General features: G+C 38.8%; 1 long non-coding RNA gene across 1 annotated transcript; it reads left to right on the top strand.

The window, feature by feature from the left end:
- Positions 1 to 65035: 65035 nt before the first annotated feature.
- LOC110676593 lies at positions 65036 to 128274 on the top strand. Its single transcript, XR_002500542.1, has 3 exons — positions 65036 to 65193; positions 65816 to 65992; positions 127804 to 128274. It is a non-coding gene; the product is annotated as an uncharacterized LOC110676593 (long non-coding RNA).
- The last annotated feature ends 15905 nt before the right edge of the window (positions 128275 to 144179 follow it).

The raw sequence follows: 144179 nt of genomic DNA, 5'->3' as shown, positions 1-144179 counted from the left end.
TAGCACCCTCGAGTGCAATGTTGAACAGCAAATTTGAAAATGCGTCTCCCTTCTTCAATCCCTCTAACGACATAAACGAGGATGCCACCTTATCTACAATTCGAACACATGATTTCAAACCATCCAGCGTAGCACGTATCAGCCTTATCATTTTCGCCTGAAAACCATGTTCTATCATAAGCCACATCTCATTTCGTTTCACTGAATCGTACATTGCCTTGAAATCAATAAACAGATGGTTAAACTCTCGTAATATATCTAAGATCATGTGAAAGGTCTCAGCTGTTCAACAGGATGGTTAAACTCTCGTAATATATCTAAGATCATGTGAAAGGTCTCAGCTGTTCAACAGGATACGCGACAGTATTTTGTACGCCAAATTCAGCAGGGTAATCCCTCTATAATTGACACACTCTAGTATATGATCTTTCTTGTAGAAAGTATGATAACATTCAACCAACCGGTAGGCATTTCTTTGTCCTCCCACGCCTTCAGAAGTTCTCGGTGGATTGATTGGTAAAGCTGCTCAATTCCGTGCTTGAGAATCTCGTCCACCCCTGCAGCCTTCTGTTCTTCAGTGATAGCCTTTTCAATCTCCTCTATGGTTCGTGAATCCAAAGAGTGATCGAAATTTTTACTGATATCGTATCAAAGTTTCGAAATTTTTTCTAGCGAATTTCCTTCAATTATTATTTTGGAATTTTTGTTTTTGAAATATCTCCGAGGTTGCTTTTCTAATAATTCCAAAAATATACCTACGAGTCCATCAATATGAATACATACATTTCAATAATCATAAATTCCTTCCTGAGGACTTTTCCTTGAAACTGACTTCATTTCTGAAGAAGTTCTTCTGAAATTACCTGTTTAGAATTCCTTCAACAGGTCTTTATACATTCTACAAAGAATCCAATTAGGACTTCTTTAATTTTTTTCTCTGGAAATTGTTAACAATTGACTTTTGGATTTTTTTCAGAAATTTCTAAACGATCACTTTATGAAATTACTCCAGGAGTGCCTTCAGGAATTTTTTTCTTCGAATCATTCTAAGTCTTCAAAGGGTTTCTTAAGAAATCCTCATAAAGTTGCTCCTAGGATAGCTTTGCGGAGATTTCCAAGAATTTTCTCTGAAACTCTGTCAGGATATCCTTCAAAGTATTTTTCTCAACTCCTCCAAAAGATTACTGTTACCGTTTGTTAATTGAAGTCTTGTACTCAAACGAGTCGTTGGATAACCGTAGACATCAATTGAACACAGGACTTGATAGATCATGTTCATTTGTACTCAACGGTTAAAGTAATTTGCGCCATAATGTGATGAATGATGACTTTTATAGCACGAGTCGTAAATGTACCATCAACAGCATCAGAAGAACACGCTGTTTCGCAACAAGAGTATCGTTCGATCGAGAGAACCTGCTTCTAGACGTTCGTATACACAATATACGAAGCAGAGCAGACGGTACAAACCAAGGCGGGTTCAGCTCCTCCTCTGGCTACAGAGCACAATGAACCAGCCTTGATACAAACCCTCTATCGGCTCTTCTTCTACCGAGTAGAACAGCAGCAAAGGCCTGATCAGTACAATCGTTGACTGCCGATCGATACGGTATGGTCCTCAACAGAGCGCGCGCGTTCGCCGCCCTTCGCACCCTTGGCCCACAGACCGGGTTTGGGTGCAGTGATTTTGTTACTAAAACTCTGAATGTAAATATTTTAAATATACGTTCATCAGTTAAATATAGAATATTCAATGCAAGGGGAAGATGAGTTAGTTGTGTTTGATCCTTCGACCTTGACGCTAGCTCCTGCGGGGCCGGCGATGAGGGCAGGATCAAACATGTCATGCATCGGTCGAGTAAAGTGAAAAAGTGCCGCGTTCGATTAGTCCTTTTTGATCTTTCGACGTTCACGCTAGCTCCTGGGCAGTGCGTCAAGAAAGCCCGAGCAGTCGTTAGTTGTTTTCCCTCTCGGGTCACGCGCCTATTTTCTCTAAGTGCTTTTATATAGCCGAGCAAACAAGTGAAGCTGAAAGTGGATTGTTGCTGCTCAAGGATGACGGATCAATTGGTGAGCTCGTTTCATGCTACTATTTCTAATCTATAAAATATGTATACTTACTTTACTTTTGCTGGCTCTACGTCCTTCGAGACATGACCTGCGCCACAATATTACGCCAACTAACTCGGTCCATGGCTGCTAATCTCCAATTCCTCGATCGCCCCACACTTCCAAGATCCTGCTCCACTTGGTCAAACCACCTAGCTCGTTGCGCTCCCCTTCGTCTTGTACCGGCCGGATTTGAGTTGAACACCATTTTTGCGGGATTGTTGTCCGGCATTCTCACAACGTGTCCCGCCCATCGCACCCTTCCAGCTTTGGCGACTTTCGTGATACTGGGTTCACCATAGAGTTGCGCAAGCTCGTGGTTCATTCTTCTCCTCACATACTCCGCCGAAGATCGTCCTTAGCACACGTCGTTCAAAAACTCCTAGCGCTTGCAGGTCTTATTCGAGCATTGTCCACGTCTCATGCCCGTAGAGGACTACCGGTCTTATTAGCGTCTAGTACATGGTACACATAGTACGGAAGTGAAGTTTATCAGACCGCAAGGTTTTGTGGAGTCCATAGTAAGCACGTCTTCGAATTTCTCTGCTGCAGTTGTTATCCGACGTTATCAATGATCCGAGGTAGACAAATTCGTCCACCACCTCGAGCTCATCCCCTTCGATCGTCACGCGTCTGCCTATGCGAGCTCTATCGCGCTCGGTTCCTCCAGGCAGCAGATATTTCGTCTTCGACGTATTTACCTTCAATCCAACCTGATCTGCTTCACGTTTCAGCTTGGTATACTGTTCAGAAACCACCTGGAACGTTCTTCCGACAATGTCCACGTCGTCAGTGAAACAAATGAACTGGCTGGATTTATAGAAGATCGTGCCCCGCATGTTGAAGCCCGCCCGTTTCATAACACCTTCTAGCGCAATATTGAACAGAAGGCAGGAAAGACCATCGCCTTGTCGAAGTCCGATAATGCACCCGATATCTTCACACAGCACTGTACACTATCCATCGTTGCTTTGATCAGTCTAGTCAGTTTCCCGGGAAAACCATTCTCGTCCATAATCTTCCATAGCTCTTCGCGGTCGATGGTATAGGCCGCTTTTAAATCGATGAATAGGTGGTGCGTAGGGACTTGATATTCGCGACACTTTTGGAAGATCTGCCGCAACATAAAGATTTGGTCTGTCGTCGATTGCCCGTCCACAAAACCGGCTTGATAACTTCCCACAAATCTACTTGCCAGTGGCGATAGACGGCGGAAGATGATCTGAGAAAGCACTTTATAGGCTGCGTTAAGAATGATGATCGCTCGATAGTTCTCACATTCTTACTTGTCACCCTTTTTGTGTATTGGGTATATTATTCCCTCCTTCCACTCCTCCGGTAGCTGTTCTGTATCCCAGATCCTGGCTATCAATCGGTGCAGACAAGTGGCCAAGCTGTCCGGGCCCATTTTAATAAGTTCCGTCTCCCTCATCCGCCATACTGATGAAGCCATTCCTCCTGCTGTCTTGATCTTCCTCCTCTGCGCCGTTTAAGTGTTCATCGTAGTGCTGCTTCCACCTTTCAATCACCTCACGTTCGTCCGTCTAGATACCTCCATCCTTATCCCGTCACATTTCGGCTAGCGGCACAAAGCCTTTGCGTTTAGTTTCTTGTAGAACTTTCGTGTTTCTTGAGAACGAAACAGCTGCTCCATCTCTTCGCACTCCAACTCTTCCAGGCGGCGCTTTTTATCCCGGAATAGATGGGTTTGCTGTCCTCGCTTCTGTTTGTATCGTTCCACGTTTTGACGGGTGCCTTGCTGCAGCATTATCGCCCGCGCTGCATTCTTCTCGTCCAAAACCGTCTGACACTCCTCGTCGAACCAACCGTTCCGTCGATTTGCTTCCACGAACCCAATGGCACCTTCCGATGCGTTGTTTTGCTGCTTTAAGAACAAATCCAGCAGTCCTCAAGAGGGGCTTCGGTGAGCTCTCCCTCTTCCGGCAACGCTGCTTCAAGGCTTTGCGCGTAATCAGTTGCGACTTCGGGTAGCTTGAGTCTTTCCAGATTGTACCGTGGCGGGCATCGGTACCGAATGTTGTTCACAAAGGAGAGTCGTTGGCGCACTTTAACCGTCACTAGGTAGTGGTCCGAATCGATGTTTGCGCCGCGATAAGTTCTGACGTCGATAATGCCCGAGAAGTGTCTTCCATCAATCAAAACGTGGTCGATTTGCGATTCAGTTTGTTGGGTTGATCTCCAGGTGTACCGATATGGGAGGCTGTGCTGAAAGTAGGTACTACGTATGGCCATGTTTTTGGAGGCGGCGGAATCAATCAGTCTAAGGCCGATTTTGTTCGTAAGCTGGTGAGCGGTGAACTTCCCTATAATCGGTCTAAATTCCTCCTCCTGGCCAACCTGAGCGTTGAGATCTCCGATAACGATTTTGACATCATGGCTTGGGCAGCCGTCGTATTCACGTTCCAGCTGCGCGTAGAAAGCGTCCTTATCGTCATCGTCACTTGCTAGGTGAGGGCTGTGCACGTTGATTTTGCTGATATTGAAGAAACGGCCTTTGATCCTCAACTTGCACATTCTGTTGTCGATTGGCCACCACCCAATCACGCGCCTCTGCATTTCGCCCATCACGATAAAAGCTGTGCCCAGCTCATGTCTGTTGCCGCAGCTCTGGTAGATGGTATAACCATCCCTATACGTATGTACCGTCGACCCTTTCCAGCAAACCTCCTGCAGCGCTACGATGTCGAACTTGCGGACCCTCAATAATTCGGAAAGAATGCGGGTACTTCCCAAGAAATTGAGAGACTTACATTTCCATGATCCGAGTTTCCCATCGTTATTCCGTTTTCGATGCCTGGGTCTATGCCGATTGTTTAGGTCCGAATTTACATTGTATGCTTCCTGTACTGATGATTTTTACGGCTGGCTTGTAAGACCTGCACCAGCACCCTGTCTCGCCGGAGGATTATCGTGCACAGCACTGTTTAGAGTCCCACGCTGACACTAGGACGATGATCAGCCGCTCCTAACATGGAGAACAGACGCTGTTTTTAGCCGCCCCTAATATGGAGAACAGACGCTCTGATAAGCTACACCCTCAGAAGAGAGGAGCCCCCCTTCCCTGTCAACATACGATCAAGGTCCCACCAGGGTTGGTTACCCGATCTTCCCTACGGTTACTCGTACCCAGGCGGCACCACGGGGAGGTAGGGATAGGAGTTACTGGACAAGAGGCTAAGGACCACAAATGGGATCTATTTTATACCTGCAGGTACGCGAAGCACCAATGGTACGCATTGTCCAGTCATACCACTTAATATGTAATCGTATGTAATGTATGTTGAATGCTTCGTCACTGTGAGTGTCGACATAAACTCTGATTCATATTTTTTTTTTTTCAAAACACCTTATTCTTTTCACCTTTATTATTGTAATTAAAAAAAATAAAACTTTGAATGGTTCGACACTACAAGTGTAGACTTGCGAAAGGTTCACTTTATTCAACAAACTTTGAAAGGTTCGTCACCTCAAGTGTCGGCATAATTTTTCTCTACATAAATATTGTTCATATCGAATGAAAATATTATAATTACATATAAGCATGTTTATATCTCACAAATAATTATCGCTTTTCAAAGTGAATCCTGTGACATTAGTAAACATCCCTCCCAGTAACCTTTGTGGAGATGCAGAGGCAAACACGGTCTCCAAAAAGCAAAGGTTACACACTAACATTCCTTCCCCAATCCCACCTGACTGCAAGGACGTGGCCGGCGCCGTTATTGACCCTGAATAAATAGAGGCACTGAATAATGCACACTGAAGAAGATCATGGCCAATCCCAGCCGAACTTCTAGTTGATTCTTTGTGCATTTTCACTGACTTCGGTCAATCAAGGAATAGCAACCATTGATATGTGCAGTCAGTCTAAGCTAAGCTAAGCTAAATATTTAATGCAAGGGGGAGACAGCTTTGCTCTGAGCAGGCGTTACTCTGAGTTACTCACATTTGCTCAGTAATCAGTAAATCCACTTTTCCTGCTGCTAGATTAGTTACAATCTTGCACTGTTTTCAACAAATGTCTGGTGGATGTCTGTGATTTAATAACGATTGTCTTGTTAAGAAATGGAATATATTATGCTGCCTAATGCCATTACTATCCAAGTCTTGTAACATGTTACGCTCATATAACGAACTAAGTACCATATATATTAGTACTTAATGAACAACAACACGTATTTATATCAAATAATTGATTCAAGGTTCCTCAAGCCGACGAATATGCCAGATGCAACTTCAACTAAAAACTAATCACTGCTTTCACTTTTGCACGCTACTGTAGTAACAGAATCATTGCTAATTTTGCATGATAGTAGCCCATATAATATTAGGGCAAAGCTGAAAAAACATATTTCCGATCAGAAAAAGACCTCTGATGATGAGTCCCGGCTGCATAAGACACGATACACAAACTTTTCACTGTAAAACAAACAACTCAACACAGACGGTTGCTATGAGTACAAAACTAAGGACGAGTCGAGTTGCTTTGAGTTGCTCAAAAGCAATTCATGATCTAGCTCAAGATCAGTAGGCTGTCCCGCCCCTTGATTTAATGTGAACTAGTCATGGAAATTCGCATTACGAAAAGATCGTGGACCGACCGGGAATCGAACCCAGACACCTTCAGAATGGCTTTGCTTTGTAACCGTGCTCTTTAACCATTCGGTTAAGGAAGGTTCCTCGGAATCAAGTTATAAAATTGAATAAAAAAGCAAATACTAAGAAGCGTACAAAATACGGCATACCTTATGGAATGGTCAGTTATTGGGAAAGCTGGAGAAAAGTTGTGAAAATAATATTGACTTTGGTACCTTTCATCTCCTGGGCTAAAACTATGTGCATCTATAGATGTCAAAATATTAATAAATAGGTGCACGCAGATTTCTTCCATAAAAGCACTGCCGGTCAGTGGGAGGTGGATTGTACACACACACACACACACACACACACAGAAAATAATATTGACTTTGGAGCCATGAAGACGCCGACTGCCCAGTGGAAGTCCACAAATACACTGAGAGGAAACCATTACTAATGCAAATATCAAACAGCAAGTATAAATATTTTACCAAAACATGAAAAAATTGATTGAGTACACGTGTTTTGTATTTACACAAACGTCCTAACGTCCATCAATCATTCAGATAAACTTCAAAATATTAAATTTCCTATAAATTTCGTACACACCCCAAATGCCACCAGCACGGCTAGCATTGCACCACTATTGGTTAGCCATCCGAGAGCCGGGCCGGGCCCCGACCAACTGTTTCAATTATTCAAATCGTGCCAACGAAACTCAATCAAAAGCAGTTCCATTTTTTCACGGCCAATTTCACTTCTCAATCGGTCTGCGGCACTCACTGCAGATTGCACCAACAAGCCGACCTTGCCGACACACGGTGCTTCACAGAACGGTGTTATCAGGAAAAATAAACCTCATTCAATCTATGTTCACCCGTCAATTTTTTTAGCTTTTTTCTTTAGAAATTGATTCGCAATAAGTCAAATTATTTTGTCATTGGTTACTTCAATGCAATATATTGCTCATGGAATAATTCGCAGAGCAATTTTAACGTCCGAATTTTATTTGATGAGTGCTCTTCAGGATATGTCTCAATTTCGTCAATTCCGGCATTGAAAGAGAAGAACAAATTATTATTAACTTAATTGAGAAAAAGCTCAAAAACATGCTATGCACTTAAAAAGCGTGCACAATTTTAATTAAGGACTTATTAGTCTAATACAAAATCAAATTGCTCAGGGTTTCGAAACCATTTTCAATCAAGAGAACGTTATCGAAAATTCCTGGGAAACTGATTTGGAAGAAGTGAGAACTATTATGAAAAAAAAAACAAAAATATGCAAGCCCCTGGTGATGATGGAATTTTTTACATCCTTATGAACAGGTGTTAGATTCCTAACACCCAACGAATCTATGACAAAAGGTCGAAAGACAGAAGGTCGAAAGGATAGAAGGTAGAAGAACAAAAAAGAAAGGACAAAAGATCGAAAATATTTTTTCAAAGAAGGAAAAATTTCCCACCAAGCAATTCTTTTTCGACCTTTCGACGTTTTGTTTTTCGACCTTTTGTCCATAAACCGGGTGTTAGTCATGGACATAGGACTACTCATCAACTATTACGAGTAAAAATTCCAGACATAGAAAAAGCATTCGGAAAAGTTTCAAATGAAGCTTGTATTGTAAAATTTTAATTTGCTTTTCCAACATACATTGATAGAGCGTTTGAACGAAATTGGAGCATCGGTGAGAGGAATTAACGCTATTTTCTTTAAAATCTGCAAAAAAGGCGTAACTTCTAAAAGCACACACGATATATTTTTTAATGATAATTGGATTTCGGCTTTCAGTCACGAATTAAGCGTTGATTTGAAATAATCCACGCTTAATTCGTGACTGAAAGCCGAAATCCAATTATCATCATCAAAGTCCAGTCAATCTTCGTTTATATTTTTTTTAAATTGTATTGAGTTTTTGAAATCGATTGGTTAGCACAGACTTGATGAAGTTTTTTCGGATACTAACGGCCTGGGGAGCACCGTGTGCTATAGTGCACACACACAATCACACGACCAAGGGCTGCTGCAGCTGCAAAGTTTGATTAACTCGCTAGGACCGACGACGCTAGGATGTCGCCACCCACCCCACAGTCCCTCTCCGAATCGGTTTCCGACGTGTCTCGCCCTAGTGTCGGTGCATCCGCGTCCGGATCTGTGAAAGCATTGATGAAATGAAAATACAAACTTTTGATTGCGTACTCTGACGGAACTCGTTCACTGTTTGACGAGGTGGCCTAGTTCTGCTTTCGGGTAACGGGCCTACAGCAGCCATGTGGATGTGTACAGTTCCCGACTAGCTAAAACTAACAGAATTGTAACTTGATGTGTTATTTAGAGGCTAAAATGGAAAGTGAATGATTTTGATTGAACGGGACTTTTCTGGGATTAGAACCAGAACACGTATCACTGTAGGTCTGGCTCCGGCACCATTGAGGCTAAACTTTTCATCAGCACAACTCATCTGTACATGAAATTATTCATAATTATAATATAATTTGCTAGTCGGGTTGCCTGTGGCCTTGCTGTCGCGAGGAACTTTTGTTTGCGTAGCCCGCCCGGTGTGGGTGTGGGCGGCGAGAGCGACTGCATCAACATGTGCACCGAGTGAGGGCCACGAATTCAGTTACGAAACTTATTGAGGTTTGTGAATAATTAATTTTCTCCGGCAGGGTATACGCTGCATTGGAATTTGCCAATGGATTTCTTTCCTTACAAATTGGGGCGTATCGGAAAAAAGGGAGAAAAGATTGCGGGGAGTAGAAGAATGTTGCCTTAATTGAATCAAACCGAGGAAAAAGTTAGGACATGATGTAGCAATTAATTATTCACGGTTTTCCGTGGACCTTTCAAAATGTTGGAAAACAAGAAAAAGTTATATAATTGCTCATGGAACACTTTCAAGAAAATTTTGATTCTACCGAAAGCACTTTGATTCAAATTAATAAGCGAAATAAATTTAGATGTTTGATTACACTGTGTAACACGTTTTTGTCTCAAGAATTAAAGTTTCACTGTTTTCTTAGTTTAGGGTTGCTTAATTCATTGCCATTTTCAATAATATAAAAGCACGTCTAATTTTTGATATATTGGCTGTTGTAAATGCAGAATTTGACTATTTCAGTGAACTTGCATGCAAGTTTTCCAACTTGTATGACCATTTATTTGCTTCATTTGCCACAACAATGTGTTAAACAATATTTATCAACAAATTTCATAATATTTTAATTAAAACTGAAGTCCTACCCAGACAACCATAATGTACGTATAACGAAATCACCTGGAGGCTTTGTATGTGCTAAATTTCACTTATAAGATGTCGCGAAATGGCCTTCTACGTACAAAAGTGGAGGCGATATGCGTGCATATATTATGTGATGAATAATAACATACATTGCGAGTGTATTAATATTCTACCGAACTAACCTGTGATCTTATGGGAATTAATTAATGATAACAAATGTTGATTTGACAGCTGCTACGGATTGATTCGACTTACTTTCTACGAGTGTACGGGACAAAGCAAAATGTACAAATGAACTCAGAAAAAAGTGTTTTATGCGAGGAAACTCATCAATCTGACGAGTTTATCCACGGTGTTTTGCGGGTTTGATGAAATTAGTATGAATAAACGAGTTGTAACGTGAACTTTCATGCGATTTCCGGTTTTCTGGGTATATACTTGATGGATTAGATCACTTGAAAAGTTGATAAATCATTAATTAAATTTTTATGTAAGCATAAACAAAACCAGTATTTCATACAACTTTGGCGATCTGTAGTTCAAAATTGCATTGAGATGGAACATTTCCTTGCACGGTCACAGATCCATGTTTCACCATATGTTGATGCTTACCACGTTTTCAAAACTGCAGTTGTAGTCAGTAATATCTCGGAAGTTAATGATAAAGTTACTTGATAACTTTGAACCGAAATTGATGACAAACCTATGTTCTAAGAAGTTTGTGGATGGGACTATGATTGAACTGGAAACTTGATGAAATTAATCTTAGAGAGACTGTGAACTGAAAACTTTATTGTAATCTTATATGTAAACAAAGTTAAGGAACTGAAATGAACGAATTTTCCGTGCATCGTTGTTAACGGTAGCAACAGTTTTGTATGTAAAGCCAATACTTTCAATAAAGACCAACGAGTCGCCTTCGATTTCCAAGAAGGTAACGTTTATCTCTCGTACATTACTGGGTTCCTCTGTTCTATATAGATTCAACGAAAGCATACTCGTGTACAAAGAGCTCAAAGAAACACCTAAAGTGGGAATGATTGAATTCATAATGGCTAAGTCTTTGAAGAAGACGTTGAATATGACAGCTTCAATCTCTCTCTAGCAAGTAGGTGGAACGAGGCTTCAGACTTCAGAGAAACAGTATCTGGCGGCACGGCTGGTGGAATTCTGCTAACAGAACAGCGTCAGCGTTGAAAGACAGCAAACACAATTTGCCGGAATCGTCTGCTCCCATGGGCGTGCATTGAAAACGTTTCAAAGAATTCGCATAATAAAATCGAGCAGTTGCCTCATTACTGATTCAGTGATGAAACGTAACAATAACGACAACGACACAAAAATGCGTTACTTTGATAGCGTTGTTTTCATATTCATAAATGGCACATATGAATTACAATCCGGAGAATCAGTTCTATATTTCCAACAAAACCTTATAGAATTGAAAACACTATGACGTAAAGACTCGGGGCTTATTCAGTGGAACAAAATATATATCTGTACTTATAATCATATCATCCATCGCGCAAAGTGCTTGCCACCCGAGAGGACGGCATCCAGCAATATCCTTAATTACAGGATGCTACCAACCACGATTATACCACTTTTATCCCGCTTTTATTGCAGGCTTTCTCCCGGCATTGCACCATCATGTCATATCAGGGCTTATGGGATTGGCTTGGATTCAGCCGTCCATCCTCTTTGCGCTTTGCCGAGCGAGGCTCGAATCGTGTTTTATCGGCTTTCGTTGCCACGTGGACACATTGAGCGCTGAGACGAAAGCTTCCACCACTCGTCGACAAACTGAACTGAATATGAGAGCGGAAAAGTTTATTAAAGAAATTTGTTGATGATGGGTCATCATTCGAGCTTCTTCTGGTTCGTCCCGTAGCTGACACAAGAAGGACACTCTGCGAGGGATGACCCAAGCGACGGACATGGGCGGAGTCAGGGGGCAGACCCACCCTGGAAAACAAATAAATAACTTCTGTACGAAGAAAATTTTTAATTTTATTATCCCAATTGCGTCATGAGAAACTTTTTGGTAATTCTTGATTTCTTTCAGAACTCCAGGCATCTGCCAATGATCTCCACATCGTTTTCACAGAATTTATCTCAAAATACAGAATTGAGTGATATTACGGATTGCCACAAATTCCGGACACTCTACTTTGTATGAGAAACATTTCACACGAAATGTTTCAATTTTTGTAGCTCAAAAACTCACACTGTCGAGGCTCTTTTAAGTAAACTTTTTCCATAAATATCTATGCAAATTTAAAATGCCCATTGCCCAACTGCCTACGACGTCTCTTTAGTGAGTAAATGATTTCAATTTCAAAAACTTCAAAACTTTTCTACTAATGATTTACATGAGCTGTCCGGAGTTCAAATCAAAGTGTCCGGTATATGAGGCAAACGTGAAGAAGCGTCCGGAATAAGAATCATGAAAAGGCCATACTTTTCGATTTGTTTAAAATTATTCAAGCTGCAGATGCGTATTCCTCACCCACAATTTGAAAGATTAGGGCTTCCGACGCTCAATAACGCTGAAAAATCATACAGAATGATTTATTTTGTGTGATCTATGCTGTGTTATACTTCCATGAGGCCTTAAATGTCCGTAATATGAATCAAAACGAATCTATGACAGAAGGTCGAAAGACAAAAGGTCGAAAGGACAGAAGGTCGAAAGACAAAAGGTCGAAAGGACAAAAGGTCGAAGAACAAATACGAAGGGACAAAAGGTCGAAAATCTTTTTTCAAAGAAGGAAAAATTTCCCACCAAGCAAATCACTTTCGACCTTTTGTCCTTTCGACCTTTTGTCTTTCGACCTTTTGTCCTTTCGACGTTTTGTCTTTCGACCTTTTGTCCATAAGCCCATCAATGCAGTTGTTTCTTTGAGTCTGTTTATCTCATCTTGCGCTTGTGGTGTGTCGATTTCTGTGGTGGGTTGATGTTCGAGTTGGTGGCATCATTTGTTGACGGATTAGAAGATTCTGGTTGCATGTGGGTTTCGATGGAGTTTTGCTGTTGGTTGGGCGGTTGCATGATGTTCGGAAGTTGTGGGGGTAATGTAATAGTTGCTTGAGAATTTTGACTTGTTCTAGTATTTTGCAGGCACAATACAACATACAACCATCTCCGATGCTCTACAGATCAGTACCGTTCATACCACAACTATCCACATCCATAGCTCATAGCCTAGAAACGATTACCACCAGATAAAGTTAGCTTATCGTACAACCAAAACCACAAAAAGCTTACTAAGACCAGTTAAAGACCCAATATCAAAAACACAACATTCTAGAGTAATATACAGCATACCTTGCAAAGATTGTGACAAAACAAACCAACTCAAAACTAGACTAAACGGACACCAAACCCACATTAACAAACATCAAAGATTAAAAGAAATCGACACACCACAAGCACAAGACGAGATAAACAGACTCAAAGAAACAACTGCATTGATGAACCATACTATCGAGGAGGGACTTGATTTCGATCTGATCAAAACAACAATTCTTGACCACTCTCGAAGAGTAACAACTCTCCCTATCTTAGAAATGTGCCATATTACCAATAACACCAATACAATCAATTATAGAACAGACGTAAACAACCTAAATACAACATATGCAGGCATACTACACACTCTCAATAACAAACGAAATGAACGAAATAGACGAAATCTACAAACAGATACAACAACCCGACATTCACCATAAAAAAACTCAAGTTACCATAAAAAAGCTAGACAACATAAATTCACCATTTTGAACCAACCGTTTGTGATTGTAATTATAACTGTGACCAAGTGGCCAATATTAACTGTTTCAAAATTAGTACAAATGTAAGTCCAAAATTAAGAAAATTATGTAAATAAATTGACACATATCATTGTAAAATTTCCACAGAAGCAAAATTATGAATACTCGACACGCAGAACAGCTTAATCAATAAGGACAAAAACGATAGACCCTGTAAGACAAATTAGACTAGACTAACAAAATTTAAAACTAATTATATATTTGTACAAAACAGTTTTCCCTTGAAAAAGGCCACAACAAATGGCCGAAACGTCGGGCAAAATAAATTAAAACGTTCGCTGATTAAGACTGAGATAGCCGACAACCAATAATTTACGTTTTCAACTTCCAGTCGCAACCCCCAATATATAAATTTAGTTTAAGTAAATTAATGTTTAAATTGAATTTGAATACACATTGAAGTTTTCCCGTCACATACACCGCAATTTAAATTCTCTATAAAAGCTCTTCTAGCTATAAATCCATGCGCGCTTACACAGAAACGAGCAAGCGAATTCTCCAAGAATAAGCGGATGGGTACCATAGGAAATTTGGAAACATATTCAAGCGCATGTGGCCTAATAATGTAGCGTCGGTGGCCATCGACCTCTGGGAAACCCTTTTCAGGATATGTTGACCTTTTGGATCGTAATTGAGAGAATTCGGATAGCTCGGTTGGTGACATTCGTTGCAACCCGAATGATCTTTCTCCTTGCCACAATAGACTGTTAGTCGGGGCAAAGGCAATTTAGAAACTCGGGAGGTCAAATCCGGTAGCGAAGATTTTCAGAATAATCGCGCCTTATCTGAGGGTTTCTGATTGTTACATGTTCACTTCACAGTGGAAGAGGCAGGAGTAGTCCGAGTTAGCTCCGCGTCGTGAGATGATTTACTGCCTTTCTACGCCTACTTGTCCCATGTTCTATGTAAACCTCATGGACCGCGGGACAGATATGCATAGAACGGCAGTATACAGTATGCAAAAAAAGTTTATCCACCCCCAGTGGAAAATTAGATTTCTTCCAAAAATCCCACTAAAAAAATAGCTATTTGTTGTTCAGTTTCTTATTATTTAGGTAAAAACAAGTTCAATTCGTGCGAGTTCGATGTAAAAAAAAAAAAAAAACAAATTGTCTTGCATTTGAGAGCTGATGTTAAAAATAAGTTAAAAAATGACGCAAAAAAAGTTTATCCACCCCTCTGACATACATCGTTTTAGTACTTTGTACTCTTAGTCCCACCTTTGGCTTCAATAACTGCTCGGCATCGCCGGGGCATTGACTCAACAAGCTTAGCAGTTGTTTCCGAGGTGATTTTGTCCCATTCACTTGAGATTACCTGCCGCGATTGCTGGATGCTTGTTGGTTTTTGCTCCTGGACCTTAATTTTCAAGATTGACCAGAGATGTTCTATCGGATTAAGGTCAGGAGACTGTGCTGGCCACTCCATAACCTTAATACGCTTTTCCTTGAACCACTGCGAAACCAGCTTTGAGGTATGTTTCGGATCTCCGTCTTGTTGGAACGTATATCTGTGCCTTAACTTAAGCTTTTGGGCAGACGCTGGTAGTTTTCGCTTCAAAATGTCCAAGTAAACCAAATCAAAGTCATGCTCAGTTGGTTGAAAAATCAATGTTGGTAAAGTAACTCACCACCGCCATGCTTGACTGTAGGCCGCAAACACTCCTTTTTCAAACTTTCACCGGTTCGCCGCCATTTTCTTGTGATACCATCAGATCCAAATAGCATTACTTTCGTCTCATCTGACCAAACCACCTTATTCCAGCCATCACTGGTCCATGAAATGTGGTCCTTGGCCCAATTCAATCTTTTTTTGATATATTTTGCGGACAACCATGGCTTCTTAAGTGCTACTCTGCCATTAAGACCTTTCTTATGAAGACGATTTCGTACGGATTATGATGTCAGCTGAATGGAAAACTCGCTTTCAATTTGTTTCGCAATTTTCGGAGCTGAAGGTCCCCAGTCCAGCTCCGCCTTCTTCACGATAGCTCTGTCAATTCGGCCAGTTGTCTTTGAAGGACGTCCCGATCGCTTAGCTGGTAAGATAGAACCACGCTTTTTGTACATCTGCACAATCGTAGCGACCGTATCTGCAGCTGCACAATTCCGGCAATATCACGGTAGCTTTTGCCAGTTTTGTGATGTTCAATAATCAAATTTCGGATGCTGATCGAAATTTGTGCTTTTTTGGGCATTTTGCAACAAAAAACCTCCAATTTTAACATGAAACTGAAATTTTGAGCACGAAAACTTCAAGAGCACAAAATGGATGCTAGACACAATGTTTACATTCGAGAAAGTTGCAGGATACACACTAAAACTCTGTAATACACACTTAAATCTTAGTATCCGATTGGGGGTGGATAAACTTTTTTGCGTTATTTTTTACCCTTTTTCATAATTCATCACACAAAATCTCAAAAAAAAAAAAAATACATAAACGTCATTTTTTTAATGGCAATGTGATAAATAAACATTAATTGATAAACCATGAAGAAACACTCATTAAATTGACCTGACTTTCACCAGAAAAACAAAAGAATTCTAAATTGGTAGGGGGTAATCACGTACTGTGTGGTGTTATAATTGTTGTTCAATACGGCGGCATTTCTCTACTAGATTTGTGGCAAGCGTGCCAAGCCCACCACCTCGCAATAGTGTTCAGGAAACTATACCTAACCCCACTCTGCAGCTTCGAAGAAGCCCGGTGGCACACGTGGCCGGAAGAGGGCCACGTCCGTCAATTTCGCGCACCGGACAGGGCCAAGAGCAGCATATCGTTTTCAACAAGAGTCAGTGGAGCCAGCAATCAGCGTTTCCCGTTTGCGGTGACGACCGTAAGGGCAACGGCGGTATCGCGTTGAAGCCCACAAATTATTGGTATAGAGCCGTCCGCGCATGAAGTAGTGAGGCGTAGACGTCGGCAGGAGCGCGCGTTTAAAGGAGACGGACATCGCAGAGATGTGCCGTAGGTAATCATCAACCCACCAAACCTCCCGTTCAACGAGCGATCAGCGTCAACCGATGCAGTAACCGTCGACACGGATCAAGCCACCAACCGATCAGCAGCACCGTCGTTAACAACAACAAGATCCCAGCGTTGTCGTCTGACGACCACCCACTTTCGTCCTGCTGATATGGTACCGTAATTTGGGGGCCTTCCTTAGCCGAGTGGTTAAAGTCCGCGGCTACAAAGCAAAGCCATGCTGAAGGTGTCTGGGTTCGAATCCCGGTCGGTCCAGGATCTTTTCCTAACGGAAATTTCCTTGACTTCCCTGGGCATAGAGTATCATCGTACCTGCCACACGATATACGAATGCGAAAATAACATTTTTTGGCAAATAAAGCTCTCAGTTAATAACTGTGGAAGTGCTCATAAGAACACTACGCTGAGAAGCAGGCTCTGTCCCAGTGAGGACGTAAATGCCAAGAAGAAGAATATGGTACCGTAAGTAAATGCATGCAAATTAGTGAAAGTCCCATGCGCATGGTGTAGAGTTTTTTTGCCCGCTCCCGATTGATGGTTGGAGACGCGTGGCGGCGGCTAAGCTTTTTTGTCGGACACTAGCCGTTCCCCAATGTGAATGCACACACCGCCAAGGATGGTTAATGTACTGTAGCAAACATTTACCACCACGACATTCACATAACTCGAGCACAGTGGTAACGCGATTTTTCCGGTTTTCGGGGTTTTGCATTTTTTCTCGATAAAGGCAGCATGAAATTGAACTTGTTCATATCTATCGCAACGGAATGATTGTGCTCTTACTGTTAGAGCTAATAGATTTCAATTAGTTGAAAACACAAGCGAAATATTAGCGATTGAGTTATTGAACATTTTTTTTCAATCATTCACCTCGAGATGGCTGCCCGAAAACGGTCATAGTGGAGAGACAAAAACAGTCAAGCAGTGTGTGAACCGTTGGCAGCGCAACACATGATGGTATTGATGCTGCTGATGCTTTGTGACTGGCAGAATCGATGAACTGTGGCAAATTGTGATCACAGTTCCCAAGCCTGCACACCGCACAAAACACGTGAAGAGAGACAAGATGGAGAGGTAGAGGAAGAAATCGAAAATGTATTTCTAAATAGGATGATGTGTTAGTATCCATCGTAATAAGCATTGATTAGTGAGAACTGCAATTTTACCAGTATTGCAGTGAATGATGCTGATACAAACCGATGCCAAACAATTCTTTCTCAAAACGGCTCTAGCATTGTACAATAACATTTTGATAAATCTTGATCTGTTTTTGGAAATAATGCAAAGAAAATGCATCTTACCGTATTCTCAATCCGTCGTATCGTTTTCAACTCCGTCGCAATCAGTTTCCAGATTCGTCTCACAACTTACGGCTCACTGTGTGTATTGAATGGTTAAAACAATATGCAACGCTATAATAAAATGATTTACTAGAATATATAGATCTAAGAGCATCTCCCTCCATTCCTTCAGCATGATGGAATATACTAATTTCCTTTAAAATTCATTGTTCGTCATCACAATTGAGCCTGAACATATGAACACAATTCCTTTTGACCGTACAATTATGGCATTTGCTCACAGTACAGCGAAAACAACACAATCAAAGGAATCGTATTTTTACGTCGAGCGCGACGCACACATTGATGCACACAAGCTTTTTTTTCTCAGTACGACGGATTGAACTTTGTTTACATTCTCAATTATACGCGGCGGTTGAGGAAATTTCGTAAAATTTGGTGATTTATTGAAGTTTTACGGCGTGTGATTGGAATGAAATCCTTCAGTGGAGAAGTACGAAGGTTTTCCATAGTGAAAATAAGTGCCCGGCGAAGTAAGTCACCCACGGGGGCGGGAAGAAACTTGTGTTGGAAAGTGGTGTGGCTCAGTCGATCGCTAAGCATTTCTCTCAAATCGTGTTCGTCCATGCGATTTCGGTGAAAAAGTGCAAAGTGGATGATTGAACTGAAGTTATTTACCAAAATACAGTAGTTTTATTGCATTTTTAGTGTACAAGTGTACAAACCATAACAGCTTTCACAAAATTACACTTGGATAATGAATCTATGTTGCAGGTAAGTTTGAATATCCCCCGTAGTGGAACATTTAAAGTTTGATACGACGAATAGTAGCGCTTACGACGAAGAAGAACAAAACCCTAGCTAGAGTAGGGAGAAAAAGAATTTCGGTAAAGTAGGCCTACGATCTAAATATAGAAATGGAATCGAATAATGAAATTACGTTGTATTTTGAATAAATGCATTAGAGTACCACATACAAACCAACCTGTGTTGAAGTTATTAGTGAACGAGAAGAGGTAATGTAAAGGAGGTTTCATGTCACTCGGATTAGTTTAGTAGTGGGAAGGTTGGCTCCGAATCCAACCAGGGAACACACTCTAGTTTTTTTCGGGATCAGTTTGAGGTTTACAAGTGCAGCCAGGCTGTGATGAGAATAGGTGCGAAATTAGTCTGGACCCGAGAGAGACTCGCGAAGAGGAAAAATATCAACGTCATATGCAGCCCAGATTCCCCTCTCACGAAACGTCAAATGCAGCCCACCGTTTTTATGGCTGAAAAAATGAAAAGTATTGTGTCAAAGTAAACTGTTATTAAAAACCTCAGTCGGCGGAGCAGTTTTTTCCAAAGTTGCTGATAAATCTAAGCAGAAGATTAATTATTCCTAATGTCTGCTACGTTTGCGTTTGAAATTTCACTCAAATGGCTATTTATGATTCGCTGTGATGCAAACTCAATCATTTTTTGCTGAGAGGTTCATGTGAGGATTTGAACAGCATGCACATAATGGGTATAAACGCAATGTGGAATAAGAAAAAATCTCAGCAATCACAGAAAAAAAAAGACCGTCTTTGCGAGTCTCGTCTCAGGTCTGGACTATCGGCTAGGTTTTCTCGGACTAACAGTCTACGGTAATTTGAAGGGGAGTCTTCTTGTTGCAACAACATAGCCAACCGTACTTCGTGCTTTCCCTCCACTATTGGACCCCAAAACCCTTTCCCTTGAGAGGTCTTAGGCCGAGAAAGCTGTTCTCGTCCATGATTTTCCATAGCTCTATGCGGTCGATACTATCGTATACCGCCTTGAAATCGATGAACAAATGGTGCGTAGGGACCTGGTACTCACGGCATTTCTGGAGGATTTGCCGCACGGAAAAGATCTGGTCCGTTGTCGAGCGGCCGTCGATGAAACCTGCTTGATAACTTCCCACGAACTCGTTTGCTATAGGTGATAGACGACGGAAGAGAATCTGGGATAGCACTTTATAGGCGGCGTTTAGGAAAGTGATTGCACGATAATTTTCACACTCCAGTTTGTCGCCCTTTTTGTAGATAGGGCATATAACGCCTTGCTTCGACTCCTCCGGTAGCTGTTCCGTTTCCCAGATTCTGACTATCAGCCGATGTAGACAAGCGGCCAACCTGTCCGGGCCCATCTTGATGAGTTCGGCTCCGATACCATCCTTGCCAGCGGCTTTGTTGTTCTTGAGCTGTTGAATGGCATCCTTAACTTCCCCCATCGTGGGAGCTGGTTGATTTCCGCTGTCCGCTGTGCTGACGTAGCCATCGCCTTCGCTGTCCTGACCTTCTGTGCCTGAGTTCTCTGCGCCATTCAGGTGTTCATCGTAGTGCTGCTTCCACCTTTCGATCACCTCGCGTCCGTCCGTCAAGATGCTCCCATCCTTGTGCCGTCACATCTCAGCTCGCGGCACGAAGCCTTTGCGGGATGTGTTGAGCTTCTGATAGAACTTCCGCATTTCTTGAGAACGGTACAGCAACTCCATCTCTTGGCATTCCACCTCTTCCAGGCGGCGCTTTTTGTCCCGGAATAGGCGGGTTTGCTGTTTCCGCTTCAGTCTGTATCGTTCCACGTTTTACCGCGTACCATGCTGCAGCATTGCAGCCCGCGCTGCATTCTTCTCCTCTAAAACCTCTTGGCACTCCTCGTCGAACCAATCGTTTCTTGAGCTCCGTTCCACATATCCGACAACGCTTTCGGCAGCGTCGTTAATGGCTGCTTTGACTGTCCTCCAGCAGTCCTCAAGAGGGCCCTATCGAGCTCGCCCTCATCCGACAACGCTGCCTCAAGATGCTGCGCGTACGCATTGGCGACATCCGGTTGTTTCAGCCGCTCGAGATTGTACCAGGGCGGGCGTCGGTACCGTACATTGTTGATGACGGATAGTTTTGGGCGCAGTTTCACCATCACCAGGTAGTGGTCGGAGTCAATGTTGGCGCCACGATAGGTTCTGACGTCGGTTATGTCGGAGAAGTGCCGTCCATCGATCAAAACGTGGTCGATTTGCGATTCTGTCTGCTGAAGTGATCTCCAGGTGTACCGATACGGGAGGCTGTGCTGGAAATAGGTGCTACGAATGGCCATGTTCTTGGAGGCGGCAAAATCTATCAGTCGTAGGCCGTTCTCGTTCGTCAGCCGGTGGGCGCTGAACTTTCCAATCGTCGGTCTGAACTCCTTCCTGGCCAACCTGAGCGTTCAAATCTCTTATGATGATCTTGACGTCGTGGCTTGGGCAGCGGTTGTACTCGCGTTCGAGCTGCGCGTAAAATGCGTCCTTGTCATCATCAGTGCTTCCGGAGTGTGGGCTATGCACGTTGATTATGCTGAAGTTAAAGAATCGGCCTTTGATTCTTAACTTGCACATTCGTTCATTGATCGGCCACCACCCGATCACGCGCCTTTGCATATCACCCATCACTATGAAAGCTGTTCCCAGCTCGCGTGTGTTGCCGCAGCTCTGGTAGATGGTATGATTACCTCTAAACGTTCGCACCATTGCTCCTGTCCAGCACACCTCCTGCAGCGCTACGATGTCGAAACCGCGGGTCTTCAGTACATCGGAGAGTATGCGAGTACTTTCAATGAAGTTGAGAGATTTGCAGTTCCACGTACCGAGTTTCCAATCGCTAGTCCATTTTCGTCGCTGTGGTCTTTGCCGATTGTTCCGGTCCGTATTCTCTCGTTGACGTTCCTGTGCTGATGTGTTTTTACGGTTGGCTTGCAGGGCCTGACACCAACCCCCTAGATTTCCGGAGGACCATTCCCCCTAAATGTTCGGAGGGCCATAGTGCGCAGTTTAGCTTAGAGTCCTTCTCTGGCACTCGGACGATGATCAGCCGCCCCTGACATGGGGAACAGACGCTGTTGTGAGCCGCTCCTAACGTGGAGTACAAACGCTCCAGGTTTGCAAAAGCAAACCCCCCCTTCCCTGTCAGGATACGACCAAAGTTCCCACCTGGGGTTGGTTACCCGATCTTTCCCAAGGTTACTCGTACCCCGGCCAGTACCACGAGGAGGTAGGGATAGGAGTTGCTGGGCAAGAGGCTAAGGACCGCACAAAGGGGTCTATTTTATTCCTGCAAGTACGCGAAGTACCAATGGTACGCCATGCCCAGCCATTTACCGCGCCATCGTGGTTTCATCTAAATCCTTGCAGAAAAGTACAATATCCGGGCATAAAGCATTCAGTTATGCCTTATCACCCAGCAATTGAGATATGCGCTCCTGAACAGCCAAACTGTCAATTGTAGAATTCTCGTTCAACTCAAAGAGCATCACACCTTTTTGGGTACGTCTGGCTTTGACCACATTTTCGCCCAGATCCCTTAACCCGTATAGACCTGAGTGAAAGCAAAAATTCTAAAACCCTCACCGCTCAGCAAATTCTTAATGGATTCAAATGATTTTTTGTCAGTATACTGGCAATAACCTCAACAACTTTAAACACTTCGAAAAAATCATGTAATTTTGTGTCATTTAAGACAAATATGTCGGTCTTAAATGACACAAAATTACATGATTTTTTCGAAGTGTTTAAAGCGAGTAAAATGATGCTAAATTACGTTTGATTTTATATTTCACTCGTGGTTTTGTGAGCAAATGTAGTAATTTTACTAGTGTTCTTGTTGTGTGCTGTAAATTTCAAACATGACGTAATTAATAATTACACATCAACATAACCTCAACAATTTCAAAACATTTCGCTCATTTCGTTCGGAAACTGATTGCATTACGTCAATATCGACGACTACGTCATCTGCATAAATGAGATTTTTTTTAGAGTGTAGTTTCTAGAAGTGGACAGAGGAACACATGTGTTACAGAAAATTAGGATAATCTTGTACAAAGTTGGTGGAGGGTGTCAAAAATAGTATTTTTTTTTTCAGAAATATCTTTACAGGTCGTTCGAACCTCCCTTGACAGAAACCCTGGCTACGCCCATGTAGACGGACCCACCACGTGTTGGCAAAACTTCTCTATCCTCATACAATAGGCGTAAAAACTATACAAGTTGCTAGGAAGGAAGCCCCGAGCAGCAGCAGCAAAGAAATAAACTTTTATTTGCTTCTAATCTTTCGATGAGGAGGTCATCATTTCCAGATTGGAATGTAAATGGAACGTGACGAAGCCGTTCTTTGGCGTGGACTTGTGGTTGAGTATCGCTCGTCTCGTAAAGCTTTGAATGGACGAAAAATTGCCTCAGCGGGATTCAACTGGATGGAGTGATGGGGGCCATTGAAATCGGTGGCGGTAAATTTTGCCCACGCAGTAAATTGTTAACAACCACTCATCAATCCTGAAGGGCTGGTTATGTTGAACATCTATGGAAAGCCTCAAGCGAAAATTGTTAATGCAGGTCGTAAATCAAGATTTTGTGAGCCATGAGAAACATACAAACGATTTTCGGTAGGTCATCTTCGCGGATAATAGTACAATAATTGCTACAAGAGATCTGTCAACATCCGGTAATCAAGAACCAGTTACCAGAAGATTATAAAGACGATTTTCGGTTTAGTTATTTATTGAAATGACAAAGTGTGGATTATTTAACTGTAGTCAAGTGATGCTGAACTACAACTAGAGGAGCAGTTGAAAAGAATCAACATTTATGGAAAAGTGAACAAAACTTATTGAGAATTCTTGTGAGATCCTTTTCATGAAGTTGTGACTGTAGGGGACGTGATTGGCATTGGTCAAAGGTGAAGATGAAACAACTGGCTCGATGAAGAGTGCCAGAGAGAGACAGATGTTTAGATTACCATCAGGAGCCGCATACTAGTGGCCGGTTCTTGGCTGAACAAAAAACGGTAGGGTGATGTGCTAGTATTTCGTATTAACCATTGATTAGTGAGAACTTCAATTTTCCCAGTATTGCAGTGAATGATGCTGAGACAAACCGATGCCAAACAATTCTTTCTCAGAACGGCTTTAGCATTGTACAATAAGATTTTGATAAATCATGATCTCGTTTTGGAAATAATGCAAAGAAAATGCATCTTGCCGTATTCTCAATCCGTCATATCGTTTTCTTTTCTGTCGCAATCAGTTTCCAGATTCATCTCACAACTTTCGGCTCACTGTGATATATTGAGTGGCTAAAACACAACATATCAACGCAATTATGAAATGTTTTACTAGAGTATATAGATCTACGGGCATCTCCTTCCATTCCTTCAGCATGATGGAATATACTAATTTCCTTTAAAATTCATTGTTCGTCATCAAAGTTCAGCCCAAACATATGAACGCAATTCCTTTTGACCGTACAATTATGGCATTTCCTCACAGTGAAGCTTAAACAACACAATCAAAGGAACCGTATTTTTACGTCGAGCATCGCGCACACGTTGATGCGTAAAAGCTTTTTTTTCTCAGTACGACGGATTGAACTTTGTTAACATTCTCAATTTTACGCGGTCATTGAGGAAATTTCATCAAATTTCGTGAATTATAGAACTTATACAGCGTGTGATTCGAATGAAATCCTTCAGTAAAGAAGTCCGAAGGTTTTCCATAGTGAAAATAAGTGCCTGGCGAAGTAAGTCACATAGGGGAGCGGGAAGAAACTTGCATCATAAAGTGGTGTCGATCGTTAAGCATTTCTCTCAAATCGTGTTCGTCCGATTTCGGTGAAAAAGTGCAAATTGGATGATTTAACTGAAGTTTTTTAACGAAGTACAGCAGTTTTATTGCATTTTTGGTGTACAAGTGTACAAACTATGACAGCTTTCACAAAAATACACTTGGAAAATGAATCTATGTTTCAGGTAAGTTGGAATATCCGCCGTAGTGGAACATTTGAAGTTAGATACGACGAATAATAGCTCTTACGACGAAGTAGAACGAAACCCTACAAAGCAGCGAGAGTTGAACAATAGTGAATTCATCACAGAAAGAGAAGATATTACGAAGAAAGAATGATTGAAACGCAAGATTTGCAACGATCACTGTGAACGAAACATTACCGACCGACCAGAAGAACAAGGCTATTGATTTAGTGCGCATCTAACCATCGTGTTGTGGGCACACAAACTCTTTCTTCTCTCGGAAGTTGCTAAACCTACCTAAAGCAAAAAATAGTAGGGGAACTTACGTATTATCGGCAGCCTAAGCAGCTTTGAAGAAGACAATTATTCAGAACAATGAAGCACAACAATAAGCAGGAGACACCTGAACTGCACTTGAGCACTCTTCTTTTATTGTTTATAATGCACAAAACACTATTTTGTTCTCTAAATCATCTAGTTTTCCTCACCAAAGTCACGAGGTACTTGTTCTTTTATCGGCAATGCAATTACTATTGTCGGCAGCTCAATTGTTCTCTTCGGCAATCCAAAACTGTACAAAAACTAGGTTATGTATTGGTAACTTTTCGTATTTGTTGACAATGCGTGAATTTAAACGTCACTTATTATGTTCTACTCGTTGAAAGGGCCAATGCAGAAAAATACAGACTACACTGAGAAAAGCATTGCAGTTATAAAAAGAATAGCTGAGAGTCATATTGAACACATAACGCCACTAAATTTGGGCAGATTAAGGCGCCCTCCACAAATTACGTATCGCTCTAGGGGAACGGGCTCAAACGTTGCAGCCCAAACACAAAATTTATTTATTTTCATACTATGACCGTTGCGGAGGGAGGGATGGTCGAATAAGATTCTCTCAATTTGTTATGTTGTTATTGCGTATCAATTCTACACGTAGCAATCTGGACTATACAAATTTATAGAATTTGCCTTAAGAAAGATGGAACGATTATTGCAATACGAAAGCTTTATGTATCGTTTTAGCAACACCCCACATCTTTTGTCATAGATTCTAGCAAAATGTAGCGGTGATAATCCTTCTAGGGTAAGGGAAAAATCTCTCAGAAAGTCCGAAGACCAAATCGAAGCAGTCTCTAGCCCAGGCTCTTTGATGCAAATAAGGAAGCAAAGAGTGCCGCCTATCGTGGTCAGTTGTTTCAAATTTAGAGGATTTAGGCAGGAGATCATGAGCTCCATTAGGGGAGTCAAGGTTTCCTTGCAAATTGCAAAGAAAGGAGTCTGCCACGTTTTGCCGTGTGACATTTCCAGAACCCAGTGATGTCGGTGGGGTTACAGAGGTCTTCTCACGCTGAGGGTGTTTTTCCTGTTGGAGATAAGTAGTGTCAGCCCCCTGGTAATTGTGATAAAGTTAGCCCCTTGAACGATGTTGACAATTGAGTGTGTATGTAGATGAGTGTTTCAGTATGCGTTTCAGACTGACGAAGCAATAATGTTGATATATTGATGTGTTTTGACTATGGATTGTTTGTTTATTTATTAGTCCGTACTAGCTCTTCGAGCAATAAAGAAGTGAAACGCATTCCGTGTACTTGGCTTTCATTTTCTTCTATCACGCGAATCCTGGGAAGGTAAATGTCCAGTCGGTCGGTTTTATAGTGTAACCGTGTCAAGGGTATGCGAAATACCGAATGATTCCGTCAAATACGCTTCGAAACGAAATTCCGCGGAATTCCACGGAACTCGCACAGGCGAAATTTGTATTTTGCTATTTCGTTTCGTTTCGCCAAATTGTTAAAATATTTCCACGGAACTTTGAAAACAAACGAAATAAAACGGAATTTCGCGAAATTCGAGTTTAATTTCGAACAAAAAAGGCAAAGCGTTCGCTTCTACTCCTAGCTACAGTCAAAAATGGGTCCGTATTACGGATCAAATCGGCTCATATCATGGATCAGAACACTATAACAGCAAATTATCTGCGAGGTAAACGAATGGTGTGCTAGTGAAAGCATACGTTTTGGCGTTTCTTTGGGAATCGTCTTATCTTAGATTCATGACTGGTCGGTGTTCAGACAGACTGAATCAAGTGTTTTTTCATGGTTCCAGAAAAACGTTCCCCAGGCATGCGAAATATCCAAATATTTGTGTTATTTGCTGTAATAATGGAACTTATCTATTTGATAATACATCTGTATAAAAATAGCATAGAAAAAATCACATTTGATTGAGTCCTTAACAGATCTTTAGAACGCCAAAATGTCATCTTATCCGGCCTGTTTGAACACCAACCAACTGTGGTATGGGTTTCAATGCCCCACAAATATGAATCAACGCTTCTAGGCATATGTATGACATTTTATATCCTACGAATGGAACAAAAGTGTTTAAGCATGTTATTGTTGATTGCGATGCTGTTTAGATTTATGGTTCGCGTAGGTAAATAGGTTCTGCGTCATTGCTACTCTATATTATGAGATATTCTCTGTTTAATCCAACTCTGATCCATATCTGTGTGCTACCCATAACTGTTGGATGACAGTAGTATTGACTGGTCCGCATGATATGATAAACTGCACTGCCGTTGTAATGTTTCCAAAAACGCCCATTTGCCCTAAATTCCTCGCGGCGAATAGCCCAGGAAAGGAACAACTGCGTTTGATGAACTACCGCTATGTTATCTTCCATAAGAATAAAGAGAGCAAAACCACAATTTCCTCCGGGGATCATCGCGTGTTCTTTTGAGCAAATCCGTTAATATATCGCTAAAATTGTTTGTACACAAATGTCAAAAAAAGCTGCGGAGCGTGAGTCCCTGATTTTCTGGATTTGCTCAGGTGGTGCAGATTATTGATGCGCGCATTAGTTCTCTCTCTTGCTTTCCCGCTATGACGTCACTTTTAACATAAGAACAGCTCTCCCAAACAGGGATAGGGTGCGACTCAAAACTCTTTCGGTGCAGCACGCGCTGCCGAGAGACAGCACGTTCAATTTGAAAGAGACGTGCTAGTGCAATATGAATTGTGTTGCACCCATTCTTTTTTGTGTGCTAAAACTCCCATGTGCCGTTGCTGAAAATCTCTCTGAGCATTAGGCAAGGTTCTCTCAAATAACATCACTTTGCTTTGATGATGGAGTACGGATGGACGCCACTCTCAAACGAACCACACAAACGTTTGTTTACTTCAAATCATACATGATTTCGCCTCACACATACTTTGATAATTTCGACGACTTCGGTATACTTTTCGTGTTGACCAGCAGTTTTGACAATTTCCTGAACAAACGATTGTTTTGATTAGATTCAATATATCTGACAAAATTTTCGCGTGATCGTTGTGTTTATTGTCGTTTTTGCTTTTAGGAACTGGGTCGATGATCAACACATTAACAAACCAACAAGCAAATTGTAGTTCGGTCGAACCTGAATCGGGTTGGGGTTGAAACTGTGATTTATATGTTATTGCTGTGTGCGTTTGAAACGCAAATTTCAAATGCGGGAAGACCAAACGTGGTAGTATTTTTTTTACAAGGAAGGCGAAGTCGAGAATTGCATTTCCACGGAAGTGTCAAGAGTTTTGTTGGTTTTTTTTGACACCCCCCTCTTCCGAGGGAAGATTTGTTGTATGAAATTAACAATAATTTGTCTGGCACAGGGTTCTGAATTTTCGTATCAATGATGCGATATCTACGATTTATCGCACGTATGGAGAATGCTTTTTTCTTCCTCAAGTGAATATCTTTTTTTCGCTCACACTTATTTCCCCTAGAGTTACGATGGAGGATAACCGAAAATCATTCCACTCCAGGGATAATTTCTTTATCACTCCATCACCAACTCCTCCTGAGGATTATCACTATGTTATAAAAACTGGTGCCGCCGACGGGATTCGAACCTACAACATAGCTAAAAACGACCGCGATGTGTGCACGCTAAGCATGCTACCACATTAACTTGACGAAATCAGTGGTTAATTTGATGCATAAAAGCGCCTGCTGCTTGTGGAGATGGACACATGAAAAGTTCTACATGGAGAGAAAGACAAAATAAAATTCTCACAGCTGTGGAGTTGTGCCATGATCAATTTTCGCTTTGTTTTTAGACGGATAATTTCGCAAGGCAGCTTTTCGCTGAAAATTGTTGTGAGGAAGAAATCCATTCTCGTGAGAATGAGTGAAAATTTGGAAGCTTGGTCTGGCACGTAACAAACAACTTCCTCCCCCCTCCGCATGACTCACCCTACACATAACTCTTTATTTAATTAATGAAAGGCCTCTAATAACAAAATAATTTCCGTACATTGTAAGAAATATCCTACGTCCTACTTTCAAATTCACGTCGGGCCCGTTCACAAATTTCATAACGCTGAAGGTGGGCTTGGTTGGCCTTAAGATGTTACAGTTCATACAAAATTCGAAAAATATTCATACAAAATGTGTTATGAAGGGGTGGGTGGGTGTCAAAAATGGCGTTATGAGATTTGTGAATAAACCCTCAAATGATTTTGAAGTTTAGAGCAAGCAAAAAATGATACGACACCGCCGTCAGTCACATTCGTCCTCGATTATGTTTTCATTGCAAAGCACCAAACAAAGCACATTGTGCTTTACTCCATGCGTTTCAAAGAGTAGAGCTGGAGCTATCTTTTGTCTCTCACGCAGTTGCGGCAATACTCGCACCTTCTTTTGTGTCACTCAACAAAAACAGGAGACGCACGCAAAAGTCGGGTGCAGCACATGCATATTTTGCACCGCTCCGAGTTTTCTGCCATTCTCTGCTCCCAAATCAACGCAATTTTTTCCGCGATGGCGACAAAAAATCGCCGCGATTTCGTTGTTGTGTCATAAAACTCTACATGTAGCAGCGAAATCGCAGCGATTGTTTGTCGCTGTCGCCGTAAAAAATCGTATTGATTTGGGTGATCCAAAGCCACACCTCAAATCTTCAAGAGCACAAATCTAAAGAACCAGACGTCCATTCAAGCTGAAAACTCTATCGATTGGTTACTCGATGGCCAATCCATCAAGTGTTCAGCTTGAACCGCTGTCTGGTTCGTTAGATTTGTGCTCTTGAAATTCTGAGGTATGCCTTCGATTTATATTCACCTTAAACAAGAAAGATGCATACATTATTTTTTATCGAAAAGTGAATCTAGGTTTATTCACGCACGGCGCCCCGACAGACCGTTATTATGAAAGAAAATTGTCCATCAAATCTGAGTATAGGGCTCGAGGGTTATTCTGCACCTCTGGGCCAATTTTTAAAAAAATCCTTAGGAGGAATTTGGAGAAATCATGATTTGAAGTTTTTAACTTAAAAAATCAATATAATTCATATTAAAATTACATAAAAGCGCTAAAAAAAGCAACAAAAATGCACAAAAAGTTGGCCAAACTTTTCTCAATTCGTATACAATTATTACCATTGTTATAATTAGATTGTTTTCTTTTTTTTTTGACAACTGACTTAACTCACCGGAATGGCTTAAGTATGTTTTTTTCCATAATGCACTGGTTTAAGTTTAACTTGTTGTTGTTCTCTATGTTGAACCGATTGAAAGGTCAAACAAATAAATTAACAATTCACATTGTTGTTATTTTGAGAAAAAGGACCTTCGTATAAATGTACCACAATAATAGTTAGAAGATAAATCATGTGGTTACGGTTATAGCAGATTAGACCATGGACCAAACGCTTGTTTCAAATCTGGACTGATTTGGTTGCTCTGGTACGCTCACGTCAATATCATAATAAACATACGCAGGTGTCTTCCACAGGCCCGCTGACCTTCATCTGATTGATGCAACTTTTTATTCCGGCATTCGCACTAAATGACCAACCCACTGAAGTTTGCCGTATTTTATTTGCTTAATAGTCTTCGCTCCTGTTCTTAAGTAAATGTGGTTAGAGAGCCAAGCATCAGCGTTTTATACATGGCAAATTGACAATGATATTTCATTTGGGCACACTTGCATTCATCGTTGCCTTCTTTGCATTATTATTGAATATTGATTTACTTTTCGTAAAACTTTTCCATGTTGTACGATAAAGGATCGCGAGGTGTTTTGTCGTAGTTATTAATGAAAGAATGGATCTATGAAGTTAGATGAGCCTTTATCAAGCAATAGTGTAGACATTTCGTTTCCCTTTGTAAGTTGCGAGACCTTAAGCTGGTTAGGTATTCGCAGCAAGAACACGTGTTTTTACTATACGGTAAACATCTTTTTCATACGTAACAAGTGTTCTATGGCTTTTCAACTACATTCCCATCAAGCACTGCCTCAGCACCAACAAAACTGAAGTAAACAGGCAGAGTAAACGGCATTACAAGCTTATCCCAGTTGTCCTTTTGACGTTGGATAACGTCTTACGGCAACATACTAGGGTACAATTTCGAAAAACGAAAAATCGCTCGCGTCACGAAAAGTGGTTAGATTTTGACTGTTAATAACTTACTAACGCCCGCATAAATTTTCAAGATTCTTGCACCAATCGATTGCAAATCTTTCTACGAATCTACTCAAATAATGAAAACTATTGATTTTCATGACTAAACTATTGAACAATTGGTAAATATCGAGGCATGTCTTATTTTTAATAGAAAAGCACATTTTTCTTGCTGTTATAAGGTTTTGACGTTTTGGAGTTTACATGTGCCGTAATTAAGTGATAATTGATCATTTTTCATGGTTTTTCTTGTCTGTTTTCAATCATGTTGAAAATGCCAAACAACTGAATACAAGTACGACGGTCAGCCTCTTTGGCTCATGTGCCAAAATTTTATAACAAATGTGGTTTTAGTGCTAAAAATCATCCCTTAAATAGAAAATCGGGGAACCCATTTCGGGGTGAAATTGATCACTTGTCAATGCGATTATTGTTATTTTTTTAAACGACTCTACATAATGAATATGAGCTCCCTGAATTCGAATATGCTTGCAAAATGCTTAATAATGCAATATGTAAAGAAATAATGAATAGTTAATTTCAAGATTTGTGATAAAAACGCCTAGATGTAGGCAATTTCTTAAGGATAAACCTGATATATAACAGAAATTTAATTATTTCAACCGTATGAGCTAATTGGTACCAGTTTAGAAGATGGAATCGGGCTCGGGGATATATTTTAAGCATCCTTACAAACTTTACTTACTTTGAATAATTCCGTTGTCGTCGCTACCTACATGCAAATGCATGCTAGAGCGATCAGAGTATTAATTTGTCAAACAAAGGGTTCATTCAAATATTACGTAACGCAAAATTTGCCAAAATTTTTAAATTTTGGTATGGACCGTAACACTCTGCTAGACCCCCTCCCTCCCCCTGTTGCGTTACGTAATATTTGAACGATCCCAAAGAGCTAAAACTAATCAGCAACAGCTAACTAGAAAACTAATCAACCAAAATTATAATTGATAAATAAATAAATTAATTAATCAATTAATAGTTATAGATGAAGTGTTGTAACTCTTTTACAGCGAATGACCCGTTTTGTTTGAAATTGTGCTGCAATTCACGTTCTCCACGGATACGACTAGTCAGTTGGATGTCCTTCGGTATGATGCTGACACGCTTGGCGTGGATCGCGCACAGGTTGGTAATCTTAAACAAACCGATCAGATAGGCCATTCGCTTCCTGCAGGACCATGACGGCCGAGCTCTGGAATCGCAGATTTGCCCGGATACCACTACGAAGCAAAAAAAGTTCTTCATGGTGCTGAACTTCTTCCAGTATCAAAAGGAACTTTAACATCGATTTGAGCAAAGAGGAGAACATGGAGCTCGCGAACTTCATGGAGAAGTACCTCAACCTCAAACTGGATTCTTAAACTACTAAAGCAACCAATCTTAGTGGATCATGCGTGGACCTAACGTTCGACCGAAATATTTGTTTGGGAAGCACGAGTTACCGCTCATGCTTATTCTTCCATCGACCGAGTCTATCGGTGTTGAAGTGTTAACCGAACCAAACTTACACCACAGATTTTCTGTGCTAACACACAATGTCCACAATAGGTCAGAATTGACATGCAACAAATAATATGAAAATTGATTGGATTTTTATCAGTAGAAATCTTTCATAAGTTTGTGCCGGTCTTAAGCCAGGAAATAGATGAAGCTAACGTTATCCAACGTCAACTTGGCGGTTGTATCTCGGAAACAACCTCTTACTTTTTTAAAATAGTGAAACCCTGCCCTATAACACTGCGATCAATTCAAATAAAGTCCTCTTCTGCAAAATCAAGGAGTATATGCGACAAAACGCAATATTGAACAGTAAATTCGGAAACTCATCTCCTTTTCATTCCATGTAATTTTCCAAAAAAAGAAGTGGGCACCTCGTCTACAATTCTCACACTTGATTGTATGCATCAGCTTAATCACCTTTCCCAGTTTATGTTAAGATATTACCATCTACTAGTTAAGTATATGAACATGCCACAGCTAGATTTTCGTTGCTGACTCGAACAAGACATATGACAGATTGACGATGAATTCTATTATTAACGAAGTGAGTGGTTGCAGGTATAGAGAATGGAAGTCCTAGTGATGTTAATAGTTAAGTAGTACTTATTGGGGATTTTTTTGCAATTGTTAAAGAATTTGTTAAACTTCGAACACTTGTGACATATGACAATCATGTTTTCCGTCTAGTTAAAACCCTGTTGTGGCTGAGAATATGATAAGTTTTAGCGCAACATTTTTTTTTCGATTTTCGCACATCTAAATCCCGAGAAAAAAAATGAGCCAAACGTTAAATTTAGCTCATTGAAAAACGGATTGTCTGAACGAACATGGGTGAACTTGTCAGCCTTATTTGCGGTTCCTTTATGCTATGTAGTCCAGGTTCAAAACTTTTTTTTTTCGAAATTTTCAAATATTTTTTAAAATACTCTCGAGGCTTAAAATTTAGTGAAAATGTGGTTTTATAGTCAGTTTTAATCAAAGAATCTGAAAATGAGATAACATCAACAATCCTTAATTCTTCCAGAAATCGTCCAGAAATTCCTTCACAGATCTTGGAATAGGATCATTTCTCCAGTATTTGCTCTTCAAAATAACAGAAATACCTTCAGTATTTTCTACAAGGTTTACTCTAAAAGTTTGCTTTCGTCCAGTTTATGCAAGGCTTTTCTAGAAAATTTATTAGGAACTTCTAAATTAACCCCAACAGGCAATCCTGGTTAAGCTGCTGCCGCAATATCTCTTGGAGTTTATCACTTTTGCAGTTCGTTTAAATTTATCTTGATTGATTTCTTAGGTATGTGTTGATGGATTCTTTAAAATTTAATTTAATTCAATTCTACAGCAAATAATAAAGCAAATATTCCAGTGATTCCTCTGTTCTACTTATTTTTCTTCTTCTTTCTGGGGTTATGTTCCAACTGGGACAGAGTCTGCTTCTCAGTTTAGTGTTTTCATGATCACTTATCGACATGTGTCCCCAATCTCATTCATTCATGCCACAAAGCATAAAGTACAGCAAAAAAAAAAAGAATATCATTATTCCATGTTTTATGGTATATATTAGCATAACATCACATCCACATGATTAAAAAGAATGTTTCGACCCACTTCTTAGTTGTAACATTTAAGGCTAAGTAGCCAGTCATTCGTTTTGGCAACAATGATGCCTTTTAAGCTTGCCTTTCAAAGTGATATAACTAAGTCTTGATAGTTTATATCGACTTGAAAAAGTATCACTGTACGCGCTAACATGTATAAAGTATTCTGATACTTTTTCAAATCGTGAGATAAATTAGCAACAATCATCAACGACGCGTACAAATTTCAATGACGGCCTACTTCGCCTTAAATTAAACCCACTCATTGCCTTGTGTGAATGTCAGATATGTTGAACTGAAACCTTATAAAGTTATTAAGAAAATTTCAAACAAACAGAAAAGAGTTACCGTAAAACGGGGTATCTTTGATAATGCGGGTAACTTTGATAGTGCGTAACCTACCACATACTAAACGAAATATCATAATTTCTGTTAATCGGTTAAGCAAAACGAATGCAAAACTGAAGAATATTAGTATGACACTCCATATAAAAGCTGTTTTCATTTGAATCGAGACCATTTGAGGCTTTTTACACGAATATTAAAAATTGACACAATTTTAGCATTTTTGAAACGCTTACAAACAATCTGTGCTACGATCACTATTTGATGTACTTTTGAATAGTTGGCCACTTATATTTGGCAGCCTAGTTATCATAGAACTTGAATACGGTCTCAAATCTCTTAGCGAAAAGCATTTTCACAAACTGGGACCATTTTTGTAATCTAAGTCAGAAATTTCCATATAACGTTAAACGCCTATAGGTATGCAATGCCCTACAAATGTTTGTAATTCATTCAATTTTGTTCGATGCATACTCCATTATCAAAGTTACCCCAAAACAGAAAAACGACTTTCGATTATATGAAAAATTATATATCCATTCAAAATAAATCTTTTGACAATCTATCAACAGCAACCGATAGGTAGGATGCCAGTACTTGTTTTAAAAATATAAATTATAATTCTTTGAAACAGCATGCATAAATATTCAAGTTTTCTTCGAAAAAACTATCAAAGTTACCTCGTTTTACGGTACCATAACATGTAAGGATTCCGCTGAGCAACACTAAGGTTTCCATATGGTAGGGGATTTAAAAATAAGTTTTTTATGCCTATGGTCAAATTTCCAGCATTTGAAAAGAAAAAAAAACTTAAACGTGTATTCCGCGAAACAAATTCAAAAATTTCGTTTCGTTTCGAAAAATTCCGTGGGATATTTGATTTCGTATCGAGTTACACGAAACATTTTTAAATTTCGTTTCGTTTCGTCATTATCAGCGCAAGATATTCCGCGTATCGTTTCGTTTCGTATCGACATGGAAAAAATCCATACCGCATACCCTTAAACCGTGTTCACTGTGCCTGGGTTTTAACCTTTCCTGTGAAGAAATATACCATAAAGTCTGTATGCGCATATTGCGGGGGCAACCATAAGTCTAACTTTCGGGATTGCCCTTCATACAAACGAATTGTTCAGGCTCATACCAGGCAGTTGATCGGCAACGTTTTTGTAGCCGGAATTCTCCAGGCAGAATCTCCAACAATTCTTATTTTTGAGTCAACGATCACTTGATTAATAACCATACCCATCAATGGTTTTACCGGGTACTTGTACATTCCAGTAAAAGTTTTCAGGTAAATGACCTTCCAGTGAATTGCATTTTGACTAACGGCATTCCGGTTAATGGTTTAAAATCCATTAAAACTCATAAGGGATCATGCACAAATTACGTCACGCTCCAAGGGGGGGAGGGGGTCAAGCCAAGCGTGACAAGCCTTACAAAAATTTTAGAGGGCTCATACAAAAAACGTGACAAAGGGGGGGGAGGGGGTCAAAAAAGTTGAAATTTGGCGTGACATAATTTGTGTACCATCCCTAAACGTGTATCTTATACCTGTGGTTCTATTGGTTAAATAACTGTTTGATAAAATAAGGATTACCGGTTTTTTAAAGCATGTACAATTGAAAACAAGTGAAAACAAAATTTACATACATGTTTTTTCTTATATATAAACTTGCTTATCAGTTAGGTCTGCTCGTGCTATAAATGGTGCGAATTTAAAGCGATGACAATGCTTTCGTTTACCTAGAATAGTATATCAAATCTCCTTTTCGTTTATTACTCCGGCATTAATTAACCACTTCCATTTGCATGTTTTCCACCAAGCCGCCCGTCCGGATCGACTTTCACGCTTTCAACAACCTAATCAATCGATCATCCATCTGCCCGGCGCGTGGTGGAAAAGTTTTGACGCCTCATTCCGGCCGCGCCCTCCCTGTAGTATCTAAGCTCTTCACGCGAAAGGCGTTTGCCTGTTCACGGGCCGTTGACATGTTTCGGAAGGGCAGTGTATTCAATGCACCAATTAAAAAGCGAAAATGCTTCATAGAAAATTCAACTGCACCATATTAATAACAGTAATTCACTATTACAACTAGCAATATGTTCCGTACATAAATGAGGTCGCTCCATAAATTACTTCAGTGGTACTGGTAAAGCCATGAACTGTCTAACTTAAAGTGGAAAACGAGTATTAATTTGATAAAAACAGGCAATTTAGTAAACGTTAAATATGTACGTTTATATGAAAAATGGCATAATATTTTTAAGGCTGTGGCCAAATTCGAACATCAAGTTTTCATAAAAAAATCAAATTCAAGTCATCAAGTTTTCATTAAAAAATATACAGTTTTCCACTTTAGATTGGAAAATGTTTAGTTCCACCGGTGCAACTATGGTAATATATGGAGCAATTTAGTCTATTTATGGAACAAGATATAAATTGTTATTTTTAGTAGCTCAATTTATTATGGAGCAGTTTTTGATTTTCCAATGAACATTTTTATTCTCTCCTAATCACAAAAACTTTTTCCCCTATCGGAAGCGCGTACAGGACAGATCCCGGCTGGGTCCAGCCTAGCTAGCTGGAGGCCCGGCTCCTCGATGATAGCTCTCGTACCTCCATATTTTGATTTCGGCTTTTCGGCCTATCGTGTTTCAAAATCGTCCGAAAGATTTATGACCTGCTTAACTGCTACCCTGCCAGTCAATCACAGCCGCAGTCAAAACTGTTTCCCTCGTCAAAGTTTTTGCCGCCGAATTTGACATCATTCGCAGAAGCACTGGCAGTGGCTGTGGCTGGCAGTGCCAATGGCCCGAAGCCGAAATCCCCGGGACCAGTTTAGTGGAGTGTAGATCATCTGATTACAGTTTTGATTTATGCTAAACGCTTTTCACCGTTAATTACCCTCATTAATATTTCGGATGGGACGACGACAAAACAGACCGGATGTGAGCTTCCTTTGCAGTGACTACAAAAAGCTTCCTGGGGAAATGTCGGGGGAACTTTGAACGTTGAAGTTTGAATGGTATGGGAAGAGATTACAAGGATCATTGTTCAGTCAAGAGAAAAAATTACACTTGGAGAGAAGAAAACAAATTAGGTGCAGAAACTGTTGATAGAAGAACCTGCTTCTCAGCTTTGTATTGTTTGAGTATTTCCACGATTATTAAGGTGAAAGTTGATTGAGTACGTAGGTATTCTGTGTTAGACAACTCTTTCATCCCAAATTGGTATAACAAAATTAAGCTTTTATTAACAACATATTACATTTCATTTGCCGTAGCAGTTAGGATTTTTTACAGGTGAGTTGATTTCACCTGCTAATAAGACAAAAAAAAACGTTTTCAATTTACTTATCTTAATTTAACGTAATTTTTAACGCATTAATCGTGGCAATAGAAGATTGCAACGATTTTTGTCGAAAATTATTAATCATTTTATCTATCATATGCTCCAATGTTTCAACATTCGAAATTCTATGTAACTCATTAGTACTATACCTGTGAGAAAGCTTCAGAATCATTTTCAAAATTTTTATTTTGAATTCTCTGCAGAGCTTTCTTCCTGGTATTACAACAGCTAGTCCATATTGGTACAGCATACAACATGGCTGGCCTGAAAATTTGTTTAAAGATCAAAAGCTTGTTCTTAAGACAAAGTTTTGATTTTCTGTTAATAAGTGAATAAAAAAATTTATAATATTGGTTACATTTGGCTTGATTGCCTTCAATGTGATTTTTTAAAGTTAAATTCCTCACGTAATTGTTAACCATTCAACAGATGGCGAATTTTCCTCACATACGATGTACGTTCCGCTTCTCATTTCCCTAAACAAATACCAAACATCACTCATAAATGTTAACATTTGTAATCGAAGCATTTTTTTTTTCCTCTGTTTCAAACGTATTTTATGCCAACTGTAATTTATCGGGGCATAATCTGAGCGACACTGAAGTTACCCAAACCTCAAGCTTTCCAGTCTGGGTGGACCACAAATCAATTGAAAATCAATTTAAATTCCACGCCAGACTTCCGTCCGAATTGGGCCCCGCTGGGCAGATAGTAAATAGAGTCGATTGAGGGTCGGATGACCCATTGGCTCTCAAGCCCACAAAACCACACAAATACAACAAAATACAGCAACATTGGAAGCTTTACATACCTAGGTTAGGGTTTCCTGCTCACCCCATTTCGGCCTCTCTGTGTGTGTATGATTGCAATCGCCCAACTAACTATAGACATTGCTTCGCCACGACAAAACCGATAACGGCCGATTTTAAGTTCAGTTAACCTCCGGTTCCGGGACCCGAAATCGCCAAAAACACGCGTCCATTCCAATCAGCATAAATCTACCGCGGTGGCCGTTCCGCTACACATCTACCTCTACAGTCTACAGCTATCCAGCAATGGATGCGAGTCGGCTTCCGGATTCGGGAGAGCAATAAAAATAATTTATCGATTCGTTAAGCAGTGTGGGCCCAGCAAAAATGGTGTACGAGTTTTGTCATTCGGGTTGGTCAGCGTTGTCGGGTGAAACAATACACAATACAGGTTTCGACGGACGACGTTGGTTAATGTTGAGTCAGTGTGGTGGCTGCTTTCAAATATAAACGCGCTTGTTCGTGTAAAGTTATGTTTATTTTTTCGAACGGAATGAAACTTGTGAAATACAAAAACCAACACAAAATAAGAATGTGAGAGATGATGCATTGGAGGGAGTCGATGCCGGTTATGGACCCTTTGCGTATTATGGACCCCCTACAGAAAAACATAAAATTAGCACTCAAAGCGACCTTATTCCTATGCAAATCCACCGGGGAAACTTCGATTGCATTGTTGGTCAGCAGTTTCAGGCAAAATATTTGGTTTGAGGCGCATAAATACAGATATTTGAACAGTTTTGTAAATGAAACCACACAAGAGGGTCCATAATACGCATTTCCAGGTGGGTCCATAATAGGCACGTCGGCAGCGAGCCGGATTACATGGGAATGAAATGGAGGGTCCATAATACGCAACGTCAAATTTGTAAACAATCCTATTATGGACCCCGGGAGGGTCCATAATAGGCATTCGGACAACAGTTTTCCAAATGTAAATATCTCTAGAAAAATCGTATGATTTTGTATGTTGCATGGGTGTACTATGAAGTAAAGACATTGAACTTGTTATTAGACTCCACAAAACGTTGGTTAATGTTGAGTCAGTGCTTTCAAATTTAAACGCGCTTGTTCGTGTAAAGTTATGTTTATTTTTTCGAACGGAATAAAACTTGTGAAATACAAAAACCAACACAAAATAAGAATGTGAGAGATGATACATTGGACCTTGATTGTTGATTGATTGTTTCGAGACTGTAAAAGAGATTACTTTTGTTCAGCAGAAGAAAAGCTGCGCAACTTGGACAGTATTAGATGAGCTAAAACATCGGGGCTCATCAAAAGAACTGATATCCGTGTTTTAATCGCTTTGATAAAAACTTCCTGAAATATATTTAGGTTAACTTTTAGAAATTGTATATATTTACCACTTTTAACATCTCACGTTTAGTTCTTCTCCTGTTTCCTTTCAAACTTCATATTTTCCCTCACTCCTGCTACTTCCTTGTTTGGTGTCCTGTAAGTATTTTACCATCTGTGGCCCAAATAGTGCATAACATTTCTAAAAACATACCGGCGTATCACAAGAAATAAGATTTTAGTGGAATTTGACTATTTGTCATATGCACAATTTCCTGTTATTCGAATTCAAATGCTTATTTTAGGGAATTCATTAGCATTTAAGTAGGAAGTAATTTAGTTATAATTAATAAGTAAACGCAAGTAATAATTGATAGAACAATAGTTTTGGAGCACAAGCGGAACGTTTTCTGTGCCGCATCAGTTTTTTATTCTCCTTTCACATTGGATGACGTTTCCCCATCATTTATTTCGGAGATTTTCTCCAGGAATTCCTCAGGGGATTCTCAATAGCAATTCGTACAGGGATTTACTTCAGGAATTCCTCCAGAAAAATTTACAGAGAATTCAATCAGATTGTTTTCGGGGATTTGCTACAGGAATTTCTTCGGAGATTTCCACCAGGAATTTCTCCGGAGATTTTTTTTTCCTAGAAGGCCTTCGGGAATTCTATTGGAGCTTCACCGGGAATTCATTCAGATTTCTTCCATAGTTCGTCCTGTTTTTTATATGTCTCCAAGAATTCTCCGTAGTCCCTCAAGTACAGTCAAACCTCCCTCAGTCGATTTCTGAAAGGACCACCTACTCATGGAAATACCGAGTCATGGAACAGAAATGCTTTGGAAAGTTGTATGAGGGCACCATCATAGTAACCATGAAATGATGGGGTTTTGTATGGTTTCATATGTCGATATCGAATGATAGAGCATCGACTCATGGACTATGATTCCTCGGGAATGCTTCAGAGCTCTTCTAGGAGTTCTTCTGAAATTGTTTCGAAAAAATCACAACGTTCACTCCGGGAATTTATCCAGAGTCCCTCAGGAAATTTAAAAAAAAAATCTCCGTGTATTACTCTAAACTTCCTCCAGGAATTCATCCAGAGTTCTTCCAAGTTTTTTTAAGTCCTTCAAAAAAATATTTCGGATGTTCTCTGGCAATTCTTCTGGATTTCGCCTAGCAATTCCTTGGAACGTCCTCCAGATTTCCACAGGCAATTATTTTGGATTTCTTCCAGAAATTCCTCTGGAGTTCCTCCATAATTCCTAGAAGGTTCCTTCGGAGTTCCTTTCCAACAGTGGGAATTGCTTCGAATTGCCCCTTGGTTTCTTCAGGAATTTCTCTGTCCGTCCGTCAAGCAATTTCCCCGGAGTTGCTCTAGGAACGCCACCGGAATTCCTCCAGAAGCACATCCGGAGTTTCTCCAGGAACGCCTCCTGAGTTCACCCAGGAATTGCTTCGTAGTACCTCCAGGATTTTTTTGGAGGTTCTCTAGGATTTTGTCCAGAGTTTCTGCAGGAATTCCTTTAGTTCCTTTGGGGCTTTACCAGCAATTCTTTTGGATTTTATCCAGCATATCCTCCAAAGTTCCTCCAAAGCTCCAGGAGGAACTTCGGAGGAATTGCTGAAGGAACTCCGGAGGAAATGCTGGAGGACTCGAAAAGGAATTCATGAGGGAAATCCGAAAAAAAACCTGGAGGAATTCCTGAAAGAACTGCGCAACAATTTTAAAGGAGCTATGAATGTAATTCAAAGTACTTCCTGGTGGACCTTTGAAGGAACTTCGGAGGATATGCTGGATAAATTTGTGGAGAAAATCTCCTTGAGGTCGTCCAGGGAATTATTTCTGGAGTAAATTTCTGGAGAAATCGCTATTTGAGATCCCTTGAGGAATTTTTAGAGAAAATCCCCGGAGGAGTTCTTGGGGAAAATCCCTCGAGGAATTCTTTAAAATAATCTCCGGAGGATTTTCTAAAGCAAATCGCCAGATGAAGAATTCCTGGATGAATTACCCGAAGGAATTTCTGGACGAAATCCCCGGAAGAAATCTCAGGAGAAATTCACTGAAAAATCTCCGAATGAATTTTTCAGTTAATTTCTGGACAAAATCCTGGAGCAAATCTCCGAAGAAATTCCTGGAGAAAATCTTCCGCGAAATTCCGGGTGCAAATCCTCAGAGAAATTCCTAGAGGAAATCTCCGGATAAATTCTCTGAAGAATCCCTGAAGGAATTTCTGGAGAAAACCCTCAGAGGAATTCCTTAATGAATTTCTGGACGAAATCCTCTGGGAACTTGCTGGTGCAAATCCTGGATGAAATCCACGGAAGAGTTGCTATTGGAAATCACATGAGAAATTCCTGGAGAAAATCCCGGAGGAGTTCGTGGGGGAAATCTCCGAGGGAATTCTTGGAAAATTCATCCATGAATTTAATCGGAGTTTCGCAAGGAATCCTCCAGTAATTCCTCGGACATCTTCCGGAGTTACACTAGGGATCCTTCTGGAACTACTCCAAGTATTCCTCTAGATTTCCTCGGGAAATCCTCCAGAGTTTCTACAAGTAATTCGTTCAAGAATTCCATACGAGTTTCTCCTAGAATTCCTTCAGAACTCCATCTGGAATCCCTACGGATTCCTTACTTTAAAAAATTTCTCCAGTAATCGTAGTTTCTCCAGAAATTCCTCTGAAGTTTTTCTGAATATTTCTTCATTTTTCCTCCGGGACTTACTCCAGAGTTCCTCCGGAAATCCTCCATAGTTTCTTAGGTTGAAATAACACACCACATGTGGTGCACCATACCTAAAAAATAATGCACTCTCGGGCTAGGCATTGGAAATAAATAGAAAGCGTTGTGTTTGGATGGGCATCTAGTTCTTCCGAAAGAGGTGCACTTTGCAAAAAAGGACCACATGATTATTGAGCTGAAATCGAATTCAGGTTAACTTCTGCGTCCATGAGTCCTCTCATGGCGTAGAAGTAACGCACCCTAACTAGAGATCAGGGAAACGTGAGTTCGATTCTCACTGAGAAGACGTGTAACTTTTTCGCAAAACTTCACATCAATTTGTTCATTTAATTCAATTGCAAAGTATATGTAATGTTTAGCTTTTCGGTAGTTGTTAAATGGTGATATATTTTTAGGGACTCATGTAGCAATCTGTGAAGGTAATTTTAGACAAGTTTCTGGTTGAACTCCTGATGAATTCTCAAGAATAATTATTCATACCCCTTGGTTACTTCCAATAAATTGAAATCTGGTTGAAATTAAAACCATGTACAGGTTAGCTATTGCCTGACAAGTATGGTTTTTAAACAGTATGCTAGGATTTCTTAGAAAAAAATCTTCAACAATAATGTTAAACATGATAAAAGAGAGCCTAATTTTCTGACTTACCAGGCTTTATTGAAAATGGTGCAAATCTCACTACTGAAAAAGTAGTTTTTCGCGTTAAAATCAACAAATAAAAAACACAGCAGTTTTAGTTTGAAAATAAAACAGCTGAGTGTATTTATTTTTCAGAATTGGGGATTTTGAAGCAGAAAACTGTATTTTTTCAGTTTTGACATTTGCTCCATTTTTATTTGGGAATTAACCCGAAAATTTATAAAGATTATAAAGTTACCATGATAATTTAAAAGTTTTAAGTGGAAGACATTTTTTCATGCAATTGGAAGACATTGGAAAAAATCACCTGGCATCCCTGATGTGTGAGACGCGCCGACTGAGGAGTCGTCACAGAAGCACTTAAATACGAAGCACATTGTGGCAAAATATGAGCTCAGTACCTTTCAAAAAATCCCTCCGCTGAAATGAATCAATAATGCCAAAAATAGGATCCGGCTTCCTACTTAGATTTGTGTTGTGTTGGGCAATACTATCATCCTTATCCTGTCAAATCTAATTAGGCTATGATGAACATATTGTTTACAACACATTACTTTTTCACCATAGCAGTTATAATTAACTTCACCTGCTTTTGAAAAAGCCTTTTAATTAACTTTACCTATCTTATAAAGGTTGTTATTTATATAGGATTGATAAATTTAAGGAACTCTAATATACCACTTTCTTTTGTACAATCCACATACTACACTCAATCCACACAAACAGAGAGAACTGGCAGCACTAGTCGAGTACAGAATTAAGATTCTGGTCTCAGTTTTGTTTTTTTCGTATGTAGTGCGGTTTTATGTGTTTAAATTCATTTATTGTATTGCAATCGATGAAAGACAGTGATTGGTTTCTCGGAAGAGTTAAGTTTTGATCAGCGAAAGTTGGGATTTTGGAGAAAATTGCGATAATTGTGAGTGCAAATAGAGCGGCGATAATGGCTGCTTGAATCAAGCGAGGGAACATATAGTATAGTGTGCATAGTTTAGTTCACAAATGTGTGCGTAAGATGTGCGTTGCTAGCGCTTCAGTGAAGAGTTGTTTGTGTTGGTTGTGTAGGAACCGTTGCAGCAAAAGAATATGTGTCGGGTTTAACCGAGGATGGGGAGGAGTGCGGAAGCCGCAGAGTGCAAGTAGTGTGTGCTGTTTTCAATTCGCTATCTTTGAAACTACGATGACCATAACCGGAAAAATGCACGTGTATTCGCGGAGACTGCTATAATTCTTGTGTGAACGTATGTTTGATGTTGTGTTGATTGAAGGTTAGGGCGAATATCATTACTATTGTGAAAGCTGGAAGAATTAGTATTATTTGCAATGTGTTTATTTATAGTAGACGCTGCCCGCTCTGGCGGTGGACTTGACTTAAACAGTGCTTCATGGTGTGGTGCAGGATGGAGTGCTTCGTGAAGCCCAAGCAGGACAGTTCGGTTTTGCGTCGTCCGATAGATTTTGCTCACGGTTTCGCGTGTGTTTTCGTTGGCGGAGATTTTTTTTTGCGCGTCTTGCTAGGTAGTTCTTCGTAAAGCCCAAGCAGGATGGTTCGATTTTGCGTCGTCAGATAGGTTTTGCTCACGGTTTCGCGTGTGGTTTCGTCGCCGAAGATTTTTGTTTTGTTTTGGAGCGTCTTGCTGGGTAGCTATTCGGGAAGGCACAAGCAAGACAGTTTGTTTTCGGGACGCCAAAAAATTTTGTCAGTGTCAGTTTTGTGTTCAGTCGAGGATGGATTACCAACTGGTGAGTTCGTTTCATGCTTGTGATAACAATTTTTTTCTTGAAAGCGTAACTTTTAAGTAATATTAAAACAAACTTTGTATGGTTCGTCACTATAAGTGTCGGCATTATGCTTTTTTCTTATACATTTTATATATACATATGTTTTTCTCTTTTTGACATTATTAAAAATTATCTTTTGAATTGTTCGACATTGTGAATGTTGACGTATTTTTTAAAAACTTCTACCATATCGAGACAAAATGCACAGTAATACTCATATATAATTTTCAAACAAACTATGTATTGTTCGTCACCACAAGTGTAGGCATTATTTCTGTTTCATATAGTTTAAAATATATACATGTAACTTTCAGCTTTCGTCATTAATAAAAACATCTTTTGAATTGTTCGACATTATAGATGTTGACGTAGTTTCTAAAGCTTCTACCAAAAACTTCTCGAGACAAAAATACAAAACTAGCTTTAAATATAAATCGTATATTTCCCCCTTGTCCATGGATCGCATCATCGACCAGAGGTGACTCCCAGATCTTTTCCTCCCTCACTAATAAACACCCTTCCCGTGGTGATTGTGGAGATGCAGAGGTATTCTCGGTCTCTAGAAGCAACAATCATTACACCCTAACATTCTTTCCCCATCCCAACTGACTGTAAGGACTTGGCCGGCGCCGTTATTGATCAATAATATTAGATCTGCTAAAATTGCACTTTGAGAGTAAGCGGAAACTCCCATCCCTTATTCATTTGGATCGTAGTGCAGTTCTTACCAGTTCCGATCAATCACGGAGTAGCAACCATTGACATGTACAGTCAGTCTATGCTATGCTATGCTATGCTAATCCACATACTACACTCAATCCACACAAACACTCATCAGCCAATAACTCTTAGAGAACCCTCTTTAATACAGCACTCAGTCATTCGAATAAAGCTATTCAAACAGAACGCTTGTGTTCTTTCTCGTGACGTGTCGGTCAATCATTCCGAATTCGCCCAAGTGCCAATTTAGTGTCTCGTTTTTTACCATTTTCACTGTCGTTTTTCCTCCGTAATCTAAGTCAATCGCCGCAAGTGATCGTATAATCGCAAACATTCTATGATGCCGAAACCCAAGAACGTGCGTTGTAGTTTGTCGTCATTGTTCTACACGCCATTGTTCGAGGTTTCTGTTGACCGCCATTGTTCGAGGTTTCTGTTGACCGCCATTGTTCTTTTGTGTGGAAGAATAGTGGCCAAGCCAGCACATCTTTCCGATTGGCTCCAACAGCACCGAAGGAAAGCAGCACATCGTAGGTGTACCCTTCCCAGCCACAGCAGACAACAACAGTTGAATTTGTGAGGTAGAGTATACGCCCGCTAGCAGGTACGTGCCCATTCTGGTGGTGTGGTGGTGATTGATTTATAATTATGCCAGCGCCAAAGCTGAAACTTTTACTCCGTCATCGATCGAATATTTTGGGATCGGCGAGCGTACGAGCCTGCTCATCAGGACCATGTAGCTATACGGCTTGCGTTCTTGATGAGTTGTGGCGTGATTTCCTTGCCACCCAAGAAGAGATCGAGATGCTGGAAGAAAGCGAAGAGCATTTCTCCGCAGAGCGTCGAGATTTCCAACTGTCGTACATCCAGCTGAAGAGGTCGTTGCAGAACAAACTTCCCGTAGCCCCTCCTGAACAGCATCGCGCACCGTCTTCGGTATGCGCTCAGCCAATGGCCAACGTTCAGCCACCGGCAATATCGCTATCCAGCCACCACATAGAAGATTCTCGTTGGCAAATTCCCCGTAAATTTCCAATGACGGATCCTCAGTTCAACATTAGCCAAAGATTAGCCCATGATCCACCGGCAGTGCAGACAAGTCACATCTACCTGATGACCTCCTCGAGATGCAGATTGAAAGATTCTGGAAAATCTACAACTTCGACGTCGGCAGAAGCTACACTTCCGATGAGCAAAGCTGTGAAGATCTATTCCAACAAGCCGTTGATCGAGATTCAAGTGGAAGGTATATCGTTCGTTTACTGCTGCGAGAGGAAATGCTGCCAATGCTAGGCGATTCCTTCCAGCTTGTATTCCGTCGTCTTCAATCTATGGAGAACAAGTTCACTGTCGATGAAGCTTTTCGTATCGCCTACCACCAGTTCTTGGAGGAATACGAAAGCTTGGGTCATAAGGAGGAGATGAGTCCGCACACGTCTCACCTTATTACGCTGCTCGTGTACTCAACCAGTTGGCCATTGACGAAGGAGAACGCTATCCGTTGACGGTTCCTGTCATTAAGTAGGGAACATACGTAGATGATGTCCTCACCGGCGACGACGATGAAGTCAAAACGTGTCGGTAGTTAATGGAGATGTTGCACCAAGCTTCGTTCTTCAAAAATGGGTAACCAACAACTACGCCGTTCTCGCAAGCGTCCCTTCTCAGCTGTGGGAAACAAAATCAGAACTGGAAATCAATCGGTCTCCTGCTATTAAGACTTTGGGACTTCTCTGGCTTCCTCGATCGAACACCTTCAATTCAAAATTCCAGCATTGCCTCTGCTAGATGTCGCAACCAAACGCCTCGTCGTGTCGGAAATGTCGCAGCTGTTCGATCCCCTCTGCCTTTTGGGACTTGTAGTGATGAAAGCCAAAGTGTTTGTGCAAGTGCTTTGAACAGAACACTGGCCGTGAGATGACCAACTGTCTGAAAAACACACCGCTTGGTGGACCACCTACCACCCTTCGGAGCTCAACCAACTACAGGCACTCTCCGTGCCGCGCAGAGTCGTGCAAAATCGAAATTATAGTTTGCACTGTTTCTGCGACGCATCAAAGGCAGCATATGGATGCTGTATCTACGTCGTTTCTCGTGATACATTTGGATTTCACTCTGAAGTTCTGCAGTACAGTCGCAGTCAAGCTTACCCATCAGCTGCAGCAATACCCATGTAGAAATCACCACTCAAATATCTGAAGTTGTTCATGGCAAGTTTGGATTGTAAAGGCTTTTTGGAAGATTCTTTGGCGACATTTGTGGTAGAAACAGAAATCCTAGTTAACTCTAGGCCCCTAACGTTCATTCCATTGGAGACGGAGCAGCAAGAACCATGTTCTTTTGCTGCATTCTATGGGAGAGGTGCAATCTTCGAAAACGAAGATGGTATGCTTTGCCACTCTATGGTGGACCAATTTAGGAGAAGATGGGTGACAGAGTATCTGCCGACCATCGCTCGCCGTGCCAAGTGGTGTGAAGAAGTGAGGCCGATTGAAGTTGGCGATTTGGTCCTCGTAGTGGAACAGAAGGTCAGAAATGGTTGGCTGCGTGGAAGAGTCGTTAAAGTCGAAGAAAGAATTGATGCCAGAGTACGTGCAGCCGTTGTGCAGACAGCAGGTGGAATAAGCAGGTGGAATGGAGCGACTAGTGGCTAAGATAGTGGGACTTAATAGCGCAGGTGGTAGCTGATTACAGATGTCCAACCAGCTTTACGGGTCGGGGAAGTGTTGCGGTGTAATTTGCCAAACCCATGCGCGCAAGGTAGATTAAGCTAGCATTATTCTGGCAACACGGTTTATGTGTGAATGCCAATAGGACAGCAAATTATACCTAACCAATGTATGACCAACGATCAATATCGACGCAGGTTTCCAAAATAGAAGATATTTTTTTTGAGAACTTGCGGAAAAAATGTGCAAAAGTATTAAAAAAAACAAAACAGTTATTATTTTATTTTTTTGTAAGGTAAATGATGTCCCTAGTAGAGAAGTTAATTAAGCTTCCTTTCTGTATTCATTGGCTCAAAATGACCCACATGTACAAGAAAAGGTTAATCCGATTTGACTTAATTTTCCGTTGTTTGTTCCTAGAAGCGGAACTTCAAATTATGATATGCACTAAACTTGTGGTTCTTGTATTCTCATCAGCTGTGTGTAACAGTGTAATGGTTGAACTTGATGCACTGATGTCGGTACTCATATTCCAGAGAGCTGCCCAATTACTGGCGAATCGCACATTCGTTTCCAAATGAGCACTTTTGACAGGCAAATCCTCCGCATTAACGGTGTGTCAAATTTGTGCCCAAGGCTGAGCTCAGCCGATGCGTATTTCCATATCAATGCTATCGTAAGATCAAAGTTGGTTCAATTTCAAATCAACGCTCCCCAATCAAGAGAGCTCCGCAGTTTGTGTTTATGTATAAGTATAGGTACTTGTATCCGGATATAGATGAAAACGTAAAATAAAGCAAGCCACACATTGCCATCCAGCAGGTTGTGAAATTGTTCCAATGCAAACAACATTTGAAGCGTACTTCAGTTTGATCTTTCTAATCATCGAACCATGCTCATCGTTGTTAGGGTGTTGCATAAAGTAGGTATACCCATATCAATAGAAAAGTAATAACTAATACTGCAACCCACCCTAACATGACTACACAGCAAAATCCTGCCACCCAGCCAACGTTGCTCCCCAATAACCCCCCCCCGTTCCGTACAAACTGTGGCACCATGCAATCGGAAAGACGGGTACACTTCAAAGTTCTCGGATGAACGCACCAAAATTTTCAATCTTAACCGAGGCGGAAAAATAATTTGATACCACGCTATTTCATCCCTCGGTGAGGCTCTCCCAGATTTGGGGAGGGATCATCTCCCTGTGCGTCACGTCATTTCTGATGGAAAGCAAACTTTGATGGGAAACTGCTTCTATGCTTGATTCGTTCCCCCGAATGGTTATCCTTTCCGGAATTAATTATTTAAGGGGCATTTTTATCGGCTCGGAAAAATGATGCATTTTAGTGATTTTTTTATGTTGCTCTGTTTAAAACAACAGTGATTATTTATTGAATATCATCACCCATGGAAACCGGCGAAATGAGCAAAAAACTATTCCCGTTCCCGCTGCCGAAGGGCAATGAATAATTTGTGCTAGTTGTTCAAAAATTTATTCGAAGTGGCTCAAAGTCACCAACTTTCTCCAATTGTTGGACGGAACCGACCGGAAGCATTCCTCCCTTTCAGCTGGAAACGGACTGATGACTGGCTGTCATCGTTTGGACAGGATGTGCATGGTAGTATGTGGAGCTTAAGGGTATGCGGTGTTTCGAAGAATTCCGTTGAATGCCGTCGAAAAGGAATTCTACAGAATTCCTTGGGATTCGATGAGGCAAAATTTCTGTTTTACAATTACGTTTCGTTTCGTTAAATTAAAAAAAAATACTCGGAAATTTTTTGAACTGACACCCTTAACTACCACCCAATGTGCAAACATTTTCTAAATTTCACATTCCCCTGCTGTGCTGCTGCTACTACCGGTCGGTATCATGATGTTTTACGAAAGTTCCATACAACTGGGTGGGCGGAACTCAACTCCGACGAAACAGGAAGACGGAAGTAGAAGCTTTTACGGATTTGTCCCACTTTCCCATGGGGAGGAATATGAGAGCACCGGGAGAGTACTCACCGTAGTCATACATGGAACCAAGATGGGACCTAGTGTATCAGCTGGCGCAAACAGGTGCAACAATAAGTTCAAATAATGGACTTTGAAAAACAATGGATTCGGGAACGGAGCCGGGGGAATAGTTGGGTGTGTTGTTCGATTGGATTTAGAACTCTAGCTGAGAGGAATTCTATTTCAGCGCAGCTTGCCTTTCGGTTTTGATCCCGTCAGGGATGGATGAAAAAAGTTTTGTTACAAGGGAATACTTTCGGCCCCATGTCATCGTGTTTCCATATGGAACAGAAGCAGAAGGGTATTTGATTGCTATTATTGGTTGGCTTATCTTTTCAACTACTAATTTCGATATAGGATCGGTGTGTCTACTTCTAATACAAAGTTGTAGTCTACAATACATATGGATATTTCAAACATATTCATCATTTCAATTACGAAGTAAAGGTTTTAAGATTGGATCGAGAAATCAGTTCCTAATTGGACGTGACGGATACGTAAAACTTGTAATAGGTTCATCAGTATAGAGCTGGTCCCTGTTATAGCATAAGGGGATTTTTTTTTATTTCCGTACGAGTTTGGGCCGAAAGGTCTCAGATTCCCATGAAACTTTTTCCACAGGCAGGGCTCATCAATATATGAATAAAAAAATTGAGAAAAATTCAGGGTCGGCTATTTTCCCGGAAAACTCAGATAGAAATTTTTTGTTTTCCCCTGACACTACTTACTTTGAAAAATCACAACTCAAGAACGAAGCATCATAGAAACAAAGTTTTTTTTTTATGAAAATGAAAGCAAATTTTCTCAGAAATAAACAAAAAAAATATTAACTGGAAAAAGTTTTCCACCGTTGAGAAAATTCCTAAAGAAAAGCCGGAAAAACTATTCTCCAACTCTTGGAAAATTTTCAAAAAAAATATTTTTGGGGAGATAATTTCATAAGCTTTAATCGCTGAAATTTTTGAAATGTACTTTTTTTTCTTTTTTGAGTTATGGCTTATTTTGTGGAAAATGACCATATAAGCCTTTTCTTTGAAAACCCATATTTCAATCGAAGCATCGGAAAAACAAAGATTTTTTTATCAAAGCAATTGCAAATTTTCTAAAACATCTGAAAAAAAGATATGGGATTGGTTTTAATGAAGTATAAGTCGGAATGGATGATATTTTTCATGAAAAATTACACCGCTAAGAAAAACTGAAAAAAAACTGTTTCTGCCTCAATTTTGCATTACACTGAAAAGGGATTCTTTCTTTTCTATGGAATTATTTTTTTTAATTTTATTTATTCAAGTATTCAGTATATAACTTACATTTTCATCTTAATACTATCTATTTTTTCAACCGGGAAGATTGTCTTTGGTTGCTAACACCAGAAGATTTTCGTTTCTTTGTATTATTAAGAAAAAAGCATGCTGTATTTTCTTGGTTTTCATGTGCATCTGAGAATTCACTAGCAAAAATGCTTCGTTTGTCTTTTTGGTATGAATGAATGATATTTTTTGTTCCAGGAATTGAAACAAGGTTAGAAAATCTTTCCTGAAGAAATTTTTCAGTCTCCGAATAGTCATTTTCAGTTGCATAGATAAATTCCCAATCTTTTTTAAATTGGTCTTTCACCTTTTGCGACACAGCCCAGTCGAAAAATTGTTTGGCGTTATTAATTTCTGCTGATTTTCTAATACTAGCATCTCTAGCCATTCGCTTAATGTTGCCAACGATACCATCACAAGGACCTTTTCCATGTGAGGTTGGGAAAAAGTGCCATTCTGCTTTATTTTAAAATCATTTTCATGGTTGCATACATTTTTGAAATTTGATTTGTTTTTGTATTGCTCTCCGCAACCATCAGAAAGATAAATGATTTTTTCAAGCTCCGGATTTTTTTTTTTTTTCAATCTTGAAATTAGTTTTGTTTGAAAAGCATAAACTGATGTCGTGTAATGCTTTTTAATGTCAGCAATTACAACAAAATTTAAGACTTTGATCGAAGATTTGTCTTTGTAATAAATTACAAATGGATGTATTGTTACTTGAGGTCGTACGAAGTAATGGCTTTGAATGGAATCTTGTATCACGAACGAATAATTTTCCGCGAAATCTATCTGGCACATTATTTCTTTTGTTTCTACAGGCGATTCCTTTTTAGATCTTATAAATTTATTTTGTTTTTCTACTTTAAATTGATGCACAAGAAACTTCTCGGTCAGATTTTGCAAGTTTTCAATAAAATCATTTACATTTTCCTCTTTGTTGATAATTTCACAACGAGGAGAAATAATCCAAAAACAATACTTAACTTCATCAACGTTATTTTCATCTAAACGATTGGCAACAAAATCTAATTTCTTTAATTTACAATCCTCACAGGATCTCAAGTAACAAACATGTGTACTGTTTGGACAAATAATTTGACTAGTCAAAAAGATGTTAAGTTTCTTATCAGTATTATGAACTTCAAAGCATTAAGTTTTTTTCAATGCATACACCATGAATTTCATATTCTCATGCATCATGCAAACACATACATTCATGGCCGATAAATCCTTTGTATAAACACATTAACGGTGAAAAATGTCCTGAGAAACTTATTTCATTTATAAAAATCTCAAAGTTTTGAGAAAATTTGATTCCGATTTGACAAAAAAAATGTTTCTGTAACGCTTTTATCTTCAGTTATGATTCGAACAAAAAGACTTGTACGAGAAATCTGACCATTTTTCACAAAACTATGACCAAACGCAGGAATTAAAAAGTAGTACATCTTAAAAATTTCAGTGATTGAAATTTATAAAATTCTGTTCTCAAAAATATTTCTTTGAAACTCTTACACGAGTTGGAGCATAGTTTTCCCGGCTTTTCTTTACGAATTTTCTCAGCGGTGAAAAATACTGTGGAAAACTGTTTCCAGTTAATATTTTTTATATTCCTGAGAAAATTTGCTTTCATTTTCATAAAAAAACTTTGTTTCTACGATGTTTCTTTCTTGAGTTATGATTTTTCAAAGAAAAGACTCGAAATGGCACATTTGCACAATTTTTACAAAATTGGTCATCACTCAAAAACGAAAAAAATACCATTTCAAAAATTTCAGCGATTAAAGATTATGAAATTATCTTCTCAAAAATATTTTTTCAAAAATTTTCCACGAGTTGGAGCATAGTTTTTCCGGCTTTTCTTAACAAATTTTCTCAACGGTGGAAAATTTTGTGAAAAACTTTTTCAGTTAACTGTTTTTTATTCCTGAGAAAATTTGCTTTCATTTTCATAAAAAAAAACTCTATGATGCTTCGTTCTTGAGTTATGATTTTTCAAAATAAAAAGTGTCAGGGGAAATAAAAAAATTTCCAACTGAGTTTTCCGGGAAAATAGGCGACCCTGAATTTTTCTCAATTTTTTTTATTCATATATTGATATATTAAGACCTTTCGGCCCAAACCCGCGCGGAAATAAAAAAAAAATCTCCAGTTCTCTCATAAGACATCACTCACTTTTTTTTCACCACTGTTTCTCAACCACATTTCATCAAATGAAGCTGATTTTTTGTTTAAAGTGTAGTTATAATATAAGCTTATTTTGGACAATCATATAACTCGGCTACAAATCAGAAGAGTTTTTATGGTTAGAGGAATGTGGGTGGCAGGGTCTGGTAGGAAACTTAACTGAATATACATATGTGTTTTTTACGATTTTGTAATGTAGTGCCGTCTAGCATTACCAAGTATTGTAATCAAAGTCTTAATTCAATTCTTTAAAACCTATAGCTTCCCATCTTTCTAAAAATACACAATATAGTATATATTTTTTTCATCAACCGTCTCAAATAATGTAAAATAACTTTTTTCTCCCACGACGGATCCTTTTGACCCCATACCATCTTATTCTTGTCTTTCAATTGATATATGAGTCATCTGTGTACATTCCAGGAACTGATTTGTCCGATCACCTATCTGGTTAAATCAATGGATAAATTTCTAGAGAAATAATTGAAAGTATTATTACTTCTGGTATAATCCCAAGAAGAATTACTGGTGGAATCCCTAGTACAACCCATGGATTCTTGGAAAAACTTCAAAGTAGAATAACTAGAGTAAACCAACAGAAATATTCTCGATAGAAGGTTTGAAGAAATTCCCATATCGATGACTGTTCAGATAATCCCCCGCAGAGACCCCTCATAGTTTTAGAGTTTTGCCGGAATACTTCTTGCATTATTTTTTTATTTCTTTATTAGTATTATTCCAAACATTACATATATTTCTTATATCTAGGTGTTCAGTGTTATTAGACAACGCTATCATCCTAATTTGGTAAAACAAATTTAAGCACAGTAGCAGTATTCCAGTAGCCGTGTAGTACCAAGCCGCTATAGCACATAGGCAAACATTATAATCAATTGAATGAATTACTCGGTTTTCCCATCAAAACATTGAAGGCACATAACATACGTGGAACTTAGAAGTGGAAACGAGTTGAAAAGTTGTACCCACTTTCAGCTGCTGGCAAGTGGTATATCTAGTATAAAAGACATCGAACTGTCATTGCCAATTGTAAACAAAAACCATATGTTTCGAGCAGTAGACCAGTTGTTGCGAAGATTACTTACATTAAGATCGGGGGACGGTCGAAAACGTTGGGAAGAAATGTCTGAAGATAAAACAAAATTTATTTCTTCATAAAATGTAAATATTTCCTGTCATACTATCCAATATTCATGTTTCATAACCACCGAATGTGATCGTTTCGAAAATTTTATTTTCTATAAAAAACTTCCTGTTTCATAACGTGAAAAAGCTTTTGTTTTACAAAATCCTTCCATACATTAGCCTAAAAAATACAATATGCTAGAAACAACATAGATACCTTATAAATTGACTCAACAATCTTGGATACTAGTTATAGTTATATATAGTTTTTTTTTACTTATCTCGTTTATTTGGTAGGCTCAGGCGCCGTAGGGCATAACAGAGCCGAAATCTTTTCTTTTTTTTACATTATTTACATTTTGAAATTTGAACTTATTTTAAAAACTATGTTAGTTTGCGGAAGTTTTAAGGTTAGTGGATACATTTGTAACAGGGAAGGAAAGGATTTTTTGGAATTTCTTAAGCTACTTAGACTACTAAGCTGATGAAGCTTGAAGGGACAGGATGTCCAGATCTGTAATGAAACTAAACAGAAACGGTTTGTGGGAGACACGACGAGAAGAGGACAATTTGAAGGGGAAAAAGAAAGACAGGGAACGAACAGAATCAAACTCGGATATTGATACGCTTCAAAAACAGATGGATTAAATTCATATATTCTAAATCAAGGCCCGCCAACACTTCCCTGACAGGTTTCTGCTGTTTTCCTCGGATCCGGAGAGTTTCAGTCAGCTCAGAACTGACGCCACGATGCTCACCGCATCCCCACACAACATGTTCGATATCCTGGTAAGCCACGCCGCAAACACAGAGATTGCTTTCTGAGAGCCCAATACGGTGGGTATGCGCGCTTAACGAATAGTGATTGGACATAAGCCGACACATGACTCGAATGAAATCACGGCTCATGCCCAACCCCTTAAACCATGGCATTTTCGACACCTGTGGAAATATGGAATGCAGCCATCTACCCATTTCTCCGTCTCTCCATTTCTGTTGCCAGCTGATCAAGGTCTCCCGACGGGCCAATGCAAAAAAATCTTCGAAGGCGATTTGACGCTCGTAAACATCGCCTTCTTTAGCGCCTACCTTAGCCAGAGAGTCCGCTTTCTCATTGCCAGGAATGGAGCAATGCGAAGGGACCCAAGCTAGAGTAATAGTGTAAGAGCGAATTGACAAAGCACTCAATGTCTGGCGTATTCTATTCAGGAAGTACGCTGAGTGCTTCACCGGCTTCATTGACCGAACAGCCTCCAGAGAACTTAAACTGTCGGAAAAAATGAAGAAGTGCTCGGGTGGGAGAGAACTGATGTACTCTAAGGTGTAATGTATAGCTGCTAGTTCAGCAACATATACAGAACATGGCTTTTGAAGCATGAAGAAGGCGCTATGAGAAACGTTGTAAACACCGAAACCAGTGATATCATCCATTTTTGACCCATCAGTGAAGAACTGTCGGCTCTCGCTGACATGCCCGAATTTACTTGCAAACATGGGAGGGATAAAGTTTGAACGAAAGTGATCTGGTATACCATGGATATCTTGCTTCATGGACAAATCAAATACTACAGAGGAACAGTCGAATTCAAGGAAGTTATCACGATTGGTGTTAACCGAAGATGGGCTAACCTCCAGCGTCATGTACCAGTAGTACACACTCATGAAACGAGTTTGAGGGTTATGTTCAAGCAGCTTTTCGTAGTTTTCAATAACCAATGGATTGAGAACCTCACAACGGATGAGGAACCTGAGTGTTAACTCCGCGAAACGATCTGTCAGGGGCTGTACTCCTGCAAGTACTCTAAACTCATTGTGAGTCGAGTTCATGCAGCCTAGCGCGATGCGAAGACAGCGGTACTGAATCCGCTGTATCTTCAGCATATGTGTTTTCGCCGCGGATTGAAAGCAAAAGCTACCGTACTCTAAGACCGACAAGATGGTTGTTTGGTACAGCTTGATCAGATCTTCCGGATGGGCTCCCCACCATGTTCCGGTTATAGTTCGCATGAAGTTGATTCGTTTTTGGCATTTCTGTGTCAGATACACAATGTGTTTCCTCCAGGTGCATTTGGCGTCGAACCAGACCCCGAGATATTTAGAAGACAAGCTATGAGTGATTGTCTTACCCATGAGTGTAAGCGGAAACTTGGCAGGTTTGTGTTTCTTTGAAAAGACAACCATCTCAGTTTTCTCCGCAGAGAATTCGATACCCAGCTTTAAGGCCCAAGTAGACAAATTGTCCAGAGTATCTTGTAAGGGTCCTTGTAGTTCGGCTGCTGTTGGTCCTGTGACAGAAACAACACAGTCGTCTGCAAGCTGTCTTAACGAGCAATTTTCCATGAGACAGTCATCAATGTCTCTCACATAAAAATTATAAAGAAGGGGACTCAGACATGATCCCTGGGGGAGACCCATGTAGCTAATTCGTGAAACTGACAAGTTGCCGTGAGTAAAACTCATATGCTTCTCGGACAACAAATTGTACAAAAAATTGTTCAAAACTGATGAAAGGCCACTTGCGTGGAGTTTGTCTGAAAGGACATCAACACAAACTGAGTCAAAAGCACCCTTAATATCCAAAAACACTGAACCCATCTGTTCCTTTTCGGCAAAGGCAAGTTGAATTTCTGAAGAAAGCAGCTCAAGACAGTCGTTCGTTCCTTTGGCTCTGCGAAAACCAAACTGCGTATCTGACAGCATGCCATTCGATTCAACCCATTTATCCAGCCGAAAGAGAATCATCTTCTCTAACAACTTGCGAATACACGACAACATCGCAATTGGGCGGTACGAATTAAAGTTCGACGCGGGTTTCCCGGGTTTTTGGATGGCTATTACTCTCACCTGCCTCCAGTCATCCGGAACAATGTTACACTCCAGAAAGTGATTAAACAAGCTCAATAGACGCCTCTTTGCGACGTCAGGAAGGCCCTTAAGCAAATTGAACTTGATTCGATCCATTCCTGGAGCGGAATTGTTACTTGAAAGGAGAGCAAGTGAGAATTCAACCATCGAAAAAGGTCTATCCATGACCTCCCTATCCACCGAAATATCTCGTCGCACGCGATCAACAGGAACGGAACCCGGACAACCTTTCTTAGCGAAATCGATAATCCACCGAGGAGAGCTCTCTCGATCTTCATTAACCGGCGATGTATTACGCATTCTTCTTCCGACTGCCCAAAGCGTTCTCAACGAGGTCTCACGTGATAATCCTTCCACAAAATGACGCCAATAATCGCTTTTCTTCGCTTTGACCAAGCTTTTAAACTTGCGTTCAAGGGAAGAATAGCGCTCATAGTTGTCAATTGAACCACGTTTCCGGAAGTCTTTAAACGCGGCGGATTTCTCGCGATAGAGTGCCATACACTCTTCATCCCACCACGGATTGGGAGGCTTCTTGCGAACCGACGGACCAGGCACAGGACGGCGTTGGGCTTGAAGAGCGCTGTTGAGAATCAACCGCTTGTTCTCCATCAATGATCGTTTCCGCGTACTTTCCCCAGTCTATGTGCTTTGTGAGGTCGTAGGCGAGATCGATGGATGAAGACTGTTGTGTTCCATTGGAAATTAAAACTACGATCGGCAAGTGATCGCTACCATGGGGATCCTGGATTACCCTTCATGAACAATCCAGCGATAACGAGCTTGAACATATTGAGAGGTCTAAACGGCTATCCCTAGGACTTCCATCTTGAGCTGGAGGTGCCACTCGTGTAGCTTCCCCAGTGTTGAGAATTGTCATATTGAAGTCGTCGCAGAGGTCATATATCAACGTTGATCGGTGGTCGTCATACAGTTCCCCCCAGCCTGTTCCGTGGGAGTTGAAATCCCCAATGAACAACCGTGGTTCAGGCATAACAGAGCAGATGTGAGAGAGATCTCTGCGAGATATCGTCGATCTCGGAGGAAGATATATGGAGGCGACACTGAGGCATTTGCCTCGGATAGTCACCTGACATGCAACGACTTCAATGCCTGACATCGGCGGCAGATCGACTCTGTAGAACGAGTGATGCTTTTTGATCCCCAAAAGCACTCCTCCATATGAGTCGAATCGATCCAGGCGAATAATATTAAAATCATGGAAAGAAAGGGTCACATCAGGTGTTAGCCATGTTTGTGATAACGCAAAAACATCGCACTGTAAATTACTAACTAAAAATTTAAAACTATCTAATTTAGGCATAATACTACGACAGTTCCAGTGTAGAACAGAAATCATATCTTCGACTTCTGTGGATAATTTATCCATCAAAAGATATGATCGTTGCAAGGAGGGGCATTCTAGAAGCCAGTTGCTTCAAAAGAGGAGTCACACATGGAAGCAATCCTTTGACAATGTTCTTCACTGGGTCAGAAGCATTGAAGAAATTAAGGATGATATCTACAATGCCAGAAAGCGTAAACATTGGAACGCCCTGAGGTTGCCCTAGGGGCTCCGAATGCGAACTTTCTTTTGGCTGAGCAGTTTGAAATTTTGGGATATTTGGGATTTTAGATTTTCCCGGTAGTGGCGGAAAGTCTCTTTCCTCTTGGAGTTTGAATCCAGGAGGTGAAAGCTATGAGACTTTTGCGACAGGCTTAGTATTTTTCATGGCTGGTGGGTCATCACTGCTAGGCAGATCCCGAGGCTTTTTTGTGGGTCTCTGGAGTCTCACACGCTTCCTCGATTAACCCTTGAAAACGAAGGAAATTCCTTCACCATCCTCAGAGTCGGAGCCCTGATCATCAAGAGACAGAGAAGAGTAGATATTTTGTGATTCAGCAGACGGAGCAGCTTTTTTCAACATCTCGGCAAAACTACGCCGAGAGCGCTGCTCTAATGATCGTCGCTGATGTTGCTGCCGGCGTACGTACGTCGGGCAGTTTTCGAGGGCATGTGGTGGACTTTCGTTGCAATAAACGCATTTTGGCGGTATACTACATGCATCATCCACATGTCTCTCCCCGCAAAAAGCACAGCGAGGTTTATTACAGCAATACTGGGCAGTATGGCCCAGCTGCTTGCAATTTGTGCAATTCATTACCTTCGGTACGTACAGCCGCACAGGTAAACGAAGTTTACCGATTACAAGAAAATTTGGCAAAGCAGATCCGGAAAAGGTCACACAGAAGGATTCGGAATGTGAATAGATCTTCTTTTCTCCCACCAGGGATACGGAATGCAATTGCTTGCATTCCAGTACGGGGACAGATGGGAGAGAAGGGTTTTTGAAGCGACCACAACCCTGCATCAATTCTTCGCAGGTCATACTGCCTTCGGTGACCACTCCCGCAATCTCAACCCGATGGCTCGGCAGATAAGTTTGATACTCCCGAGCAAAGAGCTCACAGGCCACAATCTCATTGGCCTGTTTACGGTCACTGACGGTGACGCGCAGCTTACCAGAACCCACCGTGTCAATGGCGACAACGGAAGAGAATCGCTTAGTCAGATCCTTACTGATCTGAATAGTGTTCAACCGTTTGCCTTTGGATCGAAAGAAAACAACAAAAGGCCCACCAGAGTCGGGCGGGTAGGCCTTGAGGCGAAGGGACGACGGAGATGATAGAATATTGGTGTCCATTTGAGACACATCAGATTGAGGGGACACACATGGATTGGGCATAGAGGTTTTTGTGTTTTGTTGGTTCAACACATTCGAAGACTCAGTGAGGGGATACGACGTTCCCCCGCCATCATCATCTACACCCATTGCGGTAGCTTAACACCGCAAAGGGCGCACGAATAACTCAAACTAACACTATTCACAGAAATGGAAATTGAATCAAACTGAAAAAAAAAACACACATACAAAGAGGAAAGGGAAGAGGGAAAACTTTCACACGCAGTAAAAACTAATCAAAAAAGACGTGAAGAGGAGAAGAACAACGAGAGGTACTTATCTTTTACTCTATCCACGCTGGCGTCGTCGATGATGCTGTAACCGATGGGCGTCTACGCTTGGGGAGAGGTAGCAAGTAACGTACGACCATTCGCTGGGACGCGTAGATGTGTGGTTGATCTCCGCTGTCCACGCTATACGCACACCACAGACGATGATCACACTGATGAACTCTGCACTGCATACAGGTAGCACACGGGACGGGGTGCGAGCTGCCTTCGATGATACACGTGATCAAAAAAGGACGGTCTGGTTCGTGGTTCGCTGGTACGGTGTATGTGTGGTTGGTCTCTCACTGCCTGCCACCAACCAACACAGGCGTCGATAACGATGGTGACCACTGTCGGTGTGGAGAGCGCACCGCTGTGCACGCTATATGCACACCACAAACGATGATCACTCAGGTAGCACACGGAACGAGGTGCAAGCTCTCTTCTACGATACACGTGATCGGAAAATAACCACGCAATGGCGAAAACGTTCAATACTTTTGCGCAAAACTCGATTAAACGGCAACACAATGGCTTCGCCAAAAGTGTTCCGCTTCCAAGCCGAACTAAGGCTCTTTACTGCACTAAAAACACTTTGCAATAGGCGTCGAAATACCAAAGATTAGGAAAAACGGGGATGAACCAGGACACACGAGAACTATCGGCTGTCTCGCACGGTAGCTCAACAAGGAATAAGTTATATACAGTTATTTATAGTTATTTCCATTCCCGTCGTTGCTACTCTGGATATATGATATCTTTGATTCATTTTAAAACAATGTCGATTGATGTATTGGTGGTATAACTCTTTTGACATTTCGATGTCCTTATACCAGCATGCAAATACTAAAGTGAATTCCACTTATGTTATGTGTTGAAGGGCTTGTGCAGTCTCAGTTTTCATCCAAATTAGTTGAAGTTTTTGAAGGCACCAATAATCGGATGAGTGATGTGAATTGGTTGGTTTTGTCCTGAGAGAGAGGAGACAGCTGGCCTAGATTGCGAGATCATAAAAGTCAAAGAAACCTGTCACCAAAAGTCACTGAAAAACCGCACATTCGAAGGGCAGAGCGTGAAAAATCGTCAAAATTCAAGTAAACGTAATTAATATTGTTATGTGTTTTCGATGATTTCATATTTTCAATTGTTGAATACCTAAATATGGTTTTGCGTTGGACAACAAGAAATGAATATGATTTGACCAAAATAAGTTCATCTGATCGGTGTGCACAACCCAAGAATTAAAGAAAAAAGGCAAGAAAAGAAGCCTACTGTCAGTAAGTTGTCTCTTCTCTCTCAGGTTTTGTCCAAAGTGTGAATCGAAAAGCGTACCGAACAAAACAACGTTGAACTCTTTCCATTCAGATTATCTGCCTAGTATCGTGAAAAACTACTTCAGCACTTCCATGATTCACTTTGGCATGGGGTTTTTTTCTCGTCCGAATCGTTTGAAACTTTGCACAAAGAAGCACTTCAATACACCGCATATTTCGGCCACAAATGTGCCCGGTAGCTTTTTAAAAACCCTTTCGAAATTAATGAAAAGTGCTAAGAATAGGATCCAGCCCCCTATAATGCGGTGACCACACAAGATTTCTTCAAAAAATCTAAGCATGTTTTAAAAATCTCTCACTGTTATTCGTAGGCACACTTAGGAGAGTCGAATTGGGCATCTCTGAGAGCCGAAGAAGATGTAGGGTGAAGGAGAAAATGCGGTCGTGACGGACTTTGGTTTCAGGTTCGCCGATTGCGCTGCAGAATCGTTACCCGTTCTGTGGCGTAGTTGGTTAACGCGCCCAGTCTAGCGTATTGGGAGTCGTGGGATCGAAGCCCACCAGAAAGTTTCTATAATTTTTCACAATTTTAAATCTCAATTTGTCCAAATTGGCTTTTGTGTCTACGATTTTCAGGTATTTTCAAAACACCGTCGGCTGGTTAAGCCGTAATAAACATGACAACCCTAGTTGAGCATGTTTTAGTTTTTTTGGCTCTGTATACTGTAGTTGATGTAAGGCTAACTCGTGATGAAATACTTACAATTTTGATGCGTTTTTTCCGTCAAATTTTCGATATTTGAACATATAACATTTGCTATGCTCAAATGCGTCTTCCATCCAAGCGAACGATACACATTTAGAGAACTACACAAAGCTTGATTTCAAGAAGCACTTTGGCACATCTATACATGTCGAATCATCTCCAATAAATCTTGTTATGGAAAGTGGGAAAAATAAATAAATTCCAATCTTAACCAACATTGATTCCCACCCCTTATGTGCTCGATGCAGACATCTTCGCATCCTCCTGAGCAAGCAAGCGTTCAATTGGGAAAGATGTGTAGATATCTGCGTTTGACTCTGCGTTCCCCGTGCTCATATGTGTGTCATCGGAACGTGTCTTCACATTCGATCTGTGGTTTTATCTGCCCTAATCCATCAATAATAAAAACACATGTAACGATTCCCGAACTGGCGAGAGATGCGGATGACGATGATGATGGCGAAGAAGCCGACACTGACAACTAAAGTTCGCTTGTTGACACATCGCTTTTGCTTGCTTCTGCATTTTTACGACTTTTGCATTGATGGACATGTTTCGCACGACCCGGGGTCTGACTGCCAGACTGGTTCGATTGGCACGTTTTTATAATTCCAGCAAACAGATGACAAATTGCACGAGATCAGCCCGATGACACAAATGTGACATGCCTACACCAATAAAAAAAAATAACTACGATAACGAGAGTCGGTCACGCTTCTCGGCTCTGAACCCTAACGATTCGGGGGGAGAAATTTCAACACTTTCCAGGAATAGAGTCGACGATACACGCGAAGTAATTTCGAATATATTTTCATTTCACTTCATTCCTGTACGAACTGGTTGGGACGAATTGCGCCCACACCTCGTGTGTTCAAAAGCGAAAACAGCTTTTACCGGGTTCTAATGAAAATCAGAGAATGAAATATTTGCTGACTATTTTCTCCCCTGCAGTGTTGTGAAAAACTCAATTTCTCACAACTCACGCTTGAGATTTTTCATGCGTGAGATGTAAATCATGCAACTCAGCAGTCAACAAATCATGGATGAGTTGGCTCACCTTTTTAACTCATTGTCTCATATTTCCACAGTTTACACACACACGGCAATAATTTCTTGTAAGTCTGGTAAAATGATGTTATTCCTTTCTAACGTAAACAACAACATTCGAATTTCACGAGTTTTTGCCGGGTTTTGCGACTGAATCATTTTTTACGGTTTGAGTTGATTGAGTTGATTTTGCATCAAAATCTCAAGCGTGAGATTTGCGAAGCAGATCTCTAATGAGTTTGCTCTCACGGGAGAGCGCATTGATTGAGATTTTGAGTGTGAGTCTATCAACACTGCTCCCCTGTTTATTTGTTGTTTACCCGAGAAGGGGGCTTGATGTTTTGCAGGCCGTTAGATATTCATTTTTTTTCTTTGGGCAGCTTTTATGACAACACCCCGAATAGAACGGCCGGCAGCCAGTGCCAGTGGGCGATGAGCATTGAGTAAGGGTATGCGATATGCATCGACGAGAAGATGCCAAACGAAGCACGGAAGTGAGCCCTTAAAGGGCTATTCTCATTACGCCGTGCCATGTCACGGCCGTATAGCGACCGGGATTTGATTTGAATTGTTTCAATGGTGCTTGATGCAACAGTTCACACTCAGTCGCCGGGCCGTGCTCGGGGTCAAACCGACGTCTCACCGAGCTGAGAAAATAAATTTCTTAGAGACGATATTTTTTGATTCTCCGGTGGCAACACGGCGAGTGTCATGTTGAGTGTTACGTATGTAGTTGTGAGAAATGGCAGATGATTCAACCAGAATTATTTTCATCATTCTTTCGTCAGTAGGGTCGATCTTCCAATAGCCGCATAGCTAAGAACAAATATTCGTATAAAATCGAAAAATAACGCTAGCGTCATTATTTTTACATCATCTGAAAGCTTTTTATCTTGGTTTTGTGGGAAAAATATGAAAACTGAGAAAAATCATATGTTTGCATTTATTATCGCTTGTGCCACTATAGGAATACATGTGCCTATAGTAGCACTATTTCTAATTTCTGTTCCTATAGTAGCACTAGCATCACGGCGTTGGCAAAATACTAATCAAAACCGTATTTTTACAAAGCTTTTATATTTTTCCTTCAAAATGTGGATGAAAAGCTTTCGTTTGATGTAAAAAAGTACTCAATTCATTAATTATTTCGTATAATAAAAAATAGTTTCTCTCAGTAGTGCTACTATAGGAACAATAGGTTAACTATAGGCGCAAGGGAGCTCAAATTTTAAGCAAAACTAATTATTTCGATCATTTTTTGAACAAAAGCAAGCTGTGTATCAATGGTACTTAGATAAATAGCTCCTGACCTTCATGTCAAAAAATATTTTGAAAAGATTCATAGCAAAACGGCCGTAAAAAGCCACTAGTGCGACTATAGGGGACTGTCCACTAAGGGAACACTGACCCTAAGTGTTTTCAGTACGGTGCAGTGCTACTTTCAAAATGTTTTCCGCCGCTTACGATGAGGTGTTAATTGAGCTGGTGCGCAAATATCGCGTTCTATATGATTTGTCCGACCCAAAGTATATGGACACAAAATACAATCACAAAAAATGGGAAGCAATCGCCGATCAGCTGGAAAAGGAAGGTTAGTACAAAATACATATGTCAAACGAGAATGGTTTACGGAGGAACAAAACACATAATTTTAACCATCAATTAGACGCTGACAATTTTTTCTCCAACCCAAATTTCTCAACTGTTATTTTGCCAATTCAGTTGATTTTTGATTACTGATGAGCTTGAATTAGGCCCAAAATTCGTAAACAAATTCAGCTATATTCGAAGTACGATATCTTTGAAATTTAGGTGGATAAAAAATCGTAATAGCAGGGCTAGAAGCCGGTTTAATTTTAGAGGTTGGAGCTCCATTGTAACGTGAGTCTCTGAAAATTTTATGTTTTCTGCTGCCATATACCGTTAAGTCACCAGTCACCGTGCGGGCTCCATTCACCGTGCACATATACAAATTCCTACAAAATATTTATACAATTTTCACAAATTATTCTTTTGTCAGCAAAATAAGATAAAACTAATAAAATGAAGTAGTTTTTGTCACAAAGCATTTTGAAAAACCTAGTTTATGTAGTCAAAATCATGTGAATTCTGTTTGATAATGAGATTTTTCAACACTCTTAGTAGAAACGCTAAAAATTACCATTTTGCATTTTAACGTTAGAGTATGAAATTTTTCAAAATTTCAACAAGTTTACATTGTGGATACCACTAGTTAGAAGTATTTCATTGTATGAGCAATGAAATTTTATGCAATTTATAATTTTTCATTGTGTTTCAGTCAATACCCAAATGCACGGTAAATGGACCCTTTTCAATATGTATGGTTCCCATTACCGTGCATTACTGTAAAAAGCTTGAAATTATTCGGTAATATTAGATTTATTGTTATGTCGTGATTAAAAAACTTCATTTTGAGTGTTTGAGTGAATATGAAATGGTTTGGGCAATACAGTCAAACCTCCTATAACGATTTTAATGAAAAATTATTTATTTAGTAAATTTTGAAACGTATTATGGTTTTTATTATAAATGAAGATTTTAATATTCTTAAAAATGAGTGCGCACACTACTAGCAACATAGTTGCTCCATTACCAACGTTTCTTCAGGATACAAAATTAAATCATGACGAAAACTATATGCACGGTGAATGGTGCACTAGAGTGCACGGTAAATGGTGACATAGCACGGTACGAGGCGACCTTAACATTACATTTTCAAACAAATTTTTAGAGTATTTTTTCCTGAATTATTATATAATTGCACGCTACGTAGTGGTATTCTAGTACGCATCAAATTATTTGGCAAACTTATACAATTTATTGAAGTGCAAATTTTTCTTAAATGCACGGTGAATGGTAGCTTGACGGTATTCCAAATTAAAACTTTTTGTGACTATTTCACAGGTTCTTCAGGTTTTTTTTTCTCAGTTTGCACGAGGAAAAGCTTCAAAAATTCTGATAGTGATTTATTTAGAAATTTGTTATGGCATGCTTTCAAAAACTCCTCCAGAGATCTCTCTAATACTCCTGTCTCGATTCCTTCACCAATTCCTCCAGAAATTCTTACAACGGTTTTATTATAATAAGCTTTATTTTCGAGACTTACAGGCCACGGTTGCTTCTCTCCGACTTCTTACAACGGTGTTTCGAGGGGTCCTTACATACGGGTAGAAATCAGAATCCAAAAACAAGATTATGACTCATGATAACATGATTCCAGTGTGTTTTCGTCTTATGAAAATACACCATGATTTGGACTCATGATATCATGAGTCACACGCGTTACGTTTTTGTTGCTGAATGCTCGGAATCATGATTTGAATGCCCACAATGCTGAGTCGCGCATCCGTTTATTTTTGACAAAATAAAATAAAAATAAAAAAAACACTACACTCAGATTCAATCCAAGAACCTTCCGATTGTAAGCCACGAACTCTACCACTCAGCCACTTCGTCATCTTGAATAATGGGTGATCGATGCGAATGAGTTGAAGCAAAGCGCACCGCTTAGTGTTTTCGCCCTGGATGTTGCGCTTATGGAGAATCATGATTATGACTCTAGGAATCATGATTTGTGTTCCTGATATTATGACCTAACCAATTCATGAATTTCATGATTTGTAGTTTCTTCAGAATTTGCTACAGGAAATCCATGAGCACTCCAACGCTTTAATAACTAGTAAATTCCCAGAGACTAATTCAGGATTTCCTGTAGATATCTTCAAACTTAGCCTTTCCCCGATCATTCCAAAACAATTTTCTGAGAGGGTTTTTGTTTGATCATTTTCAAAGAATTTATGTACGCTATTATCAGCAGGCATAATTGATTTTGTTTCAATTTCGTTTAGTGATTTGTCTACGAAATCCTCCAAAATTTCCTAGAAAATTCATGTCTTTTTTTCAGTGAATAAAGTGGGTTTTAACAAAGGTTACTTTATAACTTATTCAAATTTCAGCTGATGTTACTTTGGGATTCCCTACTGAAATACCTCACGGGTTTAACAAATATCTCCAATAACACAGCGAAACAAAAATGACACTTTCGCGTGTCTCAAGGATCAAAATATGTGTCTCTAGTAGATTTTGGGTCGCTTAAACTGAAGCCGTTCTCAGAAATGTTCAAGCACGTCACAATTTTTAGCTACAGATCGCCAAAGTTGTATAAAACACTGGTTTTATTGATGTTTACATGAAATTTAAAGAATGATTTATCAAACTTTTTTGTGATATAATCTACCAAACATGCTAAATAGAACTTAAACTTACAATTTAGATACAAATCAGTTGAAATTTTACGATAAAATTTAGGTTAAATCTATTTTTTTCAACATGTTTGCAGTCTTCATATAAAATTCTTCGTTTCTCTTATATGGCATAATACAATACTTTTATGAACCACCAAAAAATAACTTTTTACCATCGAAAATATTATGAACTTCGTTGATAATTATTGTTCTATGCATAAAGTTTGAATTCTGTGACAAATTGAGCAAACGAAATGCCGTACAAGTTGGAAAACTTGCATGCAAGTTGGCTGAAACAGTCAAATTTAGCATTTTCAACCGTCAATATCTCAAAAACTAGACGTGCCATGATATTTCTGAAAACGGCAATGGACTCAGCAACCCTTAATTTAGTAAATAGCGGTATTTTGGTTCTTGAGACAAAACCGTGTTCCGCAGTGTAATTAAAAAAAACTCTTTGATCCCTGCAAAAATCCTGCAACCCTGGAAAAATGACTGCAAATTTTTGGAGACATTCTAAGGAATTTTCTCAATTGATTTCTGAAAAAAAACTTCTCAAGGAATCTTGAGAGAAATTGCTGGAGTAATTTTCTGATTGAAATGTTTGAGAAATCCTGAACAAAAATTAGAGTTACTTCAAGAATTCCTTCGCAGTTACTCCAGAAATTTCTTCAGAGTTACTTGAGGCATTCCTTTAGAGTTACTACAAAAATACCTTTGGAGTTCCTCCACGAATTTCTTCGGAGTTCCTTCAGGAAAGTATCTTCAGGAATTCCTTTGGAGTTACTCCAGGAATTCCTGTAGAGTTACTTCCGGAATTTATTCAGAGCTCCTTCAGGAAATCCTTCGAACTTCGTCCAAAAATTCTATCGGACTTCCTTCAGAAATTCCTTTAAAATTACTTCAGGAATTCTTTTGAAGTTACTCCAGAAATTTTTTTAGAAATTCATCAGGAATTCCTTTAGATTTACTCCAGGAATTTCTTCGGAGTTATTTGGATACTCTCCAGGAATTGCTTCGGAGTTCCTCCAAAAATTCCTACGGATTTACTCGAGGAATTCCTTGGGAGTTTCTGCAGGTTTGTATTAGAGCTACTCCAGGAATTTGTATAGAGTTCCTCCATAAATTCTTTCGGAGTTCTTCCAGGAGTTCTTTTCGGAATTCCTCCTGGAATTCCTTCGGACTTCGTTCATAAAATTCATAGGGATATCCTTAAAGATTTTCTTTGGATATTCTCCAGGAATCCCTTCGAAGTTCCTCTAGAAATTTTTTCAGAGTTCCGCCGGAAATTTCTTCGGAGTTCTTACAGGAATTCGTTGGAAGTTCCTCCAGGAATTCGTTTTAAGTAACTCCAGGGATTCCTTTAGAGTTACATTAGGAATTCCTTCGCAGTTCATCCAGGAATTCCATCGAAGTTTCTCCAAGAATTCCTTTAGAGTAACTTCAGGCATTCTATTAGAGTTACTTCAAGAGTTCCTTCAGAGTTACTCCAGGAATCTCTTCAGAGTTACTTCAAAAACTTCTTCAGAGTACTTCTTCGGAGTTCGTCCACGAATTCCTTCGGAATTCCGCCAGGAATTTCCTCGGAGTTCCGCCAGAAATTCTTTCGGATTTCTCCCAATAATCCCTTGGGAGTCTCTCTAAAAATTCCTTCTGGAATTCCTTGGGAGTTCATCCAGAAGTTCCTTCGATATTACTCCAGGAGTTTCTTCAGAATTCCTCCAGGAGTTCTTTCAGAGTTCATTCAAGAGTTCCTTCTGAGTTCCTCCAGGAATTTCTTAGAGTTCCTTTAGAGTTACTCTATGAATTTCTTTAGAGTTACTACAGGAATTCTTTCGGAGTTCCTCCAGGAATTCCTTCGCAGTTCCGTCAGGAATTGCTACGGAGTTCCTCCTGGAATTCCTTCGGACTTCGTTCAGGAATTCCTTTGGACTTCCTTCGGAGTTCTCTCAGAAATTCCTTCGGACTTCCACCGGGAATTCCTTCGGAGTACTTCTAGGAGTTCCATCAGGAATTCCTTCGCAGTTTAATCAGGAATCCCTTGAGAGTTCCTCCAGGAATTCATTGGGAGATAATCCAGGAGTTCTTTCTGAGTCTGGAGATTTCTTCAGGATTTCTTCCTGAGTTTCTTCGGAGTTCATCTAGAAATTCTTTCGGAGCTCATCCATGAATTCCTTCGGTCTTCTTCAACGAATTCCTTTTAAATTCCTCCAAGAATTTCTTCAGATATCCTTCTGAAATTCCCTCGGAGTTCTTCCAGGAATTTCTTCGGAGTTTCTCCAGGTATTTCTTCGGAAATCCTTGACGAATTTCCTCGGGTTTCTCCTCAAAGTTCCTCCAGGAATTTCTTTGGAGTTCCTCTAGAAATTCCTTTGGAGTCCATCCAGAATACGGACCAGGAATTTCTGATGGAATCTCCGAGGTCAATGCTGTGGTATCTTCGACCAAAAATTCCTTTGGACTCCCTCCATCGGAGTTCCTCCTGAAATGTCTATGAAGTTCCGTCAGGATTTCTTTCAAAGTTCCTCCAGGAATTTCTTGGGAGCTTTTTCAGCAATTCCTTTAGATATAGTCCAGGAGTTCCTTTACAGTTATTTCAGGAATTCCTTTAGAGTTACTACAGAAATCCCTTCGTAGTTCCTCAAGGAATTCCCTCGGAGTTCATCTAGGAATACCTTTAGAGTCCCTACAGGAATTCCTTGGGAGTTCCTCCAACAATTTCTTCGGAGCTCCTCCTGGAATTCCTTCGGAGTTCCTCCAGAAATTCCTTCCGGCTTCCTCCAGGAATTCCTTCAGACTTCGACCAGACATTCTTTTAGAGTTCCTTCAGGAACTCTTTCGGGTGTCCTCCAGAAATTCCTTCGGATATCCTCCAGGAAATTCTTTGGATATCCTCCAGGAATTCCTTCGGAGTTCCTCCAGAAATTCTCATGGAGTTCCGTCAGGATTTCTTTCAGAGTTCCTCCAGGAATTTCATGGGAGTTTCTCCAGGAATTTCTTCGAAGTTCCTCATGGAATTTCTTCGCAGTTCCTCCAGAAATTCCTTCCGACTTCCTCCGGAAATTCCTTCGGATTTCGTCCAGACATTCCTTCGAACTTCCTACAGGAATTCCTTTGGCTATCCTCCAGGAATTCCTTCGGATATCCTCCAGGAATTTCTTCGGAGTTCGTCCAGAAATTCCTTCGGGGTTCCGCCGGAAATTCCTTCGGAATTCCTACAGGATTTTCTTGGATGTTCCTCCATGAATTCATTTTGAGTTACGCCTTCCTTCAGAGTTACTTCAGGAATTCCTTCGGAGTTCATCCAGGAATCCTCCAAGAATTCCTCGAAGATCCTCCAAGAATTCCTTTAGAGTAACTTCACATATTCTATTAGAGTTACTTCAGGAATTTCTTCAAAGTTATTCTAGAAATTTCCTCAGAGTTACTTGAAGAACTCCTTTAGAGTTACTCAAGAAATACCTTCGGAGTTCGTCCACGAATTCATCCAGGAGTTCCTTTGGAGTTCCTGCAGAAATTTCTTTGGGTATCCTCCAGGAATTATTTCGGAGTTCCGCCAGCAATTCCTTCGGTTTTCTCCCAGGAATTCCTTGGGAGTCTTTCCAAAACATCCTTGGGAGTCTTTCCAATACGTCCTTGGGACTTCCTTAATAAATTCCTTTGGAATTCAGACAGGAATTCCTTGGGAGTTTCTTTGGAGTTGCTCCACGAATTCGTTTGGAGTTCCACCAGGAATTCTTCGGAGATCATCCCAATTCATTCAGGAATTCCTTGAGAGCTCCTTCGGAGTTGCTCCATGAATGCTTTTGGAGTTCCTCCAGGAATTCCTTCGGAGATCATCCCGAAGCTCTTTTGGATTTCTTCCAGGAATTCCTTTAAAGTTAATTCAGGAATTTTTTAAGTGTTACTGTAGAAATTCTTTAGAGTTACTCCAGGAATCCTTTAGAGTTACTTCAGGAATTCCTTTAGAAATACACCAGAAATTCCTTCAGAGTTAGTCTAGGATTTTCTTCAGAGTGTTATGGGTGTTCTCCAGGAATTCCTTGGGAGTTTCTCCAGGCATTCTATTAGAGCTACTCCAGGATCTCCTTTAGAGTTACTTCAGGAATATATTCCTTATTCCATAAACGAAACGAAAATTGATATTTCGCCACATTGAAATTTCGTTTCGAGGCATAATTGACGAAATCTGTCGAAATATCGCATACCCCTAGCATTGAGAATGAGTTCCGAACGATTTCGAGGCCCAGAGTGGTGGAACTTTACACATAAATTATGGATAAGGTATCCTGCTGCCATCGAAAGCGGCCAGTTTGTTTATGTTGACCCCCAAACTGTTTTACTACTGCTATGCTGCTGAGTTGAGCTTGAGGAAGAAGAAAAATACTGATGTTGGTTGTTGTTTTTTTTTGTATTTTGTTCGGCTAATGCTCCTCGAGGGATCCCAACAATCTCGCTGAACGAATGTGATCATCAGAGCGTGGGAAATCACTTCGCAGAAGTTGTGAAGCTATCTCGAATGATTCCGTGGGTGATATTCATCGAAAGATGAAGTTTGCTGGGAAAGTTAGCTTCCTCTTTTTTTTATTGACCGAGTGAAAACAATCACAAAAGGAGCATAACACGGCTCGTTCATAATTCAATCATCATGAACGAGGATTAAGAAGTTGGGTGTTTCGACGAAGTGGCTCTCCTTCTGGGGTTATATAATGGCTCCTCAAAAGAAAAGAAATAAAAATTGAAAGCAATTTATCTATGAAGAGTTTCATCGGTCTATTCTTACGTTAACTGTTGAAATATTCAATTCTGAAATATTCAGATTCTGTGTGACTTGTAACGATTAATAACATTTTCTTCTTTGTTCTTCTTTATTTCACTGCATGGTCATTGGCATAGTAAGCTCTCAGTTAATAACTGTGGAAGTGCTCAAAAGAACACTAAGCTGAGAAGCAGGCTCTGTCCCAGTGGGGACGTAACGCCAGAAAGAAGAAGAATCTACCAGAGAACCCTAGTCCTGACTGCTTCAAACGAAGAGAACAGGATATTATAGTAATCAAAGGAACATTTTTAGTCCTTGTTACATTTTCAAACCTTGTTGAAAGTGACAAGTTTCGGTTTTCCCAGTGGCCGAGAATGATTTTGAGACAAGGAAAAAAAATGGGTCGAATACAACCATTTGTTTTATAATCTTTTATTTATTTAGTTCTCTAGTTTGAAGAAGTAAGAACTAAGATTCTGATGCATGGACAACATCGGTGTAATTTCTTGGCTTTATCAAGGGATCCGAGTTTGACTGATAAAGGAGCGCGCCTGTGGAGAGTGTACCCACCACATTCTTTCTACGATCAAGTTAGGAATTACAACTGTAAGAAAACCGAATACTTTATCACTTCTCAATAGTGATAAGGTAACACGACATGCACTAAACAAAGGATACGGGATATACTACAATAGATCAAATATTGGTCGCAATGGTTTATGTTCCGAACAGAAAAAAAAAGTACGTTCGATACAATGGATTGAACCTTTAACCTAATTCAAAAGGCCAACCACCATTATTCAAAGCGCTTAAACGCAGGATTAAATGCATTGCCTCTAGCACTAGCCTTTGAAAGGGAAGTGTCATTGGTTTTGAACATCATTTGTTTATTGTGGAAGGATTAATCAATTTGCCCACGGGAAACTATTTTACGTAGTACTGCTTATTGTATCGGAACACCTGGAGATCACCACAGCAGACAGAATTACAAACCGACAACGTTCTGATTGATGGAAGGTTGTGCGACGACAATTTCTACGTCAGAAGCTGTTGTGTAAAACTTTCAATCATCAACAATGTTCGGTACCGACGGCCGCTACAGTGTCACTTAGAGTGGCTACAGCAACCGAATATGGCAACTGCTTACGCACAGTACCTCAAAGCTGAATTACCAGAAGAGGATGAGCTTTTTGAAGCTCTCTTGAAAACTGCTGGATCTACGATGTATGTAGGACGCAGTCGACAGAACGATTTGTTCGACGAGGAATGTAAGCAGATTCTGGAGAAGAAGAATGCAACACAGATGGTAATACCGGAAAAAATAGGGGACGAGGAGATAAAACAGCTGTTCCGGTTTCAAGAAACTCGGAAATTCTATCAGAAGCTTGGTTTTGTACCATAAGGTTAGATGTGCAGGGATAATAATGGAAGCATCGTGATGGACGAACGTGAGTTGATCGGAAGGTGGAAGCAGAACTTCATTGAACACCTGAATGGTGCTGAGAGCACAGGTAATGAAGGTCGAGACAACGGAGGAAATACCTTCCTCAGTACTGCAGACGATGCTTACTAAACAGCCTATCTTTAAGTGGAGATACAGTGTCATCCACCGGTTTAAGACCAATAAAGTTGTAGGCAAATATGGTATCGAAGCTGAACTTATAGAGATGGCCCGGACAGTCTGACCATTTGTCTGCACAGGCTGATAAGCACAATCTTGGAAACAGAACAGCCACCGAAGAAGTGGAAGATAGGGATATTAAAGCCAATCAGCAAGAAAGGCGACAAGTAAGATATTTAGTTCTAAGTAGTAAGTAAGCAGTCTACAAAGTGTTGTCCCAGATCATCTTCTGGCGACAACGGACCAGAGCCTCAATTTTTGGCAAATGCTTCAAAATTTTCGTGAATAACAGGTCTCAGCACATCACATCGATTTCAAGGCGGCATACGAGAATATCGACCGCATTGAACTATGCACAATAAAGGACGTGAACAGCATTCCCTGGAAGCTTGCACGACTGATGAGAGCAACGATGCAAATTTGTGTAAAGATCTCATGCGACCATTCCAGTTCGTTTGAATCCGATCGGGGTCTACGTACCTTCAATATTGCATTTCTAGGTGTTGTGGGAAGGGCCGGGTTTAACAGCCGGAATACGATTTCCAGCAGATCCAGTCAATTTATTTACTTCGCGGATGATCTGGTTATCAGTAAAGTGGCTCTCTGGCATCAAATGTATCATGAGTAATATGTTTATGTTATCTTCTACGAGCATGAAACCTGGACTATGCTTTAGAAGGACCTACAGGTACTGACGATCTTTTTTTCGCTGTGTTGGAAAACTGTGTTTCGATGCGAAAATCGTACTGTATTTGCATTAAGACCAAGAGCTTCACGGTTATCGCTTAAGATTAATCGGTAAATTGAAGCAGCAATGGATTGTTTCACTGAAAGTGAATGAGCAAAAAATTCAGTTTTGGTTTCTATACCTTCCCGCAAAATTTCAGATACAGCCTAGATAATTCTCAGGAAAGACTTTAAAAAATCCACACCTAACATTGAAGTGTAGACAAGTAATGTCACCGACAAGGAGATTAAATTTCACAGCATCTTTTTGCGCAGCTACTGTTCAAATATATATTTCTTCACATAGCAACATATCCACTTCCCAGACCATAAACCATTTGATTGTGATTGACATGGAGCCCAAATTAAAAAATCTTCATCCAACTGGAACTGCCACGTCGTGACAGCATATCATACCATAGTTTCCTTTCCTAGATGACCCATCTCCATCATCATCGGAGTGCCCTGACCCTTCCGTCCTTCCGGTTTTGTAGGTATCTGATATTTCAATCAGGCCCGAGCATTACGACGGTCGTTTCTATTGCACATTCCTTGAAAGCAAACACTGCAGTAAGTTTTTACGGAAAAGCAACAACAGCAACTACGTGGAACACAATTTTCCCCATATAGGTACAGAGAGTCAGGCAACTAAACCTCACTTGCCGAGAAAAGTCGGTATCTCTTCACTGGACCGAAAGTAATGTGAACTTGTTTTATTTGAAATTTATGACAGGAGCTTGCACTCGTATGGGTAGAGGTATACACGTTTACTTTATGTGTTCATTATAATCCAGGCTTAGAGAGAAGTCCACATACAAGCGCTCCAGGATTGCAGCCGCCCGTTGTTGTTGCCCTCTTGCCTGAGTAAAACTTGTTGGTGTTTCTACGAAACGGAGTCGTTAGACCATTCCACTGTGGGTCAGAAAAAAAAAATCAAGACAAAAGTTCTTTGTTAGGCAACACTTGCATCTTAGTTGGGGAAAACTCCAACTATTATTACATTCCGTTTATAATATATTACATTTATTCACCATAGTAATTTAGCTGCTTATAAGAATAAACATCAATTTTCAAAGGCTATTCCGATCAATAATTTATTAATAAATTTATTTGTCATTTTTTCCAATGTTTCTGCAATGAATATTCTATGTAATTCAATATTATTATCAAAATTACCATCATAGATACATACAAGCCTAAATCAGCATCATAGATACATACAAGCATTATAAAAGCACTTCAAATGCTTACAAAGCAAAGCCATGCTGAAGGTGTCTGGGTTCGAATCCCGGTCGGTCCAGGATATTTTCGTAAAGAAAATTTCCTTGACTTCCCAGGGCATAGAGTATCATCGTACCTGCCACACGATATACGAATGCGAAAATGGCAACTTTGGCAAAGAAAGCTCTCTGTTAATAACTGTAGAAGTGCTCATAAGAACACTACGCTGAGAAGCAGGCTCAGTCCCAGTGAGGACGTAAATGCCAAGAAGAAAAAGAAGAAGATGATGAGTCTGCAAGTTATACTCCCGGAATTTATTAATTATTTATTAATCCGTTGTCCAGCGGCCCTCACGAAAACCTACTTGGTATTCGCTGACGAAGGATTGCTCGAGCAGTGTCAGTCTGTTAAACAGGTTGCGCTACAGTATTTGGTACGCCGAATTAAGCAGAGCGATTCCTCAGTAATTAGCGCACTCCACTGTTCCCTTTCTTGTAGATTGGGCGTGTGAGGCCATCCATCCAACCAGTGGGCATTGCATCGTCCTCCCATACCTTCAGAAGTACTCGATGGATCTGTTGGTAAAGTAGCTCACTTTCGTGCTTGAGAAGCTCCATCCTGTTTCTCGCTATATTAACATTTTCTCGTTTTATCTGTCAGCAAGTTCCCTTCTCGATCATTACACAATAGGCGGGTTTGCTGTTTCTGTTCCAGTCTGTATCGTTTTATGTTTTGACACGTACCGTGATGCTCTCCTGCGCTGCATTCTTCTCCACCAAAACCTCCTGTCATTCCTCGTCGAACCAATAGTTTCTTGAACTTCGTTCCACGTATCCGACAATGCTTTCGGCAGCAATGCTTTGACTGTCCTCCAGCAGTCCTCAAGAGGTCTCCTATCGAGCGCGCGCCTTTATCCGGCAACGCTGCCTCAAGATACTACACGTACTCATTAGCGACATCTGGTAGTTTCAGTTGCGCAAGACTGTACCGAGGCAAGCGTCGGTACCGTACATCGTTGATGACGGATAAATTTAATCGCAGTTTCACCATCACTAGGTAGTAGTAATCGGAGTTAATGTTAGCGCCAACATAGGTTCTGTCGTCGAACCCACTGTGCGACTGATTCTGGGTAGTGTTGATAGTCCGAGATCTCGCAAACTAACGTCTATCGTCTGTCAGCGGCTTATGAATAGGAGCATTGCCATATGTCAAATGGAGCATAGATCGTTCAAAATTCAATTCTTAAGGTGAAGATGAATCGAAGCCAAAGCTCAAACTTTCAAGAGCACGGATCTGGAGATCTAAACATCTGTTTGAGCTGAAAACCTAATCGATTGGTCACCACCAGCTAGTGACCAATCGATTAGGTTTTCAGCTTAAACGAAAGTTTGGTTCTCCAGATCCGTGCTTTTGAAAATTTGACCTTTGGCTTCGATTCATCTTCACCTTAACTAATTAACTAATTGAAAATTAGAGTTCTGGGGAGCTCGTCAGACAGATTTAACCATATGTTCAAACGAATTAATATTACCACTAAGCTTGATAGGTGTCCGGCCATTTGGCCGAACGCCGTTTGGCCGAATGCCGTTTGGCCGAACGCCATTTGGCCGAATGCCATTTGGCCGAAAGGGTCATTTGGCCGAATGCCGTTTGGCCGAATCATGGACAAAAAAAAATGGCTACAACGCTGATGTGTAGGATTCATAAGTGTGACCCAATAACTGATAAGCTAGTTAATTTGTTGATTTTTATGATGTGATGGGACGTCATGTTTGCCACTATATGAGCTCCAAGAGAGTGATAACATCGACCTTTTAATTCAGGACGAAGCTGTGAACTCCACACTTCGCGTTAAGACTCTGAGGTGATGAATGATTCGCCACTGGATTACCAACGGTGTAATAATTTCATCAGATTGTTTTCCTTCTTTTAAACATAGGCTATTCTTAGTTATACTGGTTCCATTACTATCGGCAATAGTTTAGCTTATATTTCAATTGGGAATTTTTCCTTCTTTAAATCATCGGCAGTTCTTTGTAGTTGTACTGATAAAATGATTATATGCATTACACTTGCTTAAATTTTCATCAGAGATTTTTCCTTCTTTTAATCATAGGCTGTTCTTTCAAGAGAGAAATATGTTTCATAGTTATTGGAATTAATGCTTATAATACGTTTTATTCAGATCACATTTATTTAGCTCAAGGGTAAACTAAGGTGAGATATCATTCTCCTTCAAGATTAAGATTACAACATGAACACTGTACCGTTGCTTGCGTATAGCAATAAACGACTCGATGAACACTTACGTCAAAGAAGCACACTGTTTCTCCGTTGTGAAAAGAAAAAGCCAAGACTTGTTGATGTCAGAACCACAGACAAACACTTAGAACGAATCGCGATCAAAATCATAGTCGAGAGACCATGAACGCCCAATGCTAAAATCGGTCTGTTTAGCCGATGGGCGAACAGATGGCGGTAGTTTGTAAACGTCAAATGCGAACAAAAACGATGCGAGCGCTGCGGGTGGTGGATTGACCACTTACAATATATTTGAATCGACCGTTAGGAAGTTGGTCGATGGACAATGACGAGAGCGTGACGTCTGTTTGTCTGTGCCAGAACTATGACATATATTACTTAGTACGGTTCGAGGGATCGAAGCAAGCCGATCCAGCAGAAGAACGAATAAGTTTTAAACCGTTTTAATTACTGTCAAAAGCTAACTACGAACGCAATACCAAAACATCTGCTGAAGGCTATTACCGCTAGCATCGAAGTGAACAACCGCTTACATTTAGGATGTTCTTCTTCCAGCACTGACTATTTCTTCAACTAACACTAAAAAGCTTAAAATGATGATTTATCCTTTTATATGAATAAGGTGAATAAGTTCTTTTGAATTCATCATAAATCCATCCTAACTGTAGTTCACTTTCGTTTTCAATTTCGGCCAAACGGCATTCGACCAAATGGCGTTCGGCCAAATGACCCTTTCGGCCAAATGGCGTTCGGCCAAACGGCATTCGGCCAAACGGCATTCGGCCAAATGACCCGGAACCGCTTGATATATTTAGAAGTTGGAGCGATATATGGCTAGGTGGTTGCTGGAATAAACCCGATTCGACTAGTACGTAATAGAAGCTTATAGATCGGAGGGAGTCACTACTACGTTAGGAAGTTCGCCAGAGTTGGCGCGTAAGAAGTGAATGGAAGAGGCTCAATGATATTTGAAGAAAAAGTTCAGGCTCGTGATGGTGGCAGCATTGACGGTTCAAGCAGTACAACTCGGAAAAGTGATTCTAACAGTAGAACTAGTAGTCGGGCCTTCCTTAGCCGAGTGGTTAGAATCCGCGGTTACAAAGCAAAGCCATGCTGAAGGTGTCAGGGTTTGATTCCCGGTCGGTCCAGGATCTTTTTGTAATGGAAATTTCCTTGACATCCCTGGAAATGAAGTATCATCGTACCTGCCTCACGATATACGAATGCAAAAATGGCAACTTTGGCAAAGAAAGCTCTCAGTTAATAACTGTGGAAGTGCTCATAAGAACACTAAACTGAGAAGCAGACTCTGTCCCAGTGAGGACGCTAATGCCAAGAAGAAGAAGAAGAAGAAAAAGAAGAAGAAGGACTAGTAGTCAGAAGGCAAGATATTGACTGAGCTGGGAACGAAAACGCAAATCAGCTTTGCCGGAGGTGCCCCTCCTAATTGTGATTTGGTCGAATGACATTTGGTCGAATGACGTTTGGTCTAATGACATTTAGTCGAAAGTACATTTGGTCGAATGGGCAATTCGTCGAATGGACATTTGGTTGAAAAGTATTTAATTGCTTCAAGAAGCATATGATATTTGATCAAAGGACATTTAGTCGTAAATTTGGTCAAATAGGGATTTTTCAGATTATTTTACAGAGTGACATTTTGACAATAATACACAGGGATTGGGATTGAAAGAGCGGAAAGCATGTATGGTAGGATCTATTACTGGAGGTTGCAGGTGCAAGAACAACATGATAGAGTGCAAGAAATCTACATTGGTTTACTGGTATTTATTAAATTAACTTCAAGATATTTTGGGATTCCAGTTGACCATCCAGACTCTCCACAATATCGATTGACCCCTGACGTTGTTGACGCTACATGATGTAATTTTTCTCATTCAGGCTTATTCTCCGAGTCGATAGAAATAATAATTTCCACTATCAAACCTACAAGTTTACCCAAGTAATGTGATTTAGCTGGAAGTAACAATCATAACAATAAATCACCATGAGTAGGACATTATTTTACAGGCACTATAATAATCGATGGACTTTGTTAAAATCGTTTCCTAAAAACCATGGCCACCAAAACTCGTCCTCTTATTAATTATTCTACGAATTAAATGCAGACTATTTAACGTGACCATGCTCAACCGCATCAGGTCTGGTCCCTGCATTCCAAATTCTTACCCACGGTCGTACACTTTAGAGCATGATACGTAATAAAGCTTCCGAGCACTTACACTCGAAGTTGTCATAGGATAAAGATCAACAAATGTATATAAAGAACGATTACATTTTAAAGAATAATAAATTCAACAATGTTAATTATTACAATAACTGAGCATTTGGTATTTCGAAAGAATAAAGAATTATGTTTCCAATGCCAAACAATGAGTACAAACACCTTTAAACTTCTGCAAAATAAAAAAAAAATGTCCCGTCTTCCGATCCAAAATAAGATGAAGAATGAGTACATGTACAAGAATAATTGATTCTATATAGGCACTAATACATGCATGCTAACCACGCTTCAAAGCGTAGATTCAAAATTTAGATAGTTTCATCATTGACTTCTGATGAAGGTATGTTTGCCCAAAATAAACTAAAGATCATTCATTGTGCAAAATATATCTGTTGAACCAAACGTTTTTTCGCACAAAATAATGTTTTAAGGTCATTCGACCAAACGTCCATTCGACCAAACGTCCCTTCGACCAAATGTACTTTCGACCAAATGTCATTCGACCAAACGTAATTCGGCCAAATGTCTTTCGACCAAATGTCCTAAAGCCCCTACAGACAGCCAAATCGGGAACAAAATGTGACCAGAAGCCGTACGATGAAGCTGTTTGATAAAGTGTGGACGGAATTTAGGGATTGTTTCATGAAGAGTGATACTTACCTAATTGAATCCAATTCAGCCTAATTTAGAGCTTTTGGCTTTTATGAAGAGGAAGCTCAGATTAGAATCACTGCCAAAATATTGAAGAACTGTAAACTGTAAATGGGATGAGCTTGTTAAAATTATGGATGAACATACTGTGCGCCAATTAAATAACCGTGTTCCGGGAAAAGCCCAACAGTATCTTGAAAAAGGGGATGAATACTATTTTAATTATTTTTCCTTTGAAACTTACATGCAAGGCAACATTTGAGTTAAAACAGAATTATTTTTTTGTTGAATTATATCCAACATATTTTAATTTGTGTTCCTATTCTAAATGAGTCACACCTTAGCAAATGCATACGATAGAGACTCGATCGAAGGCTAGGCAGTAAGGCTTCGTTAAGGTGAAGATGAATCGAAGCCAAAATTCAAATTTTCAAGAGCACGGATCTGGAAAACCAAGCATCCGTTTGAGCTGAAAACCTAATCGGTTGGGGACCCCCAGCTAGTGACCAATCGATTAGGTTTTCAGCTCGAACGGATGCTTGGTTTTCCAGATCCGTGTTCTTGAAAATTTGAAGTTTGGCTTCGAGTCATCTTCACCTTAAGATACAAAAATACCGTGGAAATCGTCGTCCGTTCGAAAACCGATCAGCTATCATCGAAGAGCAGTTGAAGTTATTGGAGGAGCAGAAACGTTCGAAGGAGGAAGAATTTCGACAAAAGGAACAGCTTAAACGAGTTTGAAGAAAAGCAGCGAAAAATCGAAGAATTGTGTCGTTGTCAGGAGCTACGCGAAGAGAAGCTGGTTAAACAGAAAACCCTACAAGAAGAGATGTTGCGAACGAAGCAATTATCTATTGAAAAGCGCCAGGAGCTAATAAGGCAACGAAGAGAAAAGTAGTGAACGTGGACAGTTCTTCTTCTTCTTGGCATTTACGTCCTCACTGGGACAGAGCCTGCTTCTCAGCGTAGTGTTCTTATGAGCACTTCCACAGTTATTAACTGAGAGCTTTCTTTGCCAAAGTTGTCATTTTCGCATTCGTATATCGTGTGGCAGGCTAGGATGATACTCTATGCCCAGGGAAGTCAAGGAAATTTCCATTACGAAAAGATCTTAAGCCGACCGAGAATCGAACCTAGACACCTTCAGTATGGCTTTGCTTTGAGGCCGCGGATTCTAACCACTCGGCTAAGGAAGGCCCGTAGAATAAACGTAGGTAACGTAGAAAGTTGTTAAAGCGAAGTAGGCCGTCATTGAAATGTATACGCATCGTTGATGATTGTTGCTAATTCATCTCATGATTTTGAATCGCAGAAAACCAGTTGATTTTGCACTGACACAGCTGAAAATGTATCAGCACACTTTATGCATGCTAGCGCGGACAGTGATACTTTTTCAAGTCAATATAAACTATCAAGACTGAGTTTTATCACACTGAACTGCAAGCTGAAAAGTCATCATCGTTGCCAAAACGGGCTACTTAGCCTTAACGGATTGTCAGGAACACGGTAGACACAACAAGGTAGGCTATTCCAACGGTTTTCAATCAAAACATGTGTCGTCATTCCTATCGTCAAGCATGAGGCTTACAGGATAGTAAAAGAAAGCAAGCCTTGCTTCGTCATGAGCCTATTTGACCCACTCGGGCTCGTCACCATCTTTCTCATTCATGGTCGAATCTTGATCCAAGATGCGTGGGCAGCTGGTATATAGTGGGATACCCCGATAGACGGCCAATTACTTCACAAATGGCGGCTTTGGATCAGTGGTTTTATTTTGCTAAATAGACTACGAATACCACGCAGCTATTTCCGGCATACAATACCAAAGAAAGATTCACACCCGCACCAAATGTACCATGTATAAAACGCTCATAAGGCCGGTAGTCCTCTACGGGCATGAAACGTGGACGATGCTTGAGGAGGGCTTGCAAGCACTTGGAGTCTTCGAACGTCGGGTGCTTAGGACGATCTTTGGCGGTGTGCAGGAAAACGGTGTGTGGTGGCGAAGGATGAACAACGAGCTTGCCCAACTCTACGGCGAACCCAGTATCCAGAAGGTGGCCAAAGCTGGCAGGATACGATGGGCAGGGCATGTTGCAAGAATGCCGGACAGCAACCCTGCAAAGATGGTGTTCGCATTGGATCCGATTGGTACAAGAAGGCGTGGAGCGCAGCGAGCTAGGTGGGTGGATCAAGTGCGTATCGATTTGGCGAGCGTGAGGCAGAACCGAGGAAGAAGAGATGCGGCCACGAACCGAGTATCGTGGCGTGAAATTGTTGATTCAGTGTTATCTGTTTAGATGTTAACTAAATATATGAAATGAATGAATATATCTTAAATCTAACTACTACAATACACATTTTTTTCAAAATTTGAAGACATGAAAGTAATCACGTATGGCGAAATAGGAAACCAATATGTCCATAACTGGTACACCTATCCTACAGGCTACTCAGAAGGCGTTTGCATTCACCTGGTAGTAACTTTCCAACAGGTTCAGACGTCGGTTAAGTCGAAGAATTACCATGCATCGATCAAACCGTAGTAGATTTTCGATTCTGTCTGCTGAGGTGACCTCCAGGTGTACCGATACGGGAGGTTGTGCTAGATATAGGAGCTACGAGTTGGTGATCTAACGCAAAGGTAAAATGTGTAGATGGCGCTCTTCTAGATTAGGGATTAGTGTACCTTAAACTAAATTTTTTGTGATAACATTGGAAGAAAAATCACCCCAATCATTTAACTGACAAGATTTTTGCAATTTAAGGCACAGGAAACCGTAAATATTTATTTCAATTTGAAAAACTTTCGCAACCTAACCTCACTTTTGATCTCCAACAGCCATGTTCTTGCAGGCGTTATTACATCTTTATCTATAATAATGAGAGCACTAGTACTTACATATTGAGAATACTATTGACCCTGAGTAGCGTCGGTTGGTTCCCTGTGTAAGAACAGCTGTTCTTGAAACAACGGAGTACCAACTGTGGATGGTCAATCATTCTCATGCTCATGCTCTTTGGTTGAATTTTGTTCATTACGGAAAGCCTTGGAATTTTAAATTGTAATTGTGAATTTCTTACCCATAGTGCGTTCCAATAGTTGAGGCTGATATGTCGCATTTTGAGCTCTCGAACCTGAACCTGGTCGCCTGGAATGGTTGCCAGTGGTTTCGAAGAGCTCACATCATCGGCATTAAGAGCCACGCGCGCTGTTACTGCTCCGGAATACAATCAATGATGCTGTCGATGGTAAAGCTGCAGGGTCCACATGTGCAGTTGTAGGTATGTTTGTGCGTTGCCTTCGTGCCGGTCGGTGGCTTCCGGCGAAATCCGTTTTTTATTGTTATGATGTCATAATATTTTCATTTTGAGCTCGGCATTAATGCTGATTGCCATCGTTACCGGCAGACAACTCGTGCTGCTGTTTCCGCCCCTCTGCTGTTTCCGAATGACTGGCGAACTGACGGACTGACGGTGCTCAATCAATCCAGAACGAGTGCGAGTGTTTGTGTGTACATATGCACCCCTGGGAATGTAAAGTGGCAGTTTTAAAATGAAGTAGACACGAACAAATGTTAATTTTCAATTAATATACGGCGGGATTGCATATTTCTCCCGGTCAGGGACTTGTCCGAGTGGCGTGACCGATTCGCTTTATTGGAGGAACATTTAACTCCACAGTAATGAGGTTGTTAATGTGAATCGGATGATCTCCACTCGAAGAAATCAATTTACCGGAAAAACCCCCAATCTTCCCTTTCCACTGTCATCGTACCGCAGTTAATTGAATTTCTTCACCAATGGACCGTACGAAAAGAGGGCTGTTTTCTAGTAATAAACCAATTTTGCAACACAAGTAACCACCATGTCATTATCATTGATTTTCCACCCAAAACTCGGTCATTCCAATCAATTCCAGTCGCAAGAAGACAACCATGTCTATCGAAAACCCATTTCCTTCGGAGCCCCTTTTTCCCGCTTCAATCTAATCCAATCACCAAAGTAGCTACACACCTCCATCAGACGGTCGTAGACGCCTTCTCACCCATGTTTTAATTCGATTGTTTCGTTCGACGTTGCCACACTCCATATCCAATCCACCCAATCGGAAAGCAATATCTGCAGCAGTTAACTGCCCCCCGAAGGCTAATTAAATTTTTGCTGCTCCGTTTATAAGAGCAAGAAATAACGATCCCCGTCCCCCCTGTATCGCAATGAGTTTCCTCTGCTAGATGGTGTATGCATGAATAGCCGCGAGAAATTTGGACACTTTATTACCAGCACCGGAAACTCCTCGCCTTCGATGTCTACGTCGTTAGGTCTAAAAAACAATAAGTGGTTGTAAATAACAGTGGTTATATCGAGAGAACAATGCCCTGCCCAAAACAGGAGTTAATGAAAGTTTTAAAAATTAAAGAGCAATGGAACAATCACTGAGGTTAAAATATCGTCTTAATTTTGGATAAACAACCAACTTTTCGAATTGTCCTGAGCCATTTAACCGTTTTGTGCTGAAAGAAGATGGAATGGAAGAAGTTTAAATTGGCAAGGAGTCCAAAGAAACGCATTATTTAACCCACTGAAACGTTTATTTAAACAAATTCTATCTATCGTGGTAATCCTTCTTGAACTCCGTCAAAGAAAAAACCTCTTGGAAGATCTCATCGATTATGGTTGCTTACACGAACAAAAGAAAGGGAGAATCTCTGTTTTAACAAAATCGTTCCAAAAAAAAAAAAGTGTTACTAATCGTGGAAAAAGTTTAGAGAAAGGACGTTTCTCCAGGAATGCGCGCTTTCTCCCAAGGGTGAAATGGTTAATATTAATAATTGCTTCGAAATGGGCAATCAGTTTGAAGATTTAGACAAATTTTCCGAAAATCAATAATCGAAGCAGCTCCTAGACCTGGCTCTTTGATTCAAGTCGTCTTGAAAAGACTCTCAAGTAACTATAAGACACCTGAAGAGATCAAAAATTGAATATATGATATACTTGGATTTTCGTCAGTCCAAGTAATTATTATGAGAAAGAGAGCCCAATTTGGCGTTCATCGGAAATGGCTTTCAAAGGTATAATATTTAATTCACATTAACAAAAGGGATCTCAATAATATTTAAGCTTTAGAAAAAACTTCTGTTATATATCCTTGAAATATGGGAAAATTTATAGAAACCTGGTGCCCACTCAGTGTCGTCCCACTCACACTAAGGACGTCTGTTCTGTGAAGGAAGACACCAAAATGTTTTGTATGCGCGAATTGCAGCGGCAATCATAAGTCTAACTTTTGGGATTGCCCTACCCACACAAGGCTCGTACCTGGCAGAACAATGGCAACGTTTTTCTTAGCCGAGATTCCCCAGACAGATTCCCCAACCATACTCTTATTTAAGTTAACGATCGCTTGCTCAACAATCATCAGAGGTGTGTCCACGTTCGAAACCATGGGTTGGACAAACGTTGGTGAATATGTTGTGCACCGTGAAGCTAAGAAAAAAATTTAACCTCATAGAACCCTAAACTGAAAATTAAAAGTTAATATATTTAAAAGGCTCAAACGCAAAGCGGTGTGACATTTTTTGGCTTTGAGTAGAGTTTTTTTTTTGAGGAAATTCTACTGTTTCCAAACGTTTGAACGATATTTTCAGGTTTTTTTTTTTCGCACAATAGAAAACATTCAGAAATAATGCTTAGAAGACAAGCTTGTTTTATTTCTTAACTCCCATGCAATTAGTATAGAATGAAAAATTGCTGAAAAAACTTCAGAGTAGATGTTTTCAAACCTAGGTTTCTGTCACTGGCACTCCTTGGACTAAGACAGCTTTTCGTCTTTACAGGGCTTACAACGGAGATAAGAGATTTCTTTGCAGAAAAAAGAAACCAAACTGGGACCTATAAGGGTTCAAAATGAAGCTGAACCAAATAGGAACCAAGAAAACAAATGAAATGTCATTTAATAGGAGCCAGGAGATAAGAGTTTGATTCAAAGCAGACATTTATTTAAGAGTTGAGACTTTTCTTGAGATTTCCACGTAATATTACTACAAGTATTACAGCATTTATTTTATCTTGATTTTCTCTAGGAATATCATCAGACTTTTATTTATTTAATTGCCCAAATTGTCAATTAACAGATAATATTCCGGAAATTTCAAAAGGAATTCATTTAATGAGTGTTTCCCAAAAAAATTCTCCAAGAATTTTGTATACGATACCTCAAGAATTCGGCCTGGATTTTCCCAAGGAGAACCATAGAAAGGAATTTCTCCAAAGATTATTCAAAAATCATCAGAAATTTTCCTAGCCCTTACTTCGCCAAGATTTTATCCAGTTTTCATCCATCGATATCCCGGGCATATCCTCCAAGATTCTCGGTCGAAACGTCTTTTAAAACTCAACAAATAACTTTCAAACTGTTTCTAAGGATTTCTTTTAAATTGTCTTTTGGAACTTTTATAAGATTCCAACTAGAGATTTCTCTAAAGTTATCTTATGCAATTGCTCCAGAGATTCCTTATAAGATTTCTACACAAATTCCTCCAGTAATTCTTTGAGATTTTCTCAAGTTAGTCTTGATTCATCAAGGCATATCTCCAAAGGAATGACAAGAAAAATTTTCTGAAAAATAAATCCGGGAGGAATTTTTTCAGAAAATCCAAAAATAACCGTTGATTAAACATGTGTAAGTTTCAAAGTCACCCCAATTAACAAGGATCTCTGAAATATCTACTGGTCTCTCGAGGAAGTTTCAGAAGATTTCCTGGATAATTTGCTAAGAACCGATAAAACAACAATCGAAACTCGGGATAGTATTCCGCAGGATTTTTAAAAGAAATATATCCTTAACCATTGGACAGGAACTGTATGAAAATTTGTATAAGAATGATCGGAGGAATGATTGGAAAAATTGTTGTATATTTATACTACAGCAATTTTCCCAATCATTCCTCCGATCATTCATGCTGTGAAAATTAATGAACTTTTTGAGCATTGTTTGGTAAAACTTCAGGAGCAATACTCGAGTGAAATGTTGGAGAAATTTCTAGCCATAAATTGATTTGTTCGAAGCCCTTAAGAAATTTTGAATTTCTGAAAGGAAACATGGATGAATTATTGAGGGAATCGTCATGAACAGACGAAGCATTCTTGCAGGGTTCCATAAAAAGCGTTAAACTTTTTTTTCATAAACTCTGGAATAAACCCTTGTGGATTTCCTCGGAAGAAATTCTGTAGAAATATTTGGAAGATCTCCTAGAATAAGTAATAACTAGAGAATTCAATTGAAGGATGTGCGAAAAATGTTGGAGGAAATTTTAGGATAATATGAAGACCTGATGAAGACCATTTTATGCTATCATAACAAAATAAGTTATAAATAAGGTTTTTTTTGTAATAGAATGTGTTTAAGCTGGCTTGAATAAAATTTCCATAATATGTTTTGTTATTGATTTTTGATTCAATACTTAGTCAATAACACATTGAACTATTGAATAAGTGTTTTGATGTTTTGTTATTTATTCAGTATTGAAATGCTGCGGTTTGTTAGTTTGCCTTTTACAACAACTTTACGAAGAACATACTATGGTATGCATGTATTGCAAATTAAAACCATGATAAGATATTCTTTTGCTATTTGTAGATTCCCTCGGAAGAAATTCTGCATCAATTTTTGTTAGATCTCCTAAAATAACAAGTGGAGAATTAGCTTGAAGTGCAAAGGTATCAACATTCTAGGATAGTTCTGGAAAAACAAAACCATAGTAATCCCTAATGAAATTACTGGAGGTAGTAGCTTTAGAGTTCTTACAGATGTTCTGGAGCGAGTTCTGGAGAAATTATTTTAAGCATCCTTTGAAAAATTGCTGGAAAATTTCTGGTAGAACTATAGGGAAATGTATTAAAGAATTTCTGAAGAGTTCCTTGCTGGAATTTCTTCAACAATTATGCAAAAAAAAATCTTTTGAGAAATCGTCATAATCTGCTCTAAATATTTTTTTTTATAATGCCACAATATAACAGTAGAAATTTGATCAAATCATTTTTCAGGGAATCTGAGGAAAACGTATCGTTTTGACTCATATTCCGAACACTTATGGCCAACAGTGACTTCGAATGCACCTGATTGACATAAATTGGCTGATATTTATATACATTTTAATTTCTTTGCAAAGTCTAACTGTTAGCTGTTGGGTGATTTTATTAGTTATAGTATTGTTTTAACGTAAAAGTATGGAACAACATTTTGATTCAAATGCCGAACACTGTGTTTATTCTGTCTCATATGTATTCCGAACACCTTAATTCAAATTCCGAACAGCACAAATAAATCGTATTCAATTGAATAATTTCGCAACAAAATGTATCTGAGTTTGTTCTACTGGTCTCAAACTAGATAATCACCACTAATCCCGTGGTAGAAATTATATTGGAAACGTTAGAATTGAATTGCAATTGACTGCCACTTTCTTGTTATTTTTTCGATTATTAGCCTGAATGTAGCATGTGGTGGAGTTGCTATCATCATTCATTGGCTTTTAAACGTCATCAACTTTTTTGTCATTTGAAACCAAAGTTTTTGAAAGTTTGGGTGTTTCTGTTGAAACACAGCTTGGTACATTCATAGCTTCCTATTTGCCTTTTCAATGCTCTGGACAGCAAGCAAGGAACAGCAAGTTAATTTGCTTAAAACTGATTTGCGGGAATTGACTCGCAATAAATCATTTTTTTTTGTCATTGTCACTTTAATTTTTTGTCATTGTCACTTTAATGAATAATTCGCAAATCAATTCTAAAGGCAGAATTTTTATTGATGAGTGCTCTTCAGGATATTCTAAATTCCAAACCTTGATAGCCCTACTTGGTTTCCTCTTCTAGAAACCCTTCTAGGATTGATTTGGCCTTGATCAACTCTAGTCATCTGGTTACTTTCGCTGATTTTGATTCTGATCATGTCTCTGTTACATTTCAAATATCCCTTGACGCGATTCTCAATCCTATCAGCTCCACTTTCAATTATTTACTAGCCGACGGACTGATATTGACAAAGCTTTCGAACATTTAACAAATTCCATTGTTGAAGCAAGAGAAATTGCAATACCACAATGTGAAGTAACATTTGAATCCGTTATTATATACGATGATCTTAAACTCTTGATCCGTCTTAAAAACGTGAGGAGAAGGCAATTTGAACGCACTCGCAATCTTGCTATGGAAATTATATAATCCTGCCATGAAGGAAGAAGTTCAAAAAAAAAAATACAATTTTGACAATAAAGAAACAAAAATTTAATAAAATTTCTCAATTGGACCCTGGCTCTAAGCCCTTTTGAAAACTATCTAAAATTTTGAAAAAAACCTCAGAAGCCAATACCGGTATGGAAAGAGGAAAACCAATTATTACTAACTTATTGCGAAAAAGCTTAAAAACTTGCTATACAGCTCGTACAATTTTAATTTAGGACTTACTAGTCCAATAGAAAATCAAGTTACTCAGGACTTTGAAATCATTCTCAACCAAGGAAGCGTTTTCGAAGTTCCTGGAAGACTGGAAGAAGTGAGAACTATTATGAAAAAAAAATCAAAAATATGAAAGCCCTTGGCGATGATGGAATTTTCTACATCCTCATCAAGAAACTTCCTGAAAGTAGCTTATCATTCTTAGTTGATATATATAACAAAATTTTTAATTGGCATATTTTCCTGACAAATGGAAAAATGTTATTTGCAATAAACTTATAAATGCGATGTCAAAAATATGACAAATATTGCTATAAATGTGTTACTAAAAATATAACAAGTTGAGAACATAGCCATCTTGATAACAAAATTTTATCAGCTTCTTCTCAGGTCTTGCTCTTCTAGACATAGGAAAAGCATTCGACAGTGTTTGAAAAATTAAAAAAAAAAACTTTAATTTTCCACCATACATCATTAGGATAATCCAAAGTTATCTGTCAAATCGTATACTTAGGTTAATTATCAGAACTTCAAGTCTGAAAGACTTCCTGTAAGAACTGGTGTTCCTCAAGGCAGTATTTTGGGACCTATATCATACAATATTTTCACATCTCACTTACCTGAGTTACCTCAGGGATGTCCAAAATCTTTGTTGAAGTATTTTAACAAATATGCATTTGATAAAAATAAATGAAGCGTGAAAGAATGTTTGTGTTTTGCAGGGAAAATTTATTTAAAAACGTTATTCAATCAACATTTTTATAACCTTTGCATGAATTCTACCACTAATATCTTCCAGTTCATGTATTTTTATAACCTTTGCATGAATTCTGCCACTAATATCTTCCAATTCATGTATATTTGTAGATAGCATATGTAGCAGTAATCTACATTTTAGATTTACAGTCTTTAAGGTTAGAATCCCATACAGTCTTCATCAACTATCGCTCTTTATAGTCCAACCATTAACCCCGATGCAATTAACCTCGCTGTTTCCCTATTCATTGCACAGTAACTTCCGCTCGGAACTTTAATTTTGTGCGTGAGCGGCATTAAGTGTTCAAGCCTGAAGCAAACAAGCATTCCTGTTCTCCCACCACCAGAGCTGGTGTTCCAATCAAGCCGGAAATGGATTCAGTCGCACCGCCGCCACGCTATTGCTCTATCTTTTAGTGTATCATGTTTCCAGACAGCTTCACTGGAGAAGTCCTTCAAAACTCCAAGAGGAAGCCTCCAATGAATATTACATTCCGCAGGATGAAGGATGGAGAACATCCTCCGCAGAAATTGGGACAAGGTCGGAAGGTCGGTTGGTCGGAATGCGCTGTTTGGAATTTGTTGCTCGCAGCCTAGCTTTTTTGTTACCTATGACAATAATTTCACAGTTGGAACGGCAAATTCCATTTTTGCCACTGACCGAACCGACTAGACAAATACCTTTTATTTCAATAATACAGTGAGAGGCAAAATAAAGTGCCCACCTTACCAGTTTTCGAATTTCTCTCATTGATTTGGTTCAAATTAAAGTTAACACACCTAAATCTTTTGTGATATTTTATTTTTGATGTTCTTTTAAAGTTGCACTTACGAAATTTTGATTAAAAAAAGAATTTTACTTAAAGAAAAAGAAAATCAATTTGTATTGAAAAAAAAGTAGTGACAAAAATAAGTGCCCACTTCCTTCTTGGCCCCAGAAAAGATGATTTAAGAAAAATAAAAAGCAATTTAATAGTTAATGTGTCCTCCTTTGGCCTTAAGGACTTGCTGGAGGCTCTTCGGCATGCTTTTCACCAGGTTTTGTAGGTGTTGTGGATCTAGTTCTTCCCAGGCGCGCTCCAAGGCTTCAAAATAATTATTTTTGTTGGTAACACCAGTTTTTTCAACCCTAGCATCGAGAATCGCCCACAAATTCTCGATGGGGTTGAGGTCTGGGATTTGTGGAGGCCATTCCAGCGGTTTAATCCGACAAGACCGGAAGAAAGACTTGGTCTTCTTTCCAGTATGCTTCGGGTCGTTGTTCTAGAGAAATATGAATTTCTCTTCAAGGCCCGTCTGGATCAGCGAAACCTCCAGATTTTCCAGCAAGATGTTAATGTAGGAATCTGCCGTCATTATTCCGTCGATTTTCACGACGCTTCCTACTCCACTCCATGAAAAACACCCCCAGACCATCACATTTCATCACATCACACTTCCATGCGTCACCGTTCCTTGGATGTGGCGCTCCTGAAGCTCGAGCTGTCTAACCGAGAGCGGCGGGCTCGTGTGTGATGCAGAGCACCACATCCAAGGAACGGTGAAGCATGGAGGAGGAAATGTGATGGTCTGGGGGTGTTTTTCATGGAGTGGAGTAGAAAACCTCGTGAAAATCGACGGAATAATGATGGCAGATTCCTACATTAACATCTTGCTGGAAAATCTGGAGGTTTCGCTGATCCAGACGGGCCTTGAAGAGAAATTCATATTTCTCTAGAACAACGACCCGAAGCATACTGGAAAGAAGACCAAGTCTTTTTTCCGGTCTTGTCGGATTAAACCGCTGGAATGGCCTCCACAAAGCCCAGACCTCAACCCCATCGAGAATTTGTGGGCGATTCTCGATGCCAGGGTTGAAAAAACTGGTGTTACCAACAAAAATAATTATTTTGAAGCCTTGGAGCGCGCCTGGGAAGAACTAGATCCACAACACCTACAAAACCTGGTGAAAAGCATGCCGAAGAGCCTCCAGCAAGTCCTTAAGGCCAAAGGAGGACACATTAACTATTAAATTGCTTTTTATTTTTCTTAAATCATCTTTTCTGGGGCCAAGAAGGAAGTGGGCACTTATTTATGTCACTACTTTTTTTTCAATACAAATTGATTTTCTTTTTCTTTAAGTAAAATTCTTTTTTTTATCAAAATTTCGTAAGTGCAACTTTAAAAGAACATCAAAAATAAAATATCACAAAAGATTTAGGTGTGTTAACTTTAATTTGAACCAAATCAATGAGAGAAATTCGAAAACTGGTAAGGTGGGCACTTTATTTTGCCTCTCACTGTACGATGCAACTTTATAGCGAGGCGGTGATGATATTCTCTCTTGTTGCCAGAAGGTTCAGGCTATGGGACATTACACCGATCATCATTTCCCCGAATCCAAATATCCCGAAAGACCATGTTGCCTACTCAGATTGAGAAAAGGATTTTGTTGAAATATAAAGTGAATTTAACCATTGAGCGCAAAAAACCAAAACTTTCAATGATGAAACGTTCTACTTCAGGGCCTTCCTTAGCCGAGTGGTTGGAGTCCGCGGCTACAAAGCAATGCCATGCTGAAGGTGTCTGGATTCGATTCCCGGTCGGTCCTGGATCTTCTCGTAATGGAAATTTCCTTGATTTCCCTGGGCATAATGTATCATCGTTAGAAGAAGAAGAAGAACAAGAAGAAGAATAAGAAGAAGAAGAAGAAGAAGAAGACGTTCTACTTCACTGTCTTTTTACGGCTAATGGTGTCCTTTTTATACTCCGCTGTGCCATATTTACTTGCATGAAATTTTCCAGAAGTGTATTGTTGCATACAATAATGCGTTGAAAGGTAACTGTTATACAAGTGATGGATCGAATCTTCTGAAACTGTCAGACAATGATCACGCTATGTTTGAACCAGACGATTATAAAAATCGAATGTACATCGGATTTTTTCTCGCTGGAGATCAGTATTTGGTCTATATTTTCATAATCGGAAGGTTTTAAAATATTCTATCGGTGAAATTTTTTCCATACATTTTGTATGGGCTGAAATGCGTCGAAAACGAGATTTTCAAGGGATTTAGTATGAAAAATGGCTAAAAAGTGGAAAAAATCAAAATTTCACCGATGGAATATTTTGAAACTTTCCGATTATTAAAATATAACCCAAATACTAAACTCTAGCGAGAAAAAATCCGATGTACATTCGATTTTTATAATCGTCTGGTTCAGACATAGCGTGGATACAATGCAAGAAAGGTAAATGATAAAAATATTGTGTTGATCTAGAATGATCGCAATGATAAGTAGATAATTTGATGAATATTGATGGTATTTCATAGAATTTCTTCTTGCTTTAGGTATGAATAAGCATGTATGGTATGCTCTTCGGTTAGTATAGTTAGTTTGTGATGAACAGGAAGTGTTTATGGCCATAAGCATAAGATATTGTGCGTATTTTTTTCGAAAATTCGTCCAGAGAATGCAGTAACTTCTTCAATGATTTCCTTAACAATTTCACCAAGAAATATGTCAGATATTTTCCAGATTTATTTTTAATGACACCTCCAAAGAATCCTTTAAGAATTCTTCCACAGATTACTCAAAAGATTCTTACGAGAATTCTCAATGGGACTCCTCCAGGATTCCACCAGGGATTCTTCCTGTTGTTTCTCCAATGAATACCATATTTGTTCCTTCAAGGATTTCTTCACTGCTATATGTCAAGAAATTTGAGTTTGAAAATTCCACCACGGAATAGTTTAGATTTTGTTCGAAAACTCTTCCAAAGATTTCAGTCGTCCCTTCTAAGATTTCACCTTAGTATAGGTTCCTCATTGAATTCCTCCACCGGGGATTCTTCCAAGATTTACTCCTTCAATTTCTTAAAAGGGTCTCCAGGGATTTCTTTAGGAAATTTTCCAGGGATTCCCTCAGGAGTTTTTCCAAAATCTACTTCAAAGTTAACTCGAGGAATTATTCCCAGATTGTTTTGCCAGGAAATAGGAGATGTTTTTGAGAGCTTCTCCGGGAACCCCAGTGTTTCTTTCAAGACTTTCTTCAAAGAATTCATCAAGTAATAATTTCGCCAGAGAATACTCCAGAAATTCATCCAGTGATTCTTTCGAAAATTTCCACGAAGATTCCTTTAGGGATTCACCAAGGCTTCCTTCTGGAATTCCTCATGAAAATGCCTATAGGGATTCCTCCGCAGTGTTCATCGAGTATTCTTGGAGGATTTCTCGAGGAATTTCTCCAAAGAAATTTCGCCACTAAATAATTCACAGATTGTTTCGGAAACTTCTTCAAGGATTTCAATAATCCTTTAAAAGATTTCACCTAGGCATAATTCAGATATTTTCAGAAATTTCTTTACGGATTGCTCCAGGGACTCCTTTGGAATTTCTCCAAGAATTCCTCCAAGAGCTCCTTCAGAGATTTCTAAACGTATTTCTCCAGTAACATTTCCCCAGGTAATTATTCAGAGATATTTTCGAAAACTTCTTCAGGGATTACAGTACTTTCTCCATGGATTTCCTTCAAATATATCTCCATGAAATATTCCAGATGTTTCCCAGAAATACCTTAAAACTTCCAAAGATTTCTTCAAAGAATTCTCAAAGGAATTTTTCCACAGATTTCCTTCAGAAACTTCTACAGGGATTTCTCGAAATAATCCAGGTATTCCAATAATTCATTCGAAGATATTTGGAATAATTTGGACAGATATCTGAATTCAACTTCTAAAAATTTCTTCAAGGACACCTCCAGAGATTCCTCCGAGAGTTCTTCATGGAATTCCTTCAGAATTCCACAAGTGATGCCTCCATGAGTCCTTTCTGCTATTTTTCTAGGGATTCCTCCGGGAGTTCTTTTAGGTATTTGTCCTAGGATTTGCTTATAATTATGATTTTTTAGGAACATTTCAACAGGAAATGATTCAATGAATGTTTAAAACTCGTCCAGAGAATAATGTAAATCCTTCAGAAAATTTATTCCAAAAAATCACCATGAAAAATTATAGATATTTTCGACAAGAGTAACCTGAGACTTTTCCAGGAATTCTCCACGGATTATTCCAAGAAATCCTTAAGGGACTCTTCAAGAGTTCCAAGATTTTTTCAGGGATTTCAGGGAATTGCTCTAAGGAAATTTCATCCCCTAAGAGATGTTATCGAAAACTTCTGCAAGGATTTCAGTAATTCCTCCATAGATTATACCTTGACATTTTCCAGAAATTTCTTCAAAGATTCCTCCAGGAACAAGACTTTTCCAGAGGTTCCTCCGAAATTTTTTTGGAAGTTTTTCAGGGGTTGTCTTAGGAAATTCTCCACAAGCTACTCATTTTATTTCTCATGGAATTTCTCTAAGTATTTTTTCAAGGATTTCTTCAAAGAGTTCACCAAGAAAAAAATCAGAATTGCTTCAGAGACTCCTCCAAGAATTACCGCTGGGATTTTTCTCAGAGTTACACAAGTAATTTTGCCAGGGATTCCTCCAGTAAACTCTTCGCAATTTCCCAAGACTCTCCATGGACTTTTTCAGGAATTCTTCAAGGGCTTCCTTCAAATTTTTTTCCATGGACTTAACCAGATATTCTTTTCGGAATTCCACTTAAATCTCGTAATGTTTAGAATAGATCGCAACCGCTGAAACTGACCTAAGAGCAACTTCACCGGTGGTTCAAATCATTGATTTGGTCCAAATTTTGAACCATGTAAAAAATTGTAGCTTGCACCGGCGTTGCAAATGATGTTCCAATTTGATTTTACACCAGTTTTATGGTCTATTTTTTGGAACATTTTAACTGCCTGGTCCATTTTTGGTCGGACTTGGACCAAGATTTGAGCTGTTCCAAATCCGATTTGACACATGTTTGTTCACCAGTTCAGATTTGGTAGTCTAGGATGTGAAGGTCTAAAAATTAAAGATAATTCAAGAAGGCAAGCGATTATCTGGTTATTTTTTCGGGAGTCCTTTAACGATTCCTCAGTAAAGTCCTCCTACAGAAATTTTCAGCAGCTCTTCCAGGAAGTCCACCAAAGATTGTCCGATGTGTCTTCCACCAGGAATTCCTTATTGCATATCCTCCAGGAATTCCTGTGGGGATTTCTTTCAGGAATTCATTCAGGATTTGCTGCAGGAATTGCACCAAAGATTTTCTCCCGGAAACCCTACAGGTATATCCTTCACAAATTTCTCCGTGGATTTCGTCCAGAAATTCCTCCAAGATTTCTTCCAGCAAACCTTTCGGGGATTGGCTCCAAGAATTTTTCCTTTAGAAATTACTCTGGGGATTCAATTATGAAATTCCTTGTTTAGAAATTTGTTCGGCAATATTTTCAGAGAATTCATCCCAAAAATTTAATCCAGGAATTCCTCTGTGGATTTGCACTGGCAATTTCTCCGGTGATTTTGTCCATGAATTCCTCCGTGGAATTCCTCCACGAATTCTTCGAGGGATTTACCTCATGAATTTCTCCTGGAAATTTGCACTAGGAATTCCTCCGGGGGTTTTCTCCAGAGATTCCTCAGGAGAGTTTTTTTTTTAATTTATCCGGGGATTCCCCCCAAGAACTCCTCCGGGGATTTTATCCAGGAGTGCTTTGGGGGATTTCCAAGAATTCCTGGTGGTTTCCTCCATAAATTCTTTCGGGAATTTTTTCAAAGAATTTATCCGGCGATTTCCTCCAGAAATTTCTTCGGGAATTTCATCCAGAAATTTCTCTGGAGATTTCTACCTGAAATTTTCAAAAGCAATTCCTGTGGGGATTTCATCGAGGAATTCTCCCGTGGATTTTATAAAGGAATTCCTCCGGGGATTTCCTCCACAAATTTCTTTCTAGTTTTCTTTCGAGTTAGAAATTTCCCCGGAGATTTCCTGTAGAAATTTCCTCCAGGAATTCCTTTGGAGATTTTCTCCAAGAATTCCTCCGGAAATTTCAAGGGTTCCACCGGGGATATCCTCCAAGAACTACTCCTGGATATTTTTTTTTTCAGCCATTCCTCAGGAGATTTTCTAAGGAATTTCTTCGTCGATTTCCTCTGAAGATTTCAATTATTCTTCCGGAGATATCCCCCAAGAACTCCTCAGGGGATTTTCTCCAGAAACTACTACGGGACTTCTCTCCAGCAATTCATCCAGGAATTCCTCCGGGGATTTCTTTCTGGAATCCTTCCGGAGTTCTTCCAGGAATTTCCTTCGCCCAGAAATCGTTTCGGTGTTCCTCCAGCAATTCCTCTGGATTTCATTCAGCAAATCCTTGGTAGTTCCTTTGGAGCTACACCAAAAATCCTACAGGAACGCTCCTCTAACAATCGCTCCGGAGCCCCCTCCTTTGAATCATCCGGAGTTCCTCTGAGCTTCTTTTTAGGAATTCTTTCGGAATTTCTCCAGAACTTATTGCGAAATTCCTCTGGAAATTCTTCCAGGAGTTCTTTCAAAACTTTTGCCTGGAATTCCTTTGGTTTCCCTCCATGGATCATTCAGGTCAGGAGTTTTTTCAGAGCTGCAGAATTCCTACGGGATTTCCTCCATAGTTCCTATATAAATTTTTCCGGAGTTTATCAAAATTATATTCCGCAGTTTCTCCAACAGGAATTCCTTTGGAGATCCTCCAGGAATTCCTTCAGAGTTCTTCCGGAAAGTCCTTTGGAGCTCCACCTTCAGATAATTCTTTAAGATTTTCTTCATGATTCTTCAAGCAATTCCTCGGGACTTCCTCCAAGAATTCTTCCGGGCTTCCTCAAGAAATTCTTGCAAAGTTCCTCCAGGAGTTTCTCAGAGAATTCCTGCAGATTTCCTCCGGGAAATACTCCAGAGTTCCTCCGGCAAATCCTCCAGAGTTGATCTGGGATTTTTTCCAGGAATTTCTTCACAGTTCACAGTTCACAGTTCTTCACCGACCTCCAGAGGCCACCGGCGATTTGTCAGCAGTTGTTCCTCAAAAGTCTCTGGAGCTCCACCGTGAACTCCTTCGGAGTTCCACCGAGAATTCCATCGGAATTTCTCCGGGACTTCAAAGATCCGGTACTTTTTCGGAAAAATTCACGTAAGAACCACGCATTAAACGGTATCGCGAGGTTCACAAAGGAGTTCCTGATAGAGTTCGTCCATCCTGAAATTTCTGGCGTACTTAGGAATCCTTGGCGTTTTACGTATTCATCTCTGCGTAGAAGAGCTCCTGGTGGAACTTATTGAATAATTTCCAGAGGAGCTATGACTTAGGAGACGGACTTAGGAATTCTTGATGGACCTCCCGATAAGAATATTTGAAAAACTCCTGGGAACGGAATCGTCTGAAATTCTTGGAGGGTTTCCAAGAGGAATTTATGGAGGACTTCCCGGAAGATCCTGGAAAATTTCTAGGAGCATTCCTGTAGGAACACCTGGCGGGATTCCAAGACGAACTTCGGTAGAATTCTTGGTGAAACTGCCAGCAAGATTCTTGGAGCAACTCGCAGCGAAATTCTTGAAGGAAGTACGGTGGAATTCCTGGAAGAACTCCGGAAAAGTTCCGGGAGAAACTCCGGATGATTTTTGGAAGGAACTTCTGAGGAATTTCCAGTGGAGCTCCTAAGTAATTCCCGAATGGATGAACTCCAAAGAAATTCCCCGAGAAATTTCGAGGCATTCGTTGTGGAACTCAGAAGCTGCAGGCGGAGTCCTGAACAAAATCCCAGGAGGTATTGCTACTGGAATTCCCCTGAAGAATTCCTGGAGAAAATGCCCGGAGGAGTTCTTGGGGGAGATCTTCGGAGGAATCCTTGAAATTCCTGTAGGGATTCCTGGAGAAAATGCCAAAGTGAGTTCAAGGGGGATATCCCCAAAAAATATCCCTGTTGGAGATCTCCTGAGGAAGTCCCTAGAGAAAATCCCCGGAGGAATTCCTGCTGGAAATCACCGGAAAAATCTTAGGAAAAAAAATCTCCGAAGGAAGTTTTGGAGATAATCTTCAGAAGAATTTATTTATGAATTCCTGGGCAAAATCCCCAGAGAAATTTTGGAAATGCTTTGAAGAATTGCTAGGGAGAATTCCCGGAGCGGTTCTTGGTGGAAATCTAATCTTGAAACCTAAACTCGAAAAAAAAAATCCGTAGGAATTTCTGCAAAAAAAATCCCTGGAGAGATTCCTGGTGCAAATCTCCGACGAAATACCTGGTGGAAATGCTCGGATAAATTCCCTAAGAAAATCTCCTCAAAAAAAAAAATCTCCTCAAAATCTCAAAAATCTCCAATGCAGAAGTTAAAAAAATCCTGGATGAACTACACGAGGAGCTCCGGAGGAATAACCGGAGAACTCTTGAGAAACTCTTAAGAACTCTTTTGAGGAACTTTGAAGGATTTCCCGTAGGAAATGTAGAGAACTTTCCGGAGTAACTCCAGGAGAGTTCGTAGTGGAACTCTGGATTTCCAAAGAACTACTAGAGATACTCTGAAGAATTCCTGTAGAAATTCCGAAAAAAACACGAGAAAATATGAAGATAAACCTAAAGAACTTCCGAAGGAGCTCTAAAAGAATTCCCGGATAAAATCTGAAGGAACTTCCAAAAGAAATTCAAAGAAAGTCAATCAAAAACTCCGAAGAAATTCCATGAGGAACTCTGAAGAAATATTTGAAGGGTCTTCAAAGGAATTCCTGTAGGGACTCCGAAGAAACTGCTGAAGGAACTGCAGAATAATTTTTAGAGAAACTCCGAGGAAATTCCTAAAGAAACTATAGAGGAAATCCCGGAGAATCTCTGAAGAATATTCTGGAGGACCAACAAATGAATTCCAGTAGGAGCTCCGAGAAATTTATGGAGCATATCTGAGGAATTTCTGAAAGAACAATGAAATAATTTCTTGAGAATCCATGGAGAAAACCCAAAGGAGTTCTCGGTGGAGCTCCGAAGGAATTCCCGCAGTCACTACTATAGAATTCTCGGACAAACTTTGAAGAAATTACAGATGGAGCTTCTGGAGAAAATAGCACGAGGAATTTCTTATTGAAATCCTCGGAGAAATTCCTGAATGATATTCCCAAAGAAAGTCATGGACGAAATCCACGGAGAAATTGCTATTGGAATTCCTGGCGGAAATCCCTGGGCGAATCCTTGGAGTTATTCTCGAAAGAATCTTTGGAATATCCAGAGGGATCCTGAAGATAATTCTCGGAGGAACTCCTGGACGAAATATCACTAGGAACATCTGGAGGAAGTCCCCGGATGAACTACTATTGAAAATCCCCTGAGGAATTCCTGGACGAAATCCCCGGAAACAATCTCCGGAGGAATGTCTGAAGAAAGCCCCGGAGAAAGCAGAAAAGCAAATCACCGGAGGAAAAAAAAGCTCCAGAGGAGCTCCTGGGAGAAATACCGGGAGGCATTCATGGAGGAAATACTCGAAATAATTTCTATATGAAATCCCATAGATATTCTTGGATAAAAACCAAGGAGGAATTGCTATTGTAATTCTCCTGAGGGGTTCCTGGAAAAAATCCTCAAAGGAGTTCTTGGAGGTTATCCCGGAGGAATCTTCGAAGAAATTTCTGGAGAAAATCCCCGGGGGAAAACCCGAAGGAATTTCTGGGGAAATTAGGAAATTAAATGAAATACCCGGAAGATTTCCTAGACGGAATCTCCGGATTAATTCTGGACAAATCCTCAGAGGAAGTCGTGTACAAAATCCCAGGGAGTATTGCTATTGGAATTCCCCTGAGGAACTCCTGAAGAAAATGCCTGGAGGAGTTTTTGGGGATATCTCTGGAGAAATGCTTGAAATCTCCGGAGGAATTCCTGTATGAAATCCCCGGAGGAATTGTTATTGGAATTACGCTGAGGAATTCCTCGTGAAAATCACTGGTGCTTAAAGTGCTTAAAGATTTCCCCGGAGGAATCCTGGAGGGATTCCTGGAGGAAAACTCCGAATGAATACTCTGAAAACATTCCCGAAGGAATTTCTGAAGAAAATCTCCGGAGAAATTCCTGGAGGAAATCTCCGAAAGAATTTCTGGAAAAAAAAATTCCAGAGTAATTTCTGGAGGAAATCTCCAGAAAAGTTTCTGGACGAAATCCCCGAAGGTTTTCTGGTTGGAAATCCCTGTAGGAATTCTTGGAAAAAAAAATCTGCTGATGAATCCCTGAAAGAATTCCTCGAAGGAGTTCTTGGGGGAAAACTCCGAAGAAATTCAAGGAAAAAATCCTCAAAGGAAATCTTGGACGAAATCCTTGGAGAAAATGCTATTGAAAATCCTCTGAGGAGTTCTAGCGGAATATCTACGAAGGAATCCCTGGAAGAAATCTCTTGAGGAAGTAAGTTTCTGGAGAAAATTGTCTGAGAAGAAATGCCCAGCGTAATTGCTGGAGAAAATCCCCGGAGGAATTCCTTGAAAAAATCTCCGGAGAAATTCCAAATGAAATTCCCAGAGAAATACCTGAAGGAAATCTCCGTATGAATCTTCTGAGAGAATCTCCGAAGAAATGTTTGGAGATAATTCTTGAAGGAATTTATTAAAGAATTCCTGGACAAACTCCCTAGAGGAATTACTATTAGAAATCCTCTGAAGAATTCCTGGAGAAAATCCCTGGAGTAGTTTTTAATGAAAATCCCCGGAGTAAACCTTGGAAAAAAAATCGGGAGGAATTTCTGGAGAAAATCTCCGGAGGAATTTCTGGTGCAAATCTCCGGAGAAATTCTTGGAGGAAATGCCCGGATAAATTCTCTTAAAAAATACCGTGAGGAATTCCTGGAGGAAATCCCCAGAGGACATCCAAGGAGGAAATCCTGTTAAACACATCGGAGGTACTTTGATATAATTCCTGGAAAAACTCTTGGAGATTTCTTTTGAGGAATCTTAAGATGTATTCATGTAGAGATTCGTGTTGGAATGCATGTACGAATTCTTGCAGCAATCCTTACAGGATTTCCCTGGAAAATAAGCTGATGATTCCTGGAGGTGTCTCTGTATGAATTTCTCTAAAAAATTGCATAAAAACAGAAGAGATGGAATATTGTTCCTGATTTTACTTTTGCCCCGTGCAAACTTCTTCCTCGAATTACTCGAATACAGGCCTGCCCAACCTTTTTGAACCGCGGGCCAAATCTCAGAAATAATTTTGTGTCGTGGGCCACATTTTTAAACGCATAAATATTCCCATGAAGTTTGACAAAAGTCAGTAAATGAAGTTCATTAAATCTGGCATAAATCAGTGATTGGAGTAAATTTCATTTGAAGAATTCGAAAAAAAAAATTTGCTAAACATTTTGCTGGACATTGTGAGAATCCCTTTCAAAATTATATGATAATCTAATCCAGAATACTATGAAGAATCTACCCCAAAAATTTTGGATCTCGTGAGAAAAATACCCAGGATTTTTGTTGTTAATCGTACTTCGAATTCTGTCAGAATCCGACCTAATTTTATTAGCATGAACCGAAATGTGCTAAAATCCTGATCAAGCTTTTACGAAAATCTTGGTCAGAATGTCCAAGATTTTACAATAATCGTGCCTAAGATTCCTTCAGAATCTTACTCAATAATCATTTTGAAATGCCACCTATAAACCTTTCAAAATGCTAAAAAATATTTCAAAAGAAACCTGCTCATAATTTTATTATATATTTGTTATTACAATTTGTTTTAAATTCTGGCAAAATGATACATAGCGTTATGTTGTAATCTTGCCTAGGATTCTAGAAAATTATGTATTGAATCTTGGAATCTTGGTAAAAATTCTGTGACAATCTTGCCAATATTATCCGTGAAAGCCATGTCCACAATTCTTAAAAAATCCTGATAAAGATTTTGTAAAAAGCCTGCCTTTCTTATAATCCTGTCAAGGATGAATGACGAAGGAAGCCATGGTAGAAATCAGAATTTGAGATTTGGAATTTGAATCATTCATAAATTTAAATATCTAAGTGACGGAGTTAGTGGTCTAATGGCTACCGCTTCTGCTTCATAAGCAGAAGGTCATGGGTTCGATCCCAGGCCAGCCCCTTTCCTCGTACTTTGTGGTTGTATCTTTCATTTGCTTCTATCTACCACTCTTAATATAACACAGTTGATCTATCACAGTTCATAGCATTTGCTAGAACCCGAGACGGACAGAAATAATCCGTTTCCCTACGCTTCCATTCTATCGTCATTATAGCAAACCTTTCCTTACGCCTAATACATAGGCAGTCTGCTAACCAAACCAGCAAGCCTCTCTGCATTCTGACGTGGCAGGCGCTATTGTCGCCTAATAATTGAAAATCACCAGCGCTTTACACTGAGGGTGTCTGTTAGTCCCAAGCAGTCATCTGGTTGGTTCCTTGTGTAAGTAAATACAGCTGATCTGGCGATACTGGAGTAGCAATCACGGGCGGCCAATCAAGCTCAAGCTCATAAATTTAAATATCTAAGAAGGTTAAAAAAGCAGAACATTTTGAATGATTACTGTGGTAAAATATTAGGTTGAAACTAAATAGAAAATTAAATAAGAAGGCTTAGTATGTTCTATCTTCGGGTTAGTAGAATATTCAACGGGCAAAATATGAGAAGAATCTTTGAACCCTCCGCGGGCCGCATCCGGGCCCGCGGGCCGTACGTTGGGCAGCCCTGCTCTAATAGGCCTGTTCTTTCAGGAACTGAAGTCATTTTCGAAAATGTTGCACTGTGATTATAATTAAGTTGGGAAAAAATATTTTATTCTCTAATCAAATTATTCATCCGAATATAATTCGAGGTGATGCGATTCGGGGAAATGTCAAAAGTTCGATGTGGCTTCCGTGTCGAGTTGGCCCTCCAAGCATCGGATTACACGATGCAACAGTCTTCACCAAAATTGATAATCGATATCGAGGTTGGTCCTAACCTCAAATACTACTCTACTCAGGCAAACATTCAGTTGTCACAACTTTACCACCACAGTGCTTTTCCCAAAACGAAGCTGCTACAAACTTTTTTGTCGCACTGTGTGCCTTCCTCCCATCTCGTTCCGACTCCCCCCACAGTTTTTGGATTATGTTATCAAATTTTACGGTTATTACTTTATCTATAAGGAAACACACCAAATGAGAAAGGCTCCACAGGCGCGGGGGATACGTGGAGTGAGTATATAGCAAGAGGTACCTATCCCCGTTCGTTAGGAGAAGATGTTCGTCGCGAAGCATTATCTGCCTGGCAGCCAAGGACAAATGAAATTTTTATGAAATTATCTGATAACAAAATTTCCCATATATTCAGACGACGTCGTCAACATTTCTCCCCGGTCAAGACGCTACCACTCGACACCGTGTAAGTCGCCCCATCTCTGAGGATGGGTTTTGTTTTTCCGAAATGTATGCGTTGTCGTCGTCGTCGTCTTCTATTGGCCACTTGGTGTTGTTTTTCGCCTTTTGAATGGGTCCTCAATGGTCGTTTTGGGACGACAAAGTCGAGGCTATTAATTGTTTTGGCCTTTTTCTTCTGGTTTCGGTACGTCACCGGACTGGAGGTCAAACGCAGTCATTGGAAGGGGCAACGGACGCAGTGCTCCCAGGTGGATTCGTATTTGCACTCCGAACGTCCAATTTGGATTGCGGAACGATTGGAGACACTGACTGGCAGCGTGGATACATCCATTACTGCTTAATAATGCATTTGGGTGTGATCCAAGCGGAGAAATATTAGGGCCAGTAAGATGGGCCATTCCGGGCCATAACCTACCAAGAAAATGAAGCTTAAAATTATTTTGATCTTTTTGCAGCGAAATATGTCGGAACTTGAATGGCGAAGGAAGGAAGCTTTGGGTTTTGTCGTCGGTAATTTATATTCCATGCCTACCACACTGTCGCTATCAAAGCAAGAAATCCCTTTACTCTTAGTTCTTCTTACAGTTTGGGAGGTGGGTTGCTGGAAAGCCCCATGGATTCCATTTTAGGTAAAAAATGGGGGCAAAATCCCCTTTGAAACTTACAATTGATCTTCAATCGAATGGAGTGTTTTTATTTAAACAATATTATTGTTTTCGATTGAACAACTTCCAAGACTTCTTGCTCATTATCTTGTGAGTAAGAAGTTCGAAATGAAATTGTAAAATTGGATTGATCGATTTTCGAAACACAATAGATGGTTGTCGCGTTGTTTTTGCGATAATGTTATTGACAATCATTCTGCTTCTATTTGATAATCTAACTGTATTTTATTGTGATTTTTAGCCTTAGGCTAGTTCATCTGGAGACCAAATGCTTTATGTCCCTTCCGTTGGAAGTTTTCATCATATTCTTAAGATCATCAATGACGGTCTCGGGTATGAGTTTCGATCCCAGGTTCAAGGCGTTAGAGGAAAGTGTTCTAACCACTACATCACCCACCCCTTTTGTATTTAATAACTTGGAATAATTTTGTAGTTTGGACAAGCAGATACAGTAGCATAGCTAGAGGAGTGCGGTGCTTGCGTCCGCATCTGGGGCTCCAAAATCGTAAGAAATTTTACACGCATCGAGATAGGCGAATCCTTTTTTTCAATTGCATGGTTCCAATAAACGATGAAGGCAAAATCCACTTTGCTAGAAGCCTGAATTGTTGACTTGTAGGGGCCTCTTGGATACAACGTAGGCAACAACCTCAACAATCTGTGAGAGTCTATCCGCGGTGCGATGAGCACAGCAGCGTGAGAGGTGATAGGTATTGCTCAGAGACGTTTGATGAGGAGTGCCAGAATGTGACGGATGAGAAGAATATTGCCAGAAGCCGGATTTTAGTGTCAGGTACCCGGCAGAATAGGGAACGGTACAAGGAAGCTAGAGCAGCCGAGAAACGAATTCACCGCAGAAAGAAAAGGCAGTATGAAGAAGATATCATTACTGAGGCGCAAAACAGCATGGAACAAAATAATATGCGGAGATTTTATGAAACTGTCAATGGCGTACGGAGAAAAACAGCACCGTCTCCCGTCATGTGCAATGACCGTGCAGGTAACTTGCTGACAGACAAAATCTTGGTGGCTGCCAGGTGGAAAGAACACTTCGAGCAATTGTTGAACGGAGAGTACACGAGCGCATCTGCGAACAGATAAATCATCACCAACGATGGACAAGCTCTGGAGCCCCCGACGCTAGATGAGGTTAGAAGAGCGATTAAGGAGTTAAAGAACTGTAAATCTGCTGGAAAAGACGAGATCCCGGCCGAACTTTTCAAGCACGGTAGTAAGCAGCTGTACGAAATACTGCACCGTACTCTGTTAAGGATATGGGAGGCGTCATCTTCCCTCAGATTGGAGATGCGCCAATTACCGAGGAATTACGCTCCTCAATTCGGCGTACAAAATAATGTCGCATGTTCTGTTCAACAGATTGAGACCGCTGGAGGAGTCCTTCGTCGGCGAATACCAAGCTGGCGGTTTAACGACGGATCAAATGTTTACCTTGCGACAAATCTTTGATAAGTTCCGGGAATACAACTTGCAGACTCACCATCTGTTCATTGATTTCAAGGCGGCGTACGATTCAGTAAAGAGAAATGAGTTATGGCAGATAATGGTAGAACACGGTTTTCCGGCGAAACTGATTAGACTGATTCGTGCAACGTTGGATGGATCGAAATCAAGCGTGCAGGTTGCGGATGAGACTTCAACCTCCTTCGTATCCTTAGATGGATTGAGGAGATGCGCTTTCGAACCTTTCGTTCAACATTGCTCTCGAAGGAGCTATTAGGAAAGCGGGCGAGCAAAGAAGCGGTACCATCGTCACCCGGTTGCATATGCTCCTGGGTTTTGCGGACGATATCGATATAATCGGATTTGATCGTCGAGCCGTAGAAGAGGCATTCGTGCCTTTTAAACGGGAAACAGCGAGGATTGGACTTACCGTCAACACCAGCAAAACAAAGTACATGATCGCTGGTAGACGGGCACCGTAACCAGCTTGAGTCCCGTAGTCTGCAGACGAAAACACAATTCGCACTATATAGGACACTACTTAATCCTCCCGATTGCTCTATACGGCCATGAATCCTGGACGTTAAAAGAGGTCGACCAGAAAGCGTTTGGAGTTTTTGAGCGTACAGTGCTGCGAACAATACTCGGTGGTAAACAAGAAAATGGCATCTGGCGGCGTCGCATGAATCATGACTTGTACCAAGTATATAAAGAGGTGGATATTATCAAGCTCATAAAACACGGCAGGCTGCGTTGGGCTGGTCACGTGGTACGAATGCCGGGAGAACGACAAGCAAAAATAATATTCAGTAGATAACCCGGACAAGGCGGTCGGCTTCGTGGTTGGCCGCGCACACGTTGGGTTTTTGCAGTTGAAGAGGACTTAAAGACACTCAACGTTCAGGGCGACTGGAAACGTATTTGGAAAAAAAAACTAAAATAACTACGAATAATGACTAAATTTTGCTAATGGAATGACATGACATTGATAAATTTAGCTTTTTGAATAACAAGCCAGTTCAACTGAAATTATTTTTATTCGAAACCTTGTATTACTTGGGATGTTATTCCAGGAGAAAATGTTCGTTATTATTCTTGGTAATTTTAACTATGTTGAAAACAAAATTATTGCAAGTTTAGTAGGCAGAAAACAATTACATAAACGTTTATTTCTATCCAGAAGATGGCGTATTGATTTCATGGAAATTCAACATCAATATATGGACATAAGTATCCCTTATTCAAAATGGCAGGAAAAAGAAAACAAATATATATTTTAGGGGCCCCCACATTTTACTTCGCACCGGCCACGAAAACCCTATGCCACCGGGCAGATATTTTTAGAAAGAGTTATAAACAGTCAACTCTCCATTCTAATAATATATTTTGAATCTCGATTTCGAGTTAGGGAACCATTGTAAAAATTGGTTATCATTATTATCTTGATATTCCCTATGATCGCATTTACACTTGTTTTGTGTTCTATAATGCGATATCTCTCCAACTCCATGGTCCCTTCAATATCGAGATAGGGAAAACTATCTGAATACCTATTAAACATTGAAAAATAATTCATCACAATAATATGTTGATAACTAATTATTATTAATATAAAATAACATTCGGGAAACTGGAATTTGCGCTCATGACATTCGAGTAAATGGCATTCGGGGCAATAGGTTTCCGGGTAGTGGGCTAGAATCGATTGCATCATAGCATAGGACTACGCCTAAGCTCACTATGAATGCAGGATACATTGAGCGTGTCACAAATAGTATGGGCACGACCTCACCATTCTTTTTAAAGACTATGATAGATGCAAATCTGTTTGTCACACATTCGATTCTTGTACCAATCAAAAGCAGGCTTTTATTTTGAGTGATTTTTTTCACTGTACCTCGATTACTCTTTATCAAATCAACGTAAGTAAGTTTCTCGACCAATGGATTACAACAGAGTTTTAACAGATTTTGTTCCTCAATTGGCACACTTTTTCTATCAAAATATGTTATCATTTTGACTGGTTGCCCAAGTAAGAATGAAAGCTGAACAACAAGAGTATTTGCTGAACAATGGCTGATTAATGGTGTATAAGGCTGAACACCGTGACAGCTGAACAATAATTTTAAGAAAAGCTTATCAAAGACTCTTATTCAGCAGTATACTCAAAGCTGAATATCAAGTTGAACAAGCTATTTTCCATCTACAATTTTAACTTTTGTTCAGCCATCTTCAATGATATTGATTCAAGGTTATTTAAAGCTTTAGTCAAATCAACAGCCATTGTCGAAAAATTGTCCAGCTGCATGCCGAAGCGGACATGCTCTAAACACACACGGACCTAGCGTATATCGAAAAAGAAAAACACCTGAATTCGGCATCCATGAGCTTGAGTAACAACAAGATAGAACAATATACTCGCTCACGAAGATTTCTTCGCCACATTTTTAGGAGGGAATCGTTATCATTACCAACTTTCGTTGACAACAATTAAACAGCAATAATTGAAGATTATCGAGCATTCAGTTTCAAAACAAAAATCACAACACACAAAATACTAGCTTAAGTGTTTGAGCAATTCTCGCTGAAACCAGGCCGCCATCGGCACCCATCGTTAGTATTCCAATTTTATGTCACTGATCGCTAGTTTTCGATAAAACTTAAGGGTGGTCCTTTCTGTTTTCTCAAATTGGTGGACCCCTCGTACGCCAGCTAGCTGAACAATTTGCGAAAAAGCCCATTTTTTGATAAATCTTGGGTATTTCTTCACGGGATATGTCTCATATTTTGCTTGGAACACATTGCAAACTTAGTGGCATCGTATAGAGAAAAGATATAGCTTTCATTTAAACTTGAAAAAATTTTGGCGGCCGTTTTGAATTTGGCCGCCATCTTGAATTTTGTTAGAAAAATCGATTTTTCATCATTAGCGCACCGCTATTTTTGAATTCTGAGATCACCATCAGAAAGCTGAGGAAAAATTGCGTAAGATAGGCTACAGAAACTAGGTGAGCAAAGGTATTTACCCTATGATATGAACGATTTTCTAAATCATGTTCTACTATTTTGACGTATATGGCGAGTGCAATCAATGCAAACATAATTTTTTGTACAACAAAGAAACAAGTTTTCAATCGTTGGTGTATTATTTGAGACAGATGAAGAATAGGAGTATTAATTTGAGTGAAAAAATCTGGCGGCCATCTTTGATTTTGACGCCATCTTGATTTTAAGTAGTGGAATGAGTTTTCACCTTGTTAGCACTCAACATGTTGAATTTCAATGCTACCGTTACACTTATTCTTCTTCTTGTTCTTCTTTTTCCTCACGTTACGTCCCTATTGGAACAGAGCCAGCCCTTCAGCTTAACTAGTTTTAAAAACAAATTATCAAATAGGATTTTTTAACGCTTATTTGCTACCTGAATGATTCTTCTGCATATCTTCGAGTAGTAAAATAGCATTATTTCTTTCATTTATTTGGTCTAAAACCATTGATACAAATGAACAATCAGCTGAACAGCTGAGATAAGATGAGAAAGATAGAATCTGATTGTTTTTTTAACGAAAAACTTATAATTCAACATGATGAGCACTGAGATGGTAAAAAATCATGCAACTGCTAAAATCCAAGATGGCGTTGAAAGCCAAGATGGCCGCCAGTTTTTCTAACCTTGAAATTATACACCTGCCTTTCGGCATTACGTCCACATTAGAACAAAACCTGCTTCTCATCATTCAATTTCGCTATTTTTCACATGCATGTTGGGCGGTACTAAAAACGATACTTTATGACTAAGAAAATCAAGGATGTTTTTTGCTTCAAAATTTAAGACTTTCATTATAAATTAATGCACTTTTGTCAATGTTTTACGTTAGAACTACAGATATTACCACAAGGCTTACTAATGTCCCGACAAGCAATCTATAAACTTCATACAATGAACAACAATGCATAGGGTAAAAAAATGTTTGTTTAATACAATCAATGGTTTTTGACGGTTTTCATTTGAATTTATTTATTCATTAATACTGAATTCAAAGATATGTCGAAGAATTATTCTGTTGTCAGAAATCGCATTGAAAAAGAAGAATTCCTGTTTAATAACCTGGATTTATAATTAATAAAGCTGAGTATCAGGCTCGGTTCCAGTAGGGACGTAACGTCAGTAAAATGAAGAATAATAAGAAGAAGAGTATACGTAACATTTTTTATTGGTGGCCTCTAAATTCGACATGCTGAGTGCTATCAACGTGAAAAAATAATTCTACTACCTAAAATCAAGATGGCGTCAAAATCCAAGATGGCCGCCAGATTTTTTCACTAAAAATAATATTCTTACTCTTCACTTGACTCGAATAAAACACCAAAGGTTGTATTGATTGCACTCGCCATATACGTCAAAATCGTATAACATGATTTAGAAAATAGTTCATTTGATAGGGTAAATACCATTGCTCACCTAGTTTCTGTAGCCTATCTTACGCAATTTTTCCTCAGCTTTCTGATGGTGATCTCATAATTCAAAACTAGCGGTGCGCTAATGGTGAAAAATCGATTTTTCTAACAAAATTCAAGATGGCGACCAAATTCAAAACGGCCGCCAAAAATGTTTCAAGTTTGAATGAAAGCTATATCCTTTCTCTATACGATGTCACTAAGTTTGCTGTGTTCCAAGCGAAATATGAGACATATCCCGTGAGGAAATACCCAAGATTTATCAAAAAATGGGCTTTTTCGCAAACTGTTCAGCTAGCTGGCGTACGAGGGGTCCACCAATTTGAGAAAACAGAAAGGACCACCCTTGAGTTTTATCGAAAACTAGCGATCAGTGACATAAAACTGGAATTCTATCGATGGGTGCCGATGGCGGCCTGGTTTCAGCGAGAATTGCTCTTTTTGCATAGCACTAATATCCCTTTTCCAGCTTCAATGCAACCTTTAACATAGCTCTTATTCAGACAAGTTTATAAGTTATTCCCTTGCTTTTTATTATTCTCACACAGTCTCATGTGAAGCAGATGTCAAGGTAAGTGGTTATAAATCAGAGAATCCCAGTTCAATTCTCAATTGTTAATATTTACTAATCTTCATCTTTACATTCCAGCACACATCTCTCCTTTGTGTTTGAATATGAAAAATACGTTGATTAAATCCAAAACTATGAACCTGTAAATATTTTAACATTTTTTGGTTTATTGTTGAATAATGAGTGAATAAGCGATTGTTAAGCTTTCGAAGTCTGCCTTCTGTTCTAAAAATAGTATTATCGTTATTGAAAGGGGGCTGAATAAGCGCATGATAGACCTTTATTCAGCCTTCCATAAAGCTTCAATTAAGCTTATGGCTGAATAAAATCGCCAGAATTAAATGTTTAACAGCTGAACATCAGTGTATGCGAGCTATGAACAGCTTTTGTTCAAACAAAGGCTGAATTGAATTAGTTATGAAAGCGTTTGAACAACTACAAATTGTTACCTGGGTAGTAGGTAAAATAACAAGAAATGTAACACAATTTCATATAAACTAAACAAAATTGAAACTAAATATGTTATAATTTCAACACAAGAGTAACTCATTATGTTTGGAATCCAGCATACTATTCTCTATTCACCATTCACAGTTTTTTTTAATCATATTTATGTCCCACCATTGTAACGATTAGATGTGACACGAATCTCAGTCTTCGCATAGCATTGCCTAGAGACCCGAGAAAAAATATTAATCCGATTGCACGTGAATCTGATTACGTCAGCTTGAGTTTTTCCATAGCATCGGTAAACTAAGTTTTATTACTTCTCTGACTTACGACTGATTGAATAAATTTTTTCGAGATATATTTGTAAGTTGCGAAGCATTTTTCATAAAGATCGCAAAACAGTTTGCACATTGGTCCCAAAGCCATATTTAGGAAGACAAAAATGTTTGCTTTTAAACCGTCAATTTTAGATATATAGTGTCTTCGGCAAAGTTTCTCCATATTTTTCAGTGATGTGAGATTAGGGTGGCCCGCATGGTTTACGAGATCAGTGTATAAACTTTTATGCTGACGCATTTAGGCCTATACAGTGTTCTACAATGATTTAGAAAAACCAATTTGGAGTAACTTTGCCGAAGAACCCAAATTTATATCTCTTATGGTTCGCGACTTATGATTTTTTTAAAACGAATAAGTTAGGGTTGTACTGAAAAATCAGTTTTCTATTGATAACTTTTTATACGACAATTTATCGCAAAAACTTTTTCAGAGCACTTTTACAACATTTGATTGCGCAAATTTTTGCCGAAAAAACTACTGTTCTATCTCCTATGATTACAGAGTTATCAGAGATTTTCTTCAAAAACATGGTTGTCTTAAAATGCCGATCTCTCTGAAAGGCGCAAACGTATTCTCAATCTTTTGTCGCCATTAGAAAGATTATCATTTTTTTTATTTATGAAGGAAAAACTGTAGGGACGTTTTCTGTTTGAAGAGATTAACAAAATTTTGAAAATAATATGTTATTAAACGAAAATCGTCCATAATTTGAAAAATAAGCGAAAAAAGTGATATTTGCTGGAACAACCGAAATAACTGTATGTAAAGTCATTTAAAATTGATTGTATATGTATTGATATAAGATCGATCATAGTAAGCGAAATCTAAGAAGTTAGGGGTAGGAAAGTTAATTTCTGAAGCAGTTTCAACAGTGATGTATGGAACATTAATCCATAAACGAAGTCTTGTTATTTCACGCGACATAAAGTTTGTCCAGCTGACCTATGACGTGGTCGGTTAGCTTCGGCTTACTAAGCAGAAGGTCATGCGTTCAATATCGGTGCCGTTTATTATAATATCAACCCTAAACGATTAAAAACGTATACTTTGAAAAATTCCTTCGAATTACCAAAACCTTACTTCTCGTGATATCATCTCATATAAATATAGAAGTATCTGCAATGATTCTATCTGGGCATCCAACTTATCCCATTCAATTCAAATAAATCCATTAAATCTGCCACAACGAATTAGTCAGGGCAGCATTCGCCTGTTGAAGAACGCATAAATTATGAACAAGAGCCAGATATAAGCCCCACATATCTGTCTAAGGTAACGAACCAGAAGGTGGACCTGAAAACTGCTCCAGGATGACTTGAAAACTGCTTCAGCAAATAATTGTCCTTGTTTCAATTTTTTAGATTCCGCTTGCTATGATCGATATAAACACATGTATATTCAATTTTTAATGGCTTTACCTACAGTTTTTTCGGTTGTTCTAGCAAACATCCATATTTTTCGCAATCTTTACCATATAAATTTTGGTTTGTGGTGAATACATCTTAAAGCGTAGATTTTTTATGAATACTTTGTATGAAGTACTTTCAGAACTTTCAATTTTGCACATTTTTGCTGAAGGCACCAAAGAGCTATCTCGATTATGTTTCAAGTTATGGACAATTTTCGTTGAAAAACATATTATTTTTGAAAAAATTCAATCTTTTCAAACCAAAAACATCCTCACAGTTTTTTCACCATTAAAAGAGAAAGAGATTTTCTTTCTAATGGCGGCAAAAGCTTGAAAATCTGTTTGCGCCTTTCTGAGATATCAACATTTGAAAACAACAATTTTTTCGAAGAAAATCTCCGATAACTCTGCAACCATAAGAGATAGAACAATAGTTTCTTCGGCAAAAAATTACGTAACCAATATTCCGAGAAATTATTGTATAAGAAGTTATCAACAAAAAACTGATTTTCCAGTACCACCCTTACTTATTTGTTTAAAACAAATCATTACTCGTTAACCATAAGAGATACATATTTGAGGTCTTATGCAAAATTGCTCCAAATCAGTTGTTTTAAAACATTGTAGAACACTGTATTGGCCTAAATGCGTCAGCAGAAAAGTTTATATTCTGATCTCTGAAACTATGCGGGTCACCCTAATTTCACATTATTGAAAAAAATGTCTGAGAAATATGAAGAAACTTTGCCGAAGACACCATATATCTAAATTTGACGGTTTAGGCGCAATCATTTTTGTCTTCCTAGATATGGCTTTGGAACCAATGTGCATTGTAAAGTAGTCCAGAAAACAGATAACTTCATCAAAGTTATCAACCATTCAATTTTAAGAAAATTTACCAAAAAAAGTTATTTTGCAGCTCTTAAATTGACCGATTTATAGATTTTTTCTATGTTCACATAAGGTGGTCCACAGATAACTGGTTATCTAGATCCAGTGTTTTCAATTCTAATATCTCATCAAAGTAGTTTATGAAATACTTTTAGAAATTTTAAATTTGGTGAGAGAAGGAACTTAGTATTTCTTTTCGTTCAAGTGTTATAATTTTTTTCCTCGCAAAAATATATCTACTCTGATTAGGACAAATGAACAAAATATAAGTTGACGGCATTAAAAAGATGAAATGATTTTCTTCATTATATGAAAGAGATGTGTTATTTCTCTATTTCCAAAAACTTTTATCATAAAACATTCAATAAATTTTAATCTAAAGTAGATACCAACATTTTTTTGTATGAAAATTCGTTTACTTTGATGTGTTATATAAAAGGTATGAAAAAAAAACTGTTTTAAAGATTTATATTGTTAGTATTTTCTATTACTTTGCATCTTAAGCATGAAAACAAAATTTGAAACAAAAATGGTCTTCGACAAAATTGTTTCTAAAACTACAGCCTTTTATTATGTGTTATCTTGAACAAGGGTGGTCCACAATATCACAATTATCAACTTTCTTATTTGTTAAAATACTGGTATATAGTCTTTGGTAAAGTTTTTTCCCTTGAAAAGTTTCCCTGAAGCAAAAAATTTGACCGATTTGGATCATTTTTCCCCAGTCAACATAGGGTAGTCCAAGAAAACTACGGTTTTTAAATATAGTTTTTCTAATATGAACTTTTCTTCATATTTTCTAAATTGTTGATGTCTATTTTAGTTCATCATTGAAGTTTTTCTGAAAAAAAAATTGATTTTCAAGGCATTTTACTAGAGTTAAAAACATTTTTTTTGGAATTTAAAATAATACTTTTTTGACACAATATAGAAAATAATTTTCTCCTTCGAATGCCGTCAAAATATATCTTGTTTGATTGCCCCAATCAGAAATATTCACATTCAAAGGGACGTGTTTTCAAAAACTCCTAAACGTAAAAATTGGATCAAAGTTTGTTTAATTGAATGGTCTACAACTTTGGTGAGGCATGTTTATCTTAATAACAAATAAGAACGTTGACTATTTCAATTCTTTGAAAATGTGAACCACCCTAATTTTGAATAACATCAAACAAACTTGTAGAAAACAAGTTGTGAAACAACATTATAGAAAATAGTGTTCGTCTTATGTTTCCTTCTATTTGAATATAAACAAATTAAATCAGCTTGCCGACACACAACTATGTTTAGGTATTTTTAAAATGTGAAATTATCGAAAAATACCTAGAAAATTTAAATACGTTTACTTGATTTTTGACGGACTTTCACGCTCTGCCCGTTACATGTTCATTCTCCATATCTCGATATCCTCCTTATCTCGATATCTCCCTATCTCGATATGATTTCATTTTCGATTTTCTCTCCGTATGTCGATATGCCCATTATCAAAGGTTACTAGACAGGATTCACAACAATATGCGAAGATGAAATGAAGTCTGTTTGTTTTCAATTTTCTCGGTAACGAAGTGATTTTCAATCTAGTAATCATAAAATTTTTGTTCTATGTCTCGATCTCTTCCTACCTCAAAGGACCCATTTTGATATCGAGATGTTGAGAGTCGCCCAGATAGCCGTAGCGGTAAACACACAGCTATTCAGCAAGACCAAGCTGAGGGTCGTGGGTTCCTCCCACTGGTCGAGGATCTTTTCGGGTTGGAAATTTTCTCGACTTCCCAGGGCATAGAGTGTAATCGTACTTGCCACACGATATACACATGTAGAAATGGTCATTGGCATAGTAAGCTCTAAGTTAATAACTTTGGAAATGCTCATAAGAACTGAGATAAGCTGAGAAACAGGCTCTGTCTCAGTGGAGACGTAACGTTAGAAAGAAGAAAATGTTGAAAGTCGACTGTTATTTAAAATAAATTAAAAAAAAACTTCCAATCATTTGTTTTATCTCCAAACCGTGGGAAAGTAACCTACGTCGATTTGAAAAAGTAATCGAGAATTGTTAAGTATTACGAAAGTGATCGGTTGCTATCCAGCTTTTTACGCTAGCATGCCATAAATTTTGAATCACCCCTTTCTGACAATTCTTGCGTACACTATATTTTTTTTATAGTTGGATCGTAGCAACCTTTATGATGAAGAAAATTTTTTAGTTGACAAACGCGTTTCCAGGAGACCAAAACCAAAAGAAGGTTCCAAAACATTTCATATTTTTGGTTTAAGTTTATTCCTTTTTATATTTTTGGCAATTATTTATTTTAGGTGCATTCAGCAGGATTATAAGCAATTAAGCCGGTAAACTGAGATGGGAATTTTTCGCAGAAACAATAAACGCGAAAGATCCATTGAGTCACCAATGATCAACGGAATGAAATGTAAATCCTCCATCAACATGCAGGATCACCTAAGCCTGGATGTAGCCCGTTAATATTCATTAATTACCAAGGAAAGGTTATTCAATACAAATATTTAATTTGTCTTTGACTTGCAGTCGAAAATTAAACGGGGATGGACGGCAGGTTATTTGTTATCGTACAAGAACTGGTGGCTCCATCGTTACTAATAATGCTAAAATGTAATATTTATCAAGGGTTATTGGGGGAATAGAAATAGAATTGGACTCAGAAAGGGCTTTTCTAGCCAAAAATATCACAAATGTGCGAAAGTTGTGTGCTTCCTTCAAAGGGCAAATCGTCCATTGGAAGCATTAACGTGTCGGTGTCTTTTAAGTTGGCGCTATGGGTCAAGGTCGTGGTAATATAACGTAAGGCTGCTGGACCTTAGAAAATGATAATTGTGCTTATTCTGCACGGCGTAAGTCGAGACGACTAGGTCTCACCTGAATGACGTAAGACGACTAATGACTTAATGAAATGTTAGCGAGTGGACAATTGTCACCTTATTTGACTCGTCTCCCCTCACACGCCGCATAGGATAATTCCAAATGCCTGGAAGAATACCCTTTCATGGTTAAAAAAAAAACATTAGTAAAAGAAGCAAGTTTCCGTGCAAAGCTTTCAGTTTGTCGAACTTTTCTGAATCTATTTTCTTGATAACCAATTAGTAAAAAAAAAACAATTTCCTTTGGTCCATAGGCTATGGAAGCCGATTCGATCGCCATTTAAAACGAATTGCTCCCTTAGGAAAAACGCTGTATATTCGTAAAGTAAGTTTTCCACAATCCACACCAATTAATTCGAGTATTCCAAAATTTCCGGGAAATTTGTTCAGACCAAATAACTTGTAATGGATCCTTATAATAGAGTGCCTAAAATGAGAAATAAATCATTTGAAATTATAAGAAAATGGTTGATGTAAATACGAAAAGTTGAATACAAAGATATTTTAGCTCCAAACAAATCAAATGAAAATTAATGACAGTTGAATCAACAAAGTTCAATCATGGCCTACTAAGACTAAACTATAAAATCTGTAGACAAGAAATGTCGAAATTGAATCACCCCTTGTTGATTTATAGCGAGCGTAAAAAGCTGGATACGAAATCATTCTCGAAAGAACGAAGCCTGCGTGTCATCTGTAGTAGATTGCAAAAATGCTTGGATATTTTATCTTCATACTTCCATAAATGAATACCCATACATGCATAAATGAAATAACTTAACTCATAATATTCCCACCTAAACCAAAAGCTCTTTATTTGAAACCTTCAAGTAGACATGTTGTCCCGATGAGGTGAATTCCAATAAATTGGTCAGATGAAGTAAAATATCTAGGGCCCATGCTAGATGAAAATTTAACTTTCAAATATCACATTGAGGGTATTCAAGTCAAATGTAACCAATATATAACATATCTGGAACTCATAGACACAAAATCGAAGTTTTGTCTTAAAAACAAGTTTTTGATCTTCAAACAAATTTTCAGGCCAGCCATGTTGTGTGTTGTACCGATATTAAATGACTGTTGTGATGCCAGGAAGAAAGCTCTGCAGAGGATTCAAAATAAAAAAAAATGAACATGATTCTGAACATCCCTCCTTGGTACAGTGCTATTGAACTACATAGAATATCCAATGTTGAAATATTGGAACAAATGTCGAATAAAATTATTACCAATCTTGGACAAAAATCATTGCAATCTTTTATTGCCACAATAAATGCATTTTATAGTTGGGTTTAGTTAGGTTAGGTTAATAAGAAATGATTCTAATAAGCAGGTTAATTCAATCCATTTGTAAAAAAATGAACCGCTTCGGCATATGAGATGTATTACGATATTAATGAAATGTTGATAAGAGCTTTATTAAGTTTTTCCATATTAGGATGATAGTGTTGCCTTACACAGATCACTTAGATATAGGAAATGAATGCAATGAGTAAACCCATACCAATATTCGAATTATTCAACACCTATATCTCTAAGTTCAGTCAAATCAATATGATAATAAAAGGCTACTCTCCTACAACAAATTATCACCTTGCAAATATTACAAAGAACGACCAGCATAGCGAAAAAGCACTTTCAACCGGGAAACTGCGCTATAAAAAGTACAAATCTTTGGTCAACCTAAAACAAGCAACGCCAATCGATTTATGACGGAAACGTGGACCACTCGACTTTGGAAAAGAAAAAGATCGGAAGACGCAATCCAGCAAAGAAAAATACGCCCAGGGTAACAATGGCCGGACCTGCCCGAAGGGACTTTTCTTCTGGAGCTTTTTCCACAATCCACCGACCGGAGAATGGAGTGTCGACGGCCAAAACGACGACGTCTTCGGTGCGTCGATCGACCTTGATTGAAGTTTTCCTTTCGAGAGAAAAGTTTCCGCTTTTATTGTGAAACTTTGTTTGACTACCGGGGGAAAAAGGCATGTTTCCGAAGGTTTTTTTTTCTCCGGTTCTCTGCGTCGTGCTTTACGTGCAAAAAACTTTTCGATTTTTTCCTGGTTTCGCTTATTTTTGTTTTTCTTCGAATTGGTGCCTCGTTTATCATCAATTTGTGCCAATGTTCTGTTTTTATTTCGTGTGAAAATAGAATCTGCATTTCTTGCACTCTTTAGATTTATCTTTGAAGTAACACTTACAGCGAAAGCTCCATTCAGTTCAGTTCAGAAGATATTGAACATATTTCTTTGAAAAACATTCCCAACGCCTGATTGTATTACTTCGATGTATTGAAGTGTAGCCTCGCAAAGACGATACGTACCTGGAAATGGAAGAGAAAAAGAAATAATTATAAAATTGAAACACCAAATCTTTTCCAAGAAACAAAATGTCCATCTTTCTCCCTCGAGCGACGAAAACGATTCATTTTTTTACACCAAACCAAATCTATTGCTCCGGGAAGGTCAAAAGGGATTAAACCGGTGGTATTGTAAAGCAGTCAGTCAGCAGTGGAATGATTACAGGACAATAATCAGTTGAGTTTTGTTGCTTGGAAAAGGCAGACACCGAATGCCACTTGACCTGACCTGAGCCGTCCCAGGAGCTTCCCACATTCAGAGTCCTTCACGCTGAACCCAGCCAAGCAACGACGTCAGTCTATTTTGGATGTTGCCTAGCAGTGACGGGGTTGGGTACGGTAAACTGTCTCATTGTACTGGAAAGATGTTGTCATACAGCGGGGACCGTGTCTTGGCAGTTGGAAAAGTAGATACCTTTCTCTACATTCGTATCGTATCAATCAAGATTTGAGATAGGCAGAAAAGAGGATTGGTAGTGACGACCATCGCAACGAACGAACGTGGCAGAAATTTGTCCCACCTGGGAACGTCGAGAGACACTTGTAGACCTTTCGAAGAAAAGATTGTGTTTGAAATTAAAACAAATTGTGAAATTGGACGTTTCGGTTATTTCTTCCTCGGGAAAAGCTTTATGAGCTCCTAGGATTATTGGCCAAAAAATATACTAGTTCCGTTATGTTTTCCAGTACATCATTCAGTACTTTTTTCGTTTAAGTGGACCATCATTTTTTCAAAACGACCTTTTCAAAAAGTTTACTGATGCAGGAAAGCAAGCTGATTGGACGAGAGCTGGAAACTTCGGTGGTCCATACCGGTATTCCATATGCGCCAATGCAATTGTGTATGAATTTACTTGATATGTTGATTTCTTATGCTTGTGCTTCGATCCACTCATGTTGAAACTATTTATAACTTCAAATTCTCTTTGAAATCATCTCTGAACCAATTATACACTTGATAGTTCTATTAAGTTTACTCCGAACTATTTCTGAGTTTGTGGGATTTGACATTCCATAGTTTGTTTTGTTCTGCAGTTTTTCCTTCCTCCACTTGCACAGCGGTCAAATTAAAATTGAATTAAGAAAAAAATATTGAAAAAAAAAGTTATTCACAGATTTGCATTAGAAATTAACAATTTTGTGGATTAAGATATATGTACATTGAATAGGAATCTCAGGTAATAACATTCGCAATAACAGTAATAGTAATAGCATGGGAATGACGGCTATGGAGTTTTCTGACGATCTGTGCTAGCTGTTATTCCCTCAAATCAGATAAATATTTGACTTAAGCAGCATTCATACGATGTAAGTAGGTAAATGCCACATATATTCAAGTGAATTTGTAAGAATTTAATGAACATTTTTGATTCTTCACGAAACAGTGCGACGCTAAAAATAAAACTGCTGTAGATAATGTGTTAGAATCCTAGTTCGAACAATATATTTTTCGAATTCGAAATGTTCTCGACTTTTCAGTGTATAGAGTATACGAATGCAAAAATACTCATAAACTTCAAAACTAGTCTAAGGACTGTTCATTTAAGTAAGTGGACACCTTAATATTAACATTTTGGTGTGAAAATTCCATAAAAACAAATAAAATTTTGTTTCAGTTTGTACCCAAGTGTTTATTTTGACAGCAGACAAAAGTTGACATAAAAAAATTATAAATTCCAAGCGATGGGTCGAATTGACATGGCGACTCGCATTTTTTTTTCTGCACAAATGGTGTACAGAAAAACTGTCGTTCCGAAATTTGGCTAAAATCGCGAAGTGTCCAAATTTAATTTTTTCAACGCTTTGGCCAAAACAGATATTCCTGACGACGTACGATACATCCCAACAGAAAAATTTGGGAAAAATGATTTGTTATGGCAAGCAATTTGCTCCTGCAGTATGAAAATACTACATATTTCACGACGGGTTCAATCAGCAGCGAAAATTACAGAACTGAATGCATTAAAAAATGGCTTCTGCCCATCTACTGAAAGCATACCATGCCTCCATTGTTTTTGCCAGACTTAGCATCGGCTCACTATGCTTCAGCTACTTTGGAGATGCTCAAGAAGGAAAAAGTCGAATTTGTAGAAAAATGATAGAATCCATCAAATTGCTCAGAACTACGCCCCATTGAAACATATTGGGCAATAATCAAACGACATCTTAAGAAGGATGGAAGAGAAGCAAGCTCCATCGATTTTTTCAAGAAAATGTGGTCACAACGAACAGCAGCACAATGAAAAGTTCCGAAATTAGTTGTGCAGAACCTTATGGGAGGTATAATGAGAAAAGTAAGAGCATTCTCCAGCAATGCTCAATAAATGTTCAAATTTATGTGAATTTGGTCGAAATTACGTTAATTTCCATATAGGGGGATTAGGGGCATAATGAACATACGGGGCGAAATGGACACCCTCTCAATATCTGATAATACACATATTTCATCAAAAGTTCATTCACTGCATGAAATCTGTAATGCATTTGAAATGCTTGACGGTAAAACATTTTATTTTTTGCTTCAATTGTTCTTTAAAATTTTTCTCAGTTTCAAATTGGCATATAAGCAAGACCGTGGAAGAATCTAATTTTTGAGCAAAGTATCGAACCCAGAAATGTTCTTTTTAGCTATTATGATTGAGGGAGAGTCCTTTTGCATATCGAAATGATTGACAGTCATTGAATATGTTGAAATAACTAAATTTCATACAGGTGTTCATTTCGCCCCGATACCTTTTTACCAGCCTTGTTTTCGACCAAATTTTCTATCTCGCTTTTCTGACACATGATATGATTTTTATCACTATGAATGGATGTGGCAAGTCGTACTAACATCAAACTTGAAAACTAGCCGGGGGTAAATTAAAAACATTGTCTTTTAAGGTTCTTAAAACGAACATTTGCTTAACGTGTCCATTATGCCCCTAATTCCCCTATTTTAGGTAAACTCATGAATTTGTTCGAAAACAAACAGTTTACTGTAAAAAACACGTGTCCACTTTCTTGAATGAACAGGCCTTATTTCAAACAAATGAATACCCAGTAAAATCGATTTCTTCATCTTTTCGTACCAACCAACACAAAACGCCTCTCGATCAATTATCCAGACGGCAAGAGAACACTGGAACATTTATTCGATTTCGGCTAAGATTGGAGTCCACTTAAAGTCCCCATTCGTCACATTCCTCCTCAACCGTATATCTTGTAGCGCTGTGACTCCAGAAGCAATCGCCGTACCGAACCACCATCACTGTAATTTGGCTGCGTTTCAACTCGGCTGCCTGGAAGCGCCTGCTCCCGAGCGAGCACTTTCCCCGTCGATTCACACTTGGTGCAAGTTTGTCGTCTACGGTTCGTTAGTACGTAGAATCGAAAAGCACTCGCAACGTGGATTGGAGGACAGGCAACGCCCAAGTCAAATGTCCCAGATTTATGACGACAACACATTTTCAGTATTTTTAACTGCATCGCACTACCAGAATCCGAAATTTCTACTGGGAAAGCGCTTCGCCCATCCCCCCGACATCGTCACCCTTCATCCCTTAGTCATACTACAGTTTGGCAGGAAGTTTTACAGATCTCCACACCAAAACACCAGTAGCATTCAGGGAGTTGATTGTGGAATAGGGCGATTCAAATTTTAAGAAACAATATAAGAAAAATGAATCTCCCACATTTTTCCTACTATTCTTATGATGAAAAAATTGTTATGTCAAATTTTCAGCCCAAAGACTTTTCAGTTTTATTTGAAAATTAAAGAGAAGATACTAGAGTTATAATTTTGACACCAGAAGAACTGTCACATCCATGATTATGCTTGTATGAACTAATGAGTTTTTTCACTTCAGCTTCAATGAAGATAGTTGCTGAAGGAACAAATCATGTTCAAATTTATTTTGTTTGAGATTTTCCAAAAGCGTACTGGACCTCTCACATGGAGATAAAAACATAGCAAACTTATTACCTTGTATCTCAAAAATCAAATATATGATAGCTCCTGATAATGTAAACTTTTTAAATTCTCGTCCAGAAACTTCCAATTTTTTTTTTTAGCGACTTCCAAAGAGTATTTTCAGTTGATATATATTCATGACATATGGAAAAATTTCAAGGTTGTAGCAAATTTGAAACTGGACAAATTTCTGCCAAATCTGCTAGTTGACAACCAATCAGCCAGCTTTTCTTAATCAGTAAACTTTTTGAAAAAGGCATTTTGAACAGAATGATGGTCCACATCAACGAAAATTAAATGTTTGCCAATTTACATTTCGAATTCCAACATGGATGTTGGAACATTCATCAACTTTTACGTTAATTATTTTTTTTCCAACAGCTTTTGTAATCAGGTGGATTTAAAATAAATTTAAAACTAAAACTGGGTTAATATTAAATCACCGGTAAAAATTCACAATTTACACGGCAAATTAATTGTACAAAACACTATTTCAATTGTAAGAATTGTGAGAGTTACCTTTTTTATACTTTAAACCGCCCTAATATGGTCTTTGATGGGGCGAACCGCTCTCCGGGCACACCTCTGTTGGAGCCAAAGCCGTTTCTGGGTCGCATATTCCACGGATAGCACCCCATTTATGGGCGACAGGAGATGGTTCGATGCGATTTTATTCCCTGTATATGTATGAACGTCCTCGACAGTAGCAAGCAGCAGTTTGTTCGAGCTCGAGTGAGACATACGAGAAGCTCACTGGTATGTACTCCCTTTGTACCGCACCAGCAGCAACTGACTGTTTTATAAGGACTGTACTTGAAAAACAAAACAACAGACAGAATGATCACCTGATATTTACATTAGGTCGGATATTTTAGAAAACCTTAGGGAATAAATCAACACTTATCGGCTAGATTTTTGTTGAGTAAGTACCGTTTTGTCTCAAATTCCGAACAGACTCATATTCCGAACACTCGGTTTTTGTATGGCGATTTGGTTGAAATGTTTCGCTGAAATATGTCACCACATTAGAAGGAAATGGTAGTCATTTGCAATTCAATTTAAACGTCTTCCAATCTATTTTATACCTCAGAGGTAGTGTTGATTCTCTAGTTCGAGATCAGTAGAAATAGTCCAGATAAATTTAGTTGAAAAATTATTCCCTTGAATACGATATATTCATGCTGTTCGGAATTTGAGTCAAGGTGTTCGGAATATGAGACATAATGAACACCGTGTTCGGCATTTGAATCAAAATGTGGTTTTAAACTTTTACGTAAAAACAATACTAAACAGGTTTAAATAAACATTTTCAACGGCACACCCAACAGCTAACAGTTAGACTTTGCGAAGCAATTAAAATTTACACAAATATCAGCTAATTTATGCCTTTCGGATGCATTTGAAGTCACTGTTGGCCTTAAGTGTTCGGAATATGAGTCAAAACGGTATTCTCAACCTTCTCTCTTAGGCTAAATGCACCCACTTTGGACTTAACGTTTCTCATATTAAATTATGTGCAACACTTGTGCCCATGGATTAAATTCTGAGGAAAATCAGAGAATCTCTCCCTTATCGTTGTCTGTAACACTCATTATCCGCAGCACATAACGAGAGCCTGTTTATTGTCTTGCGTCTTGTCGTCTTGCATTATGTATATACACTCTAAACTAGTTTTACCAAATGTTTAATCAATTTTTACACATGCAATAAAAAGTTATGCACAAAATAAAGTGTTGCATTCTCTTTTTTTTCGAGCACAGTCCTTACGTATCTTCAGCAGTACAGCAATGGACCATGGATCGATATCCGGATTTGGGAGCGCTTTTTGCCGGGTGCTTTAAACGTTTGACACAGTCTCCCAGCTGTGTGTTGCATGCCGACCGTACTCCCCTCCGCTTCAGCCACTGCTGCTTCATCCAGCGGACCGATGTCGATGTACACTCAGAAAACTGAACGTGTGAAAATAAAAAGGAGGGCTTTATGAAACGACACGAATTAAGAAAGAGATATCGCAGCCAGTAGGGTAAAGTATATAACTTGGACATTCATATAATTTGGACAGGCTAATCGGTCTAAGCCAATTTCCAATGAGATGGTATGGAATATATGTAAGGGAAATCATGTATTGCATTATTAATACACTATGCTACTTATTAATGATGACCATTTTCATACCAATAACAAATTGGCTTTAAAAATATTAAAATTGTAAATTGTATCAACAGAACATCTGTGAATCCTACGAATGCAAGAGGATGTGCATTTCAAGAACATACATCAAATGCAATAATAGAATTGGCATTCATAAAAAGTTTAAACGTGGCAACATGATAAAATATGTCTAAAATTTAAGCTAAGTTCATCTAAAATCTTAACATGAGTAAATAAGGCATAAATCTAGTGATGTCCAAAATAGATTATGGTTTTTGTTCAGTTGATATATTTTGGTCATCTGGTGAAACACACTGGAATGTCGCATGCATGCATACTTGCAGGCGTTTTTCGTGCATCTGATGATATTTGCTTGCATTAAATGAAATTATTGATTATCACTAATATACCCATCCAATAAGCGAAAAAATGCATAAGTCACATGTAAACCATAAAAACTTCATGATATGATCGTCTTTTTATGAAACCATTGTATGGATATTGAAATAATGCCCCTGTCCAAATTATATTCAAATGAGGGTGTCTAAAATGTATATTTGGTGTCTGAAATGTATAACAGACAGGCCGCCGAAAAACGATATTTTAGAAGTCAATACTAATGTTTGCAAGCATTTTCTCCTCAGAAACTCAAAGCACAGTGGAACATTAAGCATATAAGTAACATTACGTAAAAAAATATTTGAATCTAATGTAGTTAATCGATCGCCGTTTCCTGACATATCCTTAGCCTGTCCAATATACATGATTTACCCTAATTTGAACTCCTCCCCTTTTCATACTACGAGTACCCATTCGAATTGTTTCAAATCAAATGGAAAAAAACCCTGCCACCACAGAAAACTTCTACTCCGCCTTTCGTCTACCGAAGATTCTAACGGAAAATCATAAGATAAGTGATATGCCTGCCTCTGATTTCAATTTTCTAACTGAACAATTGAATCTAATGATTGTTGCAATGTTCAAAGCCACCACTAGGACTGAAGCAGTCCAAGTCGATATATAATTTACAAATCAAATTGTTATTGGATTATGTTTTTCTAATGGATTCAATAATTAATAATTTAAATATTTCAAATTGGAATGCTCTTTCCTTGAATGGTAAAGAGGACGAGCATACAGCTTATAACGTGCATATAGCACTTATTACTGAAACATATTTAAAACCTGAATCCAAACTCAAAAAAGATTCTAACTTTTTTGTTTATCGTAATGATCGACTTGATGGGGTATGTGGGGGGGTTGCAATCATCATTCATAGGCGTATAAAACGTCATTTGAAACTAAAGTTTTTGAAACTTTAAGTGTTTCTAATGAAAAGCAGCTTGGTAAATATACTTTCATAGCTGCCTATTTGCCTTTTCAATGCTCTGGACAGCAAGTGAAATTGATCCAAACTGACTTGCGAAAATTGACACGCAATAAGTCAAATTTTTTTGTCATTGGTGACTTTAATGCCCAGCATCGGTCATGGAATAATTCTCAAAGTAATTCCAACAGCAGAATTTTATTTGATGAGTGCTCTTCAGGATATTTCTCAATTCAATACCCTGATAGCCCTACATGTTTTTCCTCTTCTAAAAATCCATCTACGATTGATTTGGTCTTAACCGACTCTATTCATCTTTGTAGTCAATTAGTTACTCATTCTGATTTTGATTCTGATCATGTCCCTGTTACATTTCAATTATCCCATGAAGCGATTATCAATCCTATCAGCTCCACTTGCAATTTTTTTCGAGTCGACTGGAGTATTTATGAAACATATATTGACTCTAATCTTGATGTAAACATTTCTTTACAAACAAAACTTGATATTGACAATGCTCTTGAAACTTTAACAAATTCCATTGTTGAAGGCAGGTGCATTGCAATTCCAAAATGTGAAGTAAAGTTCTAATCCGTGATTATAATCGCCGATCTTAAACTCTTGATTCGTCTTAAAACGTGAGAAAGCAAATTCAACGCACTCGCGATCCTGTTATGAACAGGAGATATATATCATATATAATTATATGGCAGGATTTGCACAAAGAAATTAAGAGAAAAGATTTTCTCAATTGAGAAACAAAAATTTTGAAAATAAGATTTCTCAATTGGACCATGGCTCTAAGCCCTTTTGTAAATTATCTAAAATCAGCCGATACCGGCATTGAAAGAGGAAAACAAACTATTACTTATCAATTGCGAAAAAGCTCAAAAACTTGCTATACAGTTTGAAAGCGCGCATAATTTCAATTTAGTACTCACTAGTCCAATTGAAAATCAAGTTACTCAGGACTTCGAAAGCATTCTCAATCAAGGGAACGTTTTCGAACATTTATCGGAGATTGATTTGGAAGAACTGAGAACTATTATTTAAAAAATCAAAAATATGAAATACCTTGGTGATGATGGAATTTTCTTCATCATCATCAAGAAACTTCCAGAGATCATTTTTGGTTGACATGTTTAACAAATATTTACAGTTAGCAAGTTTTCCTGACAAACAGAAAAATACCAAGATTGTACCAATTTTAAAACCAAACAAAAATCCTGCATAAGCTTCCAGCTATCGTCCAATCAGCTTGCTTTACTCTATTAGTAAATTTTTTGAAAAGGTCGTTTTGAACAGATTGATGGTTCACATCAACGAAAATTTAATAAACAGTTCGGATTCCGAACTGAACACTACCAATAAAGAATAATTAAAAACAACAATAAAATCGATAAAACTAGTCCTTATGTTTCGTAATAAAAGTTATGAAAATCGTATTTCAAACTTACGGCTAGTTTTCATAAGCCAGTTTTATGAATTTTCCCAGCTTATTTCCCTGAGTGTAATGTGTATCTTCCGAGAGCAGCTGCCGAGTGTCGGGAACATTCATCAAGCTAAAACGATAGCATTTTTTGGAGGCTGTAACTCATGTCGTGCTGCTGCTGCTACTTGTGCTAGCTTGAGTCCCCGTTTCCCCATTTATAGTTGCCATTATTGAACGACACGGTTCCGTCCGCGACGTGGCAGAAGATTTACGCACTGGTAGCAAAAGTGCGCTTCGTGGAAGTCCCAGTCTCTCGGTCCCGTAGCGGTAACCGGTATTGATCTTTGGCTGTAAAATTGGCTGTCGATGTTTTTTTTTTCTATTGGGGTTCGACTTCCTACTAGAAGGTTTCTGCTATCTCAGCAAGTGGGTAATCTCTTGGGACAACTATCAAATGTGGTCTGGCTTATGGGGTTTATTTTTCGGTGCGACAGGTCGACGTCTAGCAGATTGGACGGTCTAGCGAGCAGACGTGTTCGAGGTGGTATGTTTTGATCAACGTAATGGGTTATGTGCCCGGAACTCTCGTTTTGTAAAATAACGATGTGATAAAAATCGAAACTTTTGATTTCGACGATTGCCGTTTATTGTGAGCAATTCAATCAGATAATCAGAAATGTAGTTGTATAAACCAATTCACAATTTTTGTGCATCTTAAACATATCATTAATTTCTTCTATCTAGGTGTTCTGTATTAGGCAACACTATCATCATGATTTGGTAAAACCAAAATGATCATTTGATTAAAAGCGTTTCAGATTTTTTACTGGTGAATTGAATTCAACTGCTTATAAGAAAACTATAACATTACCTACTTTTATCTTGGCAGTAGAAGACAACAACGGTTTTTGTCTAAAATTATTAATTACTTTATTTGACATCTGTTCCAATGTTTCTACATTGGATATTCTATTTAACTCATTAGCACTTTACCACGGAGGGAGCTTAAAATTTAACCTTGAATCCTCTGCAGAACTTTATAAATTATTATTTATTAAAGGCACCAATGACAAAAAATTTTGACTTATTGCTAGTCAGTTTTCGCAAGTCAGTTTGGAGCAAATTAACTTGCTGTCCAGAGCATTGAAAAAGCAAATAGGCAGCTATGAAAGTATATTTACCATGCTGTGTTTCAGCAGAAACACCTAAAGTTTCAAGAACTTTAGTTCCAAATGACGAAAAAAGTTGATGTTTTATACGCCTAACGATGATTGCTCCATCATGTCGATGAATGCGATGAACAAAAAAGTAAGGATTTCTTTTGAGTTTCAATCCACGTTTCCAATAATTTTCAGAAATAAATGATATATGTATGTTATTATCTGTTAAAAAATTAAACGACTCGTCATCTTTACCATTATAATTTACCTGTTGAGTATGAATTTACCTGATGGGTACGAATATTAAACAAGCGATCGTTAACTTAAAAATGAGCATTATCAGAGATTCTGTCGGAGGAATTCCAGGAACGAAAAACGCTATCGTTCAACTGCCTGTTACGAACCCTCACGAATCGTCTACTCGAAGGGCAATCCCAAAAGTTTGACTTATGATACCCCCCGCAATTTGAGCATACGAACTGTTTGGTATCTTCCTTCACTGGACAGATGTCCTTAGCGTGAGAAGAACTTCCACAAATCATGCATTTAGCATCATTGCGTCAATGGTTTGTTCCATGACCCCGCTTTTGGCACTGACGGCACTGAGTGTGGTTCTGAAATTTTCCTCCAGATTTCTGAAATTGTTCTGATGGACCAAGGCACACGGAATCGAATGTAAGTCTTGCTTTTTCTAACGCTTTAATATTATTTAGATTATTTTTTGTTAAAGTGAACTAAATAACATTCTCCAGTAAGCCCTTTCTGAAGAATTTTTTCGTTATAAGTAAAAAATGTGTGCTTCTTCTCTTCAAGACGTTTGAGAAAAAAATCGTGATATTTAAGAGTTTTCGACTGAATGCTACAGTCTCCTCTCTTTGCGATTTGGAAGAAAACCATAATTTTCCTAATGGAGTCCAAAATCTCCTGCCTAAATCCCCCATATTCGGAACAACTGACCACGATAGGCGGCACTCTTTATTAGCTCTCTTGAATCAAAGAGCCTGGGCTAGAGACTGCTGAACATTATTAAGGGATTCCTCCGTAAACTATTCCAATGATTTTTTATTAGTTCCACCTAATATTTGTTTAAAGATTTCAATTCATTCAGGCATTACACTCTAATTACCTCTCAAAAAATATTCAAGGACATTGTCAATGCACCACAAGATTCAAGATTGTCAAAGCAACTCTTCAAAATTTCTTCAAACATTTTTTTTGATACTCAGGTTATTTCCTTGAGCATTACTCTTGGTTATTTTGCTAGGGCTCTGCCGAAAACTTTCCATGAATTGTATAAAAACATCTTTCACCGACTTCTTCCCTGATGACTTTTTCTACTTCTTAATGAAACTCATACAAGGAATTTATAATAATTTCTTTCAGATATATCTTAGAGAAAAACTAAGATTCTGTTTAGATCGCCAATATTCCTACATATGTTCATTATATAAAAATTTCTTCTCGGATTTTTTGGAAACTTTTCGATAAAAGTAGGAATAAATTCCTCAGGAGCTTTTCCTAAATAATTTGAATCCTTTCCTAAATAATTTGAAAGAATTCCCCCAAAATTTCATATACATATTCCTTAATAAATTTACCCCAGAATAATCAAAAATTCATAAAGCAGTTTCTTTTGAAGTTCAGGAGTTTCTGACAATTCAGAAAATCTGTCAGAAACTCCTCCAAGCATCTATCCAGTATTTTTTCTATGAACATCTTTTGTAGAAACATGTAAAAGAAGCAACATTCTGAAAAAATCCTACGAATTCAGTAGAGAAAGTTTTGGTTTCCTGAGAGGCATTCATAGATAAATAGTATCCCGTGCAGAAGAAAAGTGCTAGTGAATACCAAACTGAGGTATTCCGTACAAGATAATTTCCAATACTAACAACCTGAATGAGGTATGAATGAGGCCTGTATAAGAGGTACAATACCTCAAATATTATATAATGCATGTTCTAGTAACACCAAACTCATAACTACATCAGGTATTGTAATTAAGGGTATGCGAAATACCGAATGATTCCGTCAAATACGCTTCGAAACGAAATTCCGCGGAATTCCACGGAACTCGCACAGGCGAAATTTGTATTTTGCTATTTCGTTTCGTTTCGCCTAATAATTAAAATATTTCCACGGAAAATTGAAAACAAACGGAATAAAACGGAATTTCGCGAAATTCGAGTTAAGTTTCGAACAAAAAAAAAGCAAAGCGTTCGCTTCTACTCCTAGCAGCTACAGTCAAAAATGGGTCCGTATCATGCAGGCAATGGACATGCCCTATATCAACTGCAGCGATTTGCAGTAGACAGGATGTCCCGGGCCCGATCTATCTGACAAGCCAATCGAGCCCTCTGTCACCATAGAAGATGGTGTCTCCATGCATGTCGATAGCCTGGTATCATGGATCAAATCGACGCATATCATGGATCAGAACACTATAACAGCAAATTATCTGCGAGGCAAACGAATGGTGTGCTAGTGAAAGCATACGTTTTGGCGTTTTTTTAGGAATCGTCTTAGCTTAGAGATTCATAACTGTGGTATGGGTTTCAAGCTTCACAAATATGAATCAACGCTTCTAGGCATATGTATGACATTTTTTTTCCTACGAATGGAACAAATGTGTTTAAGCATGTTATTGTTGATTGCGATGCTGTATAGATTTATGGTTCACGTAGATAAAATGGGTTCTGCATAATTGCTACTCTATTTGATGAGATATTTAATCCAACTTTGATCCATATCTGTGTGCTATCCATAACTGTGGGATGACTGTAGTATTGACTGGTCCGCAGGATATGATAAACTGAACTGCCGTTGTACAGTTTCCAAAAACGCCCATTTGCGGAGCGTGAGTCCCTGATGTTCTGAATTTGCTCAGGTGGTGCAGATTATTGATGCGCGCATTAGTTCTCTCTCTTGCTTTACCGCTATGACGTCACTTTCAACTCTGCATAAGAACAGCAGGAGAATAGAAGATATAACTAATAGCACGCATCAATGAGTAAAGGCTCTCCGCGATTTCGTTGTTGTGTCATAAAACTCTACATGTAGCAGCGAAATCGCAGCGATTGTTTGTCGCTGTCGCCGTAAAAATCGCGTTGATTTGGGTGATCCAAAGCCACACCTCAAATCTTCAAGAGCACACATCTAAAGAACCAGACTCCATTCAAGCTGAAAACTCTATCGATTGGATACTCGATGGCCAATCGATCAAGTGTTCAGTTTGAACCGCTGTCGGATTCGTTAGATTTGTGCTCTTGAAATTCTGAGGTAAACAAGGAAGATGCATACATTATTTTATATCAAAAAAAGAATCTAAGTAAATTCACGCTGTACCACACCACCAACTCCTCTCTCCTCTTATAACGTGACATAATTTCCTCACGACCCTTAATTAAAAAAAATGTGAATATCATACATATAAAATCCCAGAGTTGTCTGTCTGTCAGTAACGCTTTGAAATGTTTCATCGAAAAGTTTCGTTGAACACTACAACAGCAAATTAAGAGCACTACAACGGTCAATTTAAATGTAAAAGCATTACAATTTCAAATTGTGGAGCACTACAATAGTTCTTTGACAGAATATTCTGAAGTTGTCTGGAACTTTGTTCATTCTAATTCATGGAATATTCTCGAACCCTTCATCATTGTTGTCTGTTTAGGAATTTGATCGCTGACTAAAACGTGAGCAAATCACCTTCAAGCAAATTGTAATTCGATCGAACTTGAATCGGGTTGGAGTTGAAAATGTGAAACGGGTTTCTCCAGTTCAAAAACGAGTTCGACATATTTAAAAGCAAGATAAACATGAATGAGATAAATGTGCGCCAAATATTCGAGTTTTATTTATTTACAGCGAAATCTCCATGATGTTCAATGACTCGATACCGACTCATAGATGCATACTTAAAACAGAATTGTATGCTTACTATGATGATCTCTTAAAACAGTTTTATAAAACATTCCTATTCCATGACTCGATGTTTTCCTAGAGTCCATAGTCTTTTCACCCCAGCTGTGATTTTGAAAAATGACAATGAATCATACTACTATGCAGCAGCTATTCGGGGGAATATGCTAGAAGATTCTACTCTCTAATTCATAGTATCTTCTGGAACTTTTGAAATATGTAACAACAGAAGAAACACTACAATAGCATATAAGCCCATAATTATTTCGGATTAGACCACTACAATAGTATTGAGGCCACGTACTTGATGGAGTATGGCCAGAGCATAAATTTAGGCGATTTTGCGGTCAATTTGAAACATTGTACGTAGCTTTTGGCTTTAAAATTTCGTTGGAACGTGGCTAGCCACGTCGGGTAAGCTAGTTGATAATATATTATTACAAGTATTGGAATTTGGCCGCAAGGCAAAGGTCTTAACCTTTTCGTAAAACCTTTTAGTAAAAATCAGTTATAAATTTGATTCATGCATTGCATGCACCATCAAAATTGGTTCCGGATTTAGATTCAAGTTTGGTGGGGTACCTAGGGTATTTCACAATAGAAAAGCGCATTTTTTTTTTTTTGATTTTCGCACATCTTAATTTTCCTCAGCCGAGCGGTTAGAGTCCGCGGCTACAAAGCAAATTAATCTTGATTGATTTTATAGGTACCGTAATTTCGGGTGAAATTGATCATTTTACACGGTTTTTCTAGTCTGTTTTCTATAATGTTAACAATGCCAAACAACTAAATGCAGGAAAACAAGTACGAAGGTGAGCCTCATCGATTCCTGTACCGAAATTTTCTAACAAATGTCATATTAGTGTTAACAAATATCTCTAAAATAAAAAATCAAGGGATCTCATTTCGGGGTGAAATTGATCACTTGTCAATGCCATTATTGTTAGTTTTCAAAACAACTCTACATGATAAATTTGAGCTCCCTGAATCCGAATATGCTTGTCAAAATCTGAACAATGCAATATTTATATAAATAACGATTAGTTAAATTTCAAGAATTACGCGGAAAACGCCTAAATATATGCAATTTCCTAAGGAAATCAATGATATCTTACAAAAAATCAATTATTTGAACCATTTGAGCTAATTGGTACGAGTTTTGGTGGTGAAATCTGGTTTGCGGATATATCTCAAGCATCCTCACAAACTTACATTGATATTTGTGCTCCATTACGCATAAATAAAATCGTGTGATACGATGATCAATTTCACCCTTCTGATCAATTACACCCGATTTTACGGTATCTGTTGATGGATTTTTTTCAATTTAATTTAATTCAATACTCCAGCAAATACTAAAGCAAATATTCCAGTGATTCCTCTGTTTTACTTATTTTTCTTCTTCTTTCTGGCGTTATGTTAACTGCTTTTCGACCCACTTCTTAGTTGTAACATTTAAATTAAACCCACTCATTGCCTTGTGATGTCAAATGTCAATCCATGTCCATGTCAAATCGGTCAATCGCCGAACTCGACTATCTTCGATTTGGATTAAACTTCACACATGTTTTCGGAATAATAAAATAAGTGTTTTTCATAGATAAAGAGATCATTTTGACTCAAGAGTAATTTTTGAAAAGGGCCTATTGGATTTTGCAAACAACTTGTTTGAAAAAATCTAGCTCCGAAACTGTCCATTTTAGAGAAAAACGTTCTAAGGCGAAGTTGTAGGTAACTATTTGGACGATGTAAAAAAATACACACTGAAAAAAAAATTTTTTTTTTGATAAAAAAAAATTGAAAATAATCCTTAAAATTCGAATTACAAAAAACCCCATTTTTAATATTTTTTTTAATTTTCACCATAAAAACTTAATGAAAAACATGATATTTGGGAGGTGGTTTCATGATGGAGAAATGTTTTATAAAAAAGTTTTTCTAATAGCAACTTCTGCTCAATTTTCAAAATCTTGGTTTTTTCACGGAATAATGTCGTCTTTATCATAAAATAGGAATCTTAAAATTATTTAGGATCACAAATATATTAATGATGAAATCTATAGAAGCGATCATTTTCGTGATATTTCAAATCAAATGTAAAATATATCTTTAAAAGTGATGAAATAGGTCCTTTTCGTAAATCAATCGCGATTCTTTATCACGAACAATAAGTTTTTATGAGTGCAGATGATAGTTCCCACAATTTGCCCATGGATTTGCATAGCATTCAACAATATTACTTATTTCTGTAATAAAACCGCTTGTTATATCGTAATACAATTTATTTTATTTTTCATCTATTTCTAATAACAATTATTTAACATGTTTTAAAATCTTATGTATACTTATTTCATCATCGTTGGAAAATAGCTTTGCGGCAATTTCGGTCTCCGAAATCGGAACAAAAGAGTGGTATTTCTGAGTGCCATTTATCATTTTTGCCTGCTGATGGATAGTGCTCCATTCTGCTACACCTTGGTCGTATTCATCTTGCGACACGTAACAGAAAGACAACTTCGTCAAATAGTCATTTCTCTTTTGATTTGCCCACTCATATAGCTCTTCTGCATTTCTGATTGGATGCTCATGCTCTACAGCTATGCTGGCATTTATTGCCATTCGCTTCAATGTGCCACCTATTGCATCACAAGGTCCTTTTCCATGCGACGTCGCAAAAAAATGCCATTCAGCATCAATATTGTACTTAGTTTTGTATTTACAAAGGCTTGCAAAATTTTTCCTGTTTTTGTACTGGGATGCAGCACCATCTGACATAAAAATTGCTTTTTTAAGCTGAATTCTAGATGTTAAAAATTTCATTAATTTAGAAATAAAAACTTGCACCGCAACCGTATTATGTGTTAGTACATTCGATATAACAATAAAACTCAAATTTTTCAGTGTTCCTGCTTCTTTGAAATAAACAACAAACGGATGAATTGTCGCTTGATTGTTTGTCCAATAACTACTTTGAGCGGCATCTTGAAGTACAAACGAATAGTTCTCAGAAAAAACACATATTATTACAACTTCTCCATCCTTTAAAGTGGTTTTGGCTTGTCTTAATAAGGTAGACTGCTGTGTTTTGATGTAGTCATGAACTACCATTTTTTCCAACCGTTCACTAAAGTACGATGTGAATTCATCCACTGGTTTAACAATTGTCTCCAGATTTCATCGATCGGTTGAAATCCACTGCTCGAAACAGACCTCTGATAGTTCACGTTTCTCAATTTCCGCAGAAAAAAGACTTTCAAACTCAGGAAGGGTCGGACAAGTTTTGCACTCACGTAGATAACAATATTTCGACCTTGATGTTGAGCTACATAAAAGTTGTTCACAATAGTGCTTGTAATCATTTTCGAAACAGTGTTTTTGAGAGCATGCAGCATCAGGTTCACATTTTCATGGATGGTACAAACACAAATATTATGAGATCCTGAGCTGCCTAGCAGTCTACAATGTTTGGGTCGTACTTGGGCAAATGAACTAAATCCTATCGTCTTCTTACTTACTTCCTTAAAGCTTATATAAGCTTCCTTCAATGTACAAACTAATAGTCGTTTTTGATCATGAATTCGTTGCCCATCCTTTCTAACAGAAACGTAATCATTCTGTCCTGGCATAGCTCTGCTGATATGGTCGCTTTCAAAGAACTGTAGTACATCGTTTCTCACCTCGGGATCCAATCCATGTCCTGGCTTTTCGTTTTGAGGAATAGCTAATATTCCCTGATCTTTCGATAACCCGCGTGCCTGTGAAATGGTTTTAAAATATTTTATTAAATAGAACTTACATCATAGGTTAGTTGTACTGTACCTGTGACACGATGTACTTGTTTGCACCAAACTCATCAATAATTCTTTGGCTCGACCAGGATTTTGGCAAAAGCGATAATATTCGCAGTTGATCGTTTCTGGAACATGATGGTTCGGCAAATTTCTCTTTCAGTTGAGAAATAATTTCATCGAAGTCAGCTGCTTTGGACTTCACCAGCTCAAGATCGCCTTCTGCTCCGAAATCGAAAATGTGATTCCGCACGCCTTGAGTGATTTCCAAATACTTTTTCTGGGGATACTGCGTCTTCCGCATCTTCTTCGTAGATATTGGTGAAACACTGATTCCGGCTACACCTCTATTGAATAATTCAATATTATGTGTTCTCGAATAGGTATCATCGATGGTGTCCTGGGAAGACGTTGAGATGAATGATGCAGCTGATGGTACTTCTTTCAAAGGCTGCCGCGATGAAGATGGTTGTTGATGTAGAATGGAGGCTGCTGATAAATGCTCATCTCGCTGAAAGCCTTCAGCAACAGATTGTTCCATGGTTTCTGGAGCACGTACTTTTAGAGAATGCAATCGGCATGTTTCACAAATTAACAGCGACGTGTTTAAGTTGATTGCTCCGTCCAGTGTTTTTAGCTTATCTACCATTTTTGTTGTAAGGTTACGAAGCTTCGATGAGCATCGTCTCGATGGAAAAGGTCTACAACACTTCACCTTATTGATCTTCATGTTCATGCGTTTTTAAACTGAAAACTAACTTTCTTTTTAAATTCAATTTCGCTGGTTTCCACGTTTAGGTGGCACGTGTTGACTCCGCGCGTGTATGATAGTAACTGACAAACACTTTATCTCGTGATGACCACCACTATATCAAAGTAAGCTATGACTCAAATACAATAGCCTACTACAATGGAAATTGGAACACGCCTAAAAAAAGCTACAAGAAACTGAGTGCACACATCTACTTTTTTCGCTCTTTCGCATGGTATTAATAAACGGTTTTCAAAGCAGATTTCTGACACTGTTAGTCTTTGTTTTAAGCTGAATTGGTTAACTGTTTAACATTCACTTCGATGAAAAATGTGTTTATTATTAGCTCGATAAATGGAAAGCGATAGGTAACGAGAGCTTAACTATTTAATAATAATAGTTCAGGTAGTAGAACAGAATGGATATTAATTAAGATTAATAATTATTGTATGTTTTTCAAAACAATAAAAGAAATCATTCATCTTCAAAACAGCTTGTTCAATTTTCAGGGGCGTTCAGGGATGAGTTGTGAGAACTATCATCTGCACTAATGAAAACTTGTTAATGATGGAGAATCGCGATTGATTTACGAGAAGGGCCTATTTCATTACATATAAAGATATATTTTACACTTGATTTGAAATAGCACGAAAATGATCGCTTCTAGAGATTTCATCATTAATATATTTATGATTCTAAACAATTTCAAGAATCATATTTATTCATAAAGACGACAAAATTTCTTTAAAAACCAAGATTTTGAAAATTGACCAAAAGTTGTTATTAGAAAAACTTTCTTATAAAACATTTCTCCATCATGAAACCACCTCCCAAACATCATGTTTTCTATCAAGTTTTTATAGTGAAAATTTAAAAAATTTTAAAAATGGTTTTTTTTTTGTAATTCGAATTTTAAGGATTATTTTCAATATTTTTTATGAAAAAAAATATTTTTTTTTCAGTGTGTATTTTTTTAAATAGTCCAAATAGTTACCTACAACTTTGCCTTTGAACGTTTTTCTCTAAAACGAACAGTTTTGGAGCTAGATTTTTTCAAAAAAGATAAGTGCAAAACCCAATAGGCCCTTTTCAAAAGTTACTCTTGAGTCAAATTGATCTCTTTATCTATGGAAAACACTCATGTTATTATTCCGAAAACATGTGGGAAGTTTGATCCAAATCGAAGATGGTCGAGTTCGATTTACTATTTTTTCGACTGATTCTGGATGGAATTCGTCTTGTGTGAGTGTCAGATATGTTGAAATGAAACCTCATAAAGTTATTAAGAAGATTTCAAACAAACAGGAAAGGGTCTTACCGAAACATGTAAGGATTCCGCTGAGCAACGCTAAGGTTTCCATATGGTAAAGGATTTAAAAAGACGTTGTTTATGCCTATTGCCAAATTTCCAGCTTTTGACAAGAAAAAAAAAACAATTTAAACGTGTATTCCGCGAAACAAATTCAAAAATTTCGTTTCGTTTCGAAAAATTCCGTGAGATATTTGATTTCGTATCGAGTTACACGAAACATTTTTAAATTTCGTTTCGTTTCGTCATTATCAGCGCAAGATATTCCGCGTATCGTTTCGTTTCGTATCGACATGTAAAAAATCCATATCGCATACCCTTAATTGTAATACCTAAATAATACATGACGGATTTTCATACAAAAGTGAAATTTTTTAAGAGTAGTTCAATACCTCCAGCAGTCCTCATTAGCTGGCAAATACCTCAATGAAGTATTTTTAATTGTTTCAAACATTTGATTTCAATGCCATTATAATACCATATTGATGTTTTGACTTCTGAAAATTTCCTTATTATGGTATGATACCAAAATATGGTATTCATATGTTATTGCGAGTTATTTCTTCCTCCACGGGTAGTAAACCCTAGAAGATAATGATGATGATGTTACTTTATTGGCTTTAGGACATTTCGATGAATGACATTTGATCGAATGACGTTTGGTCGAATGGCATTTGGTCGGAAGAACATTTGATCGCATGGACATTTGACCGAATCGCTTAAAAACATTTATTTTGGTCGAATGACGTTTAGTTTAAGATGTAGGTTTTTGTACATTACCTAAAATATTTATCTTTAGTGAATTTATTATTCTTTTAAAATTTCATCATTCTTTGAAAACTATTGAACAAGTTATTTTATTGCTCAACGATAATGTTACAATTATTTATAATTTTTTCGAAATGTCATCGTTCTTCGTAATGAACTGCTGATCTTTATCTGATGGAAGCATTTGGAGAAAGTACTCGGTATCTTTCTTTGAATTCCGTGTCTTGCAGATTACGGATGTGGGTAAATTTTTTAATGCTTGAAATTAGGAATAAACCGGAAGGAAAAAATTGCTTTAAGGAAACCCTATACGGCGAAGTGATTGTTAGGTGTCGGTCATTCTATTTATGGCCAATTGGCTTATTATGACTTCCAGCTTAAAAATATTCCTTACGCAAATATATGGCTTTGCTGACAGTGTTATGACCTGTGGTGAAAAACAGAGTTTATGACTTCCAGCTTAAAAATATTCCTTACGCAAATATATGGCTTTGCTGACAGTGTTATGACCTGTGGTGAAAAACAGAGTTTGCAGTAAAAGCTTTGAATTATTAAAAATTAAAATTGTGCTAATTCTATGTATCGGGAAAGGGATAACGATTTGACTGAGGCGAAAAAAGTTGGATTGTGCATATGGATTATTGATAAAATGACTGATATTTTTTCAATTGTTCAATCACTTTTGTATTAAAGACAAAATACTACTCTCGACGATAGTCAGACTAGACGTAAACCTTCGTTTTAATACTATTTAGATTCGACCACTATCTTTTACACGAAATGTCGGTTCGGCCAAATATTATATTTTTTCTGTTGCAACTAAACATTTTCGACGAAATGTCCATTCGACCAAATGTACTTTCGACCAAATGTCATCCGACTAAATGTCATTCGACCGAATGTCATAGATTTCTCTTTATTATGGGGAAATCATGGGTTCACCCTCGCAAACCCTATTCAAGCTCAAAAGGTATATCTGGAGAAGTTTCTACGATTTTATCGAAACTATTTAAAATAAATTACTTTAAATTGGAAATTTTTGGAAGAATCTTTGAAAGAGTTCTTAAAGAAGTTCTAAAAGGTATTTCTGAACAAATTTTTGAATCCAAGGTTGAATTTTATCAATAATATATACAAAACATTTTAAGAATTGGAACTTTTTGAGGAATTCTTGAAAAAGCTCATAAAGTTATTCATAAATCTCAAGCAATGTTTTACCTTAAATTAACTAAGGAATAAAAGAAAAAAATATCACTTTAGTACCTAAAATAATGAAATTCCGGAAGCGGATGGTAAATTGCTTTAAAATAAGCGAATTGTTGGTGAAATCCCTATAAACTTCCTTGCAAGTTTTTTATTAGTTCCCTTGAAAAAAATCATGAAACTTGTTTTTTATTGCTGATAACTAATACAAGAAATTCGAGGTATTCTGGTTACTGGAGTAAACCTCTGAATGGTTAATTATAAAATCTTAGAAGAATCGAAAGAAAAATATCTGGGAAGAATTTTTTTAGGAATATTTGGAACTATCT

The sequence above is a fragment of the Aedes aegypti genome, chromosome 1 (assembly GCF_002204515.2).
Source record: "Aedes aegypti strain LVP_AGWG chromosome 1, AaegL5.0 Primary Assembly, whole genome shotgun sequence".
Classification (NCBI taxonomy): Eukaryota; Metazoa; Arthropoda; class Insecta; order Diptera; family Culicidae; genus Aedes; species Aedes aegypti.
This window is presented reverse-complemented; position numbering and strand designations above follow the sequence as displayed.